The 144,179-nt window shown below is 39.9% G+C and overlaps 1 protein-coding gene and 1 long non-coding RNA gene across 4 annotated transcripts; one reads left to right on the top strand and one right to left on the bottom strand.

Annotated features, from left to right (window-relative positions):
* Positions 1–38,520: 38,520 nt before the first annotated feature.
* Positions 38,521–41,686, bottom strand: NR0B1 (nuclear receptor subfamily 0 group B member 1). Its single transcript, XM_074604333.1, has 2 exons — positions 40,229–41,686; positions 38,521–38,915 (listed from the first exon to the last, which is right to left on the bottom strand). Exons 1-2 carry the CDS (start codon positions 40,845–40,847, stop codon positions 38,671–38,673), a joined length of 864 nt encoding a protein of 287 aa, XP_074460434.1. The 5' UTR covers positions 40,848–41,686; the 3' UTR covers positions 38,521–38,670.
* LOC141749984 (uncharacterized) lies at positions 39,521–118,080 on the top strand. Of its 3 annotated transcripts, none has more exons than XR_012589540.1 (5): positions 39,521–39,963; positions 40,027–40,256; positions 91,932–92,071; positions 94,366–94,448; positions 117,120–118,080. It is a non-coding gene; the product is annotated as an uncharacterized LOC141749984 (long non-coding RNA). The 3 variants fall into 3 exon arrangements; XR_012589539.1 differs by adding an exon at positions 113,998–114,289 and having other exon boundaries at positions 39,521–40,256; positions 117,120–118,073; XR_012589538.1 differs by having other exon boundaries at positions 39,521–40,256.
* The last annotated feature ends 26,099 nt before the right edge of the window (positions 118,081–144,179 follow it).

Raw genomic sequence — 144,179 nt, 5'->3', positions numbered from 1 at the left:
ATAAGAGGTGCCTATTTAAGTGATGTTGCTTAAGGCATGACTCCACTGAAAGAAAGACAATGTGGGAGTCTCCATGAGCATTAGCTCTAAAATAAAAACAAATTAAACAAACGAACAAACAAAAAAAACCCCAAAACCACACAACCAGAACACCCAAAACAAAGTCTACTTTCATCGAAAAGATTTTTATGAAGACACAATCTATTTTTATCAAAATGCAAATTCATACAACTCAGCCTGACTTTAGTATGTCTTCCTGGTTTTGTTTCTTTAAAATATAAAACACAGTCATTCTTCTGATCAGAGCCATGCAATGAAGCATCCTGGAGCCTGTCACTAGAACCTACAGTTTGGGGTAAAGCTATGATTCATTCTTATAATTCTTGTTCCTGGAATACAAGAAAAATAAATCCCTGAAGTCTCTTTTACAAATTTCACTGCCATTTACAGGAAGTGAAGAAGTATTTAGCAAGTGCTCTTTGCAATGGCACGGCGGCAGTTCTGAACTCTCCTAGATGACAGGCCACATCTCCTGCTCTGGATGGTGTCTGTCAGGCTCCAGCACCAGGATACTGTGAGTATACCATGGCCCCTCTCTGACAGTAGAAATGAAAATTATAAGTGGAAGAGATGCACACTCACCTGTCTTTCCTCCCACATCATAGAGACATAATCCAACATGCACAGGAACCTGGGAACACAAAGTAGATGTAATGAGCAGTTTCTCCAAATGTCCTCCTGAGCATCTTCCCTTGTCTTATATTTCGGTTATAAACTCATCAATGAAGAGATTGTCCTGATGCTAGCGTCCAGCAGTAACATCAAAGGGCTCCTAATTGCTGCAGCTTTCCTAATGAAACCTTCCCAGCTTCACTCTGGATTATACAAAACTGCTCAAGAAGCATTAGAGACAATTGCCTGATCTCCAGAGCCTTTCTGTGCCGCTACGGGCCCCGTCTAAACTGCTGCTTATCAGATACCTTGTTGACTAGAGTGCCGGTGTGGATTTAAAACACGACTACCAGTTCTGAAATATGAAGCAGGTTTCTGAAATTGCCTGCCTCGGGACAAAATAAGGTCATACAAAATAAGATTATCAAAGCTTTACTTTTATATAACATTTATTTTTTAATAGAGACTTCTCTGACATATGACTCCCTCTCAAGTTGAAGCTGCATGAAAGACACTCTCAACATAAATGAGGGCTGCTTCCCCACTGCCATAGGTGCAGTTATCTCTACTGGCGCCAGCTGACTTCTGTCACCTGTGAATTTTCTCTCTTCCTGTTGAGTGTCATCTACAGCCTCCTTAATTCAGAAATTTCTGTTCTTTCCAAGACTATTTGCGTAACTCCGAATAATTATAAACCCAGCAAATTCCAAACAAAAACTTCGTCTTAAATGATATATTTACTTTTAAGAAGGTTGATTATTCAGACTACTTATTAGATTCATTAACATAAGTTAATTACACTGACACAGAACACAGTGATTTAGTACTCGTAAAAGTGAGCAATTAGGTACAGAATACCTTGATAAACCTTCAAAACAGTTTCTTAAAATGGCTGCTACGAAATGAGATTCCGCGTTCACTTTTCCTTTGTTTAACAGGTTTTAGTTTGGCTACGTGTGTTGGGTTTCCTGACTATAAAAAGACAGGAATAAATTAGAGAAAATGGCAAGAAAGGAAGCAAAAAACAATAAGTAGTTCAGTAGGCATGATCTATGAAGTGACAGGAAAGGAAAGTAACGTGTACAGCTGAGAAAAGAATGGCAAAGAGCAGATATGATAACTGTATTTAACTACTTCAGGAGAAGTAACATAAGATATGGGGAGGAATTACTTCAAGTGATTAAGGTTAATATAATAAGGAGTAACAGGCTGAAACTTGAAGAACAAAAATTAATTTAGGTTGCATGTAAGGAATAAAAATATTAAAAGCAAAGCCAATTAGACAATGGAAAGGTTTGCCAAGAGGAGTAATTGGGCGACCACCACTAGGAATACTCTAGATTAGACTAGATAAAACATGTACAGGTTTAATCCTGAGAGCAAATCTTGTCCTAGTGCAGAGGGATAAACTAAATAACTCCTGCTAACCTTTCCTAAGATATTATTTTGGTGATTGTCACGAAAAGGATGAGGTACAGATGAACGTGGCTTAGTTGAGCTCTGATTTAGCAAGTTTCAGAGATTGATTTCCAGAGCTGAATTCCTCCCAGCGAGCCTTAATAGGGAAATGAAGACTGACAAAGCTAAGCACGGAAACCTGACAGAGAATGCAAGACAGAAATGAGAACAAAAATTGAAAAGAAGCACGTACATCTTTCCATAGCCATATGCTCCAATCGTAGTCACTGCCTTAATCATCCTGCAGACACAGCTTCATGCACAGACACCTGTTCTGATCTTTGAGAGCACATACTGTGACATGTATGTGTATCCCAGTATATGGGCTTCCAGGACAACAGCCCAACAGCTTCACAAGTGTAACGAAGCCCTGAGCAACACTTCCAAATATGCATTAATTACTGAATGTGTACTTAGCTAAGGCAAGCTGGATTTCCATCTAATTTTTAATTTTTTGGCCAAAATCACCCTGGCACTGAGTAGAAGGTATTAAGTGCTTCTCTGGGGTGTGGAATAGACAGTAGCTCTATTATGAAGCCCATGATAATTCACGAGCAGTTCTACCCCTCATCTTAATCTGTGATCTAATTTGGGATCTCATTTTCTTCCACCCTTATCCCATCTCCCCCTGCATTATCCTCCAAATAAAATACGCTCACAGAATACCAGAATAGAAATAGAAGTCTATAAATCTTTCAGAAGCATTTATGGAGCTGCTCTACACTGTGGCATGCATTCAACTGACAGCTGCTGCATGCCTTTGTGTTCTCATTCATTAGACATTGCTGTCTGGAATAACACCAGCATAGTGGAATTCTTTATACCCTAATTATCCTTCTGCTCTTTCACTTGCTTCACAAGGTAGATACTTTGTAGGTATATTATGAAGTATGTCCAAGGTATTGCTCTGGTTAACTAGCAAAATATCAAATGTTCTGCAGAACCTTCTCACAACTTAAAAAAAAATAAAAAATCTGAGCAATAGGTTGAGGTGGGTCAGTTTGTTTAGGGAAGGAATTAATAGGCATTCAGAGACACAATTAAGGTAAGTGAAATAATGGCTTTTCTCTGACCCTCAATATTTAAAGAATTTCAGGTATTTTCTAAGAAGGAAAAAAGGAGCAAGGCCAACCGGGCAGCATAAAAGGGCTGTGGTTCTAAGACAACACAAGTTGCGAGAAGAAAATAGCTTTGTTAGCTTAACAGTGATGATCTGCCAGCTATGCCACAAGTTTCAACAGTACTGATGAAAATGTTATAGTCTTGAGAAGACCTTCTTCACATAAATGGAAATGCTTTGCCTTTATCTAAATACCAAGGAGGTCACTATGTCATTCCTGGTAGCAAATGAGAGGCATAAGTCATCAAAAAAAGGTCAGCCTCCAAAGAATCAGAGATGTCTGTGTTGGACAGTAATAGTTGGTGCCCTGCTTTTTCAGTTTCTCTGATTTCTTAATTAAAAATCCTCCTTAGACAAAATGTCAGTTAATGATATTAAAGTAAGACAGAATTTCTCAAATCATGATTTATTACAACATCCACAAGTCATGCCATCTGATTTTTATACCTGCAGATCTACTCGGGATTTTAGCAACAATATACATCCTGTTTATTGGCAAATCCCTAATACAACACTTACATTTCAGTCTTAATGAGTTGTGACTTCTGCAACAAAGCAAGTAAAAGAGTCGTTGCTCTTTGCTGCATGCTAATGGGCACCCTTTCCTGCACTGCGTATCTTCAGGACCTGCTGGCCTTGAGACTGCATCTATATCCTTGGGGAAGGTAAAACAAAGATGACACAGGGTATATAACTGTGGCATTGAACTCTTTAATGGGGGCACTGCAGTGATGTAGTCCTTCAGTACATTATGCAAAGTTTAAAGCTGATATTTGCTGTAGTCTTTTGATACTACTTGTTGTAGTAAAAATACTGCCTGACTTCTCTCAAAGTCTGCCATTTGCCTCAGCAAGGCTTGATTTAGACGCTTGGGCTAAATTTTATTTTAGCAGAAAGGTTTCTAAGCTGTCACAGGGAAGGATGATGCTGAGCTGCACTTTGTAAGTCAGCCATTCCTAAGAAATATGAGGTTAACTCTGTTGAACTTTGCAAATGTCATTATATATACACTTAGGTACATGCATTCCTGGACCAATTTTATACCGGAGAAGATGCTGGAGTACTAACAGTGGCCACCTGTTTCTCACAGTCCAAATCTAAGCTAGATGCACTTTTTATCTATCTCACTTGTCACAAACGTTACCATTTTCTCATCTTTCAATACTTACAGATTAGGATGTCGCTCCATTACACCATGCAGGCTAGAAGGCAAAGGCCAGTAGCAACACAAAAGCCAAGACTCTCATTTAATACGGTGGGTGAGTTACACAGACTCACAGCGGCCCAGGGCACTTTACGCTCACAACTGTGATTTAACAGAGAACTGGCAGAAAGGAGATGAGACTTAACACGTTGGGTGGAAAAGGATTTAAGTCATCTATGTGGTTAACTCCTTAAAGCTGACTGACAGAGGAGGGAAGGCACTGAGCACAGCAAACTGATGAGTCGGTACCAATCCCATAAGGATGCCTGCCTGTAAATGTCTTTTTTCAGCCATGGAAAGAGTAGGGCTTAAAGGCAGATGTGCAGACCAGGGAATGACCAAAGTGTTTCATTCAGAGCATCACGGCATGTGCGTGACCAAACACATGGTGTTAGTTGGGCTGCATGCTAAGCCAATTACTGAGTAAAATACTTTATTAAGAAATAAATAACTAATACTTGAGAGGAGCTGATAGCCAAGCACTGAATGCACGTCAGGATTAAATTGAGATAATCAGGTATGCTTCTATAGGCAAGCAGGATCTTTGCCTCCCAGTGACTGGTTCAGCTCTACAAACTGGCTCTTTTTTGATCACTGGAATGATAACCTTCCTACACATCACCTTTCCTCCAATGAAACAAGCTTGAGTGACACATGCAGTGCTGAGTAAACCTTTTTTGGATGGGCATGACTGAACAAGCATGATCTGCAGTAAGTTATGGCTGTGCCTACATTATCAGCTTGCTCAGCCCTACAAGAGCAGAACTATTGAGCAAAAGAGCAAAAACAGCTGGATGGCATCCACACAGAATGTGCTTTTCAGTTTTACTTCAGGCTAGCTCTATTCTAGCTCCATGGAATAAACACCCCGTAATGGCCGGAGCACATGGGGTGCAGTCCTGGAGCACACCTTCCTGTTTAATTTCATCCCAAAGGAGCCCAATTCATGCGACAAGACAGCTCTGCGCTATAAAAAAAAGCGCAGTGGGTGGGGATGGTCATGAGATTCAAGTCAAAAGCACACTCCCGAACCAATACTGAACTCCAGTGAGAAGCACGCAGTAGTGGTTTGAGGTGCCTGTAGTGGTAATAGCAGCCAATTTCCCAGCATTATTCCCGCAAACTCTTTCAAGATGTTCTGACACAATATTAGCCCCGCTACATGCTACATATTTTTGTCCTGTTCATTTTACTGTGGTGACAAGAGATCCAACGAAGAGTCATGACTCCATTGCATAGGGCCTTCTGCAATAACAATTCAATACACTAATTATATATAGCGTGTATATACACACGTATACATTACAGACACTTGCCCCAATGCAATTCTGGGTGGATTCATCCCACCAAACTTTACGCCTACAAGTCAGGTAGCTAGTCTTGGTGAGACATCTACTCTCTCCGTATCAGTGGAGAGGAAAAGAAACACCGCCAGAAGTGTGCTCAGTCCATCCTTAAATCTATGTCTAAGACAGGTACATCAAAACACTCTCCAGAAATGCTTCTTTGTTTCATCAACCATAGAAGCTAATGATCAGTATCTTGACTATATACATTTTTGAAGATCCCGTCTTTCAACTTTATCGTTTCTAGAAGTATGTGGTATTTCAGTTCGGTGCAAACTGGTTTATCATTATTAAAGAGCATCACTCTCACAGTTGACTACTACATGGTGGGATTTTACCATCACACAGGCTTAACATTGTGTCTGAGCCTGAAAATATATTGACTGTCATAAAAAGTCTAGGTCCTTCTTTTTTACGGTAGAAATGGAGAATATATTTTTAAAAACTAAGGTACCAATTCCTCTTTCTTTTTCCAGAATACTAAATCCACCAGGCTTTATAACAACTGAACTGGCTTCTCTGAAAACACTCTGTTTCTGCAGTGAAAATAGCCTGTCTTCAGAATGTTAATACGTGTGCTAGTTGTAGATTATTTTAGCATTCCCCCTCATGCAGTTGCCAAACCCTCTGGCCAAAAGCACTGAGACATCAAAGGTCATTTAGGCCAATGATTGCTTTTGTCAGCTGGGTAGTTTCTTTCACTTGGCTAATTAATCATGCTCTGCATATTTCTCAGCCTCAGCCTGTCTCAGAGAAACAGTATGTGTCATTATTGGTACTGGGTTTATTAAAGGCACAGCAAAGAAAGTAATTTGCTGATAATACAGAAATACAACTACAAAGGACAACATCACAATATTGGACATTGTATAATTGACTGAATAGGTGATAGAAATGTTTTGGAACTCAGATATTACCTAGTGTGGCATACAGAAGTACAGGTAGATAAACACGGAAATCAGGTGTTTTAAATCCTACAATCTTGTCAGATTGTGATTTGATTTGTAATTTGCAAAGTTTCCTTCTTAGTTGGTATGCTGTACAGTTGGCTTTCATACTGTAATTTAAGATAGAAAAGCAAGATATTTTGAAACGTGGAAGACTGAAAGACCTGAGATATTGAGGACAACTACAAGCAGACTGTCTAAAATTGTGACAGCGATTTGAAGAGATACATATTCTTGTGGGAAAATATACAACTCCATTTTTAGGTGAATTTTATATAGGCGTGCATCAAAATGCTCATTTGCACTTGCAAGTTGTCTGTTGTTTATTTTGCAAGAGGAGTCAGTCTAAGCTTAGCTTAGCTTTCCTCTACTACTGTGAATGCAAAAAGTAGCGGACAGTAAAACCAAAAAAATAAATACAAATAAATGCAAACGTAATTCCTGTTAAAAGCTTGCAAATTAGATCTATAAGTTCAAAAGGAGCCTAAAGGAATGAGGTGCCTAACATCTAACTGTGGCTAGCAAGCTCAGTTTTCAATGACTTCTCTTTTCTTTCCTTTATCAGCAGGGGGGCTTTATTTTAGAAGAATAGTATAAGATGTAAATACAAGAAAGTTTGTATTTTGGCAACAAAGATTGGAAAGATTAAAGGACATCCTTAAGTTTATATTTGTGGGAGCTGAAAAACTTAATTTTCTGTGATCCTTTACAGTTCTTTACCTACAAAGTGATCCTCTTCTTTCCATGGGACAGCACCAGTACATAGCTTTAGTGCTCTGCTTAGAAATATGCCTTCCAAATCCAAAGAAAATGTTGAAGGATACGAAGGTAAAGATAATCAATATATCATCATTTAATTAACAAAAACAGGGAAGGTAGAAACTTCTACTGTTAAAATTGTTCACTATTCCCTATAAGAATTCCCTTTTTCAAGTGCTTGTAATGTTCTTTCTAAATTTGATCTATTCCCAGCTAGGGAAAACGCATTATTTAGCAAATGTTAAAAAATGCAGAAATATTTTATTTGAAATGCTGTGGTTTCATAACTGACAATATCAGGAGTGGCTTTTGTGATTTGTACAAGCCTTCTCCTGAAAATATGCTGACATCTGGACTAACATAAGCTTTTGAAAATATGAAGAATTACTTAGGTTGTTCAGCTGGAAATAACTTCGTCCCCTCTCAACCCACACGGATGAGGAGACAGTGACTGCACCATCTCTGCAGGAAGAGAAGCAGCTTGCAGCAAAGGACTATGAGGATTTGAGGACATCTTTCCTGCAGGGACTGTTCCCAGGTGTGCTGGAGGAAACTCAGGTTATGAAATTAAATGTGGAAAACTTACCCTCTTGTTTCTCTCTCATACTTCGTGAGAGTGATATAAAAACTTGCGCTTTCTTCCCCTAAACCTTCTCTTGCCTGACAAGTGCTGTGACGGAGTCAGGTGCAGAATGGTCTCATGCAGGAAGGAGGGAGCAGTCCGAGGCTGGACCAAGGACGGGTCCCACAGGATGTGGGATGGGAGGGAAAGCCCAGGGCAGCAGGGGGAAGGTGAGCAATCCTTGGAGGGGGAGGCTGAGGCATCTCAGGAGACAGGACTAGGGGAGGGAAATTTTGAAGGCGGCAGGGGAGAGGTGATGGTACTAGAGAAAAACAAGCAGAGGAACACATACCCAGCAGAACATATGCCCAGAGCTTGGAACAGAAAACAGGACTCCAGTTTTAGGTTCCTCTGCTGTCAGCTGATAACTGTGAAACCCGCTGTAAAGGATCTTGCCCCAAGCTGAGTGCTGCTCTGCCGAGGAGGGGATAACTCTTCTATCCAAAATTCTGTCAGCTCAGAGGGCCTAGGTCTCTGTAATGGAGATACAGACTGCAATAGCCAGATGATTATTTTTCTTTTTTGTTTCTTTTTATAAAATGCCAATTTCAACTCAAGAAACTAAAAAATGCAAAAGACCATTGTTAATGATTGGGTAAGAATTGGGTACCATGTATGACTTTAATTTGCCTACTGCATGTGGATATTGCAGCTATGATTATCTTTATTTACATGTTGCACACACTTTCTTTTTTTCCACAGGAACCCATTCTCACTAACAGCAATAGTTAGTTGCCACAAACTGGTGGTCTTTAACTGAATCAACTATTTTATAGATGTATTTATGTATTTATTTATGAGTGCTGTGTGTGTATTTGTGTGTATTTATATATTATATATTTCTCTTTACTGTTTAATGATGGCCTTGTGTTTTGTTTACCGCATGTTATTAAATCCTTTCTATGAAAATAAAGCATTATTATTTTCCTTACAGGGTTTTCTATAGCTATCTGCATTACAGCATCTCAGTGCCTGACAGTTACTGTGTTCACATCATCGCAGTGGTGGCTGAGATGAGAAGGAGACAAACCCCATTCTACAGAAAGCTCTGGACTTCAACATGCAACGATTCATGTCAAAAAATTGCTAACAACTTTCCCTACGACATTTGACAGCCTATGATTTGGTAGTTTTGATAATCTGTTTCTATATAGCGTGTAATGCATTCACAGCAGTTGCAAAGATATAAATCCAAAGTCAAGTTGAATTGATGGTGTGCTTCTGCAAGGCGGCGGAGTCAAACCTGGGCTGATTTGCCAGAGGGACAGAGGAAGCCAGAGGAAGAGGCAGAGCTATGAGGGTGGTCTCAGAGGAGGGCAGAAGGAAAAACTTTTTACTTTCTGGAAGCAGCAGATTCGAATGGATCCTGGAGAACTAGTTTTGCTGCTCCTGCTGCCACCAGAGGTAGGGCAGGAGAGACGGAAAGAAAAACTGATAGATACTTCCAAGAGGAATTTTACTTCTTCACAGCCATATTTACAGCCTTGCATCCTGCAGGCTTTCTCACAGTCACAGTAGAAGTCACCTTGTCTTTGCAAGACCTTGACCAAGGCAAAGTGGTCAGTGGGGCACGGACACTTCGCCATTCTTTTTTTTCCCTACTCTTAGTCTGCTGACCCACTCCACTGCCTTTTTTCTGTACGCTTGAAGCCAACCCTAGATACACCATTAACAAAACAATGTATTTATAGTTCTGTGCATGTCCTAGTTTGTCAAGTCCTCTGTCAACTTGCTTTTGCACTGTATTAAAACCTACTCATTTCAAAAGGTAATTAGCACTTACCTTTGTGAGTGCATCAGTTAAGTTCCCAATACCTCAGTCCAATTGTTCCCTCTAAAGACAACAGTAATTTTCAATCTGCTTTCATTATCTGAAGTGCTTACCTTTCAGCCCTGCTAAATATTTTCCTTTTCCTTGCTTAAAAACCTCAGTTTGCAACATCATATCAATTGTTTTGTTGTTTTTCTGTGTTTAAATAATCCAGTTAAAAGCCATTTTTCCCAGAGATAAATGCTGTTCAAAACCACAGGGATGGCTATAAAAAAAGATGTCAGAGGTACAAAGAAAACTGTTCATCTACGGTATATAAAGACGTGAAATGGAAAAGTCAAGAGAGCATAGTAAGGGAGGGTCAAGGAAACTTCAGAGGAGTCAAACTAGAATGAGGCAGAGGCAAACGAGGTGGGGTGGAGGAGACTAGGACAGCTTTTCAAAGGAGAATGTGCAGAGAATGTCTTCATATGTCTAACAGACATATTTTCATTTGGATTAGTATCTCCCTGTTATACACATGAGGCACTGGCTTCTTCCAAGAGTGCCTCATGCACAGAATATTAATTATTTTTTTCCTCCCAAAGTAATACATTTAGAACAGTGAATTCTGTAGAGATGATAGAACAAAGAATCATCATCTAAAACTCATTTTAGTGTATTTGGGTTTAAATCAGCAAGACTCACAGTTGGGGCGGATAGCAAAATAACACTTCTATCATCCTGGTGAATTTACGCAGAGAGAATTCAAATAGGAACATTAAAGAAAATGGTAAGCTTGTTTGTTCATGGTGAGGAGTGGGGAGAGGGGAAATGGCAGCCATCATTAGGCAAACACAAGGAAAAAGGAAATCAAGCAGGGAGCAGAAAAAGAGTAATAGGAGCGTGAGGGGAAAAGGCAAAGGATGGAAATATTCAGCAGCTCCGCAGGAATATCTCAGATTCAATCTGCTTTCAGCTTTACTCTGCTAGTATAACTTCAACTGTAGTTGTGGTTGGCTAAATGCCGGGCAAATTAACCATTAGAGTTTCTGTCTTCAACAGGAGACAGGCCCCCTAACTTGCCAGTGGTTTACAACTTACTGGACATGAAAGAAATGCGAGGAGTCATGAATTTGGGTTTCCCCTTCTTCTTCTGGGTACGGGAAGGAGCAGAAGCGGTGATGGATTTGCCTGAACTTGGCAAACAGCTTGTGATAAGCAGCGTGGTAAAGCAGCAACAGCGTCAGCACTAACTACTGGGTAATAAGGACCAAAAAGTGCACATACCTCTCCAGTTATGGCTCCTTATAAAATGGGTTACCTGTCACTGCCTTATTAGGAGCCCTTAAATGCAACTATTTGTATCAGCTCCTTGGGATCTGGATATGGTGTAAAAATCCCCTCCTGGTACCCTTCCCGGTGCATGTTCACTTAAGGCAGTCAGATTTTGCAATTTTGTCTGTGCAGTGTTAGGAGCTGCACTTGCATTGGCAAGCTTCTGTCCTGTTTTTTAAGCTATGCTCAAGATAGATGACCTGCGGAGCCTGCTGTAGAGCTGAGTGTATGCCACCTGCAAATTGAATGCTCCAAGATCTTTACAACAAGTCTCTAAAGAGTTCTACTAAGCATGTAAAAACGCGGTTTTTGAAAGGCTTTATAAGCTGGTCAAATCAGTGTAAATAATCAAGCAGAAGTAATGGCCACCTTTATGTCCTCAAGATTAGTCCTCTGCGAAAATAGAAATCCACTGTCTAAAAAACAGAGACAATAGGGCTTTCTGAAGAAGCAACTGGAGATACTGTAACTTAGGCAAACCATCTCTTTATCTAATGTTAGTCTTGAAAACACGATGAAATGTTAGCAGCAAGCATTACTGCTATCCCTGCTTATGATAAATAAAAGGAGAGCATGCAGCCACCATATTACTACAGTATGCTGGTTCCCTTGCCACAATCAAGTGTTAAATTTTACCCAGTGTTGTTTACTGAGGTGCCACACTGCAGAGAACAGAGAAGAAAACTCTTCCTTGTCCAATTTACTGGATGCTTGCTAGCTTTGTATCTCCAGTGAAAGCCTGATCAAACACGAGCTGCTGCTTTAAGTAGGACACGTTGGTTTAGTTTTACTTATTTTTTTTGTCTGTGTGTAAATTTATTCCTTCATTAATGCACCTATTTGCTCATCAATTGAAAGATTATTTTTACTTGTCTTAAAGGAACACTCGATTCTTCATGTTACTGCAAGGTTTGTAAGCTTTTTAAGTGGATTCCTCCAAGCCTTTTTTTTCTTTTTTAAGAAACAAAGGAATTCCACACTAAACTGCACAGAAAGCAAGGGCTTTAGTCCATTGAACCAGGGAGAGCAATTCTATTAAAACTGTATGAGCAGCCCGATGCAAAAGGTAAGTGAAACATGGCCCATACAGATCTTTAAAGGTTTAACGGGATTTTCATTTCTAATATCACATTGAAGGAGAGCTCATTTTTCTGTTTGTGGCTCGGAATGCACAAAGTAAACATCTCCCTAGGAGAAAAAAAAAAAAATAATATCTTCAGTACAAACTGTGAGTCATGGCTCACTGGAGAGGAGAAATAGTGAGGGAGCAGTGCCATCTACAGGCTGTGTTCCTGTATCCCTCAACAGGGCTGGTTACCGCGGTCGTCTCCTTCAGGCAGAGCCATGTCTAACTAAAACAGTGTCTCTCAGCAGTCTGCAGTATGCACCTGAATACCTGTTGGGGGTGCGCAGAATAAATTTTGTGGCTTGCATTATTTCTTCTGACTATGGGCTTTTTCTAGCATGCCCAGCAATCTGAGGGTTTCTCTGAAGAAGGAAGAGCATTTTATTTTGCACTTTCGAATTGAGTTGTTTGAAGAGCCGCACAGTGCTCTGAAAGGAAGAGTTTTCAATGCTGAAAGGAAAATAATTCTTTCCATAACACAAATTAAAAAAAAAATAAAAATCTTCAGTGGTGAGGAGATGTCAAATCAGTAACATGCATCCAGGGTTTCCTACCAGCAGAAAAAAAGTCCCTGGTAGGCACCAAAGTGATAATTATGAAGACTATTTAAATAAACAAAAAGTACAACTGATTTGTGGAACTTACTGCCACAGGGTCCTGTGAAGCCAGGGTTATATGGTTTCAGAAAACAGTTAGGCCGCTTCACAGATGGGAGCAGCTGGTCCTTAAACGCTATTAAAGAGAATAGTCTAGATGCAATTTTTCAAGGAAATCCCTAAATTTCTGAGCTTCTTTGTGACTTCTTGTGCACTATTTCTTGTATTTGTTCTCTAGACATCCGTATTTGCTGCTAACAAGGATATGATAACCAAGTACAGTGGACTTTCTCCTAACAGTGCATCCATTACACTTGTATTTGTAGGAAAAGCAGAGCATACTTGCAGGAACTAATCCTAATACAATACTAAAATCTCAAATGCAAAGGAATAAAAAAAGGCCAATAAAGGTCTAGTAAACTATAATTAATGTTAAGCAAAATAATGGACTATGCATGGAACTTTCTCCACTGTAACATGGCTTTGAGCAACCACGTCTAGTGGGAGGTGTCCCTGCCCATGGCAGGGAGTTGGAGCTAGATGATCTTTAAGGTCCCTTCTAACCCAAACCATTCTGTGACTCTATGTGCAGGAAGAAACAGTTTATCTTGCTGGTTATTTCTCCCAAAAAAACTGAAAAGATTGGCGTGCAGGCTTGGAGGCTGAGAAGACTGCTGCAATAGAAGATATCGGAACATGAGTAAAGAGATTTTGTCACTCTGAATTTCTATTGCAGAGTGATAAAAAGAACTGATAAAAGCAATTGCATTAATAAGTCTATTACCTCTTTTTTGGGAAACCAAAATAGATGTCTTCCTACATTTACCCCAACTCTAAAGTTGTGAGGAGTCTGTAATTGGCTTTGTAAGAGATAGAAATGTAGACACCCTCTCTCATCAAAAGTTGTTGGATAGGATTTATATATTTTCTTTCATTTCCTTTCATTTCATTTTATGCCTAAAAGCAAATTCTCATTGTTACTCATGAAATACATCAGCAAAACTAATCATAAAAGTGACTTTCTATTTTTCTCTTATTCAGTTCAGGATTCTTCCATATTCTGAGCAGACAAGGGTGTGCTGCCCACCACCAGTGTTTTCCATTTTGTTTTGCTTCTTACTATCACATTGTCCTTTGGCCTTTAGAATGGCAGCAGCCCTGAAATAGTTAGTGAACATCAGATGAGCTGCATGAGATTTGCTTGCTACCAGTCTGAAGCTATTCTTTTTCCTGCCTTCAAAGGAGTGAGAGACCCGATCGCTTCCATTTAAAATGTGTTCATTTAAAGGCTATCACATTCCCTCTGGAGTTCTCATCTGACTTCCCCTCTTCTCAGATATAATCAGAGGAGACTTCCAATGTTAATCTCCGTGCTCTTAATCAAAAGAATGCAAATTTTACTGCCCTATCTCGGTTTGACATCAGCAGGGCTGATTACTACTTAGGGACAAGGGTTATGCTCAGCTTATTCTGCCAGGGTAGAAATATTTCATAGCTTTATTCTGTTTGTAAGTTGCCACCCTATTTCCCTTCCTCATTATCTTCATCACCGATAATGTTCATGTTTGACTCAACATTATCATTAGATTGCACAGTAGAAGTACTGAATGGCCATTTTTATTACAAAGACTATATATATCCTCTTCCCTAACCGTTTTGTCCCTGCTAGGGACTTTAGGAGCAAATTGAAATGTAACGCAGGGTATGTTTTCTATTGTGAACTACATATATCTGGTCTGGAAGTAGTAATCAGTAAAGACGATGGACCTCAATGTTTGCTGTGTATGGACTTGTTCAATTCTTAATGCATGTTTCTGGTTACTGAAAAAATAACGCTGCTTTTCAAGGAAGGTGCTCAGTCTACATTCTGTTTAGGACCATTTCTGCATTTCCTGCTGCTGTCCTTAATGTTGTTCACATATTCGCCGGCTGCTACGAATGACAGCATAGCAACCATTCTGGATGGGAATGCTAACCGAAGACAGCTAAAACACGGAGATATGCAGGAGAACCAACTATTCAGACATCAGACTGTGGGGGTAGAAGTAGATGATTAATAGCCTGCTGAATTTGACCAAACTAAAGCTCAGTGTTTTCCCTCAATATTGCTTAGATCCTTCCAGGTTCATAGTAGCATGTGTACCACTATAAGCTGTCGGTGTTATGCACAGGTAAATCCCTAATATTATGACTGACAGTAAATAAATTGTGTAAACTACACTTTGTATTGATGAATCGGGGACGTGTTTCAATCTACTGCAGGAATAAAAATCTGAGATATAAACAGAAGCTGGGAATGGATGTTCTATTATCTAAGTTGACAAATATGCCGTCCACTTTCAAATATGATAAAACTTACTTTATGGAAGAGTTTTTTACTTATCTAGTCATCTCATCCATGCTGGGACACACTGGCTCTCACCCAAAAAGTCAAATTTCAGAGCAATGAATAACAGGGAGTTGAGCAAACAGCAGTCTTTTTTTCTTTTTCCTTTTTGTCTTGAACCAGAACAAGGCCAAACCCTATTTCAAAGTTCTGATGGGTTTATACTGGAACTGAAACTGAAAAACAGTTGCAGTCACAACTGAATCCAAACTGGAATGGGGCAAAGGTGTTTGTTATGTGAGCCCCAGAGCTCAGATGCTGAAGAACAAGAATGTAATCCCGAGATGCATTTATAAATTCACTGATGTTCTGGTTATTTTGCTCTAGTCATTCTCATCTAATACCTTTCCATTTTTAATTTTTTTTCAATTATCAAATTAACTGTAATACCATTTTGGTTTATGTAAAATTGGCATGAGTGAACTATGAGACACTAAACTATAGCAGAAGAGAAAAGGAGTGAACAAAAACCACACAAAATTTACGGAGTTTACATTCCTCCTGCTGCACTTTCCAGACAAGTTAACACTAGCCAAAAATTATCCTACCTATAAATATTTCATTTTATCCTCTCTGTCAGGCTAGAGACAACACTATTGAATCTGCCTCAGAAAACGTGAAAATTTAGAAGTTGATTCTGCCCCTCCTGAGCCTTTGCAGCACAAGGTGTCCTTGAGGGAAGCCTGAACTGAAAGAAAACCTGAGCGTATGGAGGCTGCCTACAGTCAACTGAAGAAACCTTGCACAGCCTTCTCTGGAACCTCCCTGGGAACGAGTGGAAGAGTGGGGGAAGAGTGAGAAGAATCACACCAAGCATTGCAGGACAACTTAAGATTTTTTGAGGCCTGATTTCTGCCCTGAAATACTTGCTTGGTGCTGTAATTTAGTCAGATGCTTTGTCAGAACAAGAAGCAGGACCTGAAATCCATTAATTTTATATAATCTTTTATGCTGGCAGATGCAATGCGGCCTTTTTCAATAAAACACTTAGAAAAATGCACTTTTACGTTGTCGTAAACCTTTATTTTTAGTCTTTCTGCCACTCCTCTTAATCTGGGCATGTTTATCAGCATTATTCCTCCTGGGCTTCCTCTGTAGGTATATAATGTATTCTGATCACATAGTGTCTGTTCATCTATAATGCTGTTGAGTCAGTTGCAGTCATATTTGAACATTTGATAGTTTAACCTTGAAATAAATGGTAGTTGAATATCTTTTCACCACACCCAAATATGTTCCTGACTAGTCATCAATTTTTACTTCCATTCCCCTGTCATTATTATAATTCCATTTTTACAGCAGAAAATCTCCCTCTTTAAAATATTGTTCATTATCCAGAAATAAATGACACCACCATCACGCTTAATATACAATAGTTTTGTGGGGGCGTTTGCAGTGTGCGTGTGGGTGAATGCATGTTCTTTCTGAAATTTCATCTCAAAGTTTAAATTGAAAATCTGTACTTTGGTTCCAGGCAGGAATGCAGCTGCATTCCTAAGGGAAATAGGGAGCCTAACAGCTGGCACTGCTGGAGCAAAAGCAAAACAGCTATTTGGCTTCAACAGCATCAGGTTTTTGCCTCCTTGTGCTGGAAACATAAAGATATGAAGGAACGAACAAGCAACTATTTGTATTTTATGAGGCATACTGTGGATTCTGGGCTACAGAAGTCGATGTCATTCGTTAGTAATTACCTACACCTAGTAGGAACTAGGTGCCATTTTTAGGAACAACACCCAGTATGAACTATTAGGAACTACAACTAGTACAAGCATTTTTAGGAACACCTTCAAGACACACTATCCTTACCATCCGTTCTTCTCATATGGATGCAGTGGTGCCCCACGTACTAACAGAGCTCAGGAATGGAGGCTGTCCAAAAAGTAGGTTTTAGGCACCACCTGAGCAATGGATAACTATTCCCTGGCATGTGCCTATACATCCCTTGAAAACTGAAACTATGTATGGGTTGAAGGGTGCAGTTTCATACACTGATTGTTGTTCACAGGCTAGAAGCTGGGCCGCTCTGAATCAGAAAGTAGTGTGAAACCTTGCCAGCCATGAAGAGGTTTCGAATGCACTAAGGAGACGTGCATAAGGAATTGACTGAAGATGAAATCAAAAAGGGTCATAGAGGGTCATAGAGACAACGCTTCCCCTTATTATCACATATCTTTATTGTTAAATTACATATTCCTATATAGCAATCTTTCTGGATAGCTTAGTAGGCTATAATTTATATCTTTTTCAATCTACAATAAATCTACATTGCTGATAGCTTTCCTCTTTTTTCCCTTTTTTTTTTTTTTGTAATTTACAGTATGAAAAGACTTACCAATGAATCTTGTAAGCCTGTGTAATAGGTCAACTGGTAAATAGAAGTCTTGTTATGATAATGATATTATACAGTGTTGGCTGTTTATGTTTTTCTCTGGAAGATTAGGTATTTGACAGTAATTTGCCAAAGTATAGTGAACCTATAAAACTGAAAAGCTAGAGAGTCTACAGTTGCCAAAAGACAGAAATTCATTAAATGTATGGAGTAATGGATAATAAAAAACTTTAGTTCACTACAGTCTATAAAAACAATACCATCATAATTAACCAACAGTGAAATATTTAGGAACAAAAGTTCAAAGATCAGATGGTGGAAGAAATGTTAATTTACTTTACAATTCTGTTGTTACTGGGGAAAAAAGTAAGCTTGCTATGACAAGATTCAGTTTTATTTAACTTACTTTTTTACCAAAATATTTCTTCAAATATGCTTCCAAATTTTTAGACTCATCTGTGTAGATCCCCAGGATCATGGCTACAACTGATGAAATTGGGTTTTAAAGTTATTAATTATGGTAAATTAGAGAGAGAGAGAGATATGACTTTTAATGATAAAATTTTAATTAATTAGAATGGAGTAAATTATTTTTGCTCAGTCTTTTAAATATTCTTTTAAGATTCTTGGAGAAACAAGAAAACAAATCCAATTTTACGATGTATTCAAGTAGATACAGTATTTAAGTAGATATTTTTATGCTATATTTGAGCATATAGTGAAGTAAGGACTTTGATACATCCTGTATTTGCAAGTTTCATATACTAAAGCAAGAGATATACTATGCTCCTGAATTTTAAGTACAAAAAAGACGTTTAAAATAATCTAAATTTTATTACCACGCAATCATAATAGCACCTAGAAACAAAGTGACGTAATCATCTCAAATTTTTCAATTTGCCAAACTTAGATTGTCTATAACCCAGTAACATATCTTTAATTAGTTTTCCCTGCAGGTATCACTGAATGTTTCAGTATGGCTTTGTATTCTGACAGGGATTTTCCCAGCCTGCTGTTCTCATGGGTGTCTTTTAAATCTAACAGCCAGCAAGGTGATTGCCTTGTGTGGTTGCTATAGGTTGGGTTGCTTCTCTGTCCTTTGAAATGGTACGCTATTTTTAAGTTTCTGTTACATTTTGACGTTTTCCCTCACTGCTCTGAAGTACTTGCTTACTGTGTTCTGAAAATGTTGCTGATATGTGCAAATTCTGCTTTTTTAAAAAATAAAAATTATAGACTTAGAAAGTAGATATAGAAACAATATCATCTTAGGGGAAGGAGAGCTAACTAGTATAAACAGGATGGCTTTGTGGTAAAGTAATAAAAGTATTCATCTACCCTAACAAAATGATAAAGAAGACCATAAAATAACTTGTAATAATTTGCAGTAACTGTTTCTTATAAAATCTGTAAAAAATATGAGAATAATTGATCAAGTGGGAAAAAAAATACTGAGGATTTAGGAAGCTAATGAAAAGCAAAAATTGTCCTGCCTACCCTACAAGATAGATTAAAGTCAGTAATGAGCATAAAATCTGGAGAGTTACCTGTGAGTCAAATATTTTACTGACGCTTGAGAAATAATAGCACCCGAATACTATTGCATACACTAAATAACATCCTTAAGACTTGGAAGTCAAAGGCTCATTTTGTATCCTCCTGAGCATACAGAACTCTTGTTTATTGCTGTAATAAGCCATCCAAAAACATCGAGGAAGGTGAACAGGAGAGGAGGTGATGGATAAACAATCCATTTAATAATACCATTTACTGTCGCTCTTGTTCCAACATGTCTGCAAAATTCTCATTTCCATATGCCAATGAGCATTTCTTGTCAGTGCCCTGCAAATGTCGTATTTCGGGATATATTTCTTTATTTGTTAGTTAGTTTGTCTCAAAATTGTACTTACAGGGCCTTCAAGTACATTCACATGTTGATACCGCAAATCCTCCCACTTCTTGACCCATGTTCCACTATTTTAGCAGCGTAGCATTGACTCTTTCACCTGCTCACTTTTCAAAGCACTGCCTAAGGTACAAAACCTGCTTTTTGCCCATTTCACATTTCACATCTGCCACACTGAAGCAGAAGAGAAGAAAATCTGTTTAATTGTGCTTCACAAAATCAGTGATCTGTTCTCTCCCCTGCCACCTTCTTAATGCATGTTTATTTTCTTTACTACGAGTGCAGCAAAGATCATTGTACTTTCTCAGTAGGCTACAGAGAGCTTACAAGACAATTACTGTCTTAAATGTGTCTTAGTGGTGTATTAGTGTCTGAAATCTGGCAAGGGGGCAAGACAATGGAATTTAGGCCTGGGACTTGAGAGGGCAGTGTCCCATAAGCAGGGAGGCTTTGCTAATGGTAATAAATGGATGCCAAACAAGAATGAGTCCTCAGACAATTTAGACATAGATGTCAAAGGCATCCTCCAACCACCTCCTCTAACCCCTTCCCACACACACTCGAGTTCCCTGCTCCTCAGCAGCCTGTCTGCAGGCAGGTGCCGTTTGACAGATCCTTACCAGAACGACGTAGTACAATCATGTTATGAAGCCGGGTTATTCTACCCTTCAGGTAAAATGAAACAGCAAACACCTGAATGCAGTCAGCTCATTTCTACATTTTTTGTAGAAAATTTCAGGTGTGGGTGTACAAAACGCGTGGCTTCACTTTTCCAAAGCAGGCGATAAGTTTTGTTCTAGTTTTACTTGCTGAGTAAGTGTTCAGTGACATTATCCTGCATCACTGTTTCGCGGAACTAAAATACAGATGATGCTCCAGTAAGAAATCAAAGCCAAATTTACACTGCAGCTAAAACAGAGGTCTTGGACCTTAAAGAGAGTGAGTGGACAGGACCTGGCATATCCTCAGCAATTAAGAGAGGTGCATGGGACGTGCTGCAACTACGCACTTGTGAGGGGCCAGACCTTCTCATCACAGTGCAGCAGCACGTGGCCAGGGCTGCAAAGGCCAAAACAAAAAGCTCAGTTGTTTTCCTAGTCCTGCCGCTTGCTATTTATAAGGCATTACAGTCCAAACCGAGTCTAGAATAAAATGCCACTACAAGAGCATCATATAAATGTAAACGTAGGCAAACACATCACTTTATACAAATTTAATTTAATACAGCTATTTTTACATAAATACATTACATATTTTTATTTAGAAAAAGTAAATATAAGTATACAAATATAAATGCTTATCTTGAAATAACTTCTTGAAATTTCAGAGCTATGTTTTCCATATACTTTAAAAAACAATACTCCATAGGACACTCATCTAATGAACTGTATTTGAAGTATTTCCCTGTATTAGAAGCAGCCATGACAGAACTATTTCATGTCAGGTTTGATCATTTGGGCAATTTACTATAGAATACAGAATTAAAACCGAAGTATTCCTAATTCAGGTATGCAGATGATTCACTGTCTTTCATGCCTTTTGTGGTTCCCATTTGCATTAACATTACTGGAATAAAAAGGAACATTTCAAGATTTTTTCTCACAACAGAAAATTCAGACAACTTTTTCCTTTAGAAATTAAAAATACAAGTTTTGTTTTAAAAATTGAAAATATTATATTTAAAACAATACATTCTGAGCTCTTTGGCTTGCTTATTTTTGTGAAACAGACTGTGATGCACATTGCCTAGTATTTCAACTGGAAAGGAAAAGGCACACTTCCATGAAATTTAGTGTTCCAACTGAAGCAAGAGAAACAGCGGTCATGAAATACTGCGTGAGAAAACAAAATAAAAAGTTAAACTCCCTTGTGACAAATTGCACCGCTTGAGGAGAAGCCATGTTCTTCTTGGTTTAAACACTGACAGTAAAATACCACAAATTTCCTCTGAGGGTAGTGATTGTATTTAACAAGATGGTCCTCGTTTCTTCTGTATCTTTTGATGGCAGCAGCATATCTTCTTTCACTTACAGGAATATGCCTAATATTCTAAGAGAAGTATATGCAATACGGAGAACTGCTAGTTTTAGGCATAACTATCAAAAGAAAACAGTTTTCATAAGGTTTCTTTGGGGTTTTTTTAACTTCTCCTAGGACCTTTAGCCTCAGCATGCCATACAAATGTCACTTTCCATTGGTTTGGGAGCCTGTGTGACCTTCAGTGGACCTCCTGGGGAGGGAACCATTGTGACCCAGCCACTTTGGCCAACATGGGGTGATCTGCAGGTGGCCACTGACCTGGTCCACACACACATCTGCCCTGTAACCACCAGAACTTGTGGTGCTCAATTACCGAAAGCTGCATTCCCTTCCCTCCTTTCCCCAAGACATCTCAGCTTTCCAGGTTACATACCTTGTTTATGTACTTTCTGTAGATGATAGCTATCTCTTTTAATTTCTTATGGCAATCATGCAAATGTAGATGTCATCTCATTATGCAGACTTTGTAATTGCATTTCCCTCTGGGCATGTAGGTTTTTTAGTTGGAAGCATCAGCTTCCATCCATCAGTCTAAGGATATAACAAAATGGAGGAGATCATACCTACACTAAAGGAACAAATTTGCAAGTGCTTTGACCCAGCCTGTTTATGAAGCCAGATAGACTGTCATGAAGATTATCCAAGGTATCAACAGGAAGGACTGTTCAGTGCACGCACTCAGAGAAGGCAATGGGAAAAGAAAGAGGCAAACAGTGTCTTCCCTTCCTCACAAAATGGGCATAACAAAGATCAAAGGATCTTTCATTCTCCTTTTCCTTGGTATAGCATCAAAATCAGAGCTGAGAGAGGGAAATAATCTCTTCGACCTATGACTAAGTGAAATGCTGTTTTCTCCAAAACAGATTTAGTAAAGCATTAACCTAACCAATTATCACCAGGTTCAGTTTTGTTTGGTTTTCTCCACCAGCTCTCTAAGATTATTGCTGGGGGGGGGGATGACAAGAGCGTCTCAGGAAAGAATGAAGCCTCCAGGACTGCAGCAAAACCTTGTGGTAGAAGCTAAGACAGGGTCAAAGACCAAGCCTACACTAGAAGGAGCAGCACAGGAGGACCTGTAGAGTGAAACACTGTGCTCAAGACCTATTGTTCGTGCTATAGGCCTTAAAGATACTTTACTTTGAACTCACTTCAAAAGTACACTCCCAATGGAAATGATACGGCTAATGTTGACCACTCATATGTGAAGGCACAGGGACATTCAGATAAATTCTTTTTTTGAAAATAGGACTGCACATCAAGCACCATATTGAGAGAAATTTGTTATTTTTAGGTGCAAAGCAAAATTACTTGTTTCTTGCAATATCACTTTGAAAACTGAAGATATTTTAAACTAGTCTGAGGATGGATTGGAGGCAGACTGTGTTTAGGTAGGGTATATCTATATATATGAATTCCACATGTCTAATTTAATTCTCCTTTAGGCCTAAAAAATCCAGGATCTCTGAGTGAAATATTTATGTCATCTGTCTATGTGTTGCCAGGTTCAAGTCAATTCTGTTGGTTCCCAACTTTGCCATTACCTCCCGTCTTAAAAAAAAAATTATTCAGAACTTAACCTAAGAAGGAGGTCCTGGATTTTTCCCATTGTTGATTTTTAAATTAATTTTAAAAAACTTGGAAGAAAAGAAAAAAATATACCTGCATAATCACAAAATTTACATCATTGTAGCCATTATCTTCTTGTATTTAATTTTGAAGGAAATAAATTTTACACAGGTTACAATGCTGAAGGGGAAAAGAATATTTGCATGTAACAACAACTTTTATTTCTGTAGTGAAGTAATATACCTTAAACAGCAGTAAACATTTTAATGAAATAGCAGCTGGAGCAGTAGAGCATAAAATTAATATGCATCAAATGACAAAAAGGAGATGATCAGTTGATAGGCTGTTCCATAAAGTTTGCATGCATAATTCAAATGATGTTTAGCAATTCATAGATCTCAGTTATAGCCCCTTTTTATTGCCAAGTCACAAAGTATATTTGTTCAAGTAATAATGTCACTTTTTTCATGAAAAAGTTTAAACAATTCAGACATCAAGTATTTGATTTGCCCACGAGTGCTTTACAAATAGGGGGCAGGCCTGGGGGCAAATTGATGCAGCGAAAATTTTACTGAATACAAAGAGAAGGGCAACTTTTCACATAATTTTTTTTCAATATAACTTCAGCATAACTTCAGCTCCTGGAGAGACTTACACTAAAACTGAGAAGAACTCCAGTTTTCAAGTTGATTACTTGAACATTATTGAGACATAAATGCCTGCAATTTAAGCTGTGAAAAACAATACCAGACAGATTGCCTATAGAGAAGGAGTTGGAAAGGGTTGAGATATAAATCTATTTGTATACGATATAGAAAGAGTTTACATTTAGTAATCAAGAAAGAGTCTGACATATTCTGCTGTTTGCATTTGATACACAGATAGGAACAAAACGTTTTCCTTAATATACAAAAACTTGAGCTTTAGTCTTTTCAGTCTAAGAATTATAATACAGGCATAAAGTGATTCTGGCCCTTGAGTCTTCAACAACAGTCAGCAATGAAAATGCCATGGAAATGTAATAGTGACAAACTGATATGTTCATTTTACATATCGGAGAACACAGATGGATTCCTAAAAGAGGGGAATGAATGGAGCAAAGGAAGAGGCATACAGCAGGTTATTACACAGACATGCAGTTCTCTGCTAGTTGGTGTAAGGAGAGCACCAAAACTGGATATTTAGAGAATCAGTGAAAGAGAAGTCTAATGATAAAGCTGTACAAGATATGGAAATTCTGTTTCACTGAGAATTTCAAAATTGTCTTTGTTTTGAACTGGAATGAAATACAGCATTTTATAATACAATCTGTAAAAGAGCTCATTGAGGGGGGAGGGAAAGAATCAATCAAACCTACTTCTTGCTACTTCATATTGGTGCTCATCACAATTAAAATATAAAGTTAAAGACAAAACTAGACAAAAGGTTTGAAAACAAACATGGATCTCCCGTTTCAGTGATATTGAGAAGGATGTTTGACTATCAAAAAAAATTCATAGATTTCTTTTCAAATAAAATTACCATCAAACGTACACAATTCTTGAAACTTCAGTATTGATAGAACTGTGCGTTCTCAGAGGTTTTAGCTCTTCTGACTGAAAAGTTCCGTCTTAAGAAAGGTAGCCACTAGGGCCCATATATTAGGAAAAAACAAAAGTAGCAATGGAATCACAGGCCTGTGCTACCTATAGATGCAGAAGACTTCAGGCAGCTGGATTGCTGAATGGGCCCCCTAGAGACATTTTCTCTGTGTAGCCCTGGAAAATACAGTAGATACATATGATATTTTTGAATCTATTCTCCCTCTTTAGGAGCAGGGTATGATTTGCATAGTGTTACAAGTTATGAGTAAGAAAATGTATTAAACTTATTTGGAATCCTTTTTGGACACTTCTAGTCACTTGGGATGAAATCCTAGATATGCTGAATTTGCTGGGAGGCTTCATCATGATTTTTAAGTAGATGTGGTTTCTTTCCCCCGTTAGTGTCTATTTCAGCATTGCAAACTTGCATTTAGCCTTCTTAGTCATTCAGATTCTCCCCTACTGACTAGAAGAGAATGATTTAATATTGTGAAGATAAAAGTGGAGATCCCAAAGCATTATATATTTTTTTCTTCGATTATGTGCTCTCATTCTCTTGCAATTTTATCCCTTTGTCCTCTCCTATTTGATTTTCTTGCTAAGCATCCATTGTAATAAAGTGCCATGTTCAATGGAGTTGCAGTGAACGATTTAAATGATAGCAGGTGTAGATGTGCAGGAATTTTGATTGTAATGCGCTCCTGTGAAGAACTCATGCATTTGTAGTGCAGTATATTTCTGAAACCATTATGGCAATAAGCCAATCAGCTTGAATGCGCCAGTGGCACTGCTGCAAATGTATAGAGTTGATGGAATTCATTTCAGTCACTTATTCTTGAGGTGGGATTAGAGGAAATTTTGATCAGTTCATGCATCTCCAATTTGGCCTGCAGCTTTGAGCTCTGGCTACAGCAGAGCTCTCAAGCTGAGCACAGATGGGGCTGGATAGTATCTGGGTGAGAAGCTTCCAAAAAAATCTAAATGCTGCAATGTGTAGGTGTTGGTAACTCACTAGGCAGTATGCTTCCCTCAGGTCTGCTCCTTATATCCATGCCTTTCACCGTGGTAGCAAACGCCAGCTTGCTAGAGGTATTTCCTTTGAAGATAAGAGATAAGACCGGTTCCTTATCAGTCAAAAATCCTATTATATGTTCTCCAGTACTAGCCTTGATACCATGTCTAGCTTCCAGCTCAAGAAATTGCATTATATTATATTATTTTTCTGTCTGTTTTTTCCCATTTCATTTTCAAAAGGAGCAAATTAGAACTGCTGTCAATATAAAACAGCTATGACTGCATTTTTCAGAGAATTAGTTGAGGCTATCTGTATTAGAAGAAAGGGGATTTTGTTCTGGGCACGAGTCATGACCAACTGCAAAAGCTCACTTTTATACATGTCCGTTGAGAAACTCTTAACTTTAGGACTGTTACTTTCTTAGTATAATCTCTACAATCTCTTCAAATTATCCTGCGTCTTGCTGTTCAAATCAAGCTTTATTTTTTGAACCGTGACTTCAGTTGTGCCAGAGGACCTCAATCACAAGTTCAAGCTGCACTGCAGCTGGGAATACTGTCAGCATATAACATGACTTACAGCTTACTCTTCTATGAAGCATTTGCACACCCGCTAGACACAATGTTAAACAAGAACTACTATGGACTGCTCTGGGGCAGAGTAGAAAAGGCCATTTTTCAGGTGCTTGATAGCATGTCTTACCCATTGGTTTTAACAGTACTTTGCAAGCCGGGATAGGTGTCTTTCAGATCCACTTCTAACACATTTGCCTCTTAGGAAACTGTTAAACTCTTCAAACATGAAGGAGGTTTTTACTGAGTTCTCTCACACCACAACTGTGCATGGAAGCTGGAAAGTGAGTTAGGTGCTCAGAAGCTATGCTGAAATACCGCTGGGGCTCGGGGGTGGGCGATGTGGCACCATGGCTGTGTGAAATGTCAGTCATGCACTGGGCCAAGTTCTGCTCAAGTTACCTCTCCTGCCTGTAGAAAAATCATTGGAGTTGCATGAATGTATACTAACTAAGGGTCTTAGCCTGCATTTGCTAACCTACTGACATCGCATTGAAATTACGCAGTGGATCATTGAATTTTTTCTTCTTCACATTGTTTGCAGTAAAAATGAGCTGGACAAAGTATAATGGAGGTGGTAAGAATGACGCTGTGAAGTTACATGGACGAGAATTACTTTTAAGAAGTACTGAGGAATCAAAAGCTGCCTTTGCACACTTTGACACACCATCATCACATCTCCTCAGTAAGTCGCCCCCAAAACTAACAAATGTAGACAGGATGATAACTGATGTAATTTGGTGATGAAATTATCTATGATCTACCAAAATTTATTCAAGAGATGTTGTCATCCTGCATCCTTTCAAAGAAATAAAGAAAAAAATATTTTCTGTGGTGGTGGGAGCGCATCTCTCCAGGGAGACCTTATTGCAGCTTTCCAAGGGGGCCTACAGGAAAGATGGGGAGGGACTCTTTATCAGGGAGGGACTCTTTATCAGGGAGTGTAGTGACAGGATGAGGGGTAACGGTTTTAAACTGAAAGAGGGAAGATTTAGATTAGATATCAGGAAGAAATTCTTTACTGTGAGGGTGGTGAGACTCTGGAACAGGTTGCCCAGAGAAGCCGCGGATGCCCCATCCCTGGAGATGCTCAAGGCCAGGCTGGATGGGAATTTGAGTAACCTGGTCTAGTGGGAGGTGTCCCTGCCCATGGCAGGGGGTTTTCAACTAGGTGGTCTTTAAGGTCCCTTCCAACCCAAACCATTCTGTGATTCCACAATTTTGAAACACAAGAATTAAACTAGCCTAACATGCAAATTATATCCATAATAGAATAATCATAGTTATCATCTATCACTAAAACAAATGCCCACGGGATACCATATCTGTCTCAGAAGGCAGGTGGTTAGGATGGCCTATCTCTTTTATTGTCTTGCAGCAGAGCTATTTTTTCAGTCTTACTGAATTTTTGGTCACTGTAGTTAAAAAACAAACTGAATGTGTTGGATTATCTGATATAAGCTCATCTGTACACCCACAAAGGGGCTCAGAGGCACAGTGGAGGGTAGTCCAAATAAAACCTTGACCAGTCAGTGCCAGACCCATCCCAGGAGCCACCAGCCCATCAAAGCCCAGAGGAGCACAGGGGCACAACAGCAGGCAGGGGGGAACTTGAATTGAAGACTCAAAGGGAAGGACACCCTGTCTGGGCCCCTTCCAGGGCTGCCCCAGCGGAGCCTCGGTCCCAGTGTCCAGATGTGAAACCCATCACCATGAGTCATTGGGAACAGCTCTATGGATCACCTTTTGGACTAAGGGTGGTTGCTGTCTAGGGGTGGGACACATTATGAGATGCAGGGAAGAACATTTTAGGATTGCACAGGATTTACTGTGGGATGTTTAAAGGAGGAATGAAAGGTGAGGAAAAGGAAAGGATTTAGGCAATTTGGGGAGGAACAAATGGAGGGATAAGGGAGTAAAAAGGTCCATTTGCAAGTAAGCAAGAGCTGGTCGGTGCAGTTGTCTGGCCCTGCCCTGCACTTGATCATCACAGTCTGCCTCTCTTCTTATTAAAGTCCACCTTCAACTGTTTTCCAGTAAGGGGCTCTTTACTCTGTGTGTGTGTGTGTGTGTGTCTGTCTGTCTGTCTGTCTGTCTATCTGTCTGGGGACTGTGGTGCCAGCAACTAGAATGGGACTGCAGTCTTGTGAGCTCCTACGTCCAGGTGCCATCAGCTGGGGAGAATAAACCTTGCTGCTGGATGGATGCACCTGGTGTGTATGTATATATACTCCCATTAATGGTCCTCTGTCCTGCTCAGCCAGAGAGGGAAGCAGGATGAGGCCGTTGGTGCTGCCTGTGTTTTGTGAATGCCCTGAGTGTCCGCCTGTGACATGCACGGCCAGCCGTCTGTCTGTATATGTGTATGTGTGGTGCATGTGGGTGCTCTGTGTCCGGGTGCCTGCTGGGAATACGTTTTCAGCCTCACCACCAGTTGGGCCTGAGGACCCAGAGTGGCAGCAGCCTTGCCTGCCTCGAGCTATCAGATCTGGCATGACATACTTTATCATGATATATTGGGAATTTCCAATTCCAAATTCCTCTAACAGAACAGACACCATTTTTTAATAAATCTGAGCAGGTCTGCTGCTTAGCTTCCTGCATGCAGTCTTTTCCTTTGACAAGACAGATTTATTTCACTTGTCGGAAGTAATGTCTGCCCTGAGAGTCCACTGGTCACCATGATAGCCATGACATCCTCAATCAGTGCTGGCAACCATAATGTGCAGGTTTTAAATTCCTCATTAAAGCTACCCAAGTACAATAATACATCTTAGTACATCCTGCCATTTAAGGGTTAGATTATGAAAGGTCAGACAGAGCTCAGTTACAAATGGAAGAAGGTTCTTCAAGGTACGCCTTGTACTTTTACCTTTCAAAACACTTTCTGTAAGCAGTGATTGCTCTTCTAAATTAATAACTTGCTTAGATACCCAAAATTTGTGTAATTGCATATAATATTGGAAAATGTTGCTCAATAGGAATCATTGCGTTATATTCATATGCAAAATATTTTGAGGGAGAAAACTATTTAAACTAAGATAAAAATAATACTTCAATAGAGATTAAAAAAAATCAGTTTTTAAGAAAAACTGAAAGATGTCACAGAACATAATAGCTAAAAATTCTGACTTTCATGAAACAGCACAGTAAGATATAGAAGATGATTAATATTCACTGTGCAGGTTACTGGAAAAATCCATAGATGTTTAAAAACCTTAATTGGCTATTCCAGTCTCAAGAGAGAAGGAAAATAAGCCTGATAGTGAAAAGTACGTGAGCAAGAAAGCAAGCTTTTGATAATGTCAGCACGGATCCCAATCGCTCTTTCACAGCCATAAGGTGAATATTGATTAATGTAATTTTCTTGCCTTTTGGGCTCTGCTTTTTTACATTTCTGTAAGGAAGTTCTGAAACAGGCTTCAGTTAGGTGTTGGGTTTTTTTCTCATTTCTTAGAATGCATACGAACAGTATCTGCTTTCTTCCCCTGCAATAGCAATGATATGTTACTACTGCCTTAGTTTTAACCAGTTTAATGTGCAGAAAAGCATGGTGTTGCACGATGTCAGCAGTTCTGCAGAGCAAAATGTTGATGGAAATGGCAAGCTGCGGTGATGAGGTTATGGGAAGCCCAGACTCTCTGTGAAAGGAGTCAGTGAGGGTCTCTGGGAAAATATGGAGCAGCAACATCTGTGTTTCGCTGAGCTCTCACGAGAGAAAGTGTTCTGGATGCTTTTTATTACAGGTTTTTGATGAAACTGAGATGGCACCACTGAACGCTTCCAAGATTAGAAATGTTAACATTTCCTTCACCACATTTGGGAGCTGCTTTTGACAGAGTACGGCAGAGCAGACACAGAGAGACCTGCTGTGTTGCAGATTTTGCCAGGCTCTATAGCAGCCGTCATATGCTCCTTTAATCTTTCTGCTTGCTTTTTATTTAATTTCATTTTTCCTCAACTCTAGCAAAATTTCTGATGTACAACAGCCTATGTTATTTGTGAAGTAAAAGGTCTGCAGTAATGATAGTGTTTAACTTTTGATGTGAAGCATTCTTCTTTGGGCATGTTGCAAATGAGATTAGCTGTTTTCCTTTCATATTCTCTGCATACTAATTCCAGCGGAACAGCTATGTTACACAAGCACTTGGTTTCTTTTCTCCTTTTCTTTCCCTTCTATTGTTTAAGACAGTTTGAGGAAGTGAATTAAAATCCACTGTTAAGTGGAAGCAGTTTCTCTCAGGAAAACATAATAATGGTCATTGAGACAATGGCACATCCTGATATTGTAATTAACTGATGTCATGCACTGCATTTCACAGACTTGGGGCAATTAGGCACTGAAAATTACCCATCCACCGAGTTTACCCCCCTACACTGACAGTTTAAGAACAGTCTCTCTAGGGTATTTCTAAGTGTCTTGACCAGTCTAGTTTTTAAATGTCACAAGTGTCAAGATCACTTTGAAAAAAGAAAATCCAAGAGATATTTCAATTATATCTCCCTTTAACATCAAGTACTACAACCATGAGGTTAGAAAAGTGCTCTGATTTACCAAAATGCAATATATATCCATGCAGAATGTTTAGAACTGCAGCTGGAAAATATGTTTTAACCCTGGTTATTGACTATCAGAAAGTGCTAGACTGATACAAAATAAATGAGTATAAAATATTATTTATAAAGGATTCACTGTGCTGTTTAAAACAAATAGGACAAAATAGTGTAAATCAATTGTAGAGGAATATAATTCCTAAGTGTTTTGTTGGTTTTTTTTCCATTCCAATAGAAAATCTAGAAGTTGTAGTTCAGGAATGATGTTGGCCAAATGGGTGTCCAGAGGAGGTAAGAGGTCTAGAAAACATTGGTGGTTGAAAGAATCCAGGCAAGTAGCTTTCTACAAAATTATGCTTAAGATTAATAGCCTTCAAATATGCGAGGGTTTTCTGCCATAAAGTTTATCCATGTGGTTGGTGAATAAATTACGAAAATAGGGTATTATGTTACAGTGCAAAAAGGGTCATCTTAGATGCCTGGACAACTTTCGAATTTTAAGGGTAGTGACACAGAAACAGACTGAGTGGGGGTGTCTTAGAGACCCCATCACTGAAACTTTTAAAGACAGGTTAGACAAGCTCTTGTCGGGTATGACATGGTAAATAATTCATCCTGTCAGGACAGGAGGATGGATTTGAAGATCACCTGAAATCCCTTCCAGCCATATGACTATTCAGAAGAACAGAACGTATACCCACTATAATTTATAACCTGTTTCAGCTTTACTGCTTCTCTTCATTTTTTTTTCTTGTCACCTTTACCGTTCTGCAATAAAATAACTGATAGAAAAAGGGTTTCTTTGTTGAACTACCCTTCTATAGTTTATATTAAGGAAACATTGACAGCATACCAAGTCCAAGCATACTGAATTTTCTGGGAGCCAGGCAAAACTTCAAGTGCCTACTTCATGCTATCAGTAACTGCTTTACACTTATAAAGGCTCCGGGTCTGTCCCATAAATAAGGTAGCAAATACTCTCAAATGTTTGTCCCAACATGTAAGGAAGTGACAAAAAGGGAAAGATACGCAGAACAGAATAATGTATTGCTCAATACTGAAAAGAGCCGCCACCTGCCCCTTCCACGATGCATCTTGAGGAAGAAGTGCAGGTTGCAGCGTGCTCCAAGGGTCCAGTTTCCTGGTTGTCCAGCTCAACAACCTAACCAGAAAGAGTCACAGCTTACTTTCAGCCCACACATCTGATGTCCTTCCTACAAAACCAAGGCACTGTACTACTGGTAGCAAGTAGGACATAGAGAACTGAGAGGAAACTGCTGGCACACACGCTGTGGTTTCTCCCCAGAGAACAGCTGGACTGTAGTCAGCATGTGCATCCAGGCACAGGAGCCCAGAAACACCCGCAGCTCTTCTGACTGAGCTGGAGTCTTAATGTCTGAGCTGTTTCTGAGCAGGATTTTTGCATAGAATAACTAGTTCCAACTGATTCCCATTAAGTGTCTTAGAGTTCATCTGTATGATCCACTTAGCTGAATTTAAAGTTACTGCGTGTTAACTGGGCTGTGATAATTTGTCCATAGCAAATGCCAGTGAAAGTTTTCTATTTGCAACTCAGATATCACAGAAGTGATAGAAAGAAGTGTTGCAAATCAGCTTAAAAGTGGCAACTTCTTGAGCTTTGGGACTTCTTTTATCAGAGCCCACTCAGCTGTCATTCTTACATCCCTCAGTTTCTGCACAATCTAGCTTGTCTGGAAATTAGATAGAAATAACTTATACAGTACAAAGTCATAAATGCTCCCTCACTAATTTCACCTTGTTTGGTGAAGAGCTGAGCTGTTCCCAGCTCAGATCAGCTGAGATACCACCTGCAACAGGATTTTGATCTCTTTACCTTATTTGAGAGTCAACTGATAGAGAAGGAGGGTTTCCACCTAATTGTTCCAGACAGTAGAAATGCAACACTGCCCCTCAGCTTCCCAGAAGTCCTCCCTAAAGATCACCTCCAGCTCTGGTTCATCAGGACACCAGAGTCCTTGACAAAGGAGTAGCACACTGGATGACTGCAGCCTACTAAGTTGTGACCTTTTGAACACAGAGTCATATATCTGTTCCTATGGCTGGCTTCCCGACCTGGTAATGATAAGATGGGAAAAGAGAAAAAAAAAAAAAAAATAAAAAGCATCCTCACTCCGGTATTGATCATTTTGGCCATTTGGTCACTCAGTCCTAACTGCTTATTTCATTTTCAAAAATAAGAAAAAGATCTGTGAACTGAGGCAAAATAAACTGGATTCTCTCTTTCTTTGAGAAATTGATTAATTTTCTTTAGCTAGTTCTTATTTAAAGTTGGCAGATATTCATTGTGTACTTAAAACCTGGAAGATGCTGGCTCCTGGCATCAATGTAGTTACGTACATCGAAGTTTCCTTTCTAAATACCTCTCTCTTCTACTCTTGCAGGCTTTACTGACTTCTTTGTATTTTCTCTTATCCCAGCCTCATTAGAAAAAGAAGGTATGAATTGTCCTGCTATATTTTGCTATGTACATCTATGTGCATACAGGCACGTGCATATGTGAGAAGCTGGAGGGCAGTCTCAGCTGAAAGGAGACGGCTAACACTTTTCCAGAGGTGAGGGTGACTCCAAAGCCTCCAAGTTCCACTTTGCCGAACTGCAGTGCCTGACAATTCAGTGTACAACCTGAATCTAGCCCTGGTCTGCCAAGTACAAACCAACCATTCCACCCTAAAATAGGTATGCTGGGATCAAACGCCATCTGGAGGTCTTTTGTGCCTTTCCATCCACTCCAGGCAGAGCCTAGATGTCCCAACTAGACTGGATGTCAAATTTTCCAACAGCTCAGTTTAAGCAAGGTGAAATTCATCCCACGTGACAAAATAGTGAGCGGTAATATAAAATGAAAGGACAGGGTTGTTTTTTTCTGAACCTGAAACTAGTGTCATTTTCCTTATGTAAAATAAGTAAATAACATAAGTATACACAGAAGAAAAGGTGTCTGTGTATCCATGTGTGCTTGTATAAACACTTGTGTGGTTATTTACCTACATCTAGACATGGTGTGAATATCTAAAAGAAGTTGGGCCAATTTGATTGCTGACATAAGCAGTGAAACGACTACTGATTTATATCAGCAACATAAATGATTTGTGGATTTGCACACAGTGCCCTCTAACAGGTTATAGCCCTGTGTCCTCACAGTGCTTGTTGATTTAAGGACATTTTTGTCAAAGTTCCTCTGCCAGTCTCTAGTGGTTTCAGCTATGGAATCTTACTGGTGTACATTTCAGATTTGAAATACTAGACCTCCATAATTTAAAATAAGAGTGCTACGGCTATGTGTGCATGCAGATCTCAAGCTGCATCTCAAAATTTCAAAATGTTTTGATAGAATGTTTGCTTACACTGCTTGGGACTTTTTTTCAAAACAGATCACCAAGCGGCTTTCTGACATTTTGTTTTAGTTTATTTTAATTTCTTTTCTTTTAATTTTTGCCATATATTGCAATGTCCGTAGCGTCCACTAGAGGAATAAATTCTGTCTTTGAAGAGAAATGAAAATGACTGACAGTGTAATGTATTCAAGCCAGTATATGATGCCACTTCAAAACAAGAAAATTTAAGTTGCAGAATCACACCTTTGGGAGCAAAGTTACTCCTTATTGGGCATTAACAACATTCATAGTCTATCCACAACAGCAAACTGCTGCAAAGTTTAAAATAAACTATTAGAAAGTTTATACCCAAACAAAGGTTATATATTAAACTTGGAAAAGTAAGATTATAAATAAATGCCATGCTTTTCCTTATCTGAAAGAAACACTCACAACCATATTAACTAAAAAATGCAAGTTGGTTTCTAAATTATCCTTTCTCAGATCTCTTCAGAGAAAAGGATATCGCCCAGCAGTAACCTCTGCTGAATGGTGCTTTGTGATTAGAAGCCGGTGCCTGGACTGCTGGTGTCGCTGTCCTGACCACAAGCAACGGGCATCTACTTTGAGGAATGGTGGGGATGGCATTTCGTACAGCGCCGCTTCTCTCTAGCTGAGACAGTCACTGTGGGAATTGCAGGATTAAATTGCCCAGGAGGCTGCTCTTAGTTAAAACGTCTCTAACACCCTGGAGGGCTGAAAAAAAAAATAAATAAAAATGTGCTTATGAAAAAAATTCATGCCCAGAGTGCCAGGGACAAAGCAAACAGAGAAAATGCTTTAAAATCCTCAGAAATCGTGTTAAAACCTGAACTGGAAAGTAATCTTTACTGGTACATTTAAGGGCATGAGGAGAAATGTTAATGCTGTGCCTAAGAGCGCAGAGCTCACAGCACAGCGCAGCACTGCTGAGCAGAAGACGGGGCTGGAGGCAGGCTTTCACCTCCCCAGGAGTCCCAGGGAGCTGACAGCGAGAGGTCTCATCCACTACCCTTTTGGGCGCCTGAAGCAGGAGGGTCTTGATCCCCCCTCCTTCCCGTAAAGGCTACATCACCATGGAAGCATCCCTTGCCCAGCCTTCCTTTCTCCCTGCCTGCCTGAAGGCTCCAGCAGGTTGTCCTGCCCCTGCTGACAGGGATACCCAGAGACATCACCTCTTGTGTCACAGCAGTGGCAGTGGACACGTAGGCTACCCAATTCAGAGTTCACCCACCCTGCACAGGACAGAGTTGGGGCAGAAAAGGATCTAGCCCAATACTTCTCCTACCCAGTAGAAAGCTGCGTAGAGCACCCAGGGTTAAAGGTCTGGAGCAACAGTGTGCTTTTGCTTACTTCTGTGAGCACCAGATGCTCACAACTGCTGAGCAGCTTGCTCTTCGCACCTGCACAGCTGCCGCTATGGCCCCTTCTTCAGCAGTGGCACCAGTGGAGGGCAGAACAGGCCACCCAGTCCCAGCAGGTTGGTGAGGATGCCTGTGTCCTCCTCTGTGTCAGCTTCTGGGGTTGGTTCTTCTTTGCTCTGCAGTATTTTCTGGACTTGACACAGAGTCCTCCCACAGATACCCTTTTGCCCAAGCTCTGGCTTATCTTGTGAGTTACAGTCTCTTCACCTGATTCCAGTCAGCTCTTGGCACATTGTCCCCACACTAAATATCAGACCCTTCCCCATTCTGTTCCAGAACCATACTGGTCTAATCTCTCCCATTCCTGCATGGTTCTCCAAGTCTTCAGCTTTGTTCCTCCTACATCTTTTTTTAATTTCTTGCTCTGTCATTCCTGTTCCTCTGACCTATGAAGAGACACTTTTTTCACCAGTTCTCTGCAGAAAGCCTTCATAAATTGGTTTTCCTGTTCAGATTTCCTACTTACTGTTCCCAGGTGGTTCCACTTAAATAGACAACAGCTAAATGACTAACAGTGTTGCTGGTCCAAGAGAAATATGATAGAGTACGGCAAGTTCAAGGTGGATTCATTGCACACAGAAGCCATATTTTTCATGACAGCTTCAGAAAACTGAGCAGAATACAGAATTTGTTCAGAGTGGGGTATTTCTGCTTATCAACTCTGGAGATGAAAGCAGGTCCACCCAAGTCATGAAAACTTTTGCATTTAGTGGCACAATAGATCCAAACTGTCTCAAGGTGACTGTTAGCTGAAAATCCTTGCCTGTGACCAAGGTTCAGCTATTACGATTCATTGTTAGGGGTACTGCCAACAAGACTCTTCTGCCACTCAGCAGAAAATCCAAACACTAGTGTACGTACTAACAAATTCTTGGTGGCCATGAAGTTGTTGTAATCTGACGCTGTCTCATTATTTTTAGTCCTTACCCAAGATTCATCTTCTGCCACTAATCACTACTTAAATGTTTTATCATCATGCTTTGTGCTTTTGTGAAGACATTTCTTTGTCAGGCACCCTTGAAAGCTAACTATTGTAAGCTCATATGCTGTTTACAGCGAAAGAGACAAACATATACATATATTTATGTTACAGAGATGTTAGATAAGCTCAGAAGCTACTGCAAACTCAGAGAACATTTATACATACACAGTAAATATTCTCCATATGCAAATGTTTATATTTGCTATCTATGTTTACGTGCATGTGTGTGTACGTATAAAAGCATCAACTTAACATAAAGACTAAGCCTGCTCTATTATGGCCTGAACTGAAGTCTGGGCCAGTAGTGACGAGCACTTTACTTACATACTTTTTGTTCTTTGGAATTTTTGGGGACCTCCTCAGGGCACACAACACTACCTAGAGTTACGTGAGCACCAGAAGAGTGTGTGTTTAAGCTATACCATTGCTTTTCAGGATGGAGGCTGTGTTTCTTCCTTTGTTTGCTCAATGACAGTAGCCTAATCGATGACAAGGTTCTTATTGCCATGGCAATACAGATCTCCGTGACAATACTTATGGACAAACTTGTCCCCCTAGAAATGTTTGGCTACCTCTCCAAAGGTAGGGTAGGTACAAGACAACAGGAGTCCCCCCTGCTCCTTACCTGAGTGCAGGAGCTGTGATTATCCTCCGCGCAAGGTGGCAGCAAAAGAAAGCTCTTCAAACTCGTGCCTCTCTCCCCTGCACACCTCCTATTAGGGAGAGTAACTGCCTCAGCTTCATTAATTGTGTTTTAAAAAACACCTCTTATTGCTAGTAGTTAATATCTATGTGAATGATACCTAAAGTTACTGATCTTTTTTACTTTGGGAACACTGTCACACTTCTCTCTCAATTTTTTACCAGTATTCCCCAGGGGAAAGGCTAGAAAACTGCACCCAGAAAAAGGAAAACCATGAAAAAAATTCCCCTTAAATCACTGATTTACCCTTCCGAAACAGGATTTTTTTTCAATAAAAACACAACTGCTTTGGGAGAAAGGATCAAGTCCAAGACAAAAAAAAAAAAACTGGATGCTTAATTAAAATATCTTCATGCCAGCTGACAAATTCTGATGGATGTACCAGTGGTAAACACTATTTAAGCATAATAATTTTGTGTTTCTATAGGAATAAATAGTCTGAAGAATCTGCCTTTTGAAAACCTAGCTAGCAATTACCTAGATGGAAAGCAAAAAAAAACGTGTGGAGTCCACACCAGTAGTTCTCCTGATCCTCTTCAGCATTTGCTGTTTGGGTATTTTTAGAGGTGTTCTTGTTTGCTTGTTGTTTTGGAGGATAGAGTTACTTTATTCTCCTGAAGCCCAAAGTCTTAAATTAAATGTTTTACTGCAAGTGTTAGAGTTGAGCAAGCTACTTTAAGTCTCAAAATATTCCCAACACATTTTTCTCATACGGACGAAAACCTTAGGTGAATATTTTCTTTAATATTCTTTGTAGACTTCAACTCTGTTAAAGTCAATGGAAGTAGTTCACTGGCTGCAGTAAGCCCTTCATACAGCCAGTATGTGAACTATGAGCAGAACTGACTGTAGTACCCTAGTTCAATATTACTGAAATATGCAAAGTAAACGGCTTGTTCATTCCCCCTTCTGTGTGCCAACTATGTTTAAAATGTAAACCTAGACTGTTTCTTGTTTTGAAAGAGGAGGGATTACTCACCTTGAAAGTACAATATAGTAAGTGTGATCTTTATTCAGAGACATGGTAAAAGAAAAGCCAGTCGACTTCGGATACGAACATTCTCCACAACCTTAAAGCTTGTTTTGGTGTAATCTTATTCCAAAAACACTGTGTTTAATAAAAATTAAATTTCAGAACTTGAAGAATATTTTATTATGGAATACAAAAATACTATCTATGTAAAAACAATAAGTTAGTTTATTTACAGTACTTTACACTATTCTGCTCTAGGGCTTCCTTTGCATTGGATTTATTTTCATTCTTTTACACGCCTTTATAATTTTGCACAAAGCATTTCCAAAAGCATGTCATCCATGTTCACTGCTCCAATGATAGGCCTAAAGAATAGTTCAGCAATCACATTAGCATTAATAGATCTTAACAAGGATAGAACAACATTCAGCTTGGCAAATCTGGCTTCATCACCTCTGTGAATGAGTCTGACATGTTCATTTAGAGCTTGTTGTGCTTCCCTCTGCAGTCCTTCAATGTACTGTGTACACTGCAGTCCAGGTAGATCTGAAAAGAAAAATAAATTCTTCCGTTTACATAGGTTTTGTCTATAAAACAACGTGCTTACAGAACAAGTACTATCAGCTTACAGATTCTATTTATCACTCAAGATACGAAGCAAATGCAATTGCTGGAAGACTTCTTGTATGCAAAATCAACACATAGGCCAGTTCAAAATTTTATCATGTTGGTGTTCTGGACATTCAATACTCTTCTTCACTCCACAAACTTGAAATACAATGTTTGCCAACATTCACTTAAGTGTTAAATAAATCAGCTGATAAAACAAAAACTTTGATTGAAGAATGCTCTCCAAAACACCTTTAGAGTGACAAATGCAATCTGTAAACAGTGGGGAAGGCAATAAAAAAAACTTGTTAATGTGTTCACTTCCGCAAAGCTCACATTTAAGGCATCTTTTGACAACTGTTTCTGAGTAGCTCCAGGTTACAAGTGGCAAGAAGCATTAACTGCAACGTATGAGGGAAAGTTTCCTGGTGAACTATAGCAAAGATACTGAAGGACGGAGAGTGCAGAAATTGCCCTTTTCGGTCTAACAGTTTGCCAGTGGGAGTGCAGGAAGAGCCATAACCCACTTTCACACAGTAGTGGGATATTTAGGAAGCGCCGCTTCCAACCTGGCAGCTACCTTTCAGGTCAGTCGCCGACATGATACGCAATCACTTGTCAGAGCTGCACGTATGCAAGTCTCCATAAAGTAACGCGATGGCAAAAAAAACCCAAACCCTCATAAATGGTAGACACAAAGGCGAAACGGCAGTTTGTTCCTGGAAGCCCTGAGTCTCGCCTGGCTTGCTTTCCGCGGCGGGTAAACCCCCCGGGCAGCGCACGCCTCCGACCCGCCACCCTCGGAGGGCCGGTGCCCGGCGGCGGCGGGAAGGGTCCCGCTCTGAGGAGAGGCCGCCAGGCTCGGAAACGAGCAGGGCACGGCTGCCGTCCCCTAACTTCCCCTCAGCCATCGCCTCGGGTTTATTCTGTTGGCGGAAAACTTCTGCGGAAGGCCCCGGCCCCCGGGACCCCCGACCTACCCGCAGCCGGACCCCCTCCAGGCGGTAACGGCAGCCGGGGCGGCCGTTAACGGCTGCCCGCCTGCCAGCCGGGGCCCTGAGGAGGGGACAGCGGGGTGAAACCTTGCTCCGCGCCCCCCCGCCCCCTTCCACCACCTCTTTCCTCCTGAGGGAAAAGCCCGGGTCGGCCCCGCGTCGCTGGGGATACAGGCGGGCTCCCTCCCGCCAGCGCGCTCGCCGCCCGACGCCCCGTGAGAGAGAGCCCCCCGCCGCCCCCGTCCGGTCACTCACCCGGGTTGAAGAGCACCGTCCCCTTGAGGTAAGCGTACTCTTTGGTGCTGATATCCAGGCTCCAGCACTTGGCCAGGAAGCCCTTGATGGCCTGAATCTCGCCGGCCGAGGGCAGCTGCGGGCCGCCACCGCCGGCGGGGCTGTGGTGCGGCCGGCCCGGCGCCGGTCCCCGCGGCGGGGGCTGCTCACCCTGCCGGCGGGTGGTGAGGATCCTCTGCAGCATGCTGGGCTCCGCGCTCTCCACCGTCTCGAAGTGGACCCGGTCCTGCGCCAGCCCCAGCACCAGCAGCGGCGCCCAGCAGCTGCGGACCAGCAGGAGCTGCTCGTCCAGGGGCAGCTCCTGGAAGCAGGGCACGTTCTGGACGAAGCGCAGCGTCTTCACCAGCACGGCCGAGGCCGCCTTGCAGGCCACCTGCGGGCTCCTCAGGGCCACCCGCCGCCGCCGCCACCCGCCGCACGGGCAGCCGCGGGACGCCTGCCCCGGCCCCCGCCTCGGCCTCGACCCCTGCCCCGCCGGCGACGCCGCCGCCCGCTCCTGGCTCCTGAGGATGTTGTAGAGGATGCTGCTGTGCCGCCGTCCGTCCGCACAGCAGCGGCAGCAGCGCTCCACGCAGGCCATGGCACCCCGGGGGTACGGGCACCCAGCGGCCGGGCTGAGCCGCCTGGCAGGCTCGGCGGCGCTTCCTGCCGCCTCGTCCCGCGGGGAGACACGCACTGCTCGCCCTCTGCCCGGCTCCGAACTGATTTATAGCCGCCGGCAGTGTGCGTGCGTGCGTGTGTGTGTGTGTGTGGTTCAAAGGGGCACACACTCTTTACTGGCTGGAAAAGAGAGAGAGAGGAGGGGAAGAAAAAAAAAAAAACAATATGAAAAAAGAAAACCCTCCTTCTCCTCTCCCGAAGCAGCGATGCCTAGAGGGAGCCGCTGAGCCCTGCCGCCCCTGCCTATAGGCTGCGGCGTGAGGAGCGGCCAAACGCCCCCTCCTCGCCCCTTCTCTCCCCCTCTTCCCGGGTCCCCGTCCCGGTTTATATGATCCCGGGCCTCTTTGGGCAGGGCGGGCCCCCGCCGGGTGCCGCCACCGTACAGGGCAGCTCCCGCCGCCGCCGCCCCCCGAGACCCCTGCGGGGCTTCCTTGCTAAATGGCTACCGGCCCCGCTGCCCTCCCGGTGTGTGGCCGGTATGAGGCAGGAGAGAGAAAAGGCCGGGGAGGGGGGGACGGAATAAAATTCCCGCAGGAGGGGAAAACGGAGATGCAGCTAATGATACCAAGGGCTTTTGCATATGCCTGTCCTAAGGAGTGATGCCCCATGTGGCTAATTAACACCTTTGGGCTGTTGTTTGGGGAAGGAGAAGCAGACGTGTTCCTGACCAAGCTAGGGTGGCTCTGTGAGGTTGCGGTGGAAGCAAGGCTCCATCAGGGTGCCCTGGGGCTGGTGCCCCTGCAGCATCAATGTCGATCTCCTATGAAACCATCCCCCGTGAGTAATTCCCTTCCTCTGTTTCGCAATGTGTGGCCCACGTTTCTGATCTCACGTTGTTCCATCCATCAGTTTAACTTTTCCATTTTCCTTTCAGGCTTTGCTTGTCCCAAAGTGAATCTTTCCTCCTAGACTTACCTACCCACTTTTCTGAGACCCATCTCCTCTGACTCCAAAGCAAGAAAATAATCCTTCCAGGCCTTGATGCTTACACAGGAGGGATAGGGGAACAGTGATTGCCCAAATGTGATTTTACTCTTGAATGAAAAATAAGGACATTTACTTTCTCAATTGGACAAACTAAAAGTGGATGCAGCAGAGAGGAGTGCTTAGCCACTACAGAAAGTAGAGAGTTACTTCTGCCTGCTGCGTATGGGCTAAACCAGAAACATTTTATGTTTCTTGTCATCTGGAAGAACCTTGGCACAGGTTTAGAGAAAGTAGCCAGTTGCAAGCAACCTTCTGTACCTGCTCCATCAGTATCTGCTACAAAGGGATATCTAAATCACTCCTGGAAAGCCGTATTTTCTCTCAATGAAAGTATACGTGTTTTTTAAGCAAATACCATTGAGCGCTTTGGGTTTCTTAGAGACAAAATAACTTTAAACTGGATCTCAGCAATTTCTTTTCCCTGTGAAGTCAGTCCTACCCTATTAGCTTACATAGGTATAGAGTCATATAGTCCTTTCTCTTTAAGTATTTCTTCACAATAGGACTCAGAAGGGATATTATTTACGAACAACACAGAAGTCACTTTTATATAAAGCTATATAAAGCTCTGGTGGGTTAGCTGGCCCAGGTAAATCTTCTTTTCCAAATGCAGGTTGTCCAAAGTCAAAATTATTGTACCCTTGGTTTTACCTGTGAAATGCATTTTTTTCCGCAAACCCAAATATGATAGAGCCCTTTATTGGCTTTGCAGTAGTGGAGAACTCTTACATTGCACCAGTGAAATGATGTCTACAGCTTGCAGGCAGGTCAGTTGGGTCCCTGGAGTAGGAAACAATGATGTTTCACTGAACATCCTTTTAAAAAAAATGCTTAGAATTCCAAAACAATTTCAATAATATCAAATTTTACCAAATTTTTCATTTCAGTAGTATCCCTGGTAATAGGAAAAAACTCGTTTATTTGTCTAGAACATTTCCAATCTACCATTGTAGATTGTTATATTCATCAGTGTTTTCTCAACATTGTTATGTTAGGATTTTACAGGATTTTAGTCTTTTTCCTTCTTAGTGTGTGTGGTTTGTTGTTGTGGGGGGTTTCTTTTGGGGGGGAGGGTGTGTTCCACTAACTTCAGAGATAAATCCTGCCAAGTTTTAGAAAATGAGCCTCTTTAAACTTTTAGTTGGCTTCAGTAGCACTTTTCCTATGAGGTACACATTACTAGACTGACTGTGGGATCTAACTGTGGTTTTTATGAGTTTGTAACTTGGAAAGTATCTGTGGGAAAGCATTGTACACTCAAGACTCGGATCATTGCCTTTGCAGTTTCAACCTTGGACTCCCAATTGTGGGAACTTTCAGTTTCTGATGGGAGGATGCTGCTTGCAGCAAAGGCAATATTTAACTTTTCTACCAGGTCTACAATAGAAATTTTTCCTGATGTAGCAATATTGGTTGCAGGTGTTTAATTTTTCAAGGCATTTCTCTTTCAACCAAGTCTCAAATGTAGATGCAATTCTACTGTCGTAAAATGATTTTGCTGACACAGTTCATTTGCTAAACCAACTAACACAGAAAGTCTTTGCCTTTGATAACTATGACAGAATGAGTATCCCATACTGAAACTGAAACTTGATTTACTATGCAGTGCCACAAATCACATTACGGTAGTTGTAAGTGTATCTCTCTCTCTCCTAAGTGCAGGTAAGCACTCATTTCTCTCTTTCTAACTCTTAATGTATCTTAACGTATCCTAATGCACATGACATTTTATTAAGGGTAGATCATCTCTTTCCCAGCTAAAACATCAAGAATGTCCTAGAAATATTTGTTAGTGGTTTTCACATTGATATTTAACAATTTGAACAGTCTTTATTTTCAAGCCTTTCCATAGCATTCAAGCTAAATTAAAGGCAGCAAAGCTTTCTGTTTAAAACCAAAAAGAAAACAAAACCCCTCTCAGACAGGTAATTGTGTTTTGATGGAAAATCCGTGAAAACACTTTTAGCAAAAAGCAGATGTGTCCAGTTTCTGCTGAAAGTTCTAAGGTTATGTGAGTATTACCAAGCTTCTTGTGGTACGGTCCTGAATAGATTTACATGCTTCCAGACAAAGGATTACTTGTTTGTGTCTTTTTTGGTTGTTTTTGTTTGGGTGGGTTTTTGTGTGTGTGGTTTTGTGTGTTTTTTTTTAAACTCAAACAAAAGCCTTGGATATGAAGGTGATACAGTGCAGTCTTGGCAGTCTTACTGTTTGGTGTTGCTCTTCATTGTCTCCATATCACTCATCTGGTAGCACATTTGGTTCTTGGCCAGAGGGCAAGACTTCAGTTTCAGAACAAGACCAAACAAGCATTTGTTTTTATGCTGTCAGTGCTTTAGTAGCTTGAGAGGGAGCTTTTTTCCAGTGAGGAATTGGATTCTCATATCCTCTAAATACCTAGTATTCTTCCCAGTATAAGTGCTGAAAAATAAAGTTTGATCTTAAGATCAAATGTAGAACTAAGGCTCAATTTGGTGATTAGCACAAGATAAATTAATTTTTTCTCTGGAGAAAAAAGAGTTGATTGTGGAATATTGTTATGAGGATATGATTAGCAAGAGGTCTTTTGTGTAAGAGAAATACTCCATTAAAACAAGGGTTTGGATTTTAGATGTGTTGTTGTGTTTCATGCATTTCTCATTGTGAGTGTCCATTTGTTAGATTGACCACCAGTCAGTTTCCCTATTTTACTGGGATGTTTACTTGAAAATAAGCGGGCATTAAGGAAGAAGTCTCACGATAAGCAACGTTCTACCTATACGTTGTACCATGTATTCCTGATTGCACTGTTGCCTCCTTCCTTGATGGGAAGTGGATTCTTTGGGAGGGTCATATTGAAAGCCTGATTGATGCTGCCTGAGCCAAAGACAGTTGATGTGCACTTGGTCAAGGGATTCTGACCTGAATTTACAGAGCTTTTACAGCTGCCCTAAGGTTGTGATTTGACTGCGTTACTCTATCCCACCACCAGCTCAGCTAGTGGTATGTGTTTATTCTGGATCAGGATGAGCATATGGTGACATTTTTATGGAATTAGGCAGAGTATATAAAAAAAAGGGTTTATACCAGATTTAGATCTTTGTGTCAGCTGCTTGAAAGTAGGTGATATCTAGTCTGGTACAAACTGTAGTGATGCAAAAACAACCCTTCAACATATCTTAAACAAGTCTGAACCTGCTAAAGTGATTTTTCTTTGTAATTTATTTTATTTTATTGGTCACATCAGTGCTCTGCATCATGTGGCCATGGAATTTTGGATACAGAGGTAGGAATTCTGAATTTAAATTTACTGTTACTGGACTTCACTGTCATATTTCCACTGGCAAATAGCCAATTTAAGGAGGCCTTCACACACCCCAGACCTTTTTTTCTGACATCCACATGCTAATTCACAGTATCTAATGCAACTAGGTTTTGGGGGAGTCAAAACTAGGGAAAGAGAAGCAACATTGTAAACTTTTTCCAGTTAAAGGCACTCAGCTCCTTACCATTAAAAAAGATCAATCAGTCTTTGGGCTCTAACAGGTTAGCATTAACAGGGGTCCTTTGCACCTCTGCTGTAAAGAAGAGCTGTGGCTCCCAGCAATCTAAAACTATACATTTAATTATGCTGCTGAGGGTTGAACACCTCAGTGTTTAAATATAAGTAATCATTTCTTTTTTTTGTCCAAAGGGAGTTCATATGGTTCCCAAACATCTGCCAGTGTGGCATGCTTAAAGATGCAGTCCCATAAGACTGGCTGAGCCAATCTAGTAGCTCGTTGGAGCTGAAAGAGGTGACTCCCGCATAGGCACTTGCTGCCACTGCTTTCCTTGTGCCAGCTCTGATACTCACCTGACTCCTTGGTGAGCCAAATCCTTTTACTAAGCTGGCAACACTTCTGTAACAGTCATTACAAGAAAGGTAGGAGAGAAATGAGATACCTTCAAATGTGCTCTCCTTGCTTTATTTTCCCCAGTGATGCTTTTGAAGTTTCTGCCCAACCTGAGAAGCTGTAACACTCATGTGATATGGCAGAATTCTGTTTGGCTGAATCAGCAAAAAACTAACCCATCAAGAGAAAACATGTAGTTTTCTTCCAGTTTACTGAACTGAACTCATTCAGCTAAGGATCAGATGAGTGCCAGAGCAGGTGGAAAGGAGTGGCCTGTCCTCCCTTCCAGGAGTGGGAGGAGAAAGGGGAAAGAGCAGGACCACTGCTACAAGCTGTTATTCCACTCAGCCTCATGTGGAGCTGCTCCCTCAGGGAGGTTAAAAACCTAAAGTTTGAGAGCAGAAAAACTAGGGGTAGGAGAGAGAGGGCAAGTGCAATCTTTTTTTTTAAATTAATCTCTTAAATACCATCTGAAATTGATCTGTACTCTTGCTAATGACACTTGGATAAGGGAATTGTGTTATAAAATATAAGTGTAGAAATAACTTTCAATTATTGAGCTTATTACATTCATTTGCCTTGAGGAGTACATTGCTGATACAGAACAACAGAGGAATAGCAGTCAAAAAGCTGGAAAATTAAGCTTTTCAATACACTGTTCAAGGTTGTGACATAAAGAATAAAACACATTCTAGCAGTACTGTGGCAATAGGACACTATGTATCCATTACATCAATTCTTAAGTTGAAATTTCTGTATAAATATGTATGTCATTGCAGCTGATTGACTGAGACTAAGAAGTTCAAAAATAGACCTACATTTGTGAGTAATATCATAGGATATGCTGCTAATAAAAAATTTACATTCAAATAGGCTTTTAAGTTAGCATGCATTTTATCTGAAAATCAAACGTGAGTGCTTCTAAAATCCATACATCTTTCCATAGGTTTTAATTCAGATATATTTCACCCAAGTTGGATATTTAAAAATACTGTCCTTCTTGTGAATCAGTGATATAATTTCTCATTAAATCAGATTGATGTTATGGTATTAGAAGATATATTCATTTCCTTTTTACCTTTCTTCATATATGAGTTTGACAGGTGCATAAATGATTTATAGGTTCACCCTAAAATCTATATTTCAAATATTTGTGATCTTCAAATAGCATATGCATCTCTTTGGCTACATTCTTTGCTTCAATCACAATTCACTAGGTTTCTAAATCTGTACACATTCTGTAGCTAACAGGAAAGTCATTTGGCATTCTGTTCTGCTGGCGGATGAGATAGACTACATCTTCAGTTTTGTCAAAATAATCCAGTTAGCTTACCATCTTTAAAGAAAGGATTTTGCTAACCTAGATCATTTCAACAAAACTAGATTAGGGAGTGACCCAGCAGTTATGCTGGTACATCTAGTGTACTTGCAGTCATTGATAACCCAAAGTACAGTGAGAAGTGCTAACATCTTAATCTATCTCAGCTGCAGCCAGACAACATCCTTGGCAAGTCTGAGATTCAGAGAATTTAAGGCTGGCTGGAACCATCAGCTCCCCTTGTTGGACTTCCTAAAGGCACTGTTAAACACTGAGCTTTTGCTGACTGAAGTGCAACTTTTGCTTATCTCTGTGCCTCTGCAGGAAACTCTTGCTATATAAAATTAACAATGTGCTACTACTTTCCAGATTCAGTTTATAACTTCTAGGCTCCTGATACACCTTTCCCTACTAATTTAAGAACATAGGAATTATCCCTGCCAATAGTAACTCCTTTTTTAATAAGTAAAACAGATTTTAGCTACTCCATTGATAACCTTTGTGGCCATTGCAACACTTCTGCCACTTTCTAACACCCTTTGAAGTGTGAACATCAGAAGTGCACGGAGTATTCCAATTATACTGTTCTCACCAGTGTTGTAGAGAGATACAGTTATTCCCCAACTCGCATTCATTACTCTAGGCCTCACACATTAAAGCATCATATGAGCCTTTTTAAGTCATTATTGCACTGGGAACTCATGTTAGATTGCTTGTCTGCTGCAACTCCCTAAATAGTTTTCCGATCTCCTTCTTTCCACAGGAGAGCTGTTTATTAACAGAGGTAGGATGCCTTTCTTGTTTCAGTTTTTCATTTGGCTGCATTGTAATGCATTTCATATAAACAGGTCTAGCAATCCAAGAGGAGAGGTTTTTTGGCCTAGAATTACTTCTTCTCATCACCATTGATCGTCATCATCCAAGAATGTCTAGGCATCCTTTGAGTTACAGATGGAAATATTCTTCTAGATAAGTGTGTTTCGTCCATTTAATTTTTGACTTTGTTAAGTCCTTTATCGGTGTATTGCATAGTGCTGATGTTTTACAATGGTATGTCACGTCACTCAGGAAAATGCCTTACCAGAAATCTAAAGAATGTTGTATCTGAGGGGTTACTTTTGGCTGGACCTAGACAGAGTGGTATATTATAGTGTGCTCTATGATCTCCTTGTTCACATTATCCAGATCAGGAACTTGGCCACAACACCCTGTATTTTTCTTTTAATCCATGCATGCAAGGTGTCATGGCCCTTAGTGAGGTGAAGAGGTTCTGCAAGATCTTCCCCCCCACCCTTAGGGTATAGCTGCCTGTGCTCAAAGAGAGCTCTGATACGTGCAGTTGTGTAACCTTAGATCAGAGCTGTAAGAAGCCACTTTGTTCAGGAGCTGCTTTTGTGCTCAGACCTCTGTTCCTTGTCTGAGCTATGTTGTAGATATGCCTGTGTCTGGCCACGTACCTTGCTGATCCTGACTTTGACCCCTCTGCCTTGACTTCCTGGCTTGACCATGGACCTGCTACAAGTTTGCTGAGTGACCATCAGACTACAGCTGACCCTGGTCATCATCGCTGGACCTGCTCCGCTCTACTTGTTGGGGTACTGTGGGAATGCACACCTTGTCGATGAGGAGACAGCCCCTGTCCACCTCATTGTGATCCCAGTCTCCGGCTCACCTTCCCTTGCAGAGAAGGCTGCTCCTTCTGCTTCCTGAAACAAGGCTACTTCCCATGGATGCCAAGGTGCAGGAATAAGAAGGGAAGAGGAAGAAGTGCTGCATGCTTGGGGTTGACCCAAATCAAGAGCTGGACATTTTTGTCAAAGATCTCAGAAGAACTCTTGGCTCTGACAATTTAAGCATTCTCAGAATCAGCTAAACTAAGATACAATTGTGTAGATCTGCAGCTAGAGTGTGACTAAGAAATGTAATGACAAGCAGAGCTGCAAGCTTATAGTGAATCACTTGAATTGTTATAAATCCGCCTTGGTTGGTATAGAATGCAGGCAAAGCTGCAAACTTCTTCCCACTTTGTGCTGGGCGTTAAGATGTGGCTACTCAAGCCATTTCAGAACCTTAAAGTGGTAATCATCAACTGTCTAAAAGGCAGATAACTATTAAGATACTGTGGATAGTATTGCGAAACTATTAACACCGACTCAACACTTGCCAGTTATTTTTAAAAATACCTTTATGGTTTGGCTAGAACACAGTAACTCAGTATAGTAGTCAAATGTATGTCTTATTTTACAGTAACTTTCATTATTTCAAATCCTTTAATTGTTTGACTTATATCCTTTATTTTTTAAACTATTACCACCACATTTGTAAAACTTCTTGCCAATAGCTCTAAACGTGTTATTTCTCAGATACCCTTTTTCACTTTTCCAGTAGTACATTGATTTTAGTGTAATTCCTCTTGCATCTCCTGAGCTGTTAAAAAGCATTGTGTGTCTTCTACTGTGTAGCTGCTAGTATGTGTGGTTGTAGATATTATTGCACCAGGCACTTCCATCTCAGATGTTCACCCCAAGGTTTGCGCTAATACTACCTTGCAATGCTTACTCTGTGACCTTGCATCATTAGTGAACATCATAAGCACTACTTCGGAGGAAAAAATATTAGCCAAGCCAGCAGAGTCATGTGGACAGATAATTTCCTTTCTCATTATTACTAGCTGCAAAAACAAGACAGGAGAAAATGGCAGGACCTAGAAGTCTCTGTTTATTCATGTCCTGTTTTCATGTTGGACTGTGTGCATCCTCTTTTCTCTACTGTTTGGTATTAATTAAACATCGGGAGTGATACACTGATACTTTAAGATCTTTTCATTTTGTTATCTTTTTAGTCTCAAAAGTTTTGCCATTTTTAATTACACTGCAGTATCTCCTTTAAGAGTGGTAGAGATGCGAGTAAGCTGTGGCTTGTTCATGGTACTTTATATTTAATTACAAGGATTATGTTTTTGAGTGAGACTGGCAATAGAGTACAGGAGAAAGATCTGTGCCTGGCTTACCAAGCTCAGACTTCTTAAACAGTCAATTTAAAGAAGGGCGTGTGCTGAAGCTATTTGATTCTGTAAACAACTTCTGTTGAAGGAGTAGTACTGAAGTATTATACTTTCATGAGTGTGCATTTCTTTAGTGTCTCTCTCATGTCAAATCTTTTTTTGGTGTCTTTATCCACACAGTTGGCTTAGCTGAGCAATAATCATGAACTCACCTAAAAAGACAGTGGTTTGTGCTTCTAGAAGACAGAAGATGAAAGCGGAGTTGCTTAGCACTAATTCTCTAGTTTCTCTAAATAATGAGTAAAGCAGAAAATTCTTACATTATTTTTTGTAGTAAGGGCAGTTTGTTCATTGTAGAATCTTTGCTACAAGTTCTTGGCACCTGCCATCTCATCTATCTTCTGCAAAAAAACTTTCCAGTGGAGAGGGTTTAACCTCACCATATCTCTATGCTATTGTCTTTACAGAAAGGTTGCAAGTAATTTCTTGGAGAGAAGAGGAAGAAAATTTATTTAGGCACCTCATAACTGAAAAATTGCATGCAATGCATTGTGTTAGAAAGATGCACACAGTATTATGAAAAAAAAAAAAACACCAAAGAAAAAAAAAAGAAAAAATTGTGAGAGTTTGAATCATAGAATCATCATAGAATCGCAGAATGGTTCAGGTTAGAAGGGACATTAAAGATAGTCTAGTTCCAATGCCCCTGCCATGGGCAGGGACACCCCCCACTAGACCAGGCTGCTCAAAGCCCCATCCAGCCTGGCCTTGAGCACTTCCAGGAATGGGATATCCACAACTTCCCTGGGCAACCTGTTCCTGTGTCTCACCACCCTCACAGGAAAGAATTTCTTCCTAATATCTAATCTAAATCTCCCATCTTTCAGTTTAAAACCGTTACCCCTTGTCCTATCGCTACCCTCCCCATCCTTCCTGTAGGCCCCCTTTACGTATTGGAAGGCTGCTATAAGGTCTCCCTGGAGTCTTCTGTTCTCCAGGCTGAACAACCCCAACTCTCTCAGCCTGTCCTCATAGCATAGGTGCTCCAGCCCTCTTGTCATCTTTGTAGCCCTCCTCTGGACTCGCTCCAACAGGTCCATGTCCTTATAGCGGGGACCTCAGAACCGGATGCAGTACTCCAGGTGGGGTCTCACGTGAGTTGAGTAGAGGGGGAGAAGCACCTCCTTCGACCTTCTGGCCACACTTCTTTTGGTGCAGCCCAGGATCTCTTGATGCTTTTCAAGTCTACAGACTTGAGTGGTTAGGCCTGCATTTTTTAGGTCCACTTCTTAGAACATTCTGGAACCTCTAAATACTGGGATAGTAACACTGAAATCAATAGCATAAATTTCACTTAAAAACCCACATGAATCAAGGATCATATGCTATTTCAGAGTTAATTGCTCAATAAAGGTGTCATAGGCAATCAGTTTAACAATGTTTAGATTGTTCTGCCATGAATACTAATCAAGCAATAAAGGAACTTAATTTAGAACTAGAAATTAGTGTGTTTCCATGAGAGAATGCCATTTTTATTGTGTTAACTTTTAGATAACACATGTTATGTGTTATCTTTTTTGTATTCATTTAGAAGCAGTGATGAAAAAGAGCCTATGGTATTGATGTATATATATCCCTTTCTCATTTCAATTTGATTCAGGGAACAGAAATAAAAAAAATTTCTTATGATTTAATTAGCTTTAAATTAATATTAATGACTAGAGTTATACTCCTACATTTGGTGAATATGAAGGGTTTATGGTTTTTTCAGTGACCATGACAAGGAGAAGGTAGAGATACTGAATGTTGAATTAAAAGAGGAGGGACCTTGTTTATCATTACTGAAGGCTTTTTTTTTTTTCCTGGATATCTTGGAAAATACAAAACATTGAACAGAAAAGTTACTGAGCAAAAAATTGCTAGTCTCCAATGTCCATACTAGCAGCTTTAGTTCAGAGGGACGAGGTACAGTGAAACACGTGCATGTTGTTGCTGGGTGAGAGACATTGATGATGGAGGAGAAATGTGTGAATGAGCAAAAGAATAGGTCACTGCAAAGCAGAATGAAAGGCACTGCTACTGGATGGTGATAGAGTAGCCATAAAATGTATACGTGAAATAGAAAATGAAGGACAGTAAGTGGGCATGTTGAGGAAAACTTTAGCTTAGAAAACTGGAAGTGGAAAATTTTGAAGTGAGGAGAAATAAAGAAAGGAAAAGAAAAAAGAACTGAAAATACAATAGAGCTTGCAAGAGGAAGAGACCTTTTAAGGACAGACGGAATAAAGATAGTTGGTCCATAGAAATAAGAAAAATTGATAAATATATTTCCCTTTATTCTGCTTTTTGGTAACCTGTTGTTAGGGGGTTGGTTAGTTTCGGTTTGGAAACAGGATAGGGAGTTAGATTTAGAGAAGGAAAGTATCCTTTTTTTCTCCTTCCAACCTGTGGAAATCATGCTTGATGTACCCCTCTATTTCTAGTGAAATTTCACCAAAATATGGCTATTTCACTATTTCACTAATTTTGCTATCACCTCCAGGCCTATCTTTCCAGGTTTTGGCTTTGAAAATGTGGTTACCTTAGAAGAGGAAGATTGGGAATTCCTTCTTTCACACCTTCATTATTTATTTTGCTTACCAGTATGCACCATGCAGGGGATCCACATCAGAAAGAAAAAAAAAAAACAAAACCTAAAATGTCATCGTTGACACTTTATTGTCTCTTTCTTGTATTCAGAAACATATTCAGTTTAAATCTTTCACTCTTTTCAAGGACAAGTTTTCTCCATACACCTGTAATGCAGTAAATCACATCATTACCTTGGACTCTTAATCTCAGAACTTCAGGAGCATGGTCTGAGAATGTGAAATGAGGATGTTGCTGATTGTAGATGTTAATATCTAAAATTTTTAGCAATTACATGAGGGATAGTTTGGAGTAAAACAGCCATGTTTACTTTTGATTTGAAGTATAACTCTTAATTAGCTACGTTCTGTCCTTACAATACTAGTTACCACATAAAGCATACAAAACTTAATCTGTTATTTTGTAGCTTCTTTTTAATTATTCTAAAGCAAACTTGTGTGATTTTCTTTACTAAACTTGACAAGGGTTAGTTCTTTACACACACAAATCCCAGAAGTTCCCTGGAAACCTCCTGTTCCTCTCAAGTGTCTTCTTCCCTTCCACCTTCAAATCCCATAGCAGTTCAGTTCTTATAAAAGTTTCTACGTCATATCCATCGTGACTCTTTGCCAGTCTTTCCTGGTAACAAAGAGCAGTTCGCTCTGAAGCAGGTCAGTCTATAATAAAAATGTGGAAAGAAGACAGAGAAAAATTACCTTACTGTAACTGAAACTGGGTGAGTGGTGGTTACTTTTTTTTTCAAAGGTCTTGCTCACCAAAGGATATGAAGAGTCAGATTCCCTTCCGTGGTAGATGCTGAACTGCACCCTGATTCATGGCATTCTTCTCTGATTACTGGAATTACACCAGTGTTAGGGCTGATGTAAAATTGCATTGCCTCTGACTGTTCAAAGTCCATCCTCTAAGGTTTTGTCCACCCCACAAAAATAAACAAGGTTAGTTTTAGTAAGTCTAGAGGGAGTGGCTATAACATGCTGGAAGTGATAGTCACTGACCAAGTCCTCCAGGCTCTCAGTTATATCACCTTCATTCCTATGGCTAAATTAAAGTGATAGTGGTTTCTCATCTTCATTTTGATAAGTAGACATACTCCTAATATCTTTGGTTTGATCCAAGTAATAACTACAGCTCCCTGATGTTATGAAGCAACATAAAAAGGAAATCCCATGTGTTCCTGGCATATGGTGTCTATGCTGTACTGTGAGACTGTAATTTGGGAAGGATGATACACTACTAAAAGAAAATTAACAGTGTTTTTCCGAAACATTTAAAAGCTGAGGTGATGTTGCTGAAACACCATCATTTCACATCTCTGTTGCTGACACAGCTCATGTTGAAACAGTTTTATTAAAGTCATTACAGGGTCAATGGAAAATCTCCATGCATATCTGAAGTATTTTGAGTGATTTATGTGAGTCCATGGATATTCATTATACTGATATTCTTTCATGTTTCCATTGACAGGCAGAACAATGTCACCGGTAATGTCCAAAATAAATTATATCATCGTAAAGCTAGACCTTAAATGCAACAAAATTAAATTTAAGATAACTCTTAAAGTTTGACAATTAAGGAAAGTTAAAGGACATATTTCAAGTAGTACTTGTCACCCTAAATTGCCCTGCTCTGAGTAAATGTTGACATGCAGTAGGCTTTGTGACACAGAAACAGACATGTCATCTGTAATCTGTGCTATAAGTGCAAGGGAAAGAATGTAATGAGAGAGCCTATTCTAAATTCTCTCACCTTGTCTGGTTTATAGGTACTCTGTATCAATACAGTTTTCAATGCTGTGCATCTCAGAGTACTGCAGTTTTCTGTGTTAGGTGTTTGCTGCTGTCTGTAGCTATCAAAAGACTGACTTCAGTGAGTGTTCGTGTGTAAGTAGTCATCATTATCCCCAGCAATTCTGCAACTGGCCCCAGTGAAAATACAGAGTGCTCATGGATTTCCTGATGCAGTCTGCTTTTATACTGTCATTTAAGCAGGATGATGATAACTGAAGACTGAGGTAAGGGTGCCATTGTGCTTAGGAACTCAGTAGCTAGTAGTAAGGGACTGTCAACAGTTTGGCACAGCAATTATCACGGTTGACTGAAGAGGATCAAAGCCAGAGAGGACAAGCAACAAAGAGGTGAAATTATTTGCCTGAGGTTATTTAACAAATCAAAAACAGAATTGAGAAACAAATCTACCAGTGGAATTATGGCTTTGCTTAAGCCAGCAGCAAATTTTCCCCTAGATTCAATAAGGCTAAGATTCTTCCCACATATTATGGCTTCCTTGCTTCATTCCCCATTCTACACCAGGCCTAGCATACACCTTAATTTTAAAATATCGCAGGCCATATTCAATACGGTATGTTCATTTGACTGAACATACAAAAACAAATTGGAAAGTTGATTGTCTAATCAGCTGAAACAGAGGTCAGCCAATTTCCTCATCAATGAAGCATTGAGAAATGTGAGCACTATTCACAAAGGTCTGAATCATGCTGGCTATTAAATGTTCTGGATCAAAGTACCACTTTCAAAGAAGTAGTGGAAGTTAACATCAATGGAGTAATCAGCATTTCTAGTACCACCGTTGGGAACATTGGCCTATTTGTCCTCCGCTAATGATGTGCCAGAGCCCTTTTGCATGCAGTAAATATTCCAGGGCAGATTAAATTCTGCAAAACTTCCCCTTCCACTTTCCTGAATCTTCTTTATTTTTTTGTATGGTGGTTTCATGTGGATGTTCATTCTCAAAAGCCTGAGTTCTTCTCTGAAAATGCTTGTGTAGCATTACAGGGTACCTAACTTCAGGATCCGGTCATATTTGTAGTTTCTCCAAAACATAGAAGATGCTATCTCTCATCTGTGTCACATGTCCTGAAAACATGCACTGTTCCTGGGGAAGAAGGGCAGGGGAGAAGAAAATATGATTAGAAAAGCTGGATAGGTGGTCCTATTCTTTCATAATCATCTAAAGCCATCAGAGTAGTATTTTAGTTCGTCTTAAATTGTTTATGTTAAATGAAAGCATAAACAAACAGGAAGAAGATCAAGCGACAGAGATTTTCCAATGCAGAAACCTAGCATAATGGTGAAATTAAGCATATGCTTAATATCCTCAAGGATACTATTTGGAAAAAAAAGCCAACATTGTGAGACTCCAACTTAATACACACAATTTGCATGCTATTATCCTTTATTTGAGTGTCAAAAAATGAGTGAAAACTTCAGTGTTTTACCTTGGTGATAAATAGTATGTTTAATGAAGAAGGAGTGACTTTATTTTCCCATTTTAAAGCTGTACCTGCATGATAACCTTGTTGCATACCGCATATCTACTGTCAGGGCATGTAACTTTGCTCAGCCTAACAATTTTGGTCAGTGAAACAGTACAGTTTAACAGTCCCATAGTGAACCGATGTAAACAGGTATAAAAATAATGAGCCCTGGAGAAACAACATTGCTCTTTGCTTTAGCAGCTTTACATTTGTTTAGCTTCTTCATTACAGGCCAAGAGCCATGCAGAAGGGAATGGAAACAAGATGGATAGAATAAGTAGGCAGAGCAAAATTTGTATAGTCAAAGCATATCTATAGTTTCCCACTAGAGAAGACTGTTTGCTGAATATCAAAAGATTTGTTTAGTGTTTAATTTTGTGTAAGAGATATGTGATTTTTTTTAATTAAACACCAAATAGTCAGAAAAATCTATGCGTTTTTTTATTTTCATTAAGTTCACCCTTAAATGGTTGCTTCTGACTGAATTCTTCTTTTGACTTTTTTTCCATAAGCTAGTACACTTATATTCTACTTTAAGTAGCTTTATTACCTCTATGGTCATATGGTCGTACGCGCTTAGTCCTTTTTTCTGGTGCTGAGAATTAAGTGACTAACTCTGGGCAATGGAGAAAATCTCATTCAAGAAGCAAACCAGCTTTTTGGTTTTTGCTTATGCCAAGGCAAAAGAAGCAATTTCCATAAATTTCAGATTTATATGCCAGGGATGATATTAAATATGCCTCAAAAATATGTATTCATACATATCACCATATGGATGTACTTTATCCATTCTGAAACAATGCATATGTTTCTGAAGCAGATCATGACTGTATTAATGAATTGAAAAGTTCAAGATCTGATGACTGCTGAAAAGTTGATTGCTTTTTAAAACACTCTAATCAATTAGAGTGAAGATCACAGAGCAACACAGATTCATTTGATTCATTATCAGATTTGAAGTTTTTCATAGAACCTTCTGTGCCAGCTTTGGTTTTCTTTTTATTTAGATCACGGAAGTGTGTAATAACAATACAAATCCATTTCCCAGTGGTTACAGGAGTAGGATTTTTGAAAATGAATAGGTAAATGGTTTGAACCTGTAGCTCAATGTTCAAATGGGGGTGGATGGGTGGGGAAAAAAGGCCAAACACAAACAAACAAACAAAGAAATAAAACCCTCCCCAAACCCATCCACCCAGAAAACAGATTATGAGGTGACAGAAAAAAACATCAGGATAACAAGAGTGACTGAAAAACAATTCATGACCTGCAGTGTGATTCAGACAAATAGTTGTATCAGAAAATTGTTCTAAGAGGTTGTGAACACCTAGATTTGCCCTGTAGCTCATTTTACTTTGACTCTGAGAGCCACCCATGCATCCATCCATTCCTTTCCCTCAATAACTAGTATTTTATTTTATGGCTAATATTTTTGATGTCTTTGAATTAGTTTCTACTTAATCCTGTAGTTAAGGTGAGTTTTTTTATTGATTTATTCAGAGTCTGTACAGTACAAAAAGGTCATAGGTGAGCCAAGTCCTAGAAGATGCTCAGGCAGTAATCGGGGGGAGCAGAAGCTTGACCAGTGTTCATATAAATTGCATCCTACCTTTATGGGGTCAAGTTAGTCCTTAATTTTCCGTTTCACACTCTGTGTTTTATCATGATTATTAAGTGTATTACTTAAGGCCCAGACCCTTGGAAAGTTCTGTCAGTGTTTAACGTTAGGCATATGATTATTTTCCATGAATTCAACAAATCTGGTCTGAGCATAATGTTTGAAAACTTAGAATGTTGGAGAACGAGCCTTTGTGACTTAATTTAATTAAATTAAACCTCTCTCTCTCAGTTCACCTCTTTATCATAGCCTTGCAACTTAGTCCTGTAATACCTAAATTCAAACCAAATGATTCAAACAAATTTGGATATTTGACTTGGTTTATTCCTAATTTCTTCGCTGTGCTTCTGCTTAGAGACATTTTCACCAGTGTAACAGAGGAAACCTACCTGTCCTTTTGGGCTTTTTCTACCCTGGGTTCAATCACTGTGAGCAGATGGGAATGGTACAAAGAGGATCTTAGAGCAAAAGAAGCTCTAGCAAAAGAATGCAAAAGATGCATAGTTTTCAGGACAAGACATAATGGGCACGAACTCGAACATAGGAAGTTCCATCTCAACATGAGAAGGAACTTCTTCACTGTGAGGGTGGCAGAGCACTGGAACAGGCTGCCCAGAGAGGTGGTGGAGTCTCCGTCTCTGGAGACATTCAAAACCCACCTGGACACGTTCCTGTGCAACCTGCTCTGGGTGACCCTGCTCTGGCGGGGGTGTTGGACTAGATGATCCCCAGAGTTCCCTTCCAACCCCTGCCATTCTGTGATTGTGTGATTGTGTGATTCCGTGATAGTTTGCGTATTCATTACAGCATTAGACCATTCTGTTGCTTAGAATTCAGAACTGTAGAAACACTACAATATGTTGTGTATGAAAAAATCCAAGATCACTAATAGATAAGCTAGAGTTCTACTCAATTTTGCTTTCTCCTCCAGCCCGTATTTATGTGGCACTAGGCTGTGTCTATAATATACTAAATAATCAATGTTCATCTTTGCTCTGATCAGAGTAGTAATTTCATTTTTAAAGAAAGAGTAATTTACTAAAATTAAATAAAGTACTTTCTTATATGTTCTCACTTGTTTTAATTGGATGCTCTCCACCCTGATGGTTGGCAGTATTGATTTTTCACTGTTAATAGATCCATTTCCATAGCTGACAGGTTGCATCATTGCTGGCAGAACCTGGTTTCATGCACATACTTCTTTTACTACTTAAGTTTATCATCCATACGATGTTCAGGCCTGCAGTTACAGAAAGTCTGACATAAATTGCCACACATTGGACTGATTAGAAATAAGAACATGATGATAGCTTCAGCAGCAAGTACAAACTTCTCTGTGTCCTCAAGTTCTGGTGCCACAGAGCACCGAGCCTGGGCACTGAGGATGAGGGCATGATTGAGGATTGAAATGTGTCTTGATACAATCACATCATATTTTGGATTCAGGGTGCAGCTGGAGTATGTATCCAAACTGAGGACCTTGAAAACACTCTTGGCATCTCAAAGTTCAGGCGAAAAAGCTTACAGGTTTCTCTGTGTTCTGTGCTGTTACAGCTTATTGTTATTGAAGGCAATGTAACTGTCCTATTTGCATGTTTTGTACTCTTCAGGGTTCAGTCTTGCTTCTCCTGCTCCCATTCTGTCTTCGCAGCACTTTGTTCTTCTTAGGTGATTTTTTGGCTGGACTTCATTTTCAGTTTTCTGAAATATGTTCATGTAGTTTGTACATAATTATATATAGAGAGATGTATAGATATGCATATTTTGTAAATGTGTCTAGATGAAATCCATTCCATTTGAGTGTACTTTTTGTCCCGCAGAATTCTCATATTTCAAAAACTTAACTTTCTGTTCTCATTTTTAAGGGTGAATTTTCTCACATCTAGTAACATTTGCTCCATATCTTTCTTCTGAAATCTGTAATACTACTCGTACTGATAGGGACCTAAGGGAGGCAGAAGGTACCCCAGAATCTGTTTATGCAGTTTCATACTGTATCATTAGTCTTTAGCTTTTATGTCTACACATACAATTAGTTTTGATCAGCTGATGGTTAAATTGTACCAAGAGGATTCATGAGGCAAATTCACTACTTTTTTGTCCTCTTGGTTTATATTTTTTTCCCCTTTTAGCCTTTCCTCTGAAGTGTACTGACATGAACAAGACTTTGCCATGAAGTATGTAAAGAGTAAAACCAGATTGCTCCTGCATTCAGGTTTGGGGAGAAAAAAGGCCATATACTTTAGTCAGTCTCCATGCAAAGAGCAAATGAACTAGCTTCTCTTTTTTCTCACTGGATATAAATCTCTGGGCAAGATTGTTGCATGTCACTGGCCAAAAATACTGTTATGTGATTTTTCAATAACAAAGAGTATTTCTTTTCCTCTGTATCTCCACACAAGGAGGGATTTGACTCTATCCCAGAGTTCTGTTGTGTTCTGAGCAGGGACTGTTGTGTTAATGATGCTGTTGATCGCTTTTCTCATGGATTGTGAAAAAGACCCACATTTTCTTGTGTCAGACACGTTTGCTTCATGCATTTTGACTTGAAATATCTAGTGATAATCAGAAAACAAAGCAAGACAGTAACCCTATCTTCAGCTTTCTCTTCCCTCATGATTCCTAGTTCAGGGTTCTCTGTAGCTTTCACTATTCAAGCTTGCTTTTCCCTACTTATCTCCAGCCAGGCCTAACTCAACCTAACTCAAAACCATTTGTTTTACCACAATACGGAGAACTTTTTTTTACTCCTTAAAAAAATTTCATCTGTAAACAAAAATGCCTGGGCCATTTTTCAGTTAGTAGACAGTAATATGTTCCTGTCATTACTGGGTAAAGAGAAATGCAGACTACATCGTGCATCACCATTGAAGCAGGACTATAGTGTGTGTTTCGCTTACTGTCTCAAATAACTTAGTGTTCCCGTAGGCAGAGAGACTATGAATCTCCACATGTTATTTCTAGTGCCCATTTTCCACTGACTTTTTCTTATTGTTATTGTTCTCTTACTAAATAATGAGCAGGAGAAGCCCTTTCTCCAGAACATGTGTGAGATGAGACAGTGCAGATGTGGTTTGACTGTGTAATTTTAAAATAAACAGGAGGCAATTTTTCCTGATATACAACAGCTGACTGATATCAGTTCTATTTGGTATCATTACTATTAGAAGAATGATCTATTAGGACTTTTCTTTCCCCCTGAGAAGCTTAAGTTAAAGCTCCAAGGACATTTTCAACTAGACTGTAATAGTTCAGACGTTCTTATCAGCAGCACATTATGAAAATGTGCTGGCTTTCTCTTACTTCTCATACAAGCCTATGAAGCTTTTCTCATAACATCAGCAAAGGAAGGGCAAATTCTATGTACCTAAGTGCAAAAAACAACGCTGCCAAACTGCATGGCGCTAGCATATAGGCAACTGTAGGTGACTTGCACCTTTTCTGAGTACCCAGTCTGCTATACTTATTGTCTGTAAATTACCTGTTGAAATTCCATTTGTAGAGAATTTGTCCATGCTCCAATGAAAACTGCAGCTGATTCATTAGAGGATTATGTCTCCTAAAAAACAATGAGCAACTTGCAGTCTTAGTGATGAAGCTAGTAATATTTAGGAAAAATATTCAGCATTGCCAGTAGAGGGTAAATAGCTAGTGTCTGTATAAAGATGACACAACATCAGTCTCTCCTTACTCAAACCAACATGTCCTGGAATTTTACCTCTCTGTTTTTTTATTGGGTTTTATTTGTTGGGGTTTTTTTTCACTGTAAATCAGTGCCTCATTTTGGTATTGCTTGTCATTCCTTATTTACAAGTTGTAAATTAGGGACAGGCAAAGCCTGTCCTTTTCATTATTGTTTATAACAAATTACAGAAAGAGAAATAGGTACCTGTGGTTTATCTACCATTCTGAGCAAGACAACAACAGAATTAAGGATACAGCAGAGTTTCATGTTTCTCAGTGCATTAAACCCTCCAGAAACTCACAAATACTGTCTCAGAGTAGAACATTAAAGTCTTAAGGATGCCAAATCTTGCACTGCTAAGACTATAGTCTCTTTTGGCTTTGGAAAATAATAGCAGATCATTTAAACTGTATCTGCTGTAGAATGGCATTAAAACCAAATTCATCCATCAGCTCAGGAAACAGAATTTAAGCAACAGAATAGGCAAATAAATTCTTATTACTTGTTAGAGCCACTTCTTCAATTTTATGTTGATCCATACTGCATGAAATGTGCGTAAAATCACTATTTTTTTCTGATTAGCTTGCACAAATCCTTGTTGAATCACATAAATGTCTATTGCACCACATCTATTGTTTTTATGACACAGTTCTTTGAGTGAATTTTTCATTTCTGTTTACTTGAAATTCACCTTTTTGTATACCCGCTTTTGTGACAATCATTGGACGATAGAAATACAGTGCTTGAGAACTGCACCACAGAGCTTAGAGACAGGGAAGGTGAAGGGAAACGTTATAGGTCTGAATAACATCAACAAGATAATGTTTTAGCACATTAACAATGATATTTTTAGACTGCAGTTTATGGTACCTGGTTGTCAATCTAATGGTTTCAAGTATAGCACACAGACACATACTGTCATATGCAATTATACCATGATGTGCCATGAAGGTAAAAGAGCAAAGGTCCGGAGATTTAGAGTGCACGACAGACTGATATGTTTTCTTTATGGAAAAGCAATCACTCAAAGCAGAGGCATTTTGTATTTAAAATATGATATGATCATTTGCAATATGTTATAAATTTATGTGGTAATTCACAGAATTGTAAAAGCGTAGGCCGCTGTCCAGAGGGGTTTATAGCATCTGTTACAGGTGTGCCAGGCTACTCGGAGCTCCAGTAGCATTAATGGAGCTTTGCTTGGACGTTGTGCGTAACAGTTCCTAAGTTCCTATGACTTTCATTAACTACATCATCATAACATATAGCAACAACAGAGACTAGGACTTCGATGGTGATATTGTGATTTGCCTTATTCCTTGTAACTCAGCAATGAAAAATGGCATCTTTTATCCATTTCTTTTATTGTTCACTTTCCTTGATTTCCTTGACTTAGGGATTGTATTGAGAGTTTTTTGAGTTTATTTTTCTCAGATGTAAAATGGTTATGGTCGGAAAAGCTCATCTTCTATCTCAGTGTCTATGCTTTGACTGTCTAGTAAAGTGAAAACCAAAAAATGTTTCTGACTTTGTACACCTAAGTAAGGGGATTTTGTCTAAATAAAAGTTTGCTTACTAGAAGCTCCATCTATGACCTTTAAAAACATGATGTACATTATTCAAAAAACAAAGAACAGTGACAAGCCAAGTGTTCTTTTCACTAGAAACACTCTTCTGAAATGATTTCATAATAACAAAATCTGAAGAGATACCAAGGACATTAGAAATATAATGTTCCTCAGAGAGGGAAAAGAAAGACACCATTTAACAAAAATCCTGGCACTGCATTGAAGGAATTAAAGAAATTCACAATAATATAATAGTGACTTAAATTTGCCTATTGTCCTTTCCTAACGACACCTTTATTCATTTCTGTTTACCAGCTATTTCACCTGCTTGTCATTAGGTGATGTACTTTTTTCCCATGTGTTAATGGCTGTCTAGATAGTCACCATCTTAAAACATAAAGTAAGAGATTTTATCTATAGTTATTTCTGAAGTTTTTTCTTCATGCAAGGAAAGTCAAAATTATGGATATACAATCTGAAAGTGTTATAACAGTTATGTTGATTATAAAGGTCCATATAGTTGGCTTAATAACATGAATTTGGCACTATAAATTTGAGATTTTAAATCTAATACATTCTACTGTGCTACAGGAATCATGGACCCCTGTGGTATTATGTGCGTTAACAGCACTGGAAGATGTGACATTACAGAGCTCATGTTAGAATTGCTAAGAATTGAAAAGAAATAAAGTGAAACACTATTATATTTCCTTTTTAGCACTTTGTTTAAAAGTATAGTCTGGAACACAACAAAACGGGATTATTCTCCTGGTGAATTAAATATTAACTTTGATTAACTTCGTGTTGCTGTACCGCTTAATCCTTGACATTGACCTAGTTTTCTCTTTAATTATTTGAAAAAGTTATTGTGTAGAGACATATGTCCTTGTTGTTTGCTGAAAAAATATCAGACTGTTGTGGGCTGTAATTAAAATAACTCACACTTACTGAAAATTTTAGCTTCAACCGTGTTAACTCCTTACAAGCTTGCAAGGAGGCTTGCAAGCAGCAGCTTATTTTAAGCCGATAGCAAGTCTCAATTAAGGTCATATTCAATATAAACATAATGATAGAATTAGATGGGATGTTGGCAGAGTATTGGTGTAAGACAGTGGAGATGTCTGTTCGTTTCCCAGCTCGGACAGCAGATACTGTGACTGACCTTGAATAAAACAGTCTGTCTCAGACTTCAATTTCCCATCTGTGAGGGGTGACTAATATCTTCTTACCACAGAGGCATGTTTTGAAAATAATGTCTATTCATGACACTGAGACTGTTACTCAGTGAGGTTTATATAGATACTAGATAGTTTCACCAGCTGTAATGCCAGGCGGTGACTCAGGTAATGAATAGCATGCCTTGGAAGGAGGTATTCCACCTACTAGAGCAGGTTGGTCCTGTACATCACCTCAGTGCATGGCTAAATTCCAGCTTTATCATCTTTATATGCATACTATGTTGTTTCTTTTTCCTTATCCACTGACTCTCACACTTTCTGTTCCATGTTTTTCAGTTGTATTTGAATTTACTCTCTCTGATTTTTTTTTTAAGTCTACAAATTAAGACTAATTATGACTGACCAATAAACACCTACGATGGAGGAAGGCTCAGAGAAGAGGGGCAAGGAGAAGATGAGCCCACGAAGCTCAGACGATAATTCAGTGTTTGGCTGACCACAGCCGTTGCAAAGAAGCTGACTTATCTCAACACCAAGGGGGCCAGAGAGTGGCCTTTGTTTTAGGTAAACAGCTTGATATAGTTGAGTGGATCAACTGGTGGTGTAAGTGTTTCTCCCTGAGTTCACTAGAAGAGTGTGAATGTCTCTCTGAGTTAGCCAGACCAGCACCAGCCAGACCAGTGTGGGGAGTGGGAATACCTGGCTCAGCCAAACATAGGGTATAAAACCTGAACAACTAACAAAAGAATTTCGAAGAAAGCAATGGGCTTCAACTGACGTATGCTTTCCTGGTGAGAGGGGATACCAGCATCATGATGGTGAACACATAGAGACCAGTAATGGGAATCACATTGGTATTGTGATTGAACTGTGTGTTGCAATTGCTATATGTGCATTTTGCTAAGCGTAACTTACATTTATATTGTGTTATGCAATATATTTTGTATCACTCTGCTAAACCAGAAATCCCATTTAACATAATCTTTCAATAAGTAAATTTGATATTAAACATTACACTCTCCATGTGAGGAATATCTAAAAGAAGCTGGTCAGACGGTATTAAGGCTTTGATGTTAATTCACGCCCAGCTCCTGAAATACGTGAAAGACAGTGGTGGCTAACGCAAGTGACTAAAAATAGACTTTGGAGTAGGTATTTCTCAGCCTTTTAATAGGCATCGGTCAGCAATTTTGATCTCTGAACTTGATGGCTTCTTTTAACATGCAGGGTTTCTCTTCTGTTTTCAGAGCAGTTCTCTAAGCACCACAAAGTTTTTAGCTGTTATGCAGAGTCCATCTTCTGGCAGCTCTGTTTGCGTTTCTTCATGTTTTAGGTGGACGGCATCTTGTAGATCAAGAGCTGCAAGAGGATGAGAGATGCTGTTGTTGGCAATAAGAAAGTTGCAGTGGTGTATAAAATGTAAACGGTCAGACTAATATAGGCATTAGCTGGTACTGTACCATCTTAAACAGGTGTTCTATACAAAGACCAATTATAAAAATGAATATTAACACACTGCAGCATTAGATGGTACTTCAAAAGTTCATTTATTTTCAGGCTGTCTTACTAGCTTCTGATCACCAAAATAATCCAAAATAGGGTAAGGATTTGCATTATATTTAAAAGAACATAAAAGGGCAACTGTTAGCATTATCTTGTGGTAGCGGTTCATGTATGGACTTCAAAATATAAAAGCATGTCTTTGGAGAGTACACTCCAGACAGGAACTGCAAAGTGGTATACTTTGTGCTTGATTAAGGATCGCCTCCAAACAGTGATGAATAATCATCTCTTACTACTAAGACATGCTGGTCTGTCAGTATGGGTCAGAAATCACCCCCAGTAGAAGGAAGGAAGTAGGGAAGGAAGGAAATGCATCTTTTTCAAGATATTTTCCACTTTGTGGATGGTAGATATGAACAGTTACAGTCTTTTCTATCAAATGTTTCAGACTCAAAACTATAAAGTTTGTTCGCAGCTGGGACTTTGTCTGAAGGTTGAAATTCACAGGTTTCATAGTGGGTTTCTAACAGGAACTATGATTCCAAACTATGCACTAGTAATTTCTAAAGAAAAAGACGCATTAATTATAGAAAATTCAGTTACCAATCTCTACAAACCTTTGATTTTCACTAACCTTTCCTTTTAAGGATTGCAAGCAAATCTATGTGGAGTACATATCTTGTGATAGACAAAGGTAAAAGATAATGTGGCCAAACACTTAAGATGTCTCTAAATGTAGCTGACAATGGATAACCTCACCAGATCCCTTGCTTCATAGCTTTTTTTTATTATTGTAAATTTTTCTCCTATCTCTAAGCCACAGGTTTTTTTCATTAGTAATTAGGCAAAAGATGTCATGGGTCACTATGATATCTGTGGTTTATATTGCTCATGAGCTTCCAGTAGGACATAGGAAGAGGTTGGAGAGAAATATTTTAAGTGGGTATGTTAAGAATTTCTGCTGTTTAATATTTGCATACTGTGACTGGATGGAATTTATGGGCATTTTCCCCTTAGACTCTGTGCTTATAATGAGAAAACCATTCATTAGACTTTCTGGAGGAAGCATAGTTCAAGGTGAGAGTCTGCTATAATGAAAGACTACGTTAAAAATAAGTGCACTCAGCAGCTCAATTCTATGTGCATTTAATCACAGCTGCAGAGCTGAATACTAACCTTAATCCAGTACTGCCTTTTGCTCCTAGTAGTGCTTTCCGAATTGCATACCTGACAGAGAGTATGAGACCTACTACTACTTTAATAGCCCTAGGCATTCCCTAAATTCTTGCTATCAGTCTCATGATTCGCGCCTTTTGACTCGCATCAAAATGTGTTAAAAGATGGGAGTATTTGCACAGCAAACTGTTATGTGGCAGTGTTAAAAATATTGTTGTTTCATAAAAAAAGGTATAGACCTAAGTAAAAAAGAAAAAAAAAAGTTTAGCAGGGACTACCAGGCTTTGAGCAAAATACAAAACAATGAAAACAATTAAGTGAATAAGATTTTATGGAAAATCCAGATGGAGTCTGCCTGAATCCACCTTGGTTTGAGAATTTACTTTAGAAATTTGCCAGAACTGGGCAAAATTTGAATCTGGGGTTCCATCTGCTTCAAATAACAGAGTTAAGGTTCTCAATGTGAAATAGTCTATATAGCACAACTTAACACAAGCAGAGCTAATCTGGGCACTGACTTGATTATCTCCGATAGCTCTACACTGAGCAATAGAATTATATTGGCATGGCTCAGCCAAGCAGCAGGTTGGAAAGCCACGCCACCAAAGCTATTACCAATTTCCCTGTATAAGGTAGTTCACTTAGAGTTATCTGGGGTATATCTATGCATAGTACTTCATCCTCCTGTGCTTTAGCATTTCTGAAGAGTTTCACCACATTTCTCCTCAAAATACAGGGATATATGGATTAATGTTTGCACTAGTGAAATGTCTAAAAACTGCTGAGGGAAATTACTTTTTAGGTGATTAAATCAGTAAATCGCCCAGTTCTTTTGTAGATAAGGAGTTATGTTTTCTAAATTTTTTCTGGATTGTGGTTAATTCTCTCTATTTCAAAAGTAATTATGATAAAAGATTAGGAATATGAAATCTTCATTTCTTTAGGGAATTTATAGAGCACATTGATACACAGAAAAAAAACTTGCCATTATTTGGGTCAAATGCAGTTTTAGGATCTTTTGGTTTTAACTATGAAATTTTATGCAGACAAAAAAATTAATTGTGGCAAGGCCTAGGTCTTGGAATTACACAGCCAGTTTCCTAACATAATTTTTTGTTCAAGAGTTAGTCTACTGTTGCTATGTTTGCTTCACAAAGATACTAAAATAGCATGCCTGACCAACCTTAATTTGGCTGTAGATGAGCAAAAACTCCTAGTTAATTGCCTCTTTCTGTCAAGGCCAGGAAAATCTTAATCTGAATCCACCAAGGGAAAAAGTTTTTCACCCAACAAGTTCAACCTATTAGAGTATTCTTAGCCTTACATGACTGAGAGCATTTAATAGCACATGAGGGCAAGCTGACCTCATCTTTCTTCTGAAAATTTGTTGCCAATTTATACTTTTTATCTGTTTGAGAAATGCATGTGCACTGGTGCATTGTGAATCTGATTTTGCCTTTTTTCCAACATCTGTGTTTTGAATCCCTTTACTTCCTTAGCACAGTCTGTCATGGGCATGCTTATCTCAGCCTGTATTTATGCACATAAAAAAGTGTAGCAGTAAACATGCATGTAAAGCTTTAATGAGGTTTTCAAAATTTTGAAACCTGAGTTGTCTTTTACATGTTTAAACCATGATACCGTGTAATTTTTGTATTCTAAACTTTTGTTTGGAAATCATGGATTTTATATGTATTTTAAAAAAGGAAAGGTAATGGAGAGCAGAAAAATCATAAGGGAAGTATCAAATCTCCTGAACTATGAAGCTCTACTGGCTTCATATAGTTTTAGATATTGGGCATACATTCAATAATATATCTCTTCTTCTCTTCTGATGTGTCTTTTACGTGATCCAAAGGAGGTCTTGCACTGAATATCCATGTTTTTTGGAGGGAAGAGTAAGAGGCAGGGGGTTGCAAATTTGATGCCCAGGACAAGGCAGTTTACTGCAGTACCACCTCATGATGTGTTATTTCCCCCATAAAATACAAATGTGTGATCCTTACTGCTTCAACTCAGCTTGACTGAAACAGTGGAAGAAGGGATTGGATAAGTAGCTGAGCCCCCAGGCTACTGGGGGCAATAACCTGGAAGAAGGAACAGGCAGCAGTAGGTAGCTGACATAGTTGCAACCAGGTGTATGAAAAGAGTTATTTTTCCTTATGGAAAATGCTTCTGCCTTTTCATTCTCTTTCTGCAGCAGACACTTCATGGGCATTATAAAGCTTATCTCTTTAATGACTAGCTAGCAGAGTTGGTCAGAGTGAAGGTTGTTTTGGTTTAGCTTTGATTATTTTTTTTTCCACAAAAATGTGGTCAAATTCTTCAGAAATGCTAGAGCACAGGAGAATGAAGTGCTATGCACAGATATACCCCAAATAGCTCTAAGTGAAATCCATAATAGTTTTGCCAGTGTGGCTTTCCAGTCTGCTGCTTGGCTGGGCCATAACAATACAATCATACTGCCCAGTGTAGTGCTATCGGAGATAATCAGGTCAGTGCCTAGATTAGCTATCTTTCAATAAATGGCATTATCAATTTAAAAAAAACATTGTAATAAAGCCAGTGACATTTATAAGGGGAAAAAAGTCATCAACTTAATTTTTAATGGATTGATTTGTTCATAATTTCTTCCAGTGACTTGAGGTGAAACATGGACACTTTAGTTGTGGTATGTCCTGGGATTTTCTTGTGCCATCCTCCCTATTGGGTTCATCCGTGGTTGAGTGCAAGTGAAATGAAAAGTAAAAGCGATACTTCCAGTGCGAACAGCAAACAGCCTTCAGCCTGAGGCTACAGATCAGTCTGTTTTTAACGGGAATAAGTTTTCCTACATGTCTACAGACTGTTACTTTTAAAATTACCTTTGTCTGCTTATTAATTGATGTACTTGGTTTCCTGAACTTTTAAGTAACAAGTTTCAAGTCACACTCACTTTTCTACTTCCTTCTTACTGTGTGTGTCAGCTTAAATGTGAATTTTGCTTCATTTGCCTTGCCCAGGATGGTAAACGAGTACGAATACATATCTACTATCCTTGCCTTGTTTTCCTTCTTAAAAAATTTAGCTTCATTTAATAGCTAATGCTATGCCATTCCATGTTAACTTAATGTTGGTGACAGTTATGGGTCGACTATTTTCCTTTCTTTTTAAGTTAGACAGCTCTGACAGTTTACTTGAATTTATTAATCACATTTCTTAAGAAACAGCTAATTCTCTGATACCAATGAACAAGCCATGTCTAACAGTTCAGAAATATTCAAAATAGGATATAGGCACAATAAATGTCAAATTTAAGGATGGTATTTGAAATATATTTTGCTTTCCTGTATACATATTCTTTCACAATGATTTAGCTGTTTTCTTCTAGTCTTTTGTGATGCGTGTCTTTGCATGACACTTTTTTTAAAACAATGTTCTTCAAGACAGTGCTGTACTATGTGCTTCGCAAATATTAAGCAGAAAATCAAGAGAAGTATAATAGAGATGAAAATAATGTTACCTCAGCTGTTCCTTCCACCATCACAGGTGCTATTGCTAAAGGGAATGCTGTATTGATTTATCTTAGAGAGTTTGTTTAACACCCAGTTCTGAAGGATAAAAAGAAGGGAAGAAGGAAGAAGAAAGGAAGTTCAAGGAAGGAACTTAATACAGCAGTCCAGTCAGTAGTTTAGCTCAGAACAACATTGTCAAAATGCATCTCCTCAATATCCCCACAGACTATGTTTTAGTTTGCATTGCAGAGTGGTTTTGAATTGTGCAAACTAGATTCTTCTGGGTGAAGCTAAACTGAAAGATTTCCCCCAGAAATGTACCTGATGCTCTCCAACTGCTAACGTGATTGGTTCTACACACCAAACTGGAGCTAGCCCAAAGTAAAAGCCCTGAAATGCATATAGTATCTATGCCAAATCCTCAGCACTGTTTGATTCTACACACTGTCTTCCACTGTGATACACTGCAGTACTTGCTACTGTAGATATAGCGTGATTCTATTCCTACTTTATATAATACTGTCTATCCATCCCTCATACACAGCTGTTGCCTGACTGCTCTTGTAGTAGATCCCAGTATGAGGTAGATGAGAAAGAAAATCCTTCCAGGGGGAGGAAGGTTAAGGCTACATTTCAACAATTAGAATTAAAATTGCTCAGTGTAGAAGATGCTCTTGGAACTCTATTCTATAGAGGATCCAGAGAGAAAAAGAGAGTAAACTGCATTCCTATGAGAGACATGAATCAGCAGTAGGAGACAACTCTTCGGAAAAGGAGCATTTTTATGTAACGAGGACAGGGTTCAAGAACCGGTTGAAAAGAAAAAGCATAGATGCAGGCAGAAGCCAGCAATATTTTTGCTTTCTCCAATACTTTCTGTTTTGATTTTTGAAAGAATAAAGTTGTTAGAGGAAATAGACAGTCATAGAAGGGCACTGCTTCTTCCTCTGCATGCAGTTTTTCTCAGCAGCATCAATCATCATGCATAGTTTCTCATATATTTCTTCAATGTGTTATAAAAATAACTTACTTGGTGTTGAGCAAGATTTTGAATTGAAGGCTAGAAAAAAAGTATCACGATTTGCAGACGCAGAATCAGTCTGTGTGGTGACCTGCCAAGCCACAGATATCACATATGCTGAAATGCTTGTAGCCCAGTCACAGAGCACTTGTACTATACCCAAGAGGCTCACGGCAAAAACAAACATGGAACAGTTCCCCAGGAGAGCAAAGTCAACATCACTAAGACCTTCACAATATCATCAACTGACTGCAGTGTGAAACCTAACACTTCTCTTTCTTTGGATGTTTCTGCAGTAGGTGCAGTAAATTTTGAAGATACAGAATGATCAATATGAAGATTACTCTTTTTCGTAGTGCTCCTATTCATAGATAAAGTTAATGGTGTTTTGGAACTATGTGAATGGAGCCTTTGTGGTTAAATGGCCTTTGGTCCACCACAACATTCTTACCTCTAATTTGGAGAGGGATGGATTTGATGGGTGGACTATTAAATAGATAAGGAATTGGCTGGGTGGCTGCATCCAGAGAGTTACAGTTAACAGCTTAATGTCCAAGTAGAAACCAGTAATGATTGGTGTCCCTCAAGGAGGGCCAGGTGAAAGAGGCTTGATTTGCTTCTGCTTGGGTGATGCACTTGTATCTTACCAGAGGGTCATAAGAGCTCAGTGTTTAATAGTAGAAAATCCTGAAAATACTTAAAATCCTCCTTCTTACCTGAAAGGACATGATGTGGCACCTTTTTCAGTACCCCTGTCTTGAGAGGGTCTTTTTAAGATAAAGTTACACCTATAGACTTTCCTTTATTTAGATCTGATAACTGATTTCATCAGGTGATCGGCTCATGTCTCAGTTCCTTTATCCTGTAATACTGGGGATGTCTGTTACATAAAAAGATAAAATGCTCTTTTCTGCTAGACAGACTCAACTAAATACAGTAGCTAGGTAATGGTAAACATACTTTTACTTCATACAATCATAGAATCTTCATGGTTGGAAAGGACCTTTGAGATCATTGAGTCCAACCATACACACAGAAAAAACCACCCCTACAATCTCTGCCACTAGAGCATGCCCTGAAGTGCCACATTTAGACGTTTCTTAAACACCTCTAGGGATGGTGACTCAACCACCTCCCTGGGCAGGCTGTTCCGGTGCCTGACCACGCTTTCAGTAAAGTAATTCTTCCTCATATCTAATCTAAACCTCCCCTGCCACAGCTTCAGACCATTTCCTCTGGTCCTGTCATTATTCACCTGGGAGAAGAGGCCAACACCCACCTCTCTCCAACCTCCTTTCAGGTAGTTGTAGAGGGCAATGAGGTCTCCCCTCAGCCTCCTCTTCTCCAAGCTAAACATGCCCAGCTCCCTCAGCCTCTCCTCATATGACCTGGTCTCCAGACCCCTCACCAGCCTGGTAGCTCTCCTCTGGACACGCTCCAGCACTTCAATGTCCCTCTTGTCCAGAGGGGCCCAGAACTGAACACAGTACTCGAGCTGGGCCTCACCAGTGCCGAGTACAGAGGCACAATCGCTTCCCTGCACCTGCTGGCCACGCTATTCCTGATACAAGCCAGAATGCTGTAGGCCTTCTTGGCCACCTGGGCACACTGCTGGATCATGTTAAGCTGCTCGTTTACCAACACCCCCAGGTCCCTTTCTGCTGGGCAGCCTTCTAGCCACTCTTCCCCAAGCCTGTAGCGTTGCTTGGGGTTGTTGTGACTGAAATGCAGGACCCGGCACTTGGCCTTATTAAACCTCATACAGTTGGCCTTGGCCCATCGATCCAGCCTGTCCAGGTCCCTCTGTAGAGCCTTCCTACCCTCAAGCAGATCAACTCTCCCACCTAGTTTGGTGTCATTTGCAAACTCACTGAGGGTGCACTCTATCCCCTCATCCAGATCATTGATAAAGATATTAAACAAAACTGGCCCCAAAACTGAGCCCTGAGGGACACCACTGGTGACCGGCCGCCAAGAGGATTTCATCCCATTAATCACAACTCTCTGGGCACGGCCATCCAGCCAGTTTTTAACCCAGTGAAGAGTACACTTGTCTATGCCATGATTCGCCAGCTTCTCCAGGAGAATGCTGTGGGGGACGGTATCAAAGGCCTTACCAAAGTCCAGATAGACAATGTCCACAGCCTTCCCCGTGTTCAGAAGGCGAGTCACATGGTCATAGAAAGAGATCAGGTTGGTTAAGCAGGACCTCCCTTTCCTAAACCCATGCTGGCTGGCCCTGATCCCTTGGCTGCCCCGCCCTTGCTGTGAGAGCTCACTCAAGATGATCCTCTCCATGATCTTTCCTGGTACTGAGGTCAGGCTGACAGGCCTGTAGTTCCCCGGATCCTCCTTCCGACCCTTCTTGTAGATGGGCATCACATTAGCCACCCTCCAGTCACCTGGTACCTCCCCTGTTGACCAAGATTGTTGATAAATGATGGAGAGAGGCTTGGTGAGCTCTCCCGCCAGCTCGCTGAGTACTCTTGGGTGAATCCCATCCGCCCCCATAGACTTATGTGCATCTAGGTGCAGAATAAGATTATTGACTACTTCCTCCTGGATTATGGGTGGGTTGTTCTGCTCTCCATCCTTATCTTCCAGCTCAGGAGGCTGAACACCCTGGGGATAGCTGGTCTGACTATTGAAGACGGAGGCAAAGAAGGCATTAAGTATCTCAGCCTTCTCCTCGTTCTTGGTTGCAACTTTCCCCCCCGCATCCAGTAAGGGATGGAGATTCTCCCTGTCTCTTTTTGTCGATGTATTTGTAAAAACTTTTTTTGTTGTCCTTAATGTTAGTGGCCAAGTTGAGCTCCAGCTGGGCTTTTGCCTTCCTAATTTTCTCTCTGTGTCACCTAATGGGATCTCTGTACTCCTCCTGAGTTGCCTGTCCCTTCTTCCAAAGGTGGTAAACCCTCCTTTTATTCCTAAATCCCATCAGAGGTTCCTTATTCATCCAGGCTGGACATTTTCCCTGCTCTTTAGACTTGCGACACTTGGGGACAGCCTGCTCCTGGGCCTTTAAGATTTCCTTCTTGAAGAGCGTCCAGCCTTCCTGGACCCCTTTGGCCGTCAGGACTATCTCCCAAGGGACTTTCAACCAGTGCTCTGAACAGGCCAAAGTCCTCCCTCTGGAAGTGCAAGGTGGAGGTTTTGCTAACCCCCCTCCTTACATCACTACAAATTGAAAACTTGACCATTTCATGATCACTAAACCCAAGATGACCTCCGATGAGGTCTTTCATTAGCCTTCACTTGATGCTAATGAAAAAAGTAATGGTATTCTAATTTGGACTATCATAACAAAAATGTATCTTCCACAAATAAATTCTTCCTGCTCCTGACCTGAAAATTAATCTTTTTCAGTTGCCATATATTTATATAATATTTTGTAACCCACCTATTGAAGCCACATTTTACACAAATATAGATAAGAAGATGAACAGTTACTACTTGTCCCTAAGGAATCTGCACACAATGACAAACACATATATGGGAGTTATACTGTTTCTTGAGTAGCTTACTGAATTGACAGGTATGTGACAACCCTAATGTATGGAGTCAACAAAAGACACTGTGAAAAGCCTTAACAAAATTAGCAAATCCACGAAGAACCAGAACAATCACATGCATAATCTTCTCCTTCACGATTCATACAGAATCTGCATTAGGAATGGTTTCCTTGACATTAGAATTGGCCTAAATTGTATCCATTAACAGATACATATAGGGCTGTATAACAATGTCCTCTGCAACAAGAGTGGACAGTGCTCACTGCCTGAGTAATCCCTTCCAGTCATTATCCCCAGGTTTCCTTATGATGATGAGAACAGAATTAGCCCAGTTTGGTTAGCCCAGGCGGTTTGAAGAATTCCAAACACAGTGTACAGCTTAAAAATTGTTTTAATTTTTCCTAAATTTCATCTCCATCCTTCTTTTCTCATATTATTGGGTAGCATGCAAGTTTAGGTTCAGCTCTGGTGAGGACAGCAGTTGCGACTCTAGCTGCATTCAAAATTCAGGACAGCCTTAAGAGTCTGAAGCACAGATTTTCATGTCACTTAGTATTTTCTCTAACTGGATTCTTCTCCTAAATTATATTATTCCTCCAATGATCGATCAACAGACAGTAACAGTCTTTGTTATAAAGGCTTCTTATGTGAAATAAATCACAACAAAGTGAATTGGTATTATAGCATATTGAAGTAATTTAGTTAAACTTGTGAGTCATTAAAAACTTTTCCGTTAATAACTTTAGCAGGCCTTAATTTTAAAAGTTAATAAGAAAGTTAACTCCCAAAGTCACCCTTACACTACCCACACCATTACTTCTTTGAAACTTCTGATATCCAACACTGTACATGTGCTCATGCATTCTCAGCTGTCCTACTCATCGTTTTATATTTCTCATTGATGCTCTAGAGATCTCTGATGGATGCAACATCAACATCCAATTTCTATTTAAGTACAATTCTTTCCCTTAGCTGTTATACTTAATTGCAAGATGAACATATGTATAATATTCCAAAAACCCTTCATGGTGTGAAAAATGCAGAGGTACTTTCTTGAATTATCCAGGAAATGTAGTCATTGAACAGGTAGTACAAGAAAATAGATTAGATCTAGAGTAAATTCTGTAATATAATATAATTATGCTTAGAATCTACTGTTTGTAAGAAATATGCCTTTGTGATAGCACTTAATGGCTCACGAGGCTTTTGAAGAATCCCTCACAGCTGACTGAGTTTCTGATTCCTTCACATCATTTTTCCAAATCTGATGGACTTCTATTAATTTTTTTATTCATTTTTACATGACCAAAACTAATGCCACTCCCTTTCAAAAGCCTTTAAAAAGCACAGTGAAACCTTACCAAGAATTGTGACCTTTGTATTGAAGGCAAGAAACGTTTTAATTGTTGTCAAGGATTCAAACAAGAATTCTATAGTGAAGACAGTTTTGAAATCCATACATGCTTGATCTTTGTATAGGTGCTATACAGTGCAAATGTGTTCCAGGGGGCTGTGATGATGGAGTTCCCAAAGTGCTGCTCCAGTCATCTTATACTTTGGAGGATGAAGTTACAGTGTTGCCTCTTAACTTCTCTAATACTGTGGGTGTATTTCTGAAATTGCCGGGTTTGGGAACTGCTAAATGCATGCATTAAAAAACTTCTTCAGTAGCATAGTGAATCTGTCTTGCAAAATGAAATTCTAGATTACTTCTTCAAAGACTGCCTGAAGAGTTTCTTGGAGGACATCCAGATACTGCAAAAGCATTTTCAGGATTATCAGAGAGCGAGGCATTTCTGAAATGTTCAGAAAGGCAAAAGCCCCCAGAATAAGTGTTTAAATACTTCCTGTTTGTGGCGCAAACATGCATCCCACACAGTGTTCTCAGTGTGAGCTAAAAATAAAACAAGGTCTGCCTTTGGGTCTCCTGAGTAAGTACTAGTACAGATTATTCTGAGGTCTAAAGAGAGAAAAACACATAAACAGCCCTTTTTGAAGCAGGATGGTTAACACAGTTCCTTCCTGCTGCTCCCACCTTCTTATTTCACATATTATAGGAATGTAGTGGTTTTGTGACTTGCGTCAACTTTGGTTGAAATTGGACAAACAGTTAAAAGTTACTAAGATGGGCTACTGCCAACTAGACTATGAGCAAATTTAGGGTGATCGCCTAATTATTATTTTTTTCCTTAGGGAAGCAGATTAAAATGCAGGTGGTGTGACAGTTGATAATGGACTGCCATATATTTCACACACCTCTGTCCTTGGATTATAGCCAAAATGGTTCTGCTTTAAAGGATGTTACAGTAATGTCCAAGTCCTATGTTGCTTAAAAAATTTGTGTGTTGCCAAGCTGGTTTGGATTATCCACTCTAGAAGCTGATCATGACAGGTCTGATGTGGAAAGCGCTAGTTATTTCAGCACGCATTCAATAAAAATAGCCTTTTCTCTTTTCTGTGATACATACTACAGACACCAACAATAGTATTCCTTTTAGGAGGAACCAGTGTTAAGAGTCCTTTGGTCATAGCTTGGAGTACTTCTGAAGGACAGCAGAGATGAATCAGAATTCTTTTCATTCTCAGGAATTAATTGAAATAAATGCTTGTTAACCTGGTGGCTGTTTGACATAGTAGTGTGATAGTTTTAATGCTAAAACCAAAATGACTAGTTTGTCTTTTTCAAGGTCTAAATGCTTATTTATTTTAGTGTTGTAATTGTTTATATTGTTGATAGGCCATGTGTCCATGCAGGTTTTGTCAATAGGATTATGTTGCAGCCGTTGATTTTCTTTCAATGAGTAAATAATGAAGTAATTTTACCTTGCCCAGGCCTTAATCAAAATAGCTCCTATATTTTGCTGTGAGAGGCTGCATATTCTTATCTTTCAGTCGGTTATATGTGAGATATATATATAGATAGATAGAGATAGATATATATATATATATGAGATGAACTATTCCTGCAAGCAGCAGTGTCCTTCAAAAGTTATGCGTCCCTACTTCCGTTACTCACACATATAGTGTCAACAAATACTATAGGGTGCATTTTCCCAGGGTCGTAGCATTCTCACGGTGCTAGCCTGATTAGTTTGTGTTATATCAGGTACTGCCTGTTGTTAATGACCTTAAAATAGGTCTTTCTCTGCTGTCGTAGGGTATAAAAGCAGACTACATTCCATTTTAAGGATAGGTAATACAATTTATTTGAAAGAAATAACATCACGAAATAACATCACAAAATGACATCACATTATTTTTTCCAGTTTGTATGTAATCTCATTTCATTCTAAATTTCAGTTGAAAACTCTTTAGGATTAACAGGAAGCTCACATAGCTTCATTGATTTCAGTGGAGGTACATCAGTTTACAAACAAATTAGGATCTTTTCTTTACGTTGCCATATTTGAACACTAAAGTTCTTATATTCTCAGTACAGTACATATTTTATTGTCAGAGCCAGACCTAATGATGAACAGGGGAAGTAAAATGTAAGTAAAATCTAGTGAAATCTGAAGGGTTCTTTTTTTTAAAAAAAAAAAAAAAAAGAAAAAAATGTTAGAAACAAGATGGAAAATCTTAAATGGATTGTAAAAATCCTGTTTGGTCTTTGAAAATGAATGCTGAACACTGTTTCAGTAATAAGTACGAAACAAAATAACAGCTCAGTTTTAGTTAAAAAATCTTTTCTTAAATTTCTTTGTGTAACTTCCTCTGAGAAGGCAGCTGAGCCTCTGCTGTCTTCTCTGAACCAAACTTCTTCAAAGGAAGAAAAAAAGAGGTGAGAACTTGTACAATCCTATTTAAGATAAAGGGATTGACTGTGTGTTCTTCAATATGCTGAGGAGGATGACTGACAAAGATATGTAGGTAGCAGAATGTTCTGAGAGTAATTCTACAGCTAAGGTTGCATTTCAGCATAGGCTTTCTGTGAAACATAGATCTAGTTCTTTTTTTGAAAAATCATTTTTGTGAATTTTCACATAGAATTATGGCATTGGATAGAAATAACAGAACAGTATTTTAAATACTTCATGGAGACTTTATATGCAACTATTATCGGTCCATATATCTCCAGACAGCTGTTGCTCTTTTTTTTCCAAGCTACTTACAACATCTGCTTTATCCATTCACATCAGTAGGTCTGAAGTCTTTATCAAGCATTAAAAAATGTCTAAAAATTAATATATGGAAAACTATATTTTGAAGCTTTCAAAATTACTGACACAGAACCTGCCTGCACAGAGCAGTAATGCCAAAGTTTCACAACAGCAGGTTTTCTTCACACACTAATACTAGTCTTAATATGACCATTAAATTCATGTCATTTCCTCTCCCATTCAGTCTTCTCTCAGGTCAACATGCTTCTGTGCCAGATTCCTCAGCAAGTGATGAGAATAGCTTGTATGATGAGAAGGCTGAGTAAGGAGAGATAAGACTATATGTAGATTATTATTTTCTAAGATAAACCATGTGTTGTGGTCAGATGAAAGGATGTGTTTTAACGAGGTGGTTTAACTTCATTACTTTGCTTTTGCAAGACTCAATAAATTCTATCAACATCAAAATTATTTGTATAGACATTCATAGCCATTGGAGAGAATAAAGAGAATGGCTACCAAAAAAAATCCCATTAATCTCAGGTAAATAAATTTTTTTATGATTTTTAATTATATCCTCGACATTAGGAAAGATCACTGACCTGGTGCTTTTATCAAAGTGAAAGCAGAAGTTGAGCTTCAGCAATTCTATATTTTGCAAGAATTCCCTCAAAGCAGAGAAAATCATAATCAGCATTATTTGGCTTCTCCTCCTGTAGCTGAGATCCTATGAGCGGTGGCAGAAATTTTATTAGAAATTTTAAAGGTAAGTGAAACCACAGCTTGAGCAAGCAGTAGGGCAGATGCAGAAATGTTCTCCTGTGAAGAACCATTGTTGAGCAGCCCTCTATTCTGAAAGGCAGCAAGAGAAAACTGAAGAATATATTGGTTTTCTGGGGGTGAAGAGGAGAGAGAAGTTCCAGTGTCTGAGACATAAAAACTGTCAGTTGCAAAAATAATTTATACCTGTTACCTACACCTCTCCTCCATTATTTGTTCTCCTATGAATTAAAGATTATATTCTAAGTGGAGCTGACAGCTATTCTGTGGTATGTTACCTGAAGTACATAGACTGAGAAAATGAAACATTCATTTGCCCTTAATAATCACATTGTAAATGAATGGAAAGCTCATTAAATGAATCTATTTCCTGTCAAACCCACTGTGGAAAATCCCTGGGCAAGGTGAACTAAATAAACGTGTTTGCATAAGCCATATCAGGGTTTTCTATGACTTCCATGTGATGTTTATTCAGCAAACAGGCACAGGATCTTTTCTGCATTATCAGTGGCTGAGATGCATCCAGTCTGTGAAGCTCACTTTGTAATCTTTCATCACTATGCAGTGTTCTAGGGTTCCTCTGACTTTGGATGGATTTTTATGCCTGCTTTTAGCTTTGGCCCTCCAACCCTTGCCCTGTTGTAAGCCTAGTTAAATAGGTACAAAAGGTTCCTGAAAAAAAGGCAAAAATTGCGTAACAAAATTTATTGCCAAAGTGTAAAGGCTGAGAGGAAAGCTGTGGTGATGAATGAACAGGTCACAGCTGGAACCGTACACTCAAGGAACTGAGGCCGAGGAGGTTTAAACTTTTTACAGTTGTGGGTAGTACTGCAGAGGAGAGAAACTTGTGGAAAAGAACTAGCCATCAGAATATTTCCTGGTTTTATGCACTGCAATCAGAGATCCAGCAGTAATGAAGATAAAATCAATGGTCACATCATTAAGGTCGCGGATGTCTTAGATGAAAAGTGCATCATCCTTTTTGAAATATCCACTGAGTTTTATTAATTTTTCGGTTCCATATGAGCTCTGAAGCTTTCTGTGGGCTCCAGCTCAGAGGCTTGCAATTCCTTTGTTTGTGTCACAGTTTATTTTGATATTCATGGCTGTTGCTGGTTGGCTTTTTGGTTTGTCAGTCTTGGTTTTTCTTTATTTAATCCATGACATTATTGACATGGCAATGGATTCCAGAGTTTGTGTGAGAATTGAAGATCCTCAGACGCATACAGCTGTAATGAAAATCCCTTTGAATTAAAGGAATTGAAGCATAGGCTGCTTAATTGGGTAGGAGTGAAAAAGAATATGAACGGAATTAAAACAGTCAGGAAAACAGGAAGAACTGCTGATCTGGAGGGCTACCTAGCACTTTCCTTGGGTGTTTCTCTCTTTAGGTGAGGGAACCTCACAAAACAGCTGTTAAAGTCTAGGGCACAGTCATGCATAAGTGTAAGAGATAAAATTACTTAAAATCTTATTTCTTAATGTCTTATTTGAATTATTTAAATTTTTTTGGCTGTTGAAAATATTGGGGCTCATCTTTTGAACTATTTGATTAAAATCAGAGACTGTATCTGATTAACTCTTATCAGAAAATTCTGGGGAAAGAATATATTGAGTTCTCCTCTCCAAACATTTTTTTTTCTTCAACCCTGGAATTTGAGATACAGGCCAGATGAATTTCCAGAAGAAAAAAGGAGAAGGAAAGCATAGTGTTTCAATGCACTTAAAGATATTTTGTTTATCGTGATAAAAGTACTTTTTAAATATGAGATTTTCCTGACTCACTCAGACATCTCCAATTAATATATTTTATAGCTGTGTTGTCTCTCATTCAGACCAGATACTGGCACAATACCATGCACTCAGAATCTAACAAACTGGTCATGGAAATAGTAGTTCAAATTCTTCAAACTTTCTCGTATCCTCAAATGAGCCTATAAACTTCCTTTGTCCTCAGTGCCTGATAATACTAGTCAAGTAAATATAATTTTTCTTGTATTTATTTTTTTCTCAAAACCGTAACTGGCATAAAGGCAGTTAAAGTGCTTTTTTTTTTTTCCTTCTGAGCAGTACAGTCATTACCAATTTTAAAGGAATGTATGTTTAATTGTTTCCAGTCTGATGCATTTATTCTCAAGGTTGTAAAAACCCATACTTGTGAAGACAAAGTTGAATGTTAACAGCTGTCTTAATACGGTGGAAAATTCATTTTTTACTACAACAGAAGCCTAGTGTTCTGAAACCTAGGCAATCCATAGTAGAGGAATCCTTCCACACAGACTCCAGGAGAGGGAGGTTTCTAAAACACGAGCTAAAATTGTAGGGAGCTGACTGGAACAGGGCAGGCCTGTCCATTTCTCCTTATAAGTAAACAAGGTATAGACTTGGAGACTTTATCTGGGAAGGTGCTCATGCCTTGGATTCCTCTTGATTTCAGCAGAAGTAGTAGATCCTCCACACTGTGTACAGATGAGATTGTATCACATAAGAGGCTGAAATTCTATGGAGTTTTTTATTCTTTAGTGTGATATTCTACAGACCCATCACCCAGTCTTCATAGTAGCCCTAGCAACTACGTGAAATGACACCACTGATAAGCTATATTCTCAAAATAATATTTTCTGATTTTTTTTTAATGTTCACTTTAGATATTTGCAATTAACCTTACATCATAGTCATTTTTTTCTTATTATTGCCAGTTCTGTGAAGAATCAGAAGTGGGTAAATCTGAGGGTGCTGAAAATACGAAGATCCCTATTGCAAGAGCCTTTATGATTTTCTCATCGTTTGCTAGCTTATGAATATCTTTGACTTTCCTGTCATGGAGAATTCAACTTGCCAAAAAAACAAGAATAGCTTTACACCACTACCGTTGTCAGTGTCGTGATTATGTTATTTTGACTTTGGTATAGGGAATTCTTTTTGTTGATGTAAATGAAGTTTGTGAAGATTGTGTGATGAATGTGTATTATAATGATCCATGCTAATAATAGCATGAATTATTGTGTAGACAGTATCCTCTCCTTTCTATGTGTAATAACAATCAAACAACTGAGCCACAAGCATCATTTGGCTTTGATTCATGTTAACTGTTCCTTTTCTTAATACAAATTTAATTGCGCTATCAGTCTAAGGAATATGAAAATAAAAAGTAGGAACATATTACAACAACAATTATGTCTGGTTTATTTTAATGAAAGATAAAATGGCTGTTATGAAGAGTGCAAGAAAACTTGTAAAGCGTCCTGTTTACGTTGACATACATATTATCCCATTTTCAGAAAAGTATGTAAATGCAATTAGGTGCAATCATTTGACAGATGCAAACAGCATAGAATTGCAAATGTTTACAGCTGGCTATTACATTGTCAGTCAGAAAACAGGCATGACAAAGTTCTTCTGCTACTTATAGAAATTAATATAAAAACAGTAGAAATCCCTATTAGTTGCTAACAATGCAGGTAATTAAGATTCTGGACAATATCCCAGACTTTTGGCCAGAACTGATTTTTTGTAGTAGAATGGAGTACAACAGTGAACTCCTGAACAGTCTGCTCTTCAAGTGAGCTGCTATATAGCTCAGAAGTAAACGGCATCACTCACAAGTAGTTCAAATAAATTATGTTGTTTTTCTAGCAATGTCACATAGGGTTTCTTGTAACTTCAGTGAAACTAAGAGAGGAGCAGTCAGCCAAGGAGGCACTAGAAATAAGAAGTAATAATGGTATTATCATAGAATCATAGAATGTGTTGGGTTGGAAGAGACCTTTAAAGGCCATCTAGTCCAACCCCCCTGCAGTAAGCAGCAACATCTTCAACTAGATGAGGTTGCTCAGAGCCTCATCAAGCTGGCCTTGAATGTCTCCAGGGATGGGGCCTCCACCACCTCTCTGGGCAACCTGTTCCAGTGTTTCACCACCCTCATTGGAAAGGGCTTCTTCCTAATGTCTCATCTAAACCTACCCTGCTCTCATTTAACACCATTGCCCCTCGTCCTATCGCTACATGCCCTTGCAAACAGCCCCTCCCCAGCTTTCCTGTAGGACCCCGTCAGGTACTGGAAGGCTGCTATAAGGTCTCCCTGGAGCCTTCTCTTCTCCAGGCTGAACAACCCCAACTGTCTCAGCCTGTCTTCATAGGAGAGGTGCTCCAGCCCTCGGGTCATCCTCATGGTCATCCTCTGGACTCGCTCCAACAGGTCCTTCTTGTGCTGAGGGCTCCAGAGCTGGACACAGTACTACAGGGCGGGGGTCTCAGGAGAGCAGAGTAGAGGGAGAGAATCACCTCTCTGGATCTGCTGGTCATGGTTCTTTTGATGCAGCCCAGGATGCGACTGGCCTCCTGGGCTGCAAGTGCCATTGTTGGCTCATGTCCAGCTTTTCATCCACCAGTATCCCCAAGTCCTTTTCCACAGGGCTGCTGTCTATCACATCATCCCCCAACCTGTATTGATAACGAGGGTTGTCCCGACAACCCACAATTATATATTTATGAGAGATACAGAGAGAAGAAAGTACAAAAGAGAAAGTCTAAAGGAGTAAAAAAATTGTTTAAGCTTGTTTCTGTCTTCAATTAACTTGTTAAAAACCATAAGCAAAACTGACAGAAGATGCTAGAGGGATTTGATTAAAAACTGTAAAGATACTGAAATGGAAAATGATAGCTCTCCTTTTTACGTGTGCAATTAATGTTAATTAATCTTTTTTTCCTCAGTAAAGTACATGAAAAAAATATTAAATATTAAAGCAAACTTTCCAGTGAGATTTTCAGTCTCCCCTGAACCCCACTGAATGATTTAACTATGGGATCCAAGCTGCGTCCAAGTTGTGGGATTTTCTGCAACTTTCCAAAGATACTGCATATCCCTGCCAAGAAAAGGATAAATGATATTGTTATTAGAGGTCTTATGGGTTTAGATCACAAGTACAGTTTTGAAGCTCTTCATTATCTGTTTTGCTAGTACACTGCTCAAACGAATTATGGCAGAAAGTGTTATCTATAAAGAACTGCTGCTCTCAAAGAAAAGATGACACGGCAGACAAAAGTCCAAATTCTTCTCAAAGGGTTGTAAGAACTCCATTTGGTAAGGATCTGACAGTCAGATTGTAGCTTCCTATTATATTACTGCTCATCATCTGGGTTAATGTAACTGCATGATACCCTTCCTTTATTCAGGGCAAATCTCTGATACTTAAATTGAGAACTACAACAGGGATGAGCTCACACCTCATGTGAGCATGAAGTGGAATTCATCTCAAATAAAAGGCAGATTTAATCAAAGTAATTTAGGCGCCATTCAGTGCAGAGAGAGAGGCACCTTTGTCATCATTCATCCTATCCTAGACTGATGTCCTAGGATAAGCGTGATAAACTTAATCTGGAAAATTTCATGGTGGGCTACTGTAAGTCATTCATGGGCCTGAACCCTGAAGCAGTTCTTCAAACTGGCCTGCAGGATGGAGAAGAACTCCTCTGTCATACAACTGGACTGATACTCTGTTCTCCAAGTTTCCCTTCAACGTTGTATTGGAGTGGACAGAGGCAGCTTAATGAGTTATTTCTGGCGTCTGAAGTTGCTTCCTGTTGTCCTCTGCCATGTTACACGACCAAAATTCTTGCATTTCTGTCAAATGGTAGATGCAGACAGACATTTGAAAGGGCATGGTCATCTACACATGTACTGTCTCAGCTTGTATTGAACTTCGGTCTCTTGATTCATCTGTTTTCCTTGTCCAATTACAATAAGGAAAACAATGTTTTGCCTGCCCACCTTATGCCCAAAGTATTTAATCTTTGCCTGTGGCCATTCTTTTTTCCTAATGTATTATTCACAGGACAAGTTCTGATATTTATCAAACTCCCTGTTAAAGTGCAGATGAGTAGCTATTCACACAACGAGAAGAGCTGTTGGCATACTAGAAAAGCTAACTAGAGAGAAAACTCTTCACTCTATAACACATGACTACAGTGAGGGATTTGAAGCTTGGTGAGGAACCTGATGCAGCAATCAGTAGGTGATGTTTTACATTGTGCAGCAGGTCAAACTACATGATCATTGTAGTCCCTTAAGGGCTCAAAATCTATACATCTTTATTCTGCTTATTCTTCTCTATTGGAAGTGGATTTCTCTAGCAGTGATTAAGCTGCCAGACTAACTGAGGTTTAGGTTAATCAAGGAGTTTGAGCTGTTACTGGAAATGGAAGTAGCCTATATTGGATCAAAGTGATTGTCACAGCTTGTAGGAATTTACTCTCAGAAAGAAAGAGAAGAAATATGTGAAAAACAGTGAGCCACCAGGAATACATGAAGGAGAGGGAAAAGAAGCCTGACAAGAAAGAGAACTGGAAAAGGGAGAGGGCAGATATTTATTTAGCTGTGGTACAGAGCTCTCTGTGTCCATCAGACACAGCCATGGCTGCATAAGTGTAAAGCAAGTTGATGTTGCAAGTACAGGACTATTATTTGGTTTTTAATTTATATTTATTATTTCTATAATTATTATTTCTATAATTATTATCAACCTGGAAATGTTAGAGATTTTTAGCCTTATACACATTTAGTTTCTGAAGATTCAGCAGGCAAGTGGTAAGAAAAGCAATTAATCTATCCTCTGAATGTAGGTTAGAAATATCTGATAATCTTTGCTAAGAGTCTAGTGTATGTTTAATTTCTTTCTGCCACACTGATAGTAAGAGCTAACTTAGCCTTGAGAAGTTGATTTACACACCTCTAAGTCAGTAATTAGCTAATGACAGTCTAAACGTTGATACCTGTGGAGCACAGAGGTGCCGAGAACTGGTCTTGTGTTGTCCATTTGAAAAGGGAACAGATACCCACAGCTCCCCAAGGACAGGGGTCTGAAGAATACTTGGCAGCCACAGGGCGATCATCTGATCATGAGCTAGCACCCTGCTTTGTGAGGTTGTCCACAATTTCTAGCCTCAGCTTCGGGGTGAGTGCATCTAGAAACCATTCTTCCTTATCTTCTGCATTCAAGCCTCTTATGCCCTTGCTCATGTATATCTGCAGTGTATTCCCCCTATTTCTCTTTTCTCCATTTATTTCACCCTAATAAACTTGTGGAAAATATGTTTCTACTGTGCACTGAACTGCATAAATAGAATGCCTATCCAGCCTGTTATCATTTTTCCATAGTTGGGATCCTAGAGCAGCACAAGATTTAAGAATACACCTGCAAGATGGAGCTCACCTTCTAGCATCTTTTCTAACCAAAGAACTGAATTATTGATGAACAGAGCCTGAAGCATTTAAGGTTAAAATATGTACTATAAATCATGCACCAACATATGACCCCAAACTGAATGTATAGAGGAATTAATTTTGGTTTCATGTGACGTCAGCATGGCCTGTTGGATGAGTTACAGCTTTGCATTCCCTCTGGGGCTATCTATTATCTAATATGTCTTACTCGATTTTCAGTTTCAGGCAGGCAAATTGACCATGTATACTTGCTTGTGTCAGTAGCTAATTTTAGGTAGCCGGTCTAATTGAAGATGTTATGCTCCTTTAGCTTGTCAAATAGAAATTCACATTTTCTGATTAATGTGATTCATTTATATTAGATTTGACTTGACAGGATGACAATGTGTAATATAGAATACAAGGATGACAGGGTTCTCCATCTCCTCCGTCACATTTCATTATGAATGTTCTAGTCAAGGCTGTGGTCTACAGTATCTTACCTGCAATACGATAAAATTTAAGCAGTATTGCAGCCATATATGGTCCCCACAATATGTTCTCACAGGTGGTGATATGCTTTCAGAAGGGTGGCAAGTTAAACAGCTTTCTTACATTTGTAACCCTTACTTGTAACTGGCTTTGTGTCAGTCTGATGTGATTGAAAAATTACTGAGAAAAGGTGAAAGGAAAAGAGGAAATCCTTGAAAGAAAGCTAAACAAACTTTAACTGATTCAAAATAACAAAAATATTTAGAAGGGGGAAAATATACAACTCACGTAAATACTAACTAACACATCGGTTGGTGGAGGAGAGAATGGGTTAGGTGGAGAAAATGGAACAGTAGCCAGAAGTTGACAAATGTGTCAAGAAATATAAACATGACATCAAATAAAAGAGCGCCAGTAGCTTCGGCACAAAAATGTTGGGAAAAGCAGTAGATAATAGGAAAATGGTCCACAGCTGGGTCTGTAGAGTAATAACATACATAAGTTCATTGGCTGCATCAGAGGTGCAGAGGGTGGTCTGTCAGTCCAGCATCTCTCAAACTCAGGCACCAGAGAGACAGGAAGCAAAGGGCAGAACCCCTCCAAGATCCCAGGTGATATTAAATGTGTGTTCCTAAGTGGAAAATTGTGTATTCTGTTGCTTCTATAGGTCAAATGCCTTGCATACATATAGCACATGTTGAATACTCAGTTTCCTGTGCCACAACAGTCTCCTTTCTAACCGTGTAGGCAGTCTCACTACCATCTGGATAATTGTGGTAAGGGTAGGACTCCATTTGCTTTAACAGATTAATCCACACAGGCAGTCCAGCCTGCCCTGGCCTATTGCTGCTACAGCACTCCCACTGCAGACCTGCACGCGTACAGCTGTCATTGACTTACAGCAACATTCATTTTGGAAGGAGCCTTGAGACACCTCTAGTCCAATCTCCTGCTCAAATTAGGTTCAACACTGAGTTCAGACCAGGTTTTTCAGGGCTTTGTACAGTTGGGTCTTTAAAGACAAACTGTGTCTCCAAGGACAGAGATCCACAACCTCTGAGATGGCCAGGTTAAAAGCCCCTATCTCCCCTCTATCATAAGAATTCACTTCAAGCCCCTACCCTATCCCTGCCAAATTGGATGTGCTTCCTGGTCTCATGTTTAGGCAGTCCCCCTTCCCATCCTAGGAGCTTGTCTTCTCATGTATTGTATTCCTGTTCTGGTAGCATTCCTTCATTCTGTAAGTGTTTTTGTTCCCTACATTTTTGTACTGCCTCTGAGAAGGACGTGGTGGCCTGAGAAGTAATGTCTGTTGTTTCGTAGAGGCAACTGAGCTGGTGTAGCTGCTACTGCAGTTCACAGGGTCACTCCTGCAGATCTCGTCTGACCAACAGTAACGGGGTATGAGCAATTGCTTCATGTATCTCATCAAGGAGAAGAGATTTTTTAAGTTTCCAGTGCAGCAATTTAATAAATGTTCTTATTGACCAACACAGACTTAAACAGTTCTTAAAAACAGGTAAAAAGACATTTTGTCCAGTAGAAGAGATTTATAGAACCTGTTCAGGAAACAGAACAGTTTTTGGCTGAACTGTCTTGTGATGGAGCACCTGGGGCAGCACCTCTCTCAGTGTGATATCTTCAGTAGGCTTTGAACAAACTCAATTTGCTGCTGATGTTAACAACAGAGGTGTTGCAGAGTGGCAGTTCTAGGGACTTGGTGACAGTCTTATTAAAACTCCAAAGACAGATGAAATTTCTGGCCAGTACCGAAGTTTTGCACTGGCTGAGATTTCAGTGATCATGTTATCTGCAGAGACGAGAAATTACTGCTTTTCATGGGGTTAGTTCACTTTGACATGAAATGGCAGATAGAACCAAACATGCATCTGTCTTTTCTTCCTTGTTTGTTTCCAAGGCCTGCAATAGGGCATCCTAACACAATAAACCACAAGCAGAATAATAATGCTTGAGGTTCTTTTTTTTTTTTTTAAATTGAACTTTTAAGACATTTTAGGAGGTAATAATAGATCTAAAATAAGATCATTCTGACCCAAGTCCCTCTTCTCCAAGGTGCCAAGGTGCAAGGTGAGCAATACTGCTAAATGGAGCTTTTAAACATTTCAAAGTGTTTAAATGTTCAAAATCACCCTTTGGCATTCAGCCTTTTCCAGGGATTGCAGAGATTTCAGTGTTTTTGTGGACAAATAGAAATTATTACAGCAATAATACAGTTGCATAAGCCTATAGCTATGTTATGCTTTTCTGATAAAAGGGCACTGTACTAAACTGTACCAAAATTCAAGCTTCAGCTTTTATACATTCAAGCGCTGGGTGGCTTAAAAAAAGAGGAAAAAAAAATGTAGATGCTTTAGAAAGGTGAAATAGCTATAACACATTACAAAGTTACTGGTATAGTAAGAGATATAAAATATAGAAAATGAGGAACAATGAAATTAAGATCAGTTAAAGTAAAGGCTATATTAAAAAAGTAGTAGAATTGATGCAGACGCAATGGATAAAAGCAAGGCATACTATAAGTACTAAAGGAAATTTTTTAACTAAAACCAACTGGGATGTCTGGAAAAATAAGTATAACATAAATATGAAATATGTCCTTCAGAAATATGATACTTGATTCAGATTCTTTGTCCTTTATGCATATTCTTGTACTTCCATGTTTGCAATTTTGCAGTTGTAATGTTGCTGCAGCTGTAATGATCTAAGGAAATTTTCTGCGATTAGGTTACATTTGAGAATTTTATTTTTGAAAATACATACACTTTTTCCAGCTTTTCTAGTAAAAGATATCTCTCTCCTGTAAACCTTGCATCTTCCCTACTACAAGAGTATAGCAAAACAAGTTGTACTTAAAAAGTTAGTACTCATAGCTATCAACTGCAGCAAAAAAAATACACACAAAACAAGCTATATATTTTATATGGTGCAGTGGAGACAATCCTGGTGTTTTGTGGCCAAGGAAAGCATAAATGAGGAAAAAAAAAACAAGAATGAAGGACACTTATGTGGAGTAATTACTAAGTTGGCTAAAAATACAAAAGTACAGCATTGTTCACACATTAAGGAAAAGTATAAAATCAAGAGGCTTCTGAGGTAGAAAACAGCCACAGCTGGCATGAAGAATACAACACCTGTGTTTCCCCGATAAGGATGCTTGTGAAGCTACATGAGGTACGGGACGGGATGCAATTATTCCGCAGCTTTACCTTATGATGTATGGCAGATATGGGAATGGGATGATACCGTGAAACAGATAAGCTGCCAATTAGCTGCCTGCTCAATACTCAGAGCCAACATTTTGTCAAATTTTGATGAAATGCTGTCCTTTGTGCAAACTTTGCTCATTATAATGTCATTATCATACCAAAACACACCTCCATCCCGAAGGCTACTCGCCTTCAAGGTGCGACCACTCCTTCTTGAGTCTGCGCCCTGAACTTCTCGTAAACTATACCTTTAATTGTGAAGCGAGAGAGTTTTACACCAATCATAATAAAAGTATGTATGACTAAAGTCACTCAAACTCCACCTTGAACAAATAGTATAAAAATAGCCCGAGAGAGGGGGGATACCCAGGGAAGACACCATCGCAAAGAACTCCATCACTGACTTCCAAGATCAGCCGATGGGCTGAGTCTCTCTTCCCCCCCATAGGGACGCCTTTGGACACCTTCCTCGGGAAACTTAGAAATTTCTCTAGAGAATCTCTTTCCTACATTTATAGCCAGGCTGTACTGTTTATAACTTTGTTGCGTGTTTTGTATACTTAACAATATCTTTATCTGCACGTGCTTTGCAGACAGTGTATTTATCACCGGCAAACCTAAGAACCTATATATCTGTTGTTTAAATAAACTGCACTGTTTAAGTAGCTAGTCTTCTTGGTTTCTCACTGAACGCAACCAAAGACTCGAGAGAGGCCGTGCTAGTTCAGGAGCACGACTAGACTGAAGGTGCATTCCACTATTAGTGTATCCAAATCGTAATAATTTAATACATATTAAACGCAATTGGACTAATAGTGGTCAATTGGGCATCACTCAGAATTTAAACCTAGCCGCACCTAGCCTCCCACCTCGGTGAGGAGTGTTAGAATGCAAGGGGGTTTATCTTCTGCCAAAACTGCTTGGCCCCTTTCACGCAACAACTTAAAATAAAAAATACATGGAAGTGAGGGACAGCTAGATCACATGCTCCATGTAAAGCGGAGATTACAGAAGAGGCAAGACGAGGCTGGTGGGGATCTTTTTAAAAAAGAATGAAAACATTTTTTGTATTATCATTTTTTTCCAAATAGTAAGATTCACTTTTCCTTCTCCCTGTGCTTAATTTTTAGAGACAACTTAGAAGAAAAGAGGAAAAAGATGTAGCCGTGTTAAAAAATATATATTTCTTATTTTGCGCATGCTGTTTTCCAAAGAAAAATTACCAACATTTTAGCCAGATATTTCAGATAGCCTGTGCTGATATTTGTGAACGGTAATAAAGATCTACAGTTGGCTTAAATACAATAGTCAGTAAACTTTATCTGTGCTTCTCTTTATTTAGAAATATATGTGATGGTGCACATAGAACTATACATACGAATACAAGAATAATGCAAGGTGTGTGAAAAACTGAGAGCTGTGTTTTGATGGGTCAAGTATGACTGGAATCCACTATTCAGGAATCCATGGATGAGGCTCAAGGTAGGTTTGACATTCAGTGTTTCAATGTTGCCAAACAAAAGATGCTTCTCTTTTATAAATCCTGCTGTACAGAGTTCTTCATTGTTAAAAGTGCTTTTTCCAAAGAGCTATGATTCAGCCTGATCTTAAGAGCACTTCTCCTGTTACCTGCTCTCAGCTTGTCTAATCAGAGTCCTTGTAGCTTGAGTGGCAAGGCCAGTCCAATTTTATCCCTCCATAAAGCTATACCACAGGTAGAATTATCCCAGTTTCATCCTTGATGTTAACCTTTCATTAATTTCTGGTGCTTGTATCTTTTTTGAACGTTAACTAAAGGCTGGTATCTCACTACATATTGTAGCTTTAGCACAGATTGTACTTATTTCAGAATTCCTGAGGCAATTATCATATTCCTTCCATAGATACCACTGTGGTAGTTGGTACAGATTTGGAGGTGAAGATAATGGAACCAGAAAGAGTTTATAGTAATAATAGATCTCTTTCTCTTCATTACATGAGGCATTCTAATTCACGTAACGTTCCTTCTCCAGTGGAGGACTGCAGCAGATTGCCCATTCTTGAGCTCAGTATTAATTATGCTTACTAGTGCTTCTGTAGTTGAAGGTCCCATGATAAACTCCTATTTTATTTTTAGGGGTTTATAATTCATCTTTAAAAGCCCACTTTGGACTGAAATATGTCACCACCATCTAACACTGACTTATCTGACCCAGCAGTAATATATGATAGATACGGAAGGAAGAACTTGCACTTTGAATAATTCAAGGTGATTACCTCATGTGAAAAATCATTCTTTTCATGTGCATGTCATCAGAATGGCCATATAAGTATGCACCTAAGATTGACAGGCTATATCTCATCACAGCACTATGTCAATAAACACAGGCTGGTCCTCTTCCCTACCTTTTCTTCCTGATGCAGTTTGCATTGCAAGAACTGAATTAGGTATTTTTCAAAAGTCAACAGAAAATGTGGAAAAAGCGAAATTTATCAGTCTTTTGACATTCCCAGTGCTAGGAAACACGGTGGCATGATTTTTAATAGAATACCTTAATTCATATGTCACCAAAGGAGAAATAATCTCCATTGATACTTGTATTAGTGGCTTTTAATGAATTATGCGGTTATTCAATTTGAGAGCAGAGTTACAGCTTTAGAGGACAGGTATGTGCATCACAAGACCCCTGACACTAATGAATCTCTAGCTGAACAAAGTCATCAGACCTAGCTCAGTACTCTTTTTCCGAACTATAGACTCAACTCAAAATTGATTATCAAATTCTTTCTGCCAAAGAATACAGGTAAAATACGAATCAATGGAGGATGTAGCTGTCAAAGTAGAGTCACCAGAACTATGATTAAGCTACCCTTTGTATAAAGGAAATTATGCTCCTACTTAATCAGTTTCCATCCCAAGGGATTATCAAATAATGCCCTCTGGGGTTTTTTTTCCAAAGCCCAGTAGTGATGGGGAGCAGACCAGGTGCTCGCTGAGACTCGAGAGCCATCAACCCAACATAAGATCTACCATATAACAGACTCACCTCATTTTGTTGGTGTATTCCTCTGTGCTTATCTGCTAACCTTCCCAAAAATTCGTACTGTACACCAGGAAAATATCAGCCCTCCAAAAATGCAGGAATGGAAATGTGAATATAGTGATAACAGTGCAAATAACCATTCTACAGAGAAGTAGAGATCTTTGCTCTGTTAGAAACTGTTAGCCATGTATTTCCATTTCAAATCCTGTCTTGAGCTGCTGTTGCTCAAAAGTACAACTCCAGTTCCTCAGACCTTACTATGAAGAAACGCCAGGGAAGGGAGTACGTATCTCAGACAGCCACTATTGGCAATATATTGCTTAAAATATTTTTAAAACTTGTGAACAAAAATTATTTTGAAGGGAGATGCTTCAGGATTCTGCAGTTTGCTGGACTCATGTGCAATGTGTACTATTCCACGGCTTCTACTTAGCCAGCATGACCCTCATAAACTCTTCTTTAGAATTAAACTTGAAATGGTGCAAGAGTATTGAAGAACATTTAAAGAAAATAAGTTTTAATCTGTATGGAACTGAGGATGAAAGGTCCTTCTTTATAATGAGATAATTATGTATTGTCAGTAAAATGTGTTTGATTTTCCATAAAATCTTTCATTTCATAAATAATTCCTAATTAGTCTTCAGGTGTAAGCTTAGGAACATACAGACTAATATATTACAATGATGTCTCCCTGAAATTATTTCATTACCTCTCTTTACAAAGCCCATTTGTAATTCTTTCCCTGTTTTTTAGGTTGTATGACATTTTTTCACCTCCTGTTCTCATGGAAATGAGGATGCAGGAAAATGAGGAAATGAGTTTATTTTGCAAAACCTGTATGTACAGAGTCATATCAAAATATATATTCTTTGTTGTTGCGATATATGCTGTTCTTTTCACATTAGCAGATTCCTAAAATGAAATAACAACACACGTCAGACATATACATTCACTTCTGTCTCATATCTAAAGATTCTCATTATTTCTTCATTGTTTGTATTCATAAATCTGATTTGTTGTTTGTTTCTTTTTAAGAAGCTTTTTTAGTGAACAGTCTAAAAATGTGCTTCAGTCCTTTGGTCTTGTCCTTCAGTCTGATATGCAATGAGGAAAGCATGACTTTTAATAAAAAGTACACATTTCACTTCTCCTATCATTTTGAAAGCATAGTTTACAAAACAAACAGTTAGAAATACCTTGATTATCCCCTACTGTTGTTGGATGATGTACAGAATACAGTTTCAAAAGCTGACAACAAGATGTGTTTAACAATCTGAATTGGTGCAATTTCCTCAGTAATAAAAATAGTAGAAATCATTACCATCATATTTGAAAACATCAGTGTAAATTATAGTCTAAATGTATTTAAAATATTCAAAATAATTCCAGCATCCTTAATAAACATAAGAATCACAAGCTAATTATCATTTAACACCCTCCTCCCCACCCTAAATCTGAAAGCTGTGCCTCATTTTCTTATATTCTTGAAAGTGTGAATTTATATTTCTGCAAAAGAATTATAAGAAACAGTAAAAACTACTGGAAAATTCTCTCCAAGAGAGTCCATCATCTCTCTTTGAGATAGCACTGCAAACTCATGTATCTTTTGAAGCTGATTTGTGCTATTTTAATGACAGGCTAGATGTATGAAAAGTCACTCTTAAAATATAGGCAGATTAGCTTTAAAAAGAACAAATGTATTGTGACTTCTGTAAGAATTAGTTGGTTGTGTTACTATTGCTACTGTATATTCCTCTGTTCCTTTCTTTCTCTTTTTCCATATGTTTGAAGAAAACTATGTAAAAAAAAGCAATAACAATAGCAAGAAACCCACCACTGCTCTCATAAGACAACTCTTGTTTCCTCAGCTCTTCTATACATAGAATGAAAAATTCCTATTTTGGTGTAGTGGATATTCTGGTTTAACGAAGCTGATAAAGGGAAAGCATTCAAAGGGAAAGAAGTTCAGTTAATTAAAAAGCTTACATTAACAGTGCATGTGTTCTAGCTGTCTATGTCTCTTACATGTTTTGCCTTTAGAGAAATCATGTGCGTCTAATGTTGTTCAATGTCATTTTACTGAAACTGGTACTTGATAAACTTGTTGAGAAAATGAGAAGTGATGAAATAGCCCAAGAAGGTAATGTCAGAGCACACAGGAGATTCTGATATGAAGACCTAGCTTCCTAATTGTTATTATGCTTACAAGGACACTGCTAAAAGAAAAATGAATGCCTTGCTTCACACCTGCTGTAAAAGGTGCTGCAACTCTGGAGCTTGCTTAAATCATTCTTCCTGAAACAAACTACCGAATGAAACTCAGGCCATTTAATTCCCAAATACCAGTAATTAAAATGAGTCACATCATCAGAGTTTGGCAGGGCTACAGCCTTCTTTTATTTTTTCATTTTCCCATAAATATCAGCGAAGGTCAGATTTGTTGGGGGGAGGAGAAGAACCTGCTGCTTTTGTGCTCACGGGAGGTTAAAATATGACTTGTTCACAGTGTCCCTCATAGTTCAGGACTTAATGGTCCTTGACGGGGATAACCTAGAAGTTAATTTTACTTTGTGTCCCAAAAGCAGTCATTGTCACTGTAATCCTTCTTGCAGGCTGAAGGGTATCTTCACCACCTGATCAGACTTTCAATAGCGATTGATGAGCAATATCACCAACCAAGAAGCACTTTGCTACTGCTTTCCGGTAAAAGACAAAAACAAAAAGAAGGAATGGTGATAGCTTACCTTCTCATAACTTTAAGCCTTTCCAGTGTTTCTTACTTTAAATGTCATCTTTTGCTTGCATCTTTGTATAAGTTGAAGTCGAACATTGCAAAATGAGGAACGTCTTCTTTCTTTTCCTCCCTGTTGCTCAAGTCCTGCCAGGGGGAAGGATGAGTACATAATGGAGACATACACCCTCTTCCCAGTTCTGTTATCCAGAGCAGAAGGATGCTTGCAGCCAGAGGCAACCACTATCAGGAAGGCCTGTGCTCTAATCTCTGAGCAGCAGAGTGTCCCATGTGCAAAGAAAACTAAAAAAAAATAAAAATTCTAGACTCTGATAATCTCTAACAAAGTCAATGTGGCTAACACGTCTTTGAAACACATACACATGTGATTTCTTTTTTGTTTAAACTTACCCAGATTGGGGAATGCTATACATGATAGGCAGAGCTTCGGCAGCAGAGCTGCCCTCCAGCCCTGTTTAAAGTGACTGTTCTAAGACCCAAACTATAAATCTTCTCAAGTAAACAGCTGTAAAAGTATTTTAATATAGCCATAACAGTATGCTTTTTCTCTTCCCTGACTTTTGTACTGAAACTGAAAAATCTAATGGTTAATTCTTCGGAGGGGAGGGAAGGTAACATCCATCATGAGACCATTGATATTTATTGAAAAACAGCTAATGAGAGAAAATATAAGGATGTCTTACCAAGTACTACAATGGTAAGTAATAGCTTCATATGTTCACAGAAGCTAAAACGAACCACTGTAGTCTCCTAGAGTAAGCTCTTACACATGTGCCATAGGTTTTCTGTCTGTGCTCCCTATACTGAGCACTCTTAATTTCCCTTTGGCAACACGTGTGAAAGGTAGACAGAAAAAAAAAAATAGTATCCCTTTGGGAGTAACCACAGCTGAATTTCAATAAATTCTACATTAAAATAATAACACATGGACTAGAAGTCAAAACTTAGATGTAACTGTGGTCACAAAAGCAGTAAGAGTGGAAATCACTTCTGGATGAGCTCAGGTTCTCCAGAGAAAACACGGGGATTTTTAGTTCATGAAGGTACTGCTTGAAGTGCAAAATCTGGACACAAGTTTTGTGCTTAGTACTTCATGTAGCACAACCGTCCCCCTAAGTGGTTCCTGAGGATAGGCAGGAAGATCATATTCACTGGCACAGCATGTAGGACACCAGAGCTGTTTGGTTCACACTAGCTATTCCTGGAGAACAGAGAGCATTCGATACGCTGTGACACCCTCCTGCAGGCCTTCTCTAGCAGAATCATGGGTGTGAACAGTCTAGGTGTCAGGCTTCTTCATGGTGAAAGATACTTCTATCCCCTCAGGAAAAGCGGCCTGAACTCAGTGCCTGAGGCTGGGCGTGCACGATTGCAATCCACTGTAGGCAGTGATATTAAGCCAGTTCAAGTGTCAGAAGCAGAATGGGTAATACCAAATCTCAAATTTACCCTTCCACCTCAGGAGCCACCCATGACACACCTGGAACCATACAAGGTGGGCGGTGGAGGGCTGACTGCTATGAACATTTCACAATTAATTGAGGACTGTGACTCTTCCCCCAAAAAGTGCTCCAGGACACAGGCTCCTGTCACTGTGCTCACAGGAAGCCCCGAGAGGAAATCTTTGTGTGGCTCTGTGAATCACCTGTGTTTCTTTTCATCCTTTTAAAAATATAGGTCATATGAATATCAAATAAGGAATCATAGGATCATAGAATGGTTCGGGTTGGAAGGGACGTTAAAGACCATCTAGTTCCAACCCCCTGCCCTGGGCAGGGACACCTCCCACTAGACCAGGCTGCTCAAAGCCTCATCCAACCTGGCCTTGAACACTTCCAGGGATGGGGCATCCACAGCTTCTCTGGGCAACCTGTTCCAGTGTCTCACCACCCTCACAGTAAAGAGTTTCTTCCTAATATCCAATCTAAATCTACCCTCCTTCAATTTGAATACCCATTTACTGTGACCAATGCCCAAATGCATCCGTCTGCATTTACAGCCCCCTGGCTGGGTGTGATCCACAACACACGCTGTCCATAATACTCCCAACACTGTCAAATTCTGAACGTCAGAGGGAAAAATCACATACTCAGGTAAGCAAGCACAGCTAACACCAACAGTGGTTTTCAGGCACTTCTAAGCACAACATCTGAGCGTTGGTCCATGGAGCATCCCAGACTTTGCCTCCTCTCATAAAACAGCAACATTTTCTAGTGACAACAGATTCCTAAATGGTCTTTCTAGCCATTGGATCAAGACTTCCCATTTCTAGGTATTTCACCTTGTTCCTTCTGTGGCTTCTCTAGTGACTTGGACAGCTTCCCCCTGGCAATACAAGAGTCTTGCAGATGTTCTTCTTGGAGCCATGTTGCTGCTGGTAGGCCTAGACCTTGTTCTGGGGGCAGGAGGCTCACAGTCCCAGCCCGCTCGGCAGGCCAGCTGCAGCCTTACTGGAATTTCTGCCAGATGATCCACCCACATTGTTGCTCAGTCATTGACATTCTGAACAGTATCACCACTCCGCTGTTCTTCCCTGCTCTACTTCCCTAGATCTTTGACTAATGCAAAAACTTCTAACTTGCCAGAAGAAAAGTTGACCCAGTGACCAGATGAGCATTACCACTGAGTCTCTGGAAAGGGACCGTCTTTCTGTTACAGCAACTTTTAAAACATTTTTTTTTATTTTTGAAGAAAAAATTCTGGAATAGAAATAATTAAATCATTACAACATAAAATTATGCTGAATTCATACATTTCAAAAAAAGCACATGGCCACATTTTGAAATATGAGCTCTTCCTAATAGATCTGAATTTGTCTGATTCATTTAGTACAGGCTTCAGAGAAATGGTTTTCCTGTTCAGAGGAAAGCGTCAGGACTGCATGCCTTTTGGACTCCATATAGGTAGCTACTCCCTGTGTGTGGAAGATGCTCAGAATCTTATGCATTTCCTCAACAGGAGTCAACTGCAGAAGCACTGGCTTTAGGAGAGCTATGACTTTTTTAGCAGCAGGGAATTTGTCTCTACAAAACTACATTAAATGAAAACATGTTATGGAAACAGGTCCAAAGAAATCTGTTGCTCTATGATGGTTTTTATATGCAACTCTCTTCTAAATTCTGTGGAGAAAAGGCAAAATCACTTAAATTGTTTGAGGTACAGAAAAAAAGCATACATTCAAATTTCCCTGATTGTGAAAATATTGCTTGAATGACCCTATAACCCTAATGTTATTTTCCAAAGAAAATGCCTTTGATTTGTTGAGCCCTTTAAAGATGTTGACATGATTATATTATATTTATTTCTACAAATGTTACTTGCTTGGGAAGATTTACACAGTACCCTGATGGGTATAGTCATTCTAATGGTTTTTCAAGGGAATGCTGCTCCAGAAGCATCTCTGTGAGGAAGGCAAGACATTTATTGGAGCTGTCAAAATAAAAAAAATAATGTTGAAAATTGTCTCAATTTTACTGCTAGAGAAGTCAAACCTGTCTTCTTTTTCCTAGCATGGCCACTCTCACCTGCTTAAGCAGGCTGGTAAGACTGACTTCTTTGGGAACCCAGCGGGGCCCCTGCAGATAGCAAATCATCTGCACAAAGGGTAAACTGGTGCCGTGGCTGACAGCTCTACCCTTCCCATTTGCAGGGGCTGCCAGACCAGTCCGAAACCTCCCTAGGCATTTCAGGAGGGGCCCTGTCTGGCAAATTTTGCACAAAAGGAATTGAATGCACACCAGAATAATGTGTTTTTAAAAGCCATTTAATGTTAAAGAAAAATCGATGATAAATATATACAAATGGGTGGAATAGTTTTAAATACACCCACTGCTACAAGTCCTCATCACCACCGATGTCATTAGAATAGAAGCTGTATTGTCATGTATAATTAATAATAAACATTCAAAACAATTCAGATTGTTTTCTGTTACATACAGCACAAATTTTTGGTTAATGGAACATTTTCTCCTAACTATGATAAAACCTACTGGCCTTGGAAGATAAGTAAATATATTTCCTCATCCACGTTACCTTAGTAACTGATAACGTTGCCTTATGAGTATTAGTGACTGAAGAGGTGAAAGCAGTTAGTGTGTTTCAAGTAGAAGTAGGCAACCTTTTTTTTTCCAATTATAGAAAAATAGCATCTTCTTTGCTACGATCAGCTTATATTGTGGGGATTAGCCTTTCTCAATAAGCATCAAGTTACTTGTCAAACAGCACATGCAGTTAGAACAGGTTTTGTATGAAAAAAAAGTAAGCAAACAAGATAATTCATACAAAGCAAAAAGTACTTGAATAGTCAACTGTTAGAAAAATTGTCTTCGCTGAGACTGCTCACATGGGTAAGGCTTATTCAGTTTCACAAGCCCTGTCTTTGCATTATTTTTTACTAGAGTCATCTCTTCTCGAAGGTTAACACAAAGAAGCATGTAGCAGTACCAGGAATAATCAAGTATATTGCCTAAGCTGAAATTTCGTAGTAGCAAGAACAAAAGACAAAAGGTATAAAAAATAAAAAATAAGTGCAAAATATTCCTTAAGGATGCATACAGGCAACACAGCGAGCATTATCATCCTCTTCGACCTCCTATTTTTTGTTTGGCTTACACTTAGACTTACACTTAGACATCAGACGTGCACTGATTTCATAACACAGCACTTCTGCTGCACTGACACTGTCCCCATCGCAGCCACCAGGTTTTATATGACTGCTAGTCTGTTTTTATATGACTGCCAGGTTCCTGATTCTGGCACTACCAAGGAGCAAACTGAGGAGCAGGCACAGTGACAAAGTGCGGCTGTGAATTGCTCACAGCTGTCACCATTACTGGCTGGGTTCCAGAGGTATCCAGTGCCCCTGAGAGCTGCACTGGTCTCACTTTCTGCTAGAGGCAAGGAGGTTGGCCATGTGGGGCTGGTACAGCTGGGTCGTCTCGTTAAAGGAATTCACAAGGAACTGGATGATAGGTGGATTTGACCCCTTACTGCACAGCAGAGAGCTAAAAGTCAAAACTTCAAAAGCTGTTTAAGGTGAAGAAGAGGGAAAATACAAGTATTTTTCCAGTATACACTGGCTGCTCCTCATTCTTTCTCAGTTAAGCCCGTCATTAAAAACAGGTACTTCCATGAGGTCCTGGTGACTGTCTGCAGGTGGACATCCGAGCTCCTCTGAATGACACTTTCCCCAGGAGCAATCTCAAGCCCCGTCAGGTGTGAATTCTCTAATGTCTGATAAAGTGAGGTCACATTGCTACCTTTTCTTAACCATTTGGTTAAAAGTTATTTATAGGAAACTAATTGTCTTTGAGACCTCTGTCCCCTGACACATTGAGATAAAATTGGTCAGTGAAATGAATGCCATTATAAATTGACATATAAGGGTATATACGCATCTACAGAGAAAGAGAGTGCACATACAAGCCTTAGGAAACCAAGCTAAAAACAAAACAAAAGCAAAATGAGAGTGTGGGAAGATGAACAGAAATGAAGGGGGCATGTTTTCCCATTTAAAACAAGATAAAAAAGATTAATTACTCAGGTTGGGAAAAGAAAGCACAAAAAAGACACGAGCCAGTTATACAACAGAATGAAGAGAACAGAGAGGGCCAACCGAGCCTTCCTGTTTTGAAGGACAAGAGGGCACTTTATAAAAACACAAGGTAACAAACAGAAAATAGAAAACACTTGAGGCAAATGACTTAGATTTTTAAAAGGCTACAACGTGCAAAGAACAGCATCTGCAATTGCCAGAGCAGAAACAGCAATTTCGGTAACTATTCATCTTAATGCTTTGGAGAATAAACTAATTGCCATGATCAAAAAAGTCAGTCTTCTCACTATGACCTATTATAGGCTAACATTAGCCATATTACAGAATAAAGCACTGGACCTTCACCTGAAGCACTTCTGGAGTGAGCTATCACCAGAGCCAGCACGCTGGTAATGAAGGGGAGAGCTGCGCCTTGCCACGCTTTGCAGTTCCTGTCGTTCAGCTGCCATCCTCATCGTCAGCAGTACTCAACAGCAAATTTTAGGGAAAACCACACCCTTTCTTATTTTGTTTGTTAATAGCAGTAGGCACATCCTGCAACAGTATCATCAGCAGCATTGTTTAGTAAGGAATTTGAAGGGTTTGAAATAGACAGCATTTCTCCTTTCCAAGAAGAGAAGCTAGGGTTGATTACTTAAATAATAAATATTGATTATGCTTAAAACTACAACATCTTGGTTTTATTATGGACAATTTCAAGGTTTTATTGTGGATAACACATACCCTTAAAGATAGCAGAGAAATATCAGTCAAACCTCTCATAGGAGGGGAGCGTTTGGAAAAGTCATTATAATATTTTAACTAGCCTCTAAAGTGTTCTCATATTTACAGTAGGATTGGTACTATCTAATTTCATGCTTTGGTTTGACCTTGTTCACCTAGAAACCATGAAAACAAGCTTATTATTTTTTCCTCCTGACAAATATGCTGAGGCCGTACTTAATCAATTACAAGTACTAGCAGAACTCCTCAAATGAAATTGTCTCTAAAACAAATCGTGATTCTTCAGTATATTGTGTCATTTGTTTTATGCTTCTGCATTGAGCTCTCATTTTTATGTAATCTGCGGTTCATTAATCTCCTCTGATACTCCAAACTTTGCTGTTCAGTACGTGAAGGGACAAATAAACTGACTTTTGTATTCCATTCTGCACATTCATCCGACCCAGGGTTTACCTTCTAATACGCACAAGTTTATTTTATCAGGACACAAGTCCAAATACATTTTAAATTACCTGTGGTGTTACAGAAAAACTTATTGGAGAAAACTGAAATTGCATTAAGCTCCTTCTGAATCTTGATGGACTTTTTTTTACATTGCGATAAAGTCATCTTTCACATTTTATAGGGACAAGGGAAAGAAAAAAGGTATATTTTTCCACAGGTTTGAAAACTTAAACCTGTCATCTTTTGATGGAATTTCTGATCCCAGTTTCTTTACATGAAACTGTGAAACAGAGGTTTACTGATTTATTAGGTAATCCCCTCAGTGCTCTTAAAGAGTTTGTTTCCTCCTTAGAAAACAAGATATAAATTCACCTGACGGTTTACCTTCATTGCCCATCTAATCCCCATCTATTTGAAGCATCTCAAAAAATTGAATGTATTCATTTTCACAATATTCTGTGAGCTACAGAGTGCTATCATCTTCATTTTACAAGAGCCTAAGGTCATTCAAGCAGTGTTTCAAAGCAAGCAGCTGAATGAGTGTCCAGATTGCAGACTAGCCTCGTGCCTTAAACGTTTGCATCTGTATGATTTTTTGTCCTCTCTTAGGATGAATAAAAATTGTGAGGCAGAAAAAACAAAAAAGTCAGCTGATTAACACAGTTATCCACTCCGCTTTGGCATTTCTATTCATTCATTTGTGGTTAATCTTGTAAGAAGCAGGAGATAATTAAAACTGAAAAGCTTAGCATAAGCAGTAGAATGAGCTGATAATGCATTAACCTTTCACAGTTTAAACCAAAGTAACTGTTATTCTGAAGGAATTTTAAGGTCACTAAATTAAAAAAATAAATAAATAAAAGAGGAAAGACAATCTAACATCAATCTCATTTTGCTGCCAGTACTAAGACACTGTGAAGCTGCTGTTAACCTGCCATAAGGTGAGGGGAGCTACGCAAACGTGTATAGCTATTGACATGAAGAACACACAGTCTGCTTGTGTTCAGCTTCTTTCAGGATTGAATTGTAAAATGTAGCATTTCTTTGCATCTAACAAGATCCCTGTCAGTGCTCGGTTTAATAATAGACAGGAAACTGAAGAAATTTGTGGTCTAAATAGCCAGGTGCTATCTTTCTGTTCTTTAAAACTTCTACTCACACAAAGCATAAGATAAATACAAGCCACGGTATATGAATCTGGATTTCAAGGTGCAATCTGATGGATTTCAGCACGGGATCAAGGCCCTCAGATAGTATACGGCAGCTTTGCTCACCCCCAACTCCATCCTTTCCAACATCAGTGGTGTGCACAGTTCCAGCTTAAGGCTTCTTTTTATTTGCGTTTTTTGTAAAAATAAGGATTATTTATCATCCTTACATACAGACTTTATTTTAAACATGCACAAAATTCAGAATTGTTGGACCTGGGAAAAAGGGAAAGGGTTTCAGGTCCATCTCTGGCTATACTTCTTTATAAAAGTATATAGCTAAAAGTGCAAAACAGACAAGAAAAGGAAAAAAAAATCCAAACAAAAACCAAACCCTGAATTCATCACCATATTTCTGTCCAGAGAAAGACTGGACACACAGAAAAATTAGAAAGAACATTTTGTTATTATCTAACTATACACTCAGCCTCCCACCTGCCTCTACTGGCCTACGTGATAATCAGAGTGACAAAGGACAGGACAGGATATTACAGAGTGTATCGCAAAGAGGAGAACACACATCTATGAGAGAATAACAGTGCAGCACGACCCACAGCATGTTATCTCAGAAAAATGCATCCCACTCATGCAGTGACATCACGGGCATTTTCCACACCTTTTAAAATGTACACAGGTCCTCCAACCTTTGACTTTGCTGCTAAGAAGGAGATTCAACTCAGCAGACAGACAAATATAAAAAATTGCTACTTCCTCGGGTACTTCAGTACTTTGTTTTGGTTCTTGTTGGATATACCTTGAAGCCAGGGAAGCACTTCAGAGATTTCTTTTCCAGAGTGCTGCAGGAGAGACCTTCAGATCCGGAAATAAAATAGTCTTTGCATTGAAGCATGTTAAACATTTCTCCGGGAGGGCGTGAGGGCTGAAGTAAAACAACCTCAAGTTATGCCTTAGACTCAGTCTGATTCATGGTCCAACATGTCAAATCCCAAAGAAAAAAGGCCAAAGTCAGAAAGTACGCATGGGGACTATATTTTAATTCATGATAACTGCCAAAGATATCTTAATATCTTACACAAAGTTAGAGAGACTATTTAATTTCCTAGGCACTTGAGAGAGTGAAAGAGCACATTGCTATTTCCTGACCTGTTATGGAAGGTCACCTGAATATTGCACTTCCAAGCCCTGGTCCCACAAAACTGAGATGATGTGGAATCATATTGTCCCATTCCTTTATTTCCCTGATAGGAAAAAGAAGTCATTCGCAACGCCCAGCAGTCAAGCCTCAAGAAATCTTTCCCAGGCAAATGACTCCCAACAAAAACAGAAAAAAAGGAAGTGGAATGCCAAAAATGCTTTAAATCAGCAGTGGTAAGAAAAATGTTTCTGGGACAGGATGACCCAAATATCACCTTTATTTTAACTGGATAGATTAGGCTAAATTATGATTATTTATATTGCTTATTGCTAGGCTCTGCAAACACCAGACTCCAAAACAGCTCTCATTCCAAAGAGTCCGCAGGCTAAGAGCAAGTAATTTATTAAAGAAAAACCATGAAATGATTGGGTCAAACCTATACGTGTCACGTCCCTAAAATTAAAATTAATAATTGTTGCAAAAGTCATGCCTCTCTTACAGTTAATGACTGAAAAGGTTTAAACATATTCATTAAAGCACTTTGATTTCATAGAGATAATCCTCATTAAATTATTTTCTTCTTCATTTTCTTGTTTCTACATTTTTATTTTTTGTAAAAGCACTAAGTAAAAAAATCTCGACTGCCTGGAAATATTTAGGTTTTCCTAAAGACTTGAATTGTAATAAGATGGGAGAATAGATGGGTGAAATAAGAAGTTGGGTTTTTTCTGAGGTTTAAATTAAGATTTCTATTTTGTTCGTTTTACAAAGGTCTATTTATGTTCTGTAGAGAAAACACATCATTCGAGTCAGCCACACGCAAGACAAAGCTATGAGTCTACCACCCTAACAGAACATTAATCCTACCTATATAAGTGATTTGTCTTTTTTCCCCACATAATAATGTGAAAAAATATTATTGGGTTTTTTTGTTATTATTTTAATGCCCAGAGGGACAAGATCAAGATGCTAAGGGTTGTCCAAAAATGTATTTTGAGACAGTCCCTTTCTAGAAAAGCTTACCATTTAAGTAGACAAGACAGAAATTGGAAGGGGAGGTCTGCCAATAAAGACTTATTTGCCCAGAGTTTTGCAGAATTTTTTATAGTGTTCAATTATTATATTTATTGGTATCTACTCCCCTGATAGGGGGCTCTGATCTAAAACCAAGAATACTAATAATTAAATCTTATATTTTACGTTTGACTGAACACTGAAAGTAAGTAGAAATATCTGTGTGTTTGTGTATGTGGTTTTGTGTGGATGAAGGTCAGAAATCTAAAAAATTATGCTGAGAGTCTTACAGAATAGCATATATGTGGGACTTTTTTTTTCTGTCTCAGAAATGTTATAGGAATGTCATTTCTTATGCAATTTCTACTCTTTCATTTCTTGGCCCAGGAAGCACATCCTGCATGAGACCAATCAAAAATAATAGCTTTGGACGATAAAATATGTGGCCCAGAGACAGAAACGCAACCTCTCTGAGGCTATTAAATCTCTATCACTGTTGCTGAAATTGTCCAACATTCAAAAAATGTTTAACAGGGACTAACAGGGAGATGGAAAACTCACAAAAATCTTCGTTTTGCTAGGAAACTATGCTGGAGAATTTAAAAAATGTACCAAACTCTAGTGTCACGAATTATGGGTTTTTTGGGGTTTTTTTTGTTTGAGTTTGAATTAAGATGTGACAGGAGCTCCTGAGTCTGTCAGCTCATTCTTAATCAGTTTATAAGCCCTGCATGGGATGGCTCCTAAAGCTTTGTTTATCCCAGTTGAGATTATGTTGGGCTCTATAGTGTGTGTTTGAAGAAGTTACCTTCACTGATCAGGTCATGGCATGTCATCTATGTCCAGCTGCAAATGACTCAGTCTGGTAGTCCTCCTTCAAAAACTTTTAAAAGGAATATTTTAAAAATCTTTTTGCATTCGGAGCCATGCGCCAGGCACAGCCTTATGGCTGATAGGCATGAACTTCAAATAAAGCACCAGCTCATCTTAATAGTGCATGCTGTGGAATTGTCTACTGAAATTTTAGCAGTGCACTTGAAATGCCTAAAGGGTGTGATATACATAGTTTCAATAAGCTGATAGTATTGTAGAGCTTGAATTGGAAACTGATTCACTTCTGGATACCCTTACTGTACAACACACTGTTGATAAATCAGACATGAAAGAATTTGTGATTCAAATTAAAACTTGTTTCAAGTAAAAGATACACTTTAATGTTGCTGAAACCTGAAGATTGGTATTTTAGCTGTGAAAAGCCAGCCAGATTGCGTTGTGAAACATATGCAATAATATTAAAAAATTTATGGACTCATGCTGTGTATTCCTGATTCTATACTAGAGGTGAGAGAGGGAAGGGAGGCAGAGGAGCAGATGCACACTTAGCAGGCATATATCGCCTCCTGCAAAACAGGATGCACACCAACGTGCTCCCAGGATAGAAAAGGCTAAGAAATTCGAGCATGCCTAATCAAACATCAAAGGAAAACATCTAATGTCAGAGATCTTTTCTCTCTCCTCGTACCTCTCAGGCAAACAGCTAGGGACCAGATATGAGCGTGAATGTCATTAAGATGGATGTATCATCGGGGTTTGCTGGTAGATTCTTTGCTCATTTATACCACATGACAGCAGCCTCAATACTGGAAAAACATCTTAATCCCCAATTGCCTGACCATTTAGTTTTCATTTAAATACTAGTTTCAAACAGAAGGATTACATGGATATTGCTGTCCTTTACTCATCCTGATGTACAAAACACAACCCCGTGTTAAGTAAACTGTTTAAGGAAACTCCAGTCCAGTGATTTTGATAGAACAACAGGACCCTGTGGGTTGGAAGGGACCTCTGGAGGCCATCTGGCCCAACCTGCTGCTCAAAGCGGGTCTGGTTATACAGGTAGCTCAGGGCCATGTCCTGCCGTATTTTGCATCTCTCTGAGGATGGAGAATTCAGAACCTGCCTGGGCCCCTGTTCCGCTGTCTGACTGCCCTTATAATGGAAACATCCTTACGTCATGTCAGAATTTCCCTTTTTGCCATTTCGTGCTCTCACTGTGCACTTCTGAGAAGAGTCTGGTTCCATCTTTTCTGATCAATTAGTTGTAGGTAGCAGTGGGATCGCCCCTGAGCCATCTCTTCTCCAGGCTGAACAAACACACATCTGTCAGCCACTCATCACACGCTGTGTGCTTCAGCCCCCTGTCTGATATAATACCTCTGAGCTGGGCTGGCTCCAGTGTCCTTCTTGTACTGGGGCCTTCTTGTCCTTGTACTCCACAAAACCATCCATAGGACTTCAGCTGTGGGCTCAGCAGTGCCCAGAGAGAGGAGAAGGATCATCTCGCTACAGCTGCTTGCTGCACCCCAGGATGCTGTTGGTTTTCTCTGCTTCAGGGACCTGCTGCTGGTTCACGTTCAACTTCTCGTCCGCCAGGTCCTTTCCTGTTGGCCCACAGCCTGTACTGCTGCATAGGGTTATTCCCCGCCAGGTGCAGCACATTGTTTTTGCCTTTGCTGAACTTCATGAAGTTCCCCAGCCTGTCTGGGTTCCTCTGAACGAACCTGCCCTCCTCCTTCATACTGACTGCTCCCCGAGTCAGACGTCCAGATCATTAATAAAGGTGTTGAACAGTATTGTCCCCATTATGAACCCTGAGGGTGGCACCTATTAAGCTGCTATCAGTTGGACTTTCTACTGCTGATCACAAACTTTTAAGCCCAACAGTCCAGACGATTTTCAACTCACCATCCAGTCTATAACTCACCAATTTAACTACAGGGATACTATAGAAGACCATGTAAAAGGCCTTGCTAAAGGCAAGTTAAACAACATCTACTTCTCATCCGTGCTGTCAGTCATCTCCTGAGAGAAGGCAATCGGGTTGGTCAGGCACAATCTGCCTTTAGTAAATCCATACTGGCTGCTCCCAATCACTTTCTTGTCCTTTATATGGCTGGAAATGACTTCCAGGAAGATCTCCCCAGGCTTTCCAAGGACTGAGATCAGGCTGAGCAGCCTGTAGTTCCCTGGATCTTCTTCTTGCCCACTATCCTTCCAAAACAGTCTGCTCTAAAAGATGCAGGGAGACCAAAAGCTGCTAAGTATCTACATCCAAAGTGCAGATCTCCAAAATTCTGACTTGCTTTCACCTTACCTTTGAGGACATCTAAAACTACCCGCTTTCATTCACAGGAACATAGAAGACACTTCAGGATGTGCTGAAAAAAACCCGCTTGTATAGTGCCGAGCAGAAAAATAAGAACTCACTTCAACAAACAAATAATGTCCCAAATAATGTCCCAACTGTACCTCCCTTTCCAGACGCAATTGAGCATGTGAAGCAGACTTCACAAAACATGGCTCGTTCCCTTTCACCTGGAAGTTTGATGATTAAGACTTCTGTGCAAAATGGGAATTACACAGATTAGTTTTCCTCTTCTGCCTGAGGAAACTAAAGCTGTATATGTCACTCCAACCAGAGGCATGTCTATCCTGTTCTTAAAAACCTACATGGACGGATTTCCCTCAACTTCCCAGGGCAATTTGCTTTACTGCTGCACAGTTCTCCATCTTGTCTTTTCACCTTTTTGTGACAATTTAAGCTTGTGACTTCTTGTCATTTCCAGAATGGAGAATAATGCACCCAATTGCTGTGTTTTGCCTTACCAGCAATGTAAGGACCATACTGATCATCCTGGTACTTTTCTGCGCACACTCTCTATGCTTTTAGCACAGTGTCCAGAGCTGGATACAGCGAAGTCCTCACTATGCTGTGCAAAGAGGAGAGTCTTTGACTTGCCTTAAAAACCAATAGCCTTGTTTATGCACCCTAATCTGTAGTATGCCTTTTTCACAACAACAGGACATTGTTGACTCACATTCAATTTGTAGTTCACAGATCCTTTTTGAAGGACTGCTACTAGCCAGGTGTTCCCGATGTGAAACATGATCTTTTCTCTTTTTCCCCCTCTCCCCGCCACCTTTTTTGAGGGGGGGGGTGTTTGCGGGGGAGGGAGTGTCTCATGGGTGGTCGTAGGGGATGCCAGAGTGTTTGATTTGAAAGATTAGAAGTGCAGTTCTTCAAGAGGGATTTCAGGCTGTGGAACCCAAATGACTAAGACACCTCTGTACTTGCCAGTCATAAATTACGCACCCAGGTGTCTGTAACTGTAATGCCTTTCTCACACCACAATTTTGCTGTGTTTTGAAAATAAAATCTTCAAAGAGTCTGGAGACTCAAAAGCTCTGCTGAAGCATTTGGTGCCCTTTGTGTAGCTCACCATTCCTCAATCACAAAGACTGGACTCAGTTATCTGCTCCTATAGGGATAAGACATTTTGGTGAAGTCCCCATGTGAGTTGTTTTCAGCTCTATTCACTGAAACTTTACTGGCACTAAGAGAATTGCCAAAGGTGAAAGTCAGATGAAAAACAGCATTTAAAAGAAAAATACATACACAAAACCTTCAGGATCCTCTGACATTTTCCTTTGAAAGAGTCACATTTGACTCACTGTGAATGCTAGTAACACATGCCTAGTTGTAATGAATAGTAAGTGCCCTGTTTGTGTTTGACCTGAAAGTGAAATAGATTTTGAAATTAGGAAGCAAGCGACATCAAACAGCCTGAGAGTTAAATTCCTTACTACAATGGCCTGAAATGAATGTGACTCAATGAGGCTTTGTCGGGAGCGAGAGAACTTTTTTTGAAATGATAAAGCTATTCTTGTGCGTAATTCGCACACAGTGCGAGAACCTTGCTACCCAAAAAGGCAGTCTGGAAGCACCCTCGATAGCATTTTACAGCAGGCTTTCTTTAAATACTGACTGGAGAAGCTCTTGTCCTACCAAGGGTGGTGCCTGGGTGCGGACACGCACCGTTCCGGCGTGTCTGACCCTTTCCCAGGCGCGGGGAGAGAAGAGCAAGGGTAGGAGACAGGGGGAGGTGGTGAGAAGGGCCAGGTGCCTCCCCAGGGGGTGGATAGAAGACAGGAATCACCCATCCTTTCCTTCGGCTCCGCTCCGCCTTCGGCTTCCAGCGTTACCACACCAGAGAGGAGCAGAAAGGGTGCAGAGTGTGCTGGTTTGCCCCCAGTTTTGAAGGCACTGGACTGATTGATTTTGGTGAAATCTCTGGTAATTCGGGCGCTCTGACAGCAGCTCCGAGGAACGTCAGCACACGTGGTGACCTGGGGGCAGTACGCAGCAGGGCTGCCCCATGCTCCCTGCCTTTCCCAGCAGGCACCCAACCAAAATAAAACATCAGGGGGTTGTTTGTTGGGTTTTTGTGTTGTTTCATTTGTGGTTTGCTTTTTTTTTTAAAATGAAGCCAAGAGCTATGGTGATGTGAGAGACTGAGCAGGATCTGAGCCACAATCTGCCTGAAAGAGTGAGGAAGAGTGTCCATGGTGGACACAGAGACTTCGGCAGTCACGAGCCCAAGCTGAGGCAGCGTCCCCTGGAAAAAACACTTACCAAAGGGACAGAGATCCTTCAGAGAATGAGGCCCCTGAAGAAACACTCTAGTAACTTGCGGGAAATCACCACATATGTAAGAAGAAAGTGGAAAGAGGAGCTAAAACGCGAGGGCACATGGCGCAGTTTGCATGTGCCTGTGGGGCAGCGGGGCAGGCCAAGGGGCTGCAGGGCGCCCAGGCGGGAGGAGGCCATGAGCTGCCCTGTACTGGTTCCAGCTGGCTCCAGACGGTTCCAGCCAGCTCCAAGACCCGCAGGGATGGCCGGTGGCCGCCCAGGAGCACACAGGGCCAGGCAGGCATCCCTGGGGCAAACGGCAGCCTCCAGGGGAGGAGAAATGGGGTAGATGGGTGGAGTGGACGGTGCTGGGGACAGGGAGGAGGCCCACACAGCTATGGGACGCGGCGCTGGGCCAGGCACTGTCCTGGCAGCTGCTAAAATCCCGCCGAAGGACATGGCTTCACACACAGCTCAAGCAACACTGCTGTCGATACTAGTCCGCACCCATTTTTCCCACAGGCAGCAATAATTTGAGTGTGTTAAAGCTGTGACCGTGTTTGAATACAATGTTTGAACAGTCCTGTCCAGAAGCAGGATGCTGGCCACAACTTTATTGTCAGTGTGGAGCTGAACACAGGGAGTATTCTTACCATTCTGTCATAAAAAGTTCAAAGAAACACCCCATATTTTAGCATTCATCGGTGTTGAATAAAACCCCTAAAATTTTTCAAGGTCTCCTATCTCTATTTGGTACCTGCAAAGAGACCCATGGGAGTCTTCAAGTAGTTACTAATTATTGGCGAGAACATGAACAGTTACATCAGCTGCTTGAAAGTGGCAGGGAGCAGGAAGTAGGAGGGGAAAGAATCAAGAGTTTCCATGATGTCTCGTGTACTTCCATGTACACCATTCCAGAAAAAAATGAAATACCGAAAGCTGTAAATCCTGCCATAGTCCTGTGAGGTTCTCCTGTTACTTCTGTATGACTAACTGATACTGTAGAAAGAGGCAATATCTTTTCTGTTTCTCAAAGTATAGGGACAGTCAAAAAAGTGATCAGATTTACTAGCCAACTGGCATGATGCTAATGCGAGTTCTCCAACTGTGCAGCTGCTGCCCTGGCATCCTCTGTTATTTAGATAGCAAGAGTTGTATGTATTAATTATGCCAGCAGGGAGACCGCAAGTTTATGACAGCACTTAGAGGAAATCTGAATGCACGTGGCATTTACACAGAAGAGCAGAAAAGGTAGTGTGCAATGATTTGCACACATTGCCTTTTTACTGGTAATTTAAACAGTTACTCTTGTAACTCGGGCACTCTGGCATACCATGAGGCAAGTGGAAATTTATTTTTAAGTTAATGCATAGGTTTAATGCCTTTAAATGTTTTTAATTACCTCCCTTTAAAGGTTTTTTTTTTGCATGTCAGCCTGGATAAATAATGTCTGCAATGTACTGCTTGCTTGCATCTCTGTTATCCTGCGAGGATGTTTTGCAGTTTCCCAGACCTGGCTCCTCGGCTGTCACAGACCGGCAGTGACTACCTAGAGCACACGTAGCAAGAGACTGATTAATATTGACTGCAGGTAGCGCTCCCCGCCCCACCACCGCTGTGGAGGCCTTGACAGCTCCATGACCCTCATCCCCGCACCATTCCCTCCCTCCAGCTCCCTCCAGTTAAAGCATCACATCAGCATTGTTTACTGCAGGAACTCAGCCAAGGAAGTCATAACAAGACACTAGACATATAATCTGATAACCTTGTTAGCTTGCTTGAATCAGAGCTCCTAACAAGTGGAAGAGTTTAGTAAAGTGGAATAAAAATATTACAACGTTTGTTGTCAATGGCTTTTTAGTTCTGTCTTTGAAAACGTAGCATTTCTTGTGCTTTTATTTAAGATTAAAGCTAAGCTCAAGGACACTGAAGAAAACAATATGAACAAGGTCAGATATGACTTTAAAAAAAAGCCCACAACAAATGGTAACTGAAGCAGGCAGACAAACTTCTTCATTGTGTTCAAATAGCAGCAAGTAAAACTACATAAAAAGATACGAATGTACCGTTCTGAAAATCTCAGCACAGTAACAATCTACAGTGCACTGTTTTATATTTTATTAGGACTCGGCTGTGATGACGCCAAAAATCCTAAATGAAGAGCAACATGTATTAGCACTATCACGTTAGCAACTGAAGAGCAAATCGGTGACCCCAACCATGTCAAAGCAGCCATGGCATCACCCACTGCCGCTCCAGGAAAACAGTCTCAACTTCCCAAATACCTCCCTTCCCACAGCAGCTTCCCTGATCCCACTGGTGCCCCACAGCGGGAAAGAAACCAGAAGGCAGCACTTCCACACTGCGGCCCCTCTTGAGCCACCCTTCCCGCTTGAGAGTGGGCCTGTCTGTACTGGTTAGTTAACAACCAACAAATCATAAATCATGTTTTTCTTCATCTGTGACTATTAATCTTCTCTCCATTACCTAGCCATAACAATTGTATCTTTCATATTAAAGCATTCTGGGTTAAAGTTCATTGAAGACATTTATAAATACTTGGACAAAAGGTTGTACGCAGTACTAACTAATGTCTATAATAGCTAGAAAGGGAGAATGTATTAACTGTGGTCTCGACTTTCTTTCCCTGAAGGAATAATACATCACATGGGATAAGAACGTCATTTTGATTGTACCATTTCCCAGACGACAGAGAAGACTCATAATGTGAGATGCTGTTTATTAAAGCGTGGGGTTTTTTTTAGTTAAAGGAATGAAAATTAATTAAATTGGTAGCATTTATTCTATTTTTAGGCAAGATGAGCAGAAAAAAAAATTACCATATATAAATAGTTGGAGGAATCCCTGCAACCCAGATTTGTCTGTCTTGCAGTATTTCTGAAAGTGGCAGTAGTGACTAAAAAGTAAACTGTTTCCTGGGGCAATCTGCCGAGCACTGAGCACTCCTGAAAATCAGGTCACTTGCCTCTGTGCCAGAAAATAGATTTAGGGATCTAACTTCAGGCAACCAGTCTTGAAAGTACAGTGAAGAATCAATCTTGAGGAAACTTATTGCTCCATCTGTACAGTTACATCAGTGTAATTTTTGGTGTAGGCACTCTTTTCCTAGAATAAATTATCTTGTTTATCTTAGGGAAGCTATCTTAGGAGCTGCTTCCCCTGGAAGAAAACAGTTGCAGTTATACTGGTTGGTCTGTGGATTGTTTCTATTAGAACAGCCAGCGCAGTAGAGCCATGAATTCTCAGTAAAAGAAGCTATATTTTTAAACCTCAGTTTTGGCACTATAAGCATAACTCACTAGGAAGTCCTGCTGACATGACTGCATTGGAGATCACATTTTTTTTACTGCTTCCAACTGGGCTACATAGCCAGAAAACGTCTGTGTTCAGGTGGCAGGACAGGGTTCTCTGCTGTATCAGGCGGAAAGAGGATGAGGAGCTCCAGTCTCTCTATTTCATATGGCCAGCAGAGGCAGATGAAATATCCTATACAGAGCTGTGAGGGATGGAGAATTGGACTTAAACCTCCTTAAGGAAAGGGGATATGCATTTCCTGAGAGGCTCCTTCAGAGACAGCCTGCAGCTATGGTTAAGAGAGGCCAAGTGGTTGCCTCCTTCTCTGGTGCTGCTGGAAGGCAGGTGCCCAGGGACATGGTGAAAAAGGTACTCACAACTGGACTGGACAAGGCTTGAGCAACTTGATCTAACATCAAAATTAGTCTGCTTCAAGCAGGAGTTTGGTCCAGGTGGCCTCCAGAGGTCCCTTGTGGCTTAGCTTGTTTTAAGACTGTGTAGTGAGCCAGTTCTAGAGGAAGAAAGGAGGCAGTCAGCTAGTTCCGTCATCTTCCTCTCTCCTCCATCGTAAGCAGGCTACACCGATGTGCATGCAATTATTTAAGGCTCAGGAGATTATTATGACCTTGATGATTAAAAAAGCAGTTACATTGTAAGCATTTTCCTTCACATATTTCTTCCTCAGCCTCATAAACAAGTCCTGAATGCTCTTCATATCTTTAAGAATCTCATTGTTTAACAGTAACCTTTTGGTCTATTTATTTATGTCCAGTGGAATACTCAGAATTTTCTATGCTGAGTACATTACTGAAGCTGTATTTCAAATCACAGCACTCAGGGCTACCAAGAAAAATGCTCTTAAGAGTTGTTTCTTGGGTTATTTTTTTTCAAAGATCACAAAAGAATTTAACAGCTTTTTTTTTTTTTAATAAATATAGCTACTACAAGTTCGACACTACTTCACTGGCATCCACCTCATCTTGTAACTGCAGGTAGTTTGTTGCTATTCACAAAATCAAAAGGTTTTCCTTTTTAATTTACATTTATTTTCTTCTGTGTAACAGTATGGCTGCGCTTTGAGAGGCATCCAGTTGTGCTGCAGTGGGTGAGATATTAAGGGTAGCACAACGTAGATTGGAATTTGCACTAATTCCTATTTGCTGTGGTTTTCCGCAGAAATGTGAAAACATGGCTTAGTCTGTAAGTGATACGCTGTAGTTTAATAGGATTGTAGGGAGTCACACTGCTCTCACAGTGTTTCACTGTAGGCATCTTGGAACGCCACCTTTCCTGAAGGCTGAACTCCTCGGAGCCCCTTGCGCTGTAGCAAACAATTTTATAAAACAGCTAAAAAAACAGTTTACTTCTTTATATTTGAAATATATAGCAGCATGCTCTTGTATCCAGCTATCTTCATAGCAACAGTGCTGTTCTGACAGTGCCATGCCCTTCATATAAAGCTTTTAGGTGCACTATTCTCCTTACCGATGGCAGAAATGCAAAAAAAAAAAACTTCAGAAAGAGCATTACTTACAAAAAAGGGCATTTCTACAAATAAAACCCCACATTGTGCTGAAAACAGACATTCTGTCTTTAAAATCGTGAGCTGCACCTTCTCGTGCTTTGTCAAACTATCATTTAAAATTTGTAGTTGTTATTTTCATGTCATTGCTGGTTCCAGGAACTGCATCATTTATTATTTTTTTTATTTTTTTTTTATTTGGGGAGTTTATCATCTTTCCAACTGAGGAAGTTTTAGAATTAACTCTTCGTTAGGGAAGGATAATGTTCTCTTCTGCTAAGTAGTGCAAAAAGTGAGCTTGTTTTTTTTAGAATTTGTAGGATTTTGTTAAACTTTTAAGCTGAGTGAAGAGAGTTTGCATGTTGTGTACATTGCTGCTTGCTTTCTCTTACTTTTTCTCAATCCACAGCAACCTGAACTTGTGACCATGGCACAGCTTCCCTCTTTCTCACTACCAAACCACCATTAGCTGAGTCGGAGGCAGCGTGCAGTCATCCATTGATTCTCTCACCACGGTGTTTCTGAAGCCATTTCCCCTGAAATCTCTTCTACCTGGGACAGGCTTTTATGGCACTAGTCTTCCCGTCTGAATCTCCACGTGCCTCTGAGCAATAATCCTCTGCTGAAGATCAAGAACCCCAACTGCGGTCCTGATACGGCAAACAACATAAGTACGGGTTTAAAGTGAGTGTCATCTGCTTACCTGGTTTGCTGGTGTCTGGAGCAGAAAGGATGAAATTTCTCTTCTATTTAGCAATCTTTTTGATTAATAGAGCCAAGGTCCATCTGAAACCATGCAACCGCTTACTTAATTTCTGCTGCTGGAAGGTGTGCTGTGGGTATTCTACAGCTGTGCTCCAAAACCTTGTAGACTATGAGAATTTTTAGTTCTGCTAATGATGCATGATATGAAAGATTAATGTTTGGATAGCTTTTAAACCCCTGAAAATTCTACTGAGAAAGAATAATTTTTCACTAAAGTGTATTAAATAGTATTAAAATAGTTTCACCTTTTAGAAAAATCCCATAGAATTAATAGCAAATTCTAATAATTCTTTAATGAGCTACAATGTTCTATGGTATCATAGAGGATATTTTTAAGATTACAGAGAGTATTATTTGTTATCCGGTTCAATAATATTTGTCATCAGTCTTTGTTTAAAACTGTCAGAGAAAACAGGACTCTTCATTTCTGCCCTCTTTTTTCCAGTTAGGGAAGGCATGTGGTGAAACTGTATACCTGTGTGATTTTCATGAGTTCTCTCTTATTGTATTCTCCAGTACTTGCAAGTCCTGTGTGATTTGAGGAGCTTGTTGGTTTTTTCCAAGGTGAAACTTTGAATAAAATAACATTTACTATGTCCTTGTTTAACGAGCTGTGCTTGATTTGTTAATTAGCATCTTAATGAATTTCAAATGAAAAAGTTATTTTCAGCTTTGAATAGAATTACTAAGCTTGTAAGAGTACATTTTGGGAAGCATCTTAGAGTTACTTTACATATTTGTATTTAATCACCAGAAGTCTACTGCAGGTTGTGTCATTCCCCTCTGGACTTCAGAGAAGTGCTGAGCACTCACACGTCTTGTGATCTAAAGAGGAACTAGACATACTTTGCACAATCTCTTCTTTGATGGCACAAGACATGCGGGCTGATCTTGCTACCACCTTCTCAGGAAGCATGCAAATAAAATTTTTGCATACAGTAGCCATTTGCCCCATTAACCATATTCACATAACAATGTGATCTTTTTGTAGGTGCCTATATGCAGTCTTTGGAAACACCTAGAAAATAGCACGGGCCCATTTGTCTCACTGATAATTATGTTTCTGGCTTCCAAACGTGGAAAGCAAAGTAGATTTTCTTTCCCCATGCAGGAATCCTGACTTTCCTCTTTGTTTCAGAATTTTTTTGTCTTACAGAAGTCTGCCTTTGATAGAAGCAACTCCAGCCTGAGGTGCCTCTATATATTCACACTGTATATATACACCTAAGCAGCATGACAGCTCTATTGCAGCATAAATAAGAACTGCTTACTCTGTTTGAGCTTTGAACAGTTCACAATTGTTATGTCTGCTTACAGCCACATAGCAAGTCAAATAGGGCAGTAGGAATAGATCCATAGAGTGAAACCATTACAGCTGGAGACTTGGTGTTCACCCTCTGAGCGCAGAGCATGCTTTCTTCAGAGAAACCGCAGCGTAGCCCATTAATGCCCATTAGTGGTTAGCGCACAGTAGGTGTTCTCCTGGATCACTCCTTTGGGTTTGGTTTCAGCTGAAAGGAATCCAGTCCACACGCTCTGAGGCTGTCCTGCGATGCACACCAAAACACCACGAGCAAGAAGGGTTGAGAGACTCACTTCAAAAGTGTGCTCCAGATCCAAATTAAAACGCTAATTCAAACACATCCAGTAGGCTGGATGAAATGTGACACCTTTTTACTCTTTACCAGAAATAGGAGTTCCTAAATTAAAATGTAGACCTCAGCATTAGAGGACATGCACTTTCTGGACTGCGAACTTGTTACTTTCCCACCTCTGAAAGTATTTGTCTTGTCACTTGCTTACTCTGTCTGGGCAATCCATCAAAGCAGCAGGAAAAGGATAAAAGCAAGCACATTAAAGCTAAGAAGGCTATTTGCAAACCTTCTGACTAATTGAAGGGCTACTAAGAAGGTTATAGTAACTCAGTTTAGGCATATGTAATCGTGCTGTAGCCCATCAAAAAGGGACGGAGCCGTGTCTGCCAGCCACTTGGTTATCACTTTAATGGCTGGAGACTGTGGTTCAAGCCAAGATACAACTTGTCTGAGTTAGCAGGAAATCTGTTCTTTGTCTCTATCACCATTTTCATCAGGATCCTGTCATTTGGACTTGAAGGAGACACCACTGAAACAAAATGCATCTGAGGGAGCAGCATCTGACTGGTAACCCAAGGAGCAGAAATGTAATCCGTGCCTCCCACGCCACAGCCCACTTCTACAGAGGTTTGGCCCTGATCCCATTCCTGATTATTCTGGTGAGAAAATAAGGCCATAACAAGTACTACCTACTAATGAAGCAAAGACTAGAGAACTTAATGATACTTTTCCTTGGCTGCAGTTGCAGAGATAAGTCTGTGCTTGCTCGTACCCCACTCAGCCTCTCCTTGTCTTTCACTAGGGTATGAATAAAGCTTATCACCTCAGTGAGGTCTTCACTGCCATCATCTCGCAAGGAGAAAGTTTTCCAATGAATTTCCCTTGATCCTTACAAGCAGACTCTGAACTTGAGGTGAACACTGAACAAAGCAGCATCTTCTCTGAAAGAATATGGGGAAGCGTCGAGAATTTGGCCCTACCATTATCTTCCAAAAGGCTGAAAGTTGGACTGCACTGGACACCTGCTAGGATTGTGTTTGTCACTGAATATTCCTCCCAAATTCCCAGTCTTGCCACAGCCTCTCCAGCATACAACAGATGAAACAAATACAATAGGGTTTTTTTATTCTCCATTAGGAATGCCTAAAACTAAGTATTTAAAAAGGGGCAAGGCAGACTCTGTTAACTTTTAACTTGTTACTGGATCTGTATCTCTCCTTTATTAATAACCTGAAGATCTGAATGGGTCTTTGGCTAACAGTATCCTCTGCTGCTTTTTTAAATATGATATACAGTTTCCTCACGTAGTGAAAGGAGGTTAAGGCAGGTTGAAAGACATTTTCTAATCTCTTTATCTTTGCATTAGTGAAATATTTTGCATTAAGATTATCAGTAGGAAGTATAAGAAATTCTTATGTAGAAACAAAAGCAGCGTCCCTGGAATGAAGCACTTGGATCGTGTTGCTGTTTTTCCTCTATCCAGTGCTGTTTGATATTAATTTAACCATAAATTTTACTGTAGAGTTGCATTCTGTCCCATTTCAGTAAAAACTGCAATGCATTCAATGTTCCCTCGAGGAAAATGCATGGCTTACACTTTCTAAACAGCAAATAGTGTTTTAAACGTCTGTGATGAATCTAATATATTTATAACATAATTAAAAATGAAAATTAAAATTTAGAAACATTTTCTCCTTGCAAGCATGTAAGTAATGCCATTGTCAAAAGTTAAGGGTAGCAAGAATCTGTAACTGACTTCCTAAAAATGGATTGAGGAGTTTTAACTAGAGGGGCCTTTCGGAAAAAGTCTTGGCCTATATTGAAAACAATCCATTCTTCTGTGTTAGAAAAGTAAACGTTACCATATTTGGAATATCAAGTCTTTCACTTAAATGGGTAAAATAACCAATCATGTTGTTATTGCTGTATGCTATCTTACAATTACAATAAGTACAATTATACAGTTATTATGAACAATGTAATTGCAGACATAATAGCAATAAAAGCAATGTTCATGTCTTGGAGAAGTGAAAAAGAATGTCGTCTAAGATCTGAGAAACAAACAAAGACAACTGTTCCTTCTAACTAGTTTTAGGCACCTTCTATACCCAGCTGCACTGGAGGCACAGCTCCTTAATCTCTGTAGATGAAGTGGCTGTCACTCTCAGAGGAGCCTGACGTTAGTTGATGTGAAAAATCCTCTTCGTGACCATACAAGATCAAATGGGGGGTCAGAGGAATTTGGAGGCGTCCACAGCAGAGCTGTGCAGAAAGGGGAATGAGCAGTGATGGGCAGCGCTTGCCAGGGACAGCGAGCAGCAGCTGCTGGCATGAAGGAGCCGGTGGGAGCCAGAAGCTCCCTGACAGCGCTGGGATGATGACAAGCAAATGTAGCGGCAAGGTATGTGGCAAAACAAGATCTCCAAGAAAAATCTCAGAATGGGTCGTCTCTGCATCCTGGCCAGAGGGACAGCAGGTAATGAAAATCACAGTTCCTCACACACCAGGAAACAGGGAAAGAAAAGGGTTATCTCACCAAGTAATAAATAGCAAGGTCTCTATTTCCTGTGCGTGGTAGAGTCTGAATAGGGATCCTAGGATTTTTATACCCTTCTGAAAACAAATGGGTTCCTTCCAAAGTGTGAAAACAGACAAAAGACAAACTGGAAAAAAAAAATTGCCTTTAAAGATTATATAAGGTAAATTCCCATTATCTTTTTTTTAATGTGATGTTTGACCTGTGAAGAATAACAACCCCATATGATATTCCTCAAGAGCTTCTCTTTTTTGAAATAGCGTAGGGCATTTTGTTTGCCACAGACTATGGTTTTGTAAAGTCATATGGTTTGTAAAGCCGTAGAATAAACTATTGATGCATCTGAAATACCAACTGCATTTCAGAGCTCCTTTACCTCACCACAGCTACCGCTACTTCATATAAAATACACAGAAGGTAGAAAAGGTGTTTGTGAATGTAAAGAGATTATATTCATTCTTGAAACATCCCCAAATCTATTGTGTTTTACAGCTCAATTGACTCGGAAAAAATAATTATTAAATCTTATGAGATGAAACCAAATAAGCCATCATGGATTTACAACATGCCAAAAAATATCCTGTTTTACCCTTGTGTATACAGACATTATTGTTGTTATTATCTAGCAAGTATGTCAAGGGCGTGCATTCGCATTAAAGGACGACGTTCATATTAAGCATTCATATTAAAGGGGAATTCTTATTAAAAACCAGGCAAGTGAACTTGCCTTTCATCCAGAAGTCACTGAGGTTTATCTGGTGGTGTGATGTTGCTGTGCTCAACAGCATGTATTAAGCAATAAGATGTGACAGAGAGTACAGCGCTGAAGGTTAAAATATGACTAAAGGTGCATTAAGAGTCACAAGGCTGAGGGAATAGAGATTTCGGTGCGGGGAGCAAGGCAGTCATCTCCTGAAAATGGACTGCCCAAAGTGACTTATGATTATTGCATAAATGTAGAACAAATGTAGCGCTTCGGTTAACTATGGATTCTCAGATCTCACGTCTCTTTATTCCCTGGTTGGAGGTAAGCACCAACAAGGAAGGCAGCTGCCTGAGGTCTCTGAAGCTCTGTAATGCTGGCTCTGTCTCGGACCAGTATTATATACAACAGCTTTGGAAACTGAATAGGTAGTGCTTCATGGCTAGGGATGTCCAGAGGCCTGTCTTACACTGTAATAAAGCTTACTGGAGACCCAACCAATAAAGCTCTCAAGCAGTGAAAGGGCTCCACAGTATGATTCCCATGCTGGAATCCCAGGAGCTGCCTGGCAAGGACCAGCAGAGATGCCAGCATGAGCCAGGCGGAGAGAAGGAGGGAAGGGGACTCCATTCTCTGCGAAAAGGCTGCTCGGTAGCTTTCAGCCAGCACTTTCTAACTCAGCTGCCGTTACCGTTTCAACACAGTTGCACTGTGAGTAAAGAGATGTGGCAAAGTCCATGTATGCATGTTGACTGGGAATTATAGATTCAAGTTGTTAATTTCTTAAAAATTTCTAAATGCACTGAAGAGCTTAACTCAGCTGATAAGGAGGAGCCTCACACTCTGCTCCATATTTTCAAGTATTACATAAATCGTATTATTTTGGAAGCAAAGTTAATATTAATTAATGTTTAAACAGTAGTTTGAATATATTAATTTCAAGATAAATTATAAATGTTATAAAAAATTCCATTTCTGGCTTAAGATCTTGAACAAAGCCAAAGCTGAAGCCTTATTTTATTTCACTGTAATGTAGGACTTATTATAGACCTTCATTTAAAAAAGACAAATTATAATCTAGAAGATGTCGTTCATTTCAGTGGCCAGTCCAGCCCAAACCACAACACATGAAACAAATGAAACTGTCGGCTGCTATTTAGAAAACCAGAGGTACTGGTTTTTTCCTTTTGAATCAAGCCTTCTGAGAACATTCTTCTAAGCTCCAAATTGGTAGAGGAATCTAATTAAGACACTGTCTTTCATGCATTTCAATATGCTGAAGTCCATTTCTTATTTCCCAGCGATCAGTTTACGCTTTGGAGTGTATGAATAGTTGGTCTTTCTTTATTTATAGAGTTATCTTTATTTATAGAGCTGTCAGTTCTTTGTGTTTGCCTACAAGAGCTGTAGGTTAATTCAAAGCTGAAACAGACTCCCCGAGATACACCGCTTCAAAAGATAAGAAGTTGACACTTGCCCCATCCATGAATAGTTCTTCAAAAACAACATAATCAGCTTCTGAGGAGAAATTTCTACTTGTGATTAAGCAGCTTAAAGAAGCACTCTAAAACTGAAATATAAAACAAAGGTTTTGCCAAGTTCATAAGTCTGTGAAGGACAGTTCATGCAAAAAAAAATAATATCTCTACCTGATTTAATTGTTTTAAAGGGTGAAATACATCATGTGCAAGCTAATTTATGGTGCTTCATTACAGGCAGAAGTAACAACATATCCTAACCAGCATGACAGTAACCACTGGTGAGGAGTCTGGTCCCCAGGCTTTGTTCCAGCAACTTAATGGTGGAAAAGCGGTCAGAGGATCCTTTAAACAGCAATGGATTTCCCAAGAGGTATTTGTTCTTGCATAACAAAATCTCTTGCTTTAACCTTTTCCCAAAACTGTGAACTATGAATCCCACACAATAATTTAGAAATCTAATTTATAAAAAATGTGGATCTTTGTTCTTCTCTCCCTTGATCAATTGACTTTCCCTTTAACTGCACTATCTTAGCTGAAGTCCGCAATGCACCATTTCTTAGGCTGCTTTGATGAAAAGACCTCAGGCTCCTCTTACTCATCTCTCAGGTTAGGAGCTTATTTTGCCTTCAAAAACATGCTATAGGGCATTTATAGTTTCACAGACAAAATGGTCTTAACAAAAATTAGTTTAGTTTAAAGTGGTTAACAATAAAAACAAATACAAGAGAGAAACAGTAAGCATAACAATCCGAAGCAATATTTCCTACCTCTGCCTGCGTTCACCCTTGTAGTTAGGTGCAGTGGATAAAATTACATGAAATACAGTTTATGGTTCAGATTCAATAATATGCTCCCAGGCCTGTGTGCAGATTTACAGGATTTTTTCTGCCTTTCTTCCAGTGTCTTTATTCTCTTATCCGTCTTGCTTTTCTTCTCATTGTTCTTGTCGTTATCAGACATTCTGTCCTTAAAGCTCTCATTATTATCTGCACTTTTTCCCACAGAAAAGTTCAATTTATAAAGAAGAAAAGAGAAAGAAAAAAAAAAGGCTGTGTACAGTAACACAGCAGACAAGCCTCCTATTCAGCTATACATAACTATATTCCTAGGATAAATGAAGCACCTCTTTCCTAAATTTTACTCAGCTTTACAATCAAACTTTTTTGAGCTTCAGAAATATCCAGGTATGGGTGTGAATGTATGTTGTGTATGTGTGTACGCAGGAATGGAAACAATGAGGAAAAACAGCTGACTAAAATAGGTATGACAAAGACTCTCTGGCTATACCTGAAGACAGTGATCCCTAAGGAAATGGAGAATTAAAGTTTCTGGTTTCCTATTAAAAGGCAAAAAGATAAGCTTGTTCTGTACTGAACTGGGAGACCAGCCATGACATAGTAATGCCTGAAAACACCAGAGGAAAGCATGAAACATCAAGCAATTCTTGAATTTGAAAGTATTGGGATGAATTATAGGGCTAAGACCGTCATCAGGCTAGCACTGAATTGGATAAACAGAGAAACTGAGAAAGGGTTTGGAAAGAGACTACATCAGTGATTTGAGGTCCATAGAGATCTCCATTACAGAAAAGAGAATGGTGTGATGTTTAACATGTGATGAAGAAACCTCTGGAAGCCTGTGTGCTGCTTCTATGTAATTCACAGAAGGGGACAAGTTCAGAAATTCTTTAACCATCTGCATATGTGAAATTTCTAAAAGGTGCATGTGCTCTGAAAAATGGTTTTATGTCCACAAATTGAGAAAGGTTGAGTCATGGATTACCAGAGTCTACAATGCTTACAGTTGTAAAATCAAGGAATAGTCCTTTCTGTTGCAGAAAGGTATTGTGGCATGTCAGAAAGAAAGATTCAATTGTCACAGCAATCCATTCCACCCACTTTTTTATTTTGTTAGCTATCATTTACTTTATCAAAGTAGGTTTAATAATTATTCTTATATTGAGTCTTCAGCCATTTGTGGAATGTAGTTAGTTTTCACGTGCCTCCAAAAGTCAGATGCTCACATTATGATTCTTTAAATTACCCAAGCCATTAGAAAAGTTTCCAGGACGTTCCTATCCTAACAAACCATCTCCACATACTCTTGTGAAGAAGAGACTTTGGATATGTACACTGTCTTCTAGTATTGTTCATACAGATGCCATTATAAGTATCTTTTTCTACTCTTTTAGTATGTCCCTCTTTTTTCATCCAAATATAATGCTAGTCCTTTTTACCTTCATTCTAAGTTAATTCTTTAAAGTGTTGCTGCTTTCCAGGATAACCTCATAAACATTGTCCTGTATTCTTTGTTCCTATGCTCTAGCGGTATTAAGACATTCCTTCTTTGGTCACGAGCAGCTGAAGCAATCCAGGCAGCTTTGTACGAGTGATCTGCCTCTTTTTTTTGTTTAAGCACCACTTTCATCTTTGTGACATTGACAATTAATATCAGCAAAGGTTTATATATTCTTCCCAATAAAAGCAGTCATGCTAGTGGGAAGACCTGAGACAGACTTCTGTTCCATGATCATTTCCCATGGACAAGTACAGCTGGAGAGCCAGGCATGGTTTTGTCCAGTTCATATGGACCCGCGTCAGTGCTATGTGACACGATCTCAAATTCTGTCCCTCACTTTGTAAAGATATTGTTTTCATTCCCTTTCAGAACACAAGTAAGAAGCCTATTAAGCCCTATCTAAGATTAGCTGGCTTGAGACAGAACATAAAATTGAAAAGTAAGGTAAGACAAAAGCAGTATCTTTAAGGTCACATCACGGCGTGTCATCTGTCAACATTGCAGCCTCGTAACCTCCCTGTCCAAATATTATGAAATAAAATGCTTCTTATTGTACTTTTATGAAGTCAGGAATCTTTCATTAAGAAGACTCATTTTAAGGCCATAGCCCTTTGTTATTTACTTCTGCAGGTACACATGTATTCTCCTGCTACAGTCTCTAAAGGCACGAATAATGTAGACATTGCTATAATTATTGTAGTTATAATGTTATCCAATCCAAATGTAATTCAAGCATTAAAATGTATGCTACTTGTGTGAAGGACAGCCTGTACCTTAGGATTTTTTTTAAGAACTGGTAATAGTCAGACTGTTTAAAAAAAGATTAAAATTAAATGTGTATTTTTCTCTGTTGTACTGCATCTGTTTTCTGTCAGAATGAATCCTGCTGATCTTGGTTTCAAGGTTTCCATTCTATGTGCTTTTAAGCCAAGGTCAAGCAGTAGGCAGCAGAGGGACCTTGAAGGTGTCATTGGCTAGAAATATATAAGCTTTATAGCTACGCCACTAATTATTTATCATTCATAGAAAGAAATATAGATGGGCAAAAGGATATAGATGCAGGTACTTCTGTAGCCGTATGCACACCAGAATGGCAAAAGATGCTTAAGATTCTTTGTCAGTGCACGTGAGTATACATGTATGTTTATGAGTGAGTACAAATGTCTATAAGGTGATATGTATTTCTACCTTTTTTTCTGTGTCCAGGTAGAAATTGTTTTCTGTACGTGCTATATTGCTCACACACACAGCGTAAGAAACCTGAGAAATCTACGAAGGGAAAAATCATTTAACAAAGCTGTCTGTCTAGTACGATTATATACTACTATGTGTTTTTTCAAGGCTAACCTTGAGGTGGTTTCTTTTCATTAAAAATAAAGCCCTTGGAATGAGGCCTTACACCTGAGAAGGCAGACGTTTTTTCTGAGTGAAAAAAAAAAAAAAAAAAGAAAAGACTATTTTAGTAAATTGGGGCCTTCCCTGTATTCCCTGTTGTGTTTTTCCTTAATTTTTGTGATGGCCTTGAAAAGGTACAACATTCTGGTACACATCACCAGTAACTTATGGCGTCTCTTACATTATCTGTTTAATTTGAATGTAAAGCAGAGTTTATAGGAACGGTTAACTTATGTTTAGAACACATATCCTATTTGTCTAAGGCAGCTGCGACTTCTGAAAAGCAGCACGCCCAGAGCTTTACATTTGTCAGACAGAAACCACGCAGAATGACACGTGGGACTCTCAGGAGAAATATTTTCACATAAAGACAAACCTTCTGTCCCCAGATAACTCATCCTCTGTGCCTCCAACTCAGCATAGGAGCAGTTATTTCTCACCAGCTGGGGCTATGCTCCTGGACAGGTGGTCTCTATTAGCATAGTATACCCAACCATATTGACTCCTGAGTTTTCCAACCCAGGTATGTGTTGAGGTACACCATACTTCAGCCCCTGCCTATGGGTCCAGATCTCCCTGCTACGTTGCGCAGAGGTCTCACCGTGTCACACAGACCAAATAGGGCCAGGACGGGCATACCAAGCCCTGAACTGGGAAATGCACTTCAGCCCCATGGGTTAGCTGTTCCCTCAAACACCAGGTGCTGGCACGTTTTAGCTATGTCTACATTAACAAGTCATGCAAATGAATGAGAGTGGATCTGCTGACTGAAGCAGTTGACACCAAGTAGCTGTCATACGTTCCCTAAGCATTTCAGAGGGGGTTATGCCAGACTAGCTTTACTCTGGCTTTATGGATTAATTGGTCATTAGCAGCTGAAGTGCCTTACGTACACACCAGGACAGTATCTGCCAGTTCACTTTCATCAAGGAAACTAGTTCATGTCCTCCAAGAGAATTGTCTGCCGTGAGGTGCAGTAAGTGGAGACAAAAATGCAATCCTGGTTCAAACTAAAGTACTGAAGAAGACACACGGTCATTTCATGAGCATGGCATGTTGGTATACTGGATCTGTATTTTCTGTAGTCAAAGTATGGAAAGTATTCAGGCTTCATAGATACAGATACTTTTCATAAGAAAAACAGTGTTTGAAAGAGAAAATGAGTTTGATTCATACAGTATATGGGGTTTTTATGCAAACTGCCAGAAAACATTGAATATATGTTGACTAAGTAAAGAAGTTGGAAGAAAAATTCCTTTAATAAACTTCCCTTCTTTAAGGTAAGATGAAAAGCTTTCAGTCCATCTATCAAAATCATCACTGATTGTGGCAAACTCATATTTCATGGATTTGCTGGGGAACCATGACATTTCATAATTAGGAAATAAAAATTCAGAAATACCTTAAAAAAAAAAAAGGATACCCAATTACCCAATTTAGGCCACATGTACACTGCTTTTTGTTCCTTTATTGTCTGGTCCCCTCTAAACAACTTTGTGAGATAAAAGTCACCTCCCAAAGTTTCTCCTTCTACAAGAGAAAAACCTACATCTACATTTGCCCACCATTCAGCACTGTGCCATCCTTTAGTATCTTTCTCAGTATCTGCAAATTCTTCATCTCAGACGAGCATGACATTTTTCCCCCCCTTTGTTTTCATGATTGCTTCCCGCTTTTTTCTGCTCTACTTGTTTGCTGCTTGCTTTCTTCCCACTTTTCCAGAGCGGGGAGACCCTGGCATAATGTTCCCATGGTTGATAAGGACAAAAGCCCCTCATTATTTTTAAGATTGATATATGAAGCCTGCATGAAGGCGACAAAGGACACAGTTTTTGCAGGCAGGCATGATGTAACTTTGCCCATTTTTTGTCATAAGCCAAAAGCTGTATCATCTGTCACCTTCATGCAGCCATCAGTGTGGCAGTGACCCTTCCAGCAGGCAGGCTTGTTAGTTTAAGGACACTGCTGGACCTACTGTAGCCACACAGTTCGCAGACTACGGAGCACATTTTCAGCACATCCTTACGTCTACCAGTAGAAGGCCATGATGTGTTATCTGCAAAAAATGCAGGAATCAAAAGGGCCACTATGTTGTCTGTTACTAGCCTCTGAAGGGGTTTAAAACAGCATGTCACCAATACTGCTTGTGTTTTACTTTCTCTTTTTCACCCAAGAGTTAAAGGCAGAGGTTTTTGTCTTCCTTCGGCCCCTTTCTATTTGTCTGGTCCCACAGCACAGTTTTGAAGTGCATCACATTCTCTGCCAGACAACAGGAGGCGGATCTGGCAGCAGAGCTATAAGCAATCCCAGTCCTGCCCAAGTTTGGAGACTGCACGTGAAGTAACGCAGTGTTCCCCACATCTTCTGGATCGTGGGATTTGGAAAGAAGGAGCAGTTCTAGTCTGGTGTCACGGGAGGAAATGGGTATTTTTTTACAGACACTGCACAAAATAAAATACAAGTTTTACCACTCGTGCTGTTCTGCAGTAACCATGGCAAAGCAGATGGGACTCCAGTTTCTGGTTGCAACTCTGAAAATAAGATACTCTAAATCATGGTAAAGAAATAAAAAATGGAAAATAACAGATTTGGGTAACCCTAAGGAAACGCTTTTCGGTATTCTTCCTAAAGTAAGGAAGACTGCATTGGAGATTACACATTTTCTTTAATTTTCAGGGTATTTACCTGTGGTGCATATGGAGGGGGGGGGGTGTAGGGGGCTGGGAAGGGAGAGGGAGAGATCCATTTAATCTCAAAACATTTGATACACAAAAGTCTGGAAGTTTTATTTAGATTCTAGTGCCATGAGGACTGGAACTAATGAAATTCGGTTTCCAAAGGACTAATTTCTTATAGCTGAGTCTCTGATGACTAAGGTGATGAGGCATCAACTCCCCCTGCAGTGCTTCCCTCCTCTGGGACGTGTAACCTGTTTTCTCTCTGTGTGGAGCCTCGGATGCTTTACTCAAACTGAACATTTACTTCGGCCTCTTTTGAAAGTGGACCCATCCACGATTTTCCTTATCTACCCAGCTCCCTAATATGTTAAAATATAACAACTGAGATTTCCACAGCATGGTCAGGCTGAAATATGCCAACAGATCCATGTTTATGGTGGAAGAAGAACCAGGTAAAAATAGGTTTAAAAAAAAATTGCAATTTGGCATGCTAGTTGGGGAGGAGGGAAGGTGTGGAAGGCTAAACTACTTATGAAATTTGGCACACATTGACAAATGATTTTGATTTATCTATAGATACATTTCAAGAGAGTAATGAATTAGTTTGAAAAATGCCTCACAGATCTATTTGTGATTGGGCAGTTTCCTGAGCCGACCCCGTACTTGGGCCTTTACCCAGCGCTGCTGTAGCTTCTCTTAGTGCGCCAAGCGCTGGGCACCGCAGACTTCATATACTGTGACCAAACCGCAGCCCGGTTTTGCGCAAGATTCTTTACAAAGGAAAAATAACTCAAATAGCATGTTTTATCAGAAATGTTTTTTCAGCGCTCCACAGGGAGCACGTCTAATCCGGAGCTTTCTCCACAGGCATTCTCCTTTTATGCACCAACAGCATCTGTAATGGAAATAAGACTTATAAACTGCTACTTTTAGGTGGAGAAAATAGGAGGGGAAAATGAACCCACAACGCAGTTTCATTAGTCAAAAGGCAAATGGATGTATATAGGCTTTATAAAACTTTTTTAAACTGATCATTGAGCTTGTTAATGTCTTGTACTGCTAACTGGGAGTAGACATATGACATCTGCGTTGCTTTAAATGTTTTGGGGGTTTCTGAGTATCGGCTCTGCCGTTGCTAACACTGCCAGCAAATTGTCGCTGACGTGAGGTCATCAGAATCCTGGATATAAATGTCAATACTTCACATTAATTGGATTTACTGGGAACAGCAGCGCTTGGACAACTCTTAACGTGGGCCTGTCTCCTGGCATGCTTTAGTTCATAAAAATTTCCTTGCTGCTCCTTTGTTAATTTTTCTCCCTGACAATCAGAGTGAACGCATTCCTTGCCTTTATTGTCTTTCATATCATCCCACAGACTAGCAGCGTGTCAAGGTTGCTGCGTCCTGCAAAGAGAGTGAGAAGTTAATCTCTTTCTTGTCAGGAGAAGTGTGGTAGCTGTGAGGGATCCCAGCTTGGATCCCCTTGGCGGGCTCCGGCGCTGGTGTGCTCTTCCAGCTGGACTTCCCTCCTTCCTCTTCCCTCCCGCAGACCCCTCTCCTCCCGGGGTCGCTTCCTCCCCCTGCGGCAAGTACCTCCTCGCCTGCTCTGTTTCTCTACTGCTAAATTAAATTATGCCTGTTGATTAAGTATAAAATTAAATACAATCTGTAGTAAATAATGCCTGCCGTTAGCCCATTTGTGGGGGACATTTTTTCCCAGTTGTACTGAAATAAATAGCAGTCTGGCTACTGAAATCGGTGAGGGGCCCTTACATCTAGCTTTGTGTTATTATTTCTATTGTGGGAACTGTATCTTCTGTAGAATTTCACTCTCTAAATCAGATATTCCTGGATTTTTCCAGTACAGGGGAAACAACAAAGGACTGAACTGTGAACCACAGACCCAGATAGGCTGGTATCTGATTGCTGCAGACGTGCACTGGAAAATTATTGCAGTTGAGTTAAGCCAGGCAAATATTCATATATTTAATCCATTAAAATATTTATAATCCATGATTATAAATATTTTTCCAGTGACATTTTACATTGCACAGGCAATCTGGTCTCTTCGAAGGTCCAAGAAACACTAATCATAAAGGGGCTGTAAGAGTCTTTATTAACAATTTAATTTCTCTAGGGCATTTAATTCAGAGCTTTTTAATACTGTCTTTGACCTTTCCTTGCCTACAAAGTTATTTAATGCTGCTCCTAAAACTGATCTTTGGGACACTGCACTTTTTACTATTTTTTTTTCTCACTGTGAAAAGCATCTTATTCTCATTCTTTGTTTCCAGAAGCCATCATGGAGTTCACAAACAAGAGTCTCAAATCTTCAGAAGTAATTCTCTCCAGTTTACTAATGCACATACTTAAGCCCCAGTCTGCCTAGAGAAATATAGTCTGAGTGAACTGAAACATACAAATGAAATTTCCTGCCATTTGACATTCCTTATGCCTGATGTTTAAATGAGGTCATGTGAAATTTAAGCTGCAGTAAAAAGTCTATTTATATATCAAATAGACAAAAAGTTACATTTCCTCCAGATTTGTTTCCAATGAATTTCTTATTTTTACAACATCATGCAAAAATTGTAGTTAAGTAACAAAAAGATATGCATTTTGTACCACCCTGCATTGCTCTTAATATTTAATTTTGCTTAGCAAATGAGCCTCTGTTTCCTCTTATATTATAATATACTGCAGGGAGAAAGAAAAAAAAAAAAGAAAAAGTTAATATTCAAACAGACAGTGAAATGTTAAAAAAGTCTTTGAGTTTCAATACATTAAGTTGTGCTGTGACTATTTTACCCGCCCTGTATTTTAACATGAGTTCTGCCCCCTGGTTCACTCTCCAGGTGAGTAACAAGCTGGACACCCCCAAATCCAGGAGCAGGTCCCAAGCCAGGAGCCAGTTCAGGGGCTAAATCCATCAGCACGTCAGAGCGTCGAGCCGTCCCCTCCCACCTCCTGCTCCTCCCTGTCTCTCCCCACCGCCAAAGTGAAGTGTGATCCCATGGCTTTCTTGTGAAGCGAGGTACCCCAGGGAGCCCCAGCCTGTCCCCCAGGGCACTCCCCAGCTTCCAGATATATTTTCTTTCCTCTGCACTGCCGTACCACGCTCTGCGGGGCCTGGGTCCTTGAGGTCCAATTAGTATTTCTTAACCCTTCAAGCAGCAAATCGCTGGAATTGTCATCGTTTCCAAATGCAGACAAGCATCTTTCTACTTCTCTCTTTCCTTTCACTCAATGAAATGTATCCCTTTTATTACAAATAAATGCAAATATTTATTAGCAATGTGCGCAGTCATTATTATTGTTCTCCTGATTAATGCTGTCTCTGAGGCAATGGCATGTGAAATACTGCTTATAGCATCCCCAAGTAGAAGCAAAACTGCTCTTAAAATGTTCTTTGCCGAGTTTAATGCAAAGAACGAAAATAAATAATGTCAGGCCCTTGCCAGGATCTGCCCATTTTAAACTTTTCGATGGCACAAATCATCATTAATGAAGCACTTAACATTACACTCCCGACAGCACAGTATAAAAATTACTGCAGTCATCCAAAGGATAAGAAGAAACATGGCAGATAACTTCTGGAGGGGAAAGATTTACACTCTTTTAACGAAATTTTATGGGTTCAAGTTTACATTAGAATAAAGGCGGGGGGGGGGGGAATGTTTATCTCTTAAAAGCTTTTTGGGGAGACATTTGGAAGGAAAATGCATTTTTTTTCCCCAAATGAATGGAAGAAAGATCAGAGAGCAAGGTCTCAGCAATAGTGAAATCTGGTTTGCATCATCAGCTATTTTGTTATAAAATACTGTGGCTGGAGTCATAGGACAAAGAAATTTACATTATAATGCAGAATAAAGTAAATTTTATTATGCAAGTTCCCTTGTTACATAGTTTTAGTCAGAGTTTGTTCCAAAAATAGCTGACGGTAAGCTCAACAGCCAGTACCTAGTGCTTAATTTCTTTCCTGTTTATTTGTAAAAGCAGAATACCATACTCTTTGAATTAAATTATGCATAGAAAATAACCTCAAGTTCATATGCTTGTAAGACATGGATCAGAACAAAGATCCCTGTTTGCGATAGAGGATATGAGAAGAGTCCGGGTGAGGGTCTGTGAGAAGCAGGAGGTTTCACCCAGCTCCACTCAGACCCATGGGAGAATTTCTATGGAGTTGGGATGGTGGTTGAGCAGGTCCCGGTCATGGAGGGGGACATGCCCTTTGGTGGGAAATACGTTTTAAGCCAGGACTCAGCCAAAGGGGAAGGGGGAGAACTCTGTAGGCAGTAAGCAGTGTTTGTCATCAGAGGACAGAGAGGTCTAGAAAGGACAGAGGAAGCATTTAGCAAAACCAAAATAAACAAATTAGAAGTTCAATGTCACTTTTCTCCTGCAACGATTTTGAACAGAACCAGGAGAGGAAAGAGGTCATCTTTGGCTTTGTTTCGTGATGCATGCAACTGGAAATAAAAGTCTTGGGTATGACGATGCTTTCCAGGCAAAAAAGAAAAGAAAGAAAACAAAATAAAACCATTCTTTGATAAAGTTTCACACTATTCAGTCCAGTGAATGCAGAAGCATCTAACGTTTCAAAAATGAGAAACTGTGCAGAGGGCATTTGATTGTGTTCAGCCATGGGAAGTGTTTTGAAGAAAACCGAAGCTCTATACTATATGCAGAGAAGAGTTTTGCTCTCCTGAGCTTACAAAGTGTTCTGAAATTCAATCATCTGTCACCTTATCAAGAGGAACATTTACGCTCTTCATTGAATTCAATAGATTGCGATCAATCCCTACTCAAAATAAGGTGGTAATGTTAAACCTGTATATTTTCTCAAGCTTGATCTACTTGGTTGAAAATTTGGGATTTTCCCTTAATTTATTAACCAAAGTCCAAACCAAACTAAATTTAGTCCTACTTTATTTTCTGTCCAAGTACCTGATCTATTTAAACCCTGTTTGTTTGGTTTCACACTTTCTCAAAAGTTAGCATCATTCACTAGCATATTTAGCTTACCCTTTGCAAAGAACAGATTGTCTCCGGGGAAAGACCATAAGGATCTTAAAAAATCTTCTCTGCTCTCTGTATTCCATACCGTAGTTCTCTAGAGCATTACAGATTCTCCCAAATGCTGCTGTGATGAAATATCAAATAGCAGCAAGAAAAGTTGTAAGATATTCACAAGTTACTAACCAAGGATACTGTTAAAGAAGGCTGGCCTAAAATTAAATTCCTGTTGTTCCTATATCAATATTTTGCTGTTATCTGCACTGCGGGTTGTTTTTAACTGTCAGGTTTATAATCTTTATGACAATGCCCCAATCAGGAAAATCAGATTTAGTTTTGTGCATAAGTTTCTAGCAAATACTGTAAGTAGATGCTGCTTTCCTTTGACCCATTAATTTTGCTCTCTATCCAAAATGATTCAAGTATTCCTCCAGTACAATTTTTTTTTTTTTAATTAGAATAATTTATAGGAATTGGTGTCTAAAACACATCCCATTTTAACAACTACGCAGACATTTTTCAGAAATAAGACTATGATACTTCTGCCTACTATTTTGCCATATAATGTTTTCATTTGACCCATTTTTTTCCAGGATTCCCGATGGTTGCTCTGGGAAACCAAGACAATCCTGAGCTTCTGTTAAGTTGAAATGTGTCCCTGTGGTTATTAATTTTTTGAAATATAGGGCTAACAGTTGTCAGCACAGAAGCTGGAGAAGACAGGGATTACTGGGCATGTGATAAATGCCGAGCATGAAGGACTGCTGGAAATGTATTAGCTATCACGGGGAGGAATTTTCAAAGGCAAAAATAGGAGTTAAGTTCCTTTGAACACTACTGAGAAGCTGGTAGATGAGCATCTGCATCTCTTTTGATTAACATAATGACAGTGGGAAAGAATGAAAAATAATTTGGTCATTAGACACCTGTTTTTAAGCAGTCTTCAGCAACAGCCTCTTTATACTGAGACGAGTTATTTTAAGGGGTCACCTCATTTTCTCTTTATCTTTTCCACAGGTTGAAATCATCCACTTGACTCACCTGTCTGGTTAAGCAATACAGTCTGGTTGGAGCTGAAAAAGCAGGTTAAACCTAGTGATTGCAAAATCTGACTATCAGTGCAGTCCCCTCTAATGTTATCGACTTTCTCTTCCCCACGTTGAAGTTAATTTGTATCTCACCTGTTTCTGCACCCAGTGTCCACACAGATCTTTCCTAACATTTTACGTGATGTGATGAAGGGAGTACCAAAATCAGGCAGACTCGCTGCCTTGGCATTTCTGTCGCCATGTCACCGCAACTCACGCCAGCCCTTGCCGCGGTTGGTGGTAATTGCACACGGATACATATTTCAAGAGCAAGATGTGACTGAGCATGGAGCGTTGCTGTTGTCCTGTGCTACTGGGGACAGCCTGTTTAGCCTGGAAGGAGTCTGAAAAGACAAATAATACTTTGATTTTTTTGGTCCCTTTCTTTGATGCGTGACAGCTTGACTGTACTCAGTGAATCTACTGAATACCCACTGTGTAAAAAGCAGGCCATACAAACCCAGTACACGATAACACACTGCCTGGAAGGTATTCAGGGACCAAGCTGCGCCTGCATAAACAGCTCCTGATCAGCTACTGTAAATCTGGCAAATGCAAAAAAGCCTTTACGAAATGAGGCTTGTCAAGCCCTGAAAGGAGGATGAGCATTTCTTTTTTCGTTTCCCAATGCCAGAGAAAGGTTTCCAGTGAGGCCGAAGCAGTGCTTGGGCTGTTCTCCTCAGGGTCGCAGATAAAAAGGAGCCGCGCCGTGACCCTCGGCCAGCAGCAGAGGGTGTCACCGGGAAGGGTGCGACCGTGCGGCTCTCTGAGGTCCCGCTCCACAAATCCCCACCACGCCGTCACAGCCACAGCTGCAAACGGTGGCCAGGGCCACCGCTGCGGCACAGGCACACAAGGAGGCAAAAGAGAAGGCTGGAGTTTCACCTCTTCCTAGGCTGAACAAATAAAGCGCGTGGTAAAAGCACCTGGTTTGGTATTATTTTTTTTGTAGTGGGTGAGACATTACCTTTGTAACCATTACATGATATTTTGAGCCTTTTTGCGAAAGGCGGTTTCCATCTGGATTGTTGTTACTGTTTATTATTTTCCATTTGGTTCGAGGTGCAGTCTACACTCAAAGAAAGCCACCTGTCTCCTGGGAAATTGATGGCCGTTGCTTACGGTTTGAGCTGAAAAGAGATCATTAACACAGTGGCATTTGGGGAATCATTAGCAAAGGTGATAGGCACCCTTGGCAGCCTGGGGAAAAGGCTTTACACAGCTCAGAAAGATCCTACGTTACTCTGAGTCATGCTCTGTCTGCCAGTAAGAGATTTAAAATTATTGCTACTGTAAACGCTGGTTTTGTGAAGACTGATTTTCAGTTAAACGCTTAGTAGTATACATAGTATACGTATGTTGGATAATGAAACCCAATGAAAGCAGAAATAAAAGAAGGATGAAAGCTGGACACACGGAAACCTGCCTGAGAGGATGTGCCCCCCTGCGAGCTGAAAGCAGGACCAGGTGCGATGGGTGCCAGACCGCTCACTGCTGCTGACAGCCAACACTCTGTGACAACAGCCGCAGAAGCTCCCAATAAGAGACAGTGCATAAAGAAATGCGGTTTATTGTGTGTATGAAATCAAAGACAAAAAAAAAAAAATATGTTTGGTACATTCACTGCTAAGAAAAGAAAAGCCCAGAGTCCCAGGGAGAAGAATCTGTGTGCTTTTGTACCACTGACTTTTTTACAATCAATATTGAATTACAGAAAGGATCCTCAGGAAGAGCTTAGCTCTCTGGCTGCTCAATAAAATGTATGTCTAACCAACCAGGGCTAAAATTCACAAGAAAAGTTGAGGCACCAGGGCCATATTTTCGTCTCCCTAAGGCGATGTGAGTGATATTGAGAACATAGCCTAATGTCTTTCTGTAATCCAGCAAACTCCTGTACATAAATTTCTTCTTTTCTATACTTGAACACTCTTCAGCGAGGGTCACTGTTTATGCACAGAAAAGGTAGTAATTTAGAACGCAAATTCCAGCAAGCTTTTCACATGTAGTGAAAAGCTTGCTGTCAGTAATCTTCATCCCAGGATGAACAAACATTTCCAATAGTTTTGAAGTTTTGGAAGGTCCACTGAGATTTCCAAGACCAATTACAAAATGAAGGATCTACTCCCTGTCTTTAACATCCCTTTTCAGCTGACAGTGATATGATCTAATGCCTAGGATATCTGTTTTAACATTTTATTTTATTTTATTTTATTTTTATTTTTTATTATTTTATTTTATTCTATGACAGCAATAGGTTGCTAGCTTTATAATCTATGGGTACGCATAGGATGGCCGTATCTGGCCTTCTTAACAACAGTGAATGCCTGCGTGATATACCAACAGGTTCCTATTAACACATCAAAGTTTCCTCTTCAACCACCTCTTGGTGGGGAACTCAGATGTTCTCTCCAAGGTCACAAGCACCTGGGCAGAAAATCCCAAGCAATACCTCCTCATCCACCGCACAACATTCCCTTACAACTCCCTTGCTACGTCCCCTTTCCCAGCGCTTCTTCCAGCTTTGCAAGTAAATGCCAGGTCTCTCCCGCTGCATCTGTGAGCCAACAGAGCATCTTGCTCCCTCCTTTCCCTTCTCTGTTTCATCCCTGAGCTTTTCTGAAGGTTTTTGCATAATGAACTCGTTTTGAAATAGCGTTTCTGGCCGCCTGGAGGACAGAGCAAACAGGGCCATGGCTGAGCAGCTCCTTTTGTGGTTCCCTTTCAGAGGAGAGGGGAAACCCTGGCCGCGCAGCCAGCTGCCAGCACAGCACCAGACAAGCCCCGTAGAAGCGATGGGCACATCCCACAGGCTTTCTCTGAGAAACGTTTTACCAACTAGTTCTCTATCATCTGGAAAGTGGATAAATAATCCTGGGGTTTTATTTGGTTGATGTACTTGCAGAAAATGTCATAGCACTAATGCTCGAGCCCATTTGTTTCCCATAGATGCTTAACTGTAGAGTTTCTTCTTTGCCATGTCTGTCCTACCTGGTGCCTGTGTGACAGGCTCAGTGTCATACGAAGCACTGCGTCAATTATAGGAGTACGACTGCACAAGTCCTGGCATCACGCAAGCGTCGGGGCAGCCCTCCCAGGGCAAGCAGCCAGGCGGGGATGAAGCCAGCCACCGTGAACCTGGCCTTCACCTGAGTGGGACACAAACCTGGGCCTGTCAAAATGCCACGTGTCATCCTCCAAGCCATCGAAAGAGAATTAAAATAAAATTCCTTACCACGTAGCGAGGTAAGGGAATCGAATGGCCACGCAGCATGCCTTTACGCAAGGAAGGGAAAACAAACCAGCCTGAAGACCTTGAAAGCTCCCTCGTACATTAATAGGTGTCAAGGAGATCTTTTTGATCCGGTCTTTGACAAGTTGCCATTTTCTACGTTCCTCATTCTGCTAAAAACTAGATAATTATCTGTGTATGTTTCCAAGTTCTTAAAACGCCAGGCGAAGGAATTTTTGCATATTTTCCTTTAGCGTGGATTTCAGAAGCTGATATTGGTAAAACAATGACACCTTGTGGCACAGACGGGCAATCAAACCCATCCAGCCACACAGCTGTAGATAAAGCATCACCAATCAACAGATTATGTTCCCCAGAACTACTTTGAACTATTGATAAACTAACTTTTCAGCGACCAGTTTTTTCTTAGATCTATAACCTAAAATTTTTCTTGATGTTTCCGAAGTCTGTAAGCATCTTTCCAATGATGGGAATAATGTAGACAATCGTTATTCAAGAAGACAGCAATTCTCCAAGTTAGTTCTGTAATTACTCTTGCAATGAAGAAATAAATATTTTCACTTTTTTAATATATTCTTATTATTAAAAAAGCACACAGCATACTTGTTCATCTTTTCAATCTTCCTGACCTTACTTCAGGTGCTTTAAATTGAATTGGCAGGAGAAATATTATGCGGAATTGCTAACAGGAAAGAAGTGATGCCTGTTAGTTTTATGTGGATTAAAGGGAAGACTCCAGATGCCCAGAGTTTTCTCAGCAAGGAGGAATTTCTGTTATAATTATTTTAAATAGGCATAACTGAATGGAACAGATGTGGCGCAATGTCATTTTAGAGCTCTGATCAGATTTTGGAAGGCTTGAAAACAGTGACTTTATATTAACTGGATTAACTCAAAAAGACTGGAGAACTAATGATTTGAAGACAGCTCTTCCTTTAATTTGTGGATGTGTTCAAATCAGAAAGCATTAATGACTGCAAGTAGATAAGAATTCATAGGAACCAAAAAAGACCTCAAGACTGTAGCAGCCTCTCATGTAAAATATTTTGAGTTTTATACAGTTTGTAATTACTGTCCCATCTACTGAGTGCCAGCTTTCCATATCAGCTTTTATTGCTGACCTTACCAGTGTCTTCTCTGACCTCCATTTAGACAAGGTATACTGCAAATTATTGGGATTTTGAGTGAATGATGATCTGATTAACATGACTGGTGAGCTATTCCTGGTGTTACATTATGCAACCGAAACATTATGCCTGCATTCATATATTTTATAACTGTCTAAAAATTAAAATCTTTTTGTCAGCATAATAACATTGCTGGGACAGCACTCCTCGGTTCCAAGGGTATTCTGGGGACACGAATGAAACCCACAGTGTTATATAAAAAGCACATCATAGTCAAAGAAGCGATATAGAGGAACAAGGTATATTTGGTGTCTCTGTCATTTATCACAGGGAAGTTTCAAATCTTGACACCCTTTTTGCATCAGGAGGTAATTTTTTTCCAATCTGATGGCAACAAACTATATGTTTTACATTGGCATAGTGAAAATTACAAAATAAATCTTAGATAGTATTCACCTCAAACATTACACAACAAACAAGGCAAATATACCAGCAATGGCACATGACTAATAGCGCACTTCTATAAAATGGGATGCCAGGAAAATCACTTCTCCTCCTGTAAAGGAGCCCATACTAGCCAATTATTGCAAAATCTAATGATGCATTAAGTGATTGCTGCTGTGGGCGGTGCACATCCAAAAAATCACAGAGCTTGTCTAACGCACCTTAAACCAGAAACACCTCCCTTGCGCGGTGCTCAGGACCGCAGGATAGGTCTTACCACGTGCTCAGCCACCTCTCCCACCTTCCAAACTTCACAGCCGGCCATGGGGGATTCAATACTTCATCTTCAACCTGGGTCTGTGGGTAGAGCATTGCCGGGAGGTTTCTTGTCTGACACGAGCAGTGCTGCCGGTCAGTGAGGAGAAGATGTGACAATTTACAGCTCCCATTTTCAGTCCCGGTGAACTTGCCCCCCATATAGAAGGCCAATCACATCCTGGGCTGCATCAAAAGAACCATGACCAGCAGATCCAGAGAGGTGATTCTCCCTCTCTACTCTGCTCTCCTGAGACACCCCCACTGGAGTACTGTGTCCAGCTCTGGAGCCCTCAGCTCAAGAAGGACATGGACCTTTGGAGCGGGTCCAGAGGAGGGCCACAAAGATGATCCGAGGGCTGGAGTACCTCTCCTATGAAGACAGGCTGAGACAGTTGGGGTTGTTCAGCCTGGAGAAGAGAAGGCTCCAGGGAGACCTTATAGCAGCCCTCCAGCACCTGAAGGGGGCCTACATGAAAGCTGGGGAGGGGCTGTTTGCAAGGGCATATAGCGATAGGATGAGGGGCAATGGTGTTAAATGAGAGCAGGGTAGGTTTAGATGAGACATTAGGAAGAAGCCCTTTCCAATGAGGGTGGTGAAACACTGGAACAGGTTGCCCAGAGAGGTGGTGGAGGCCCCATCCCTGGGGACATTCAAGGCCAGCTTGATGAGGCTCTGAGCAACCTCATCTAGTTGAAGCTGTCACTGCTTACTGCAGGGGGGTTGGACTAGATGGCCTTTAAAGGTCCCTTCCAACCCAACACATTCTATGATTCTACAGAGACTAAACCAGCCCTCAGTCATGTCCCTGCTTTGCCAGCTCTCGTGTAGGTCCAGAAGAGCCAAGGTCAAGTTCACCACAGCCTCTTCTCGCCTCCCGCTTTTTTATGTCCAGTCTCGCCCCACCGGCATTCCAGCTCGCCCAGGTGCTGGAATATTTCTTGCATCCAGCAGTGCTGTGAGGCTGACAGGCAGGAGAGGGGTTTTTTCCCACAATCATCATACACGTGCTTTATGGCCATTTTGTAGCACCCTGTATCTTAGGTCTTTACGCTGTTAATGCTCTGTATTCATCTTGGTTTACACCGGGTCACTGACTTCAATGGAGATTTCTGGGTTTGCACGGAGCTCAACTGCCTGCACGCATGTTTAAGAGAACACTGGAAAATGACAGAAAATAACAGTTATTATGCTTATGCACTGTAAAACAGCCAGGCAACTCCAAAAAAAAGAGACATGCAATGCCTCTTTCTTACAGTGGCATGGAGATAGAATATTTATGTCCTGATCTGCAGAGAAAATGAGATGCTTTTACTCTCTTGCTGTCTCAATGAGGCAATTAGAGAAAGTGAGTTGATGAACGTTAATTTCTACATCAGAAAGAAAAAAACAATTGAGTCTTCCATTCTTCCTTTGTTCTCCCCTTCTGTTTGTAAAGTCCTAGGAATGAATAAAACCTGGCACTTTAACAGCTCACAAATGAGAATTAACCGTCCCTGTTGTGAGTTTGGAGATTAATTTAACCTCCTTTTGGCCCTGCTGAGAACTACATCTGTGGCATTTTTAATGTTTTGCCACCTTAAAAACAAGAGTAGATAAAGAAATCTTGAATCTGCTAAAATCCCGCAAATATATTTTTTCCCATTTCTGAGAAGTAGCCGAGTACCTCTGTTTCTTCTGACCTTTTACTTCCTTGGGTCCCTGTATTTTGATTTGCAGACACTTCAATCCTAAAGGTAGTGCTCCATCACATAAAAGCGGGGGTTCAGGGAGGTCTGGTTTTGGAAATATCTGGGACCTGCAAGCTTCAGGCAACAGTGAGTCTGTATGTCATCCTCTCAGAAAGCCTCCAAAATCTGTCTGCCTAGTAAAACCCCTTTGAGAAGTAGTGGCATTTTAACATAAGCAATGTGTGAACTGCACGTCAGGATGATGATCCGCCCTTTCACCAGCCTTTTACATTTCATTTGCTACAGCTCCTGCCAAATGCTGTATCCTAAAGAAAAATAACGAGATCTTTCCTCTCCATGGGCTGCCTGGCACTAATATTTGAACTGGAATTAAGAGCTGCTAGAGCTCAGAAATCCTCACATCAAAATACAGCCACAGGAAAAGCTCTGGAAAATTATCCTGGGTGAAATTAGCATCTGGCAGGTAACCAGATGGCACGGGCTCAGATTTCCCATCCTGAAGTGGGACAGAAAAATTGTTCAAAACATAATGAGCACTTTTCTTTTTTTTTTTTTTTTCCCCTCCATTCCCACACCCTTACATCCAACCTGTCATCCCTGTTTACACCCTCACCTTGCCTGTCACACCAAGGCGGCCACGCGCAACCAGTGGAAGGGTGACCACCCTTTGGCTGGTGGTGAAATAAGGAATGCTGTGAGTCACTCGGCCCTTCTTGAGGTGAAACCAGTGAGAAACAACAGCAGGTCCGCTGCTGAAGAGGTGGGAAACACGGATCGGGGCAGCCGGCAGAGGTACTCCTGAACCCCCTCCCGCAGCGGGGAAGCTGGGCTGGCTTCCCCACGTTTGAAACACCAACAGAGGAGATTTAGTTTTGCTTGGCCTCTCCCTTCCTCTCTTTTTCTGGTCCACACATCAAAAACAAGCTTTGAAAATGGCTTGCACTTACTGGTTACACTTGTGTTAACGCCGGTCTCTTTGCTCGGAGCCATTGTTTCAGGCTCTCTGCAGACTCAGACAGATAAGAAAATACTGGTTATGATCACATCAAGTTCTAAACATTCCTTCACAACCATTTTGTATG

Source organism: Larus michahellis, chromosome 1, assembly GCF_964199755.1.
Source record: "Larus michahellis chromosome 1, bLarMic1.1, whole genome shotgun sequence".
Lineage (NCBI taxonomy): Eukaryota > Metazoa > Chordata > Aves > Charadriiformes > Laridae > Larus > Larus michahellis.
Note: the sequence above shows the minus strand (reverse complement) of the source record. Positions and strands in the feature narration are given on the sequence as shown.

Coding starts and splice junctions, on each gene's coding strand:
- NR0B1 (XM_074604333.1), bottom strand. CDS start 40,847: ATGGCCTGCGTGGAGCGCTGCTGCCGCTGCTGTGCGGACGGACGGCGG. Junction 38,916..40,228: donor GACGGTGCTCTTCAACCCGG/GTGAGTGACCGG, acceptor TTTTCTTTTCAG/ATCTACCTGGACTGCAGTGT.